Source organism: Falco peregrinus, chromosome 4, assembly GCF_023634155.1.
Source record: "Falco peregrinus isolate bFalPer1 chromosome 4, bFalPer1.pri, whole genome shotgun sequence".
Taxonomy (NCBI): domain Eukaryota; kingdom Metazoa; phylum Chordata; class Aves; order Falconiformes; family Falconidae; genus Falco; species Falco peregrinus.
Genome location: NC_073724.1, coordinates 32,291,919 through 32,436,097, shown reverse-complemented (window position 1 = coordinate 32,436,097; position 144,179 = coordinate 32,291,919). Strand labels below are relative to the sequence as shown.

The following is a 144,179-nucleotide window of genomic DNA, read 5'->3' as shown; positions in this document are numbered from 1 at the left end:
CTGCTACAGCTGCTTCCCTTTGACAGTTTTACAGTAATAAAAAATAAAATAAGAAAACCCTCACTTTTGCTTTTAAACACAAATCTTTTGTGACAGATTAGACATGGAGGGATAACCTCCCTGGCCGGAGGAGTCAGGTATTTATCTGCAGGAGTGAACAGCAATATTCAGCAGAGACATGATACCAGCAGCTTGATCCTGGTCATGTGAATAACCTTAAAACCTTTAAAACCCAGGGAAATGCTAAAGAGATGCTCAAAGGGAATTTGAACAGAAGTGACAAGGCTTACCCATCAGTAAAGTTTCTGCACCAAAATCCTCACCTCCGCTACATAGCCCTTGCAGTCCCCACCACTTCCAAGCACCCACACTCAGCTGAGGCAGCACAACACAGTACCAGCAGCCAGCCCATGGCTGCCCCATGCCCTGCAGGTGACTCAGATCACTAAAATACAACTCTTGGGGGCTTCCAAGCCCAAGAATATAATGAACCCAAAAGCTACTGTATGGTGAGGAAGAGCCAGATGCAAAGAGGTAAGTTACCACTCTCATGAAAAGCCATGTACATAAAGATCTGCAGTGTTCCTAGATATTTCTATCAGGTTTGAATGGGCTTGAAGAGATGCTAACCTTGATGGACATCAATGCAGTGCATGGCTTCCCACCAGACCCTGCTCTAAGTATTGATCTGTAAAGCATTTTTAGAGCAAGTGTAAAACATACGGACATTTTTGTGTTTATAGTAAAGCAGCACACTGCTGCTTGCATTTAAAGTAGGAGGAGACAGGGGAGCACATTTTAGATGTTCCATTGGATCATGAACTTTCCAGGGAAAGCCAGACTGCTTCTTCAGGAGAGTGCAGATCCCATGGGATGGCTATGGGACAGGCATTCCCCAGTGCATCAGGTACATTGAACCCCATGCCGCAGGGAAATCCCAAATAATTAGGTCTGAAGGCACACACAAAAGGTAGCCTGATGGCAACATGGTAATTCAGTCACCATGCAAGTGCCAGGAGAACAGGGATGTTTTTCCCTGCTCTGCTTTCTACCAGAAAGCAGGTCTTCAACACTGGACGTGTGGCAAGGCCACCACACTGCCCCATGCAGAAGACCTCACAGGCAGGATTTAAAACTCAGCTGGCTCTGCCATTTCCCCAGTGACCATCTCCCAGCAGCTGGGCACCGAGGCGGCTGTGGCTGCAGGCATCACCCTGCCAAGGCTGTTCACTTGATTCTCCTGAAGGCTCTCAGACTCCCCTCACCCTGTCTGTGAAACTCCCGGCCATCTCCATCCACAGCTTCTTTGTGAAGCTGCTGTGACTAACTCACATTCTCTTTCCTGATTAATTATTTTGGAATGAGTAACGAATCATTAAAAACCAGGCCTTTTATTGATAATTTGCAAATGGGAGCAATGGTTCAATTCTTGGAATTGATCATTTGTTACAGCCACTTCCTCACGACTACACAAAACACGGCATTTGTTGCTTGAATCATGTAGGTTAAAGCTGCATCTGGGAAGAAAATATGCCTCCCTGTGGCATGCTGCAAAGGCATCTTGTCTTTTCAAAACAGGTGCAGGAGGAAAGGAAAAGAAGCGATATGATGCCTAAAAATGATATGTTCGTGCTCCTGTGGAGCACAGAAAGGTCTTCCTTTATTAGCTGCAAGAGAAAAGGTTATGGTGCAAGATAGCATGGAGATTCAAACCTTACAGGCATGGACTGGAATTTGTTGAATCTCCCAAGTTAATACACAAACAGCCAGGCCAAAGTAAAAAGACCTACAGAGCTAAAATAATTTCTGACTTAATAAAAGCTGATTTACTAAAGCTGGGAACTGAAAATCCACCCTGCTCATCCTTCTGTCCTGCTGAAAGAACCACAGAGGCCCTGCCTGTGTCCACACATGTTTCCAGGACCCCTCCAGGTGTGAAAGCCTCTCCAGCCCTCCCCACTGCTTTTGCCAAGGTGCACCATGAGGCTGCCTGACTCGGAGAAGCCCAGAGCATGGAAGGGTTTAATATGACAAGCCAACAGACAATACAGTCAGGCTACCCTTTCCTGTGGCCCAGACCTCTGACAGAGTATCTGACCGAGCAATGGAGTAAGAAAGTGTGGAAGAAAAAGTTAGGGGAAACAAGCAGGGCAGCTGGTTGTGAAGAAGTCTGAGAGGCTCTGAAAGATTGCAGCGAATGTGACATTTCCAACACATATTACCTTTGTAATGTAAGGAGGTCGAAGTGTTTTCATAAATTCTCTGCCCTGCACAGTCCCTTACGCTGTGGTGATGGCAGCATCCTACTCGGGGCCATTGCACCTCCCTGCATCTTCCTTACCACTTACAGCCTGCTGCTGCCACGTCCCTGCACTGGAAGAGGCTGCACTGATGCTTGCCCTTAATTCCCTTCAGTTTACACTTTTATGTATTCCCAATTTCTGTCTTAATTCCTCTTTGGATGTTTTAACACTGCAAACCATCTACCCTTCACCCAGCATGTCCCCCTGTAACCCACTAGCAGAGGAAAATTTCCTCCACGATCCCAGTTCTAGTGGGGTGGCAAATGGTGCTAAACATGAATGAGACTAAGCAATGCCATGCAATTCAAAGCAATAGCTTTGAACATTACATTTTCTTTCTGTGCTTAGAAACAGAATTTCTCTTTTTTGGCAAAGAAAAGCCATCACCCTCCATGCTTTGCATAGCCAAAATTAATGCAGCAGGGACCATGTGCTAAAACACTCTAACCAGGCAAGCAATCTTAGAGAAGTAAAATTTGAACATTTTACCCTTCATAAGCAAAATGCCACCACAGTTCTTTCAGATGTTGGAATGATTTAGAAACTGATGTAGACTAATCCAAAAGTAACTCTAAATAGATGGCTCACTTAACAGCTATATCCTGTGTTGAAGGCCCTGCTAAATCTAAAATAGGGTTTACTTTATTACAGTAATGTCAACAAAACCAGCAACTTGAGCCTGCATTTGGTGTTTAAATGCACTAACGCTATAAAAATAATACACTGTAAGGTGGTCCTACACCATGCAGACTGTGCCTTAAAGAGACGAGAAAAAAGGAATAGTTAGGCAAGGAAAGAGCACTGTTATTGTACAGCTGAGGAACAGAAGCACATTGCTTGGCTGTCTTTCTCATAATACCATAGGAAGGATGAGCCTAACCACACCTAACAGGGTCTGGTTGTCCCAGACAATATTTTCTCACTACACTGCCATCTTTCTTCAGGGATGTAAATGGCTTATTGCAAAAGTAGATTTTCATTAGCACCAACTTCGTTATCAGAAACCCAGGTGCTCATGGCTGAGTCATACATTAAAGTGAATAACCCCTCTTCTTCTGCCACAGATGGCTGTTATGGACAGCTGTAGTTATAGGCACTCTAGCACCACAATATAAGAAAGAAATTTATTTTAGTAAATAAAAAATTAAAAAAACCCAAACCAACAACCAAAAAAACCCCACTAAGACTTCAGGACCTGAATAGAACATTAAGGAAAGATCATCATTAGCTCTATGTGTTCGGATATTGTCAGGTGACAGGTATGCGAATCTGTACAATAAAGCTGCAAAAAGCACAAAATTAAAATTATCAGTAATATCCCTGCTATACAAACAGAAATATAATAACCCAGGGCACACCTGGGTTCAAAATCCATCTGAGTCCAGGTGACTAGTCAGAAGTACACACTGTGTAAAGACGTTGTTGTATGTTTCATTTGTTCCTCGGTGTTTTCCGTTTGCTGAGGAGCTTCCTTTCATTGATATGGACAGAGCTCTCACTGCATGCTCAATTTAATCAAGAAAAATCCTTATGGTAACAAACTATAGCAGGACAAATCTTCCTTTGTGCCAGCTGCTTTGTTACATAGCCCTGTGCTAATGTTTCTAGCACTTACGTATTTTATTGGAATATTTAATTGGAAATGTAACACTGGATGCAGGGATTACAAATAAAGTAATGGCACATTAATTCTATTTATTATTTTTTTTGCCTAAGTTGCATCTGGACTTCTAAATGATAATCTAACTAAATTGAGAGGGTGACTAGAAAATGTGCATCACTGGAGTTTTACGAGCAGCTGTTAAGGAAAGGAGTGATGGCTGGGCACTAAGAATAAAACAGTGAAAGAGCAGACCTGGTGCTACAGTTCTGTGTTTCTATAAACCACCATAAAGGTGAAAGCAACCGCATCTCTGCAGCTCCCCATGAACTAACAGAGAAATACATACACTCAGACCCAACTTTGTGTGTGGACAGAGTTTTTCTGCCTGGAAAATGTATCTGCCTGAGATTTCCTACTCTCTGAGGCCCATCCATACAGACCCCACTGATAGCTGTTGTTCTTCTGAGGACTGAGGGCCAAACCATGGCTGACATCAAAGTCAGTGTCAAGACTGTTGTTTTTCTTTGGTGCCACATTTTCCTCCTGTTCTGCTTTTGCCCTCAATGTGCTTGTAAGCTGCAGCTGTATCTAGTGTTGATGTCTCACAGTCTACTGACAGTGGGTGGGCACAGTAATGGTCTCTTCCCATTTTTACCCAACCCTTACTTTCTCACACTAGCTAGCTACTTCATTTGTGAAATAAAATTAGTGGCCCAGGTGCAATCTATTCTAAGTCTTACCCAGACAGTTGGTTTTGGCAGCTTTTAACCTTGAGTGTCAGTGGTCCTGCTAACCAGGTTTCAGTTTTCAGTCCTCACCAGGAGAAGCCGAGCCACTGTTGCCTTGTTATACATATACATTGCTTCTACGTTCATTGGTGGCTAGAGACACCAGTCAGGCAAAAAGGCAGTTCTTCATCTCAGAGAGAATACAGCTATGGATTCAGCAAAAAAACACAAGTAATAGATGAAACAAATGTGGGGAGGACAAAGACAAAGCAAGACGACAGCAGAATTCATGATTTCTTCCATTTTCCAAGCAGCTCTGAGAGCTGGCTGTGACTTTGCAGCACTCATCACACTGCAAGCAGTGACTTCAGGGGCACCATTTGTGTTTAAAATACTATTCATATGAGAAGGGGTGTCATATTCTTGTCCTAACTTTCCCAGCCAAGCTACCTTTTGCAGCAGACATCTATGCTTTCATGAAATTGCTTTTCCTCTTTTACTGATGATATCTGTACATAAATATCACAAAAGTTTGCTACTCTAGTGAGACCACTTTCTGCAATTTAAAGAGCTGAGAAGCACATTACATCGTTAGTCAAAAGGGCAGGAGTAAAAAGGTTTGAGATTTCTAACTTAATTTGAGGTATTCTGTGCTTGTGTTGTGCAATAATGTGAAAAGTGTGGGCGGACACTGGTCTTATAGTGCACAAACCTCTTCAGGCCCTCTTCCCAACAACACAGCAATAATTCACTTACTGTACAAGCTACCATGCAGAGAATGACATTATATTCTAAAGCTGTGGAAGAAAAACAAAACATAGTTAATAACAAAACATGTTTTCTTCTGTGTGTGTCAAGGCTTGAAGGCCAATTGATTTTTCAGAGAAGTCAGAAGTAATATGTATCTCTTCAGCATTTTGATATCCAGGACCACTGATACTTCTTCTTTTTTAACTGTGGCAAACAGGCTGCTTTCAGGGTTTACAAGACATTTTTCTCCTGTTGCAAGTCAGGTTGCTTCATTATTTGTAATGGGAAAAAAATGATTTCTGGGGAAGTTGGACAACTGGAGAAAGATCAGATGGCAGAATTTCTCTTAAGTACAACATAAAAAACAATCTAAGCATGCACATTTACAGAAGGCTGGATTTTTAGATTAACACGCACATTTGGAGAGGAACGTAGTGATCTTGTAGTAGGAGGGTAGAGCAGCTCCTTGCAAGGTAATGCAGATGAAGTAGAGACAAAAACTTCATACCAAAGCTTCTCCACTTCAGATTTAATTTGGATTCCCTATGGTACCTGGGTCTTTCTTTTTACTATATACTCCAATGCTTGGGCCAAAGCCATGGTATCTGGGTCTTTGCTAGGATAAAGCTAATGCAGATTTTCAGGCTAGAATCCCCTGCATAAGCGATTTGCTGTCTGCCTTTGCAGGCTACTGCCATTTCAGATCAGACTGTCAGAAGGCAGTGTGTGTGAATTTTAATTGTAGCTAAATCAGAAAATCACCTACTTGCTCTTTCATTTGTCAAGTGCACTGGACGTGTGCACTCCAGATTTCAGTGCCTTCCAAAAGGGTGCAAATTCAAGGTTATACTTTGGATTAGCCATTTGTTCTTTAAAATCTTTCCTCTTTTCCAGCTAGGTGGCATGCCAGGTCCCATAAACCTCTTAATATTCTAGCTTTACCACACAGCTTTTACAAACAAGGTCATAGAGAACAGACAAAAAACATATAATTAATAATTATCAAGACCTACTGCTGTGTGGCCTGCAAGTCCCCGCTCAGAAATTAGAACCAAATTATTCCAGGCATTTAAAAAGGTAGTTAAAATATCCAGCATACTTAAATTAACTCCTCTGAGAGAGTACACCAGCTCCATTAGCTCCCTGCAAGTATTTTGCTCCATGCTAACACGTGCCACATGCCTCAAATCACAGAAGCTGGGTTCCTTCCCATCACACCTGCCTCACTCCCCACATGACCTGAAACATCTTTCTGGTTCCCCGTGACTTGTCTCCTTCTCTCCTTCACCATCCCCCTCACATCCCTGCCCCCCATGTTAATGCCAGCTGATCTGGAACAAATGCATAGATTATCAGGCAAAGCAAGTCAAAAAGGAAGAAGGTTTCAGGAAAATAGCTGTAGTAGTATGTAGTAATATGTAGTGCATTCCTAGTCCTTTTATGAGCCCTCCAGGTTTGTTTCAGTCACTGGTAGAATGAGAGGGAACTACCAAGCAATGTAAACCTTTATCTAGGGTATTTCTGAGCAACTTGAACAGTATACGGTGGCATTCCTTATCAGACTCTGAAAGTTAGCCAGTGAATTGTTAAGGATGCATAGATTTTAAGACTAGAAGGCACCAGTAGGTCTCAAAATCCTGGACACGGAATTTGCTCTGCGTTCCCTTAGGAAATCCAATAGTTTATTATTTTTTAAGGAATTATTTTCTAGGTAAAAGTGTTTATACAACGATTTAAGACTTGTTAATTTACCATTGATTTACAGAAAGATATTTACTTTTGGTTTAGAAACTTGAAAAATTGAGTATATATCCCCACAAGGCACATCTGCAAGGGGTGGACCAACATCCTCCTAAAGAAGCTCTCCCTGAGAAGAACTGTCCTCTTCATGAAAATGAGCTCCCATGCCTCAGATTTTGTATATTCTCTCATCAAACGTCACGCTTGTCCTTTGCCCAAAGACAAGGTCTGCAGTTAGTCAAATAGTACTTCAAAGGCATCTACTTCCTCCTAGTAAAATAATAAATTAGTGAATCTTAAATTGTGATATAAGCACCTTCACCTAGAGAATAATTACTTATGTTCTTCTGATAAATAATAAAAGGGAATTCAGAGTAAGAACATTTATTCCATAAATAAAAAGTAAGATTGTATCCAAACATCTGTCACCAAACTTAATGTTTCTGCAACCCAAATCCATTTCTTAATTGTCTCCTTTCTGCCTGGAATGCAACTGTTTAAGTAATTTCTGAAGCAGCATCTCTGTCATTGACAGACATCTGTGCAGGATCAGTGATGTGCAGAAAATATACTATTTATAGAGAGGCAATCATCCCTTTCTCTTCTTCTCTCCTCCCACCCACAGCTCTTTGCAGTGATATCAAGGGAGTCCCAATCCTGGTATTAATTCCTTTTCAGCTGAAATGCACCCATAAACTTTAGTCAAGAACAAGTGAATAAAGGAAAGTGAAGCTCATTTATTTTTTTTATGCTGAAAAATATTTTTAGATGCCAACCATGGAGTTTTTCTAATGTTAGAAAAGAGCAGGATTTGCTGAAATAGAAAGAACAGAAAAATAACATTTAACAAACCATATAGCATTTATTGTCTATCATAGCAGTCTGTAGGTAAAGGCCCAAGGTAAAATATGTAACTTTGAAGATGAAACAAAACCAGGTGGCAATTATTACAAAAAATTTGTATTTTCTTTGCGAAAATATTTTATTGAAATTTAGCCTCTACCTAAAACGACCTTGCTGAAAAAGTGCTTATAATTCTTTCCTCAGAAAGAATGCTCAGGCTTTTAAAAGAAAAAAAATATATCTTTAAGTTTCATAGATGAAAAGCATTTTGTGAAAAGACCAGTTCTACTTAATTATCTATGTCTTTCTATGGAGCTAGGATGCTCCTATTCCACCACAATCACACTGCATCATAATCTTATCACACAGCAGCTCTGGTGTTCCAGCCCCAGTATAGCTGGATTAGATTGAGTACTTCTCAGGAAAAGGAATAGGAAAACTCTTAAGAAACTTTGTAATGACACATATACCGACTATAGTATTATTTAAGAGTAAAACATTTCAAAGTGTACTTTATTTTTTTGAGGGACTTTTATTTTTGAGGGACTAGTCAAATATTAAAGATCATATATTGTTTACTTATGAAGAAAATGTGTTATTACTTTAAAATGGAACACACACAGCAGGGCAGAAAACTTTGTCACGACATACTTTATCACCCACTCTCACCTACAGAAGAATGAGTAGTGAATTTAGAAGCATTATAGCTAGTAATTGTTCTGTCTCCAAGAAATCTGTGCTCAACAACAGGTTTTACATCGGGAATGTTTAAGCGAAAAAAACTCCTATAAAATGTCTTTAACACCAAACAGATGACTGCACACATCCAATGTGAAGTGAATTGGGTTTATGATTATCGTTGTCTTCAGAACAGTATTTTTTGCTCAGCTCTCTGCATTGGCTGGAATTAGAAAATTCCATATTCTGGCTTTTACGTCTCTGGTCACAATAGCAAAGGCACTTAGGCTGACTTGGTGGAAACCAGGGTAACTTGCTACATAGCACAGGGGTTCTCATGGCTTTCCTGTGCCTTTGGAAAGGACGTTGCATAAAACTAGCTAATTGTTCCGTGGTTCAACAATTTAACTTATATCTGTGTTGTTATTGTGTGCAATTTTTCATATGTACAGTCTGCACTGCCACAACTTCCGTTAGAAATATTTCTAAATTATATGAGAAATTTGCAATGATCAAGAGGTATAATTGTTATTTATAAACACCTATTCCACAAAATACCTTAGTTAAGTTCATATCAAGGTTAGTGTTAGCAGTATGTGTAATACAGTCTGCTAACTGGAATGACTATTCTCTATAATTAGCTGAAGACCTTTCTGCAGCAAAGGTAAGGTGATCTCTTGGGTTTTCCTTGCCTAAGAATGATATTGCAAAATTTAAAAATACTTTCCATGGGACCAGCTTGCCATTCAAGCTACACTAAAAGACAGTACTTCAACCAACTATTCTGTAGACATCTTTCTTGTTTTTGCCAAATGTTTTTGCATCTCATGCACAGTCAGGCTTCATTCTACTAGTGCTTCTGATGAGCAAAACTTTTGAACTAGGCTTGCATTGCTAATTCCACCAAGACCTTACACAAACCACAAAAGAGAGTGATTCAGTTTTGCAATCCTGATAAGCCACCCAGCAGACTGATCTGCTTTCCCCCAAGCTAAAATATACAAGACCTCCATGTGACTTCCTGGATGTAAAAGAGGCTGACTACTAAACAGTTTCAGCACAGCTTTGCAAAGTCTAAAGAGAAACCCGAAGTGCACTGTTCACAACTACTACTGCCCATGGGAGAGACAGATGGAGAGCCTGACCAGACACCTACTAATTTAGAAGCCCACATGGCAGAGCACATCACAAAGACAGCCCTGATTCCAAAGTAGCACTGCCCCAGCAGAAAGAATGCCAGAAAAACATCTAGAAGAGAACAGCTTGAGGCTAAACTCTTTGTTAATTTGCTTCCCTACCTCAATCCTTCCCTTTTATTGAAGGCTTTTATAACCACTGTGTTTGTCAATGCCAGATGCAGATAAAATGCAAGGCAGTCAGGATGGAGATCAGTGGAAAACTGGCCAAGGGTTGCTCCCTGGATTCAGTCAAGTCCTTGCGTCTTGGAACATGACAGCTTAAATTTTTTAAAGCAGTTAAGTAATACTGAGACTGCATTTGCGTCTCCGGCAGCAGCCAGTAACTCTGCCTTCTGCCCTGGCCAGGAAGGCTCATCTTTCCGGCAGGGAACGGAGATAACATCATTAACATCATTTAAATGAGCTCTGTGAAGATTGCTCCACAGCAGCTCAGGGAAGTGCCACACCACTTCTGAAGACAACCCCACCTGCTCGTGATGAAGGACAAAAAGTCCAGTTTAATGCATAGTCAGTGTGTGTGGCTCTCTCAGGGCTTCATGCCTTTCCTCCTAAATGATGAGGCCACTGGTGTGTTTGAAAGCTAAGGGACAGATAAATGAATTTGCTGTCACCCTTTTTTTTTAAGTTTGTGTCAATTTTACTTTATTTTGTCAACAACCCCAAGGAGTTTACTAGCTGACCTTCCTTAGAAGTGTTGTTACATGTCTGGAAATAAATTCCTAGAGTTATCTGTTGTCTTTTTTTTTGTTAGATATCTATTGAGGGTTTTTTTGTTGTTTCTTTTTTATTATTATTATTCTTGTAACACTTTGAAATGTGGGAGCTGGAGGGAGATAAGTGATACAGGTTTGCTGGACTGGCACAAACGTAACAGGGTCACAATTTATGACTCAGCTCATTCATGGCAGATTGTATGCTCTTGAGATGCTCGATGATTTATAGCTGATGCAAATTGTGATACTTACTGTGCCATTAGCAAAGGCATTATCTCTGTTGTGAGAACTTAGGATCAATATATGTCAGCAGAGACAGAAACAGTATTGTGAGCTTGCTGATACAAATGGGTTTGTGGAGAAGCATTCTAGGATGCCATTTGACACAGCCCTTTGAGAATTTTGAGAATAACAATTTTATTAACAAAAATCCTGAAGTCGGGTAGCTATGTCTTTTGCAATTGTTAAGTATGTAATGATGGCCAGAGTGCATTAGCACCCTCCCTCAAAAAATAATTTTGCAAGTTGCAACAAATCTGTTTACTTAAAAAACTAGCCTGTGATCTGATGCTGGCAGCCATTTTCTAGATAATAACTAAGAATATGCTGAGATACTGTTTGTGATTGTGAAAATAAGTTCCCAGAATTAATTAATTTTACTCTGCAATTAAAGAAAATGCATTTTGTGGAGAAGTTCAGTACTAATTGGAGCCTTCCACCAAAGAAGAGGATCAGCACCATACATTCAGGTCACTGAGCACAGACTGGGTCCCACAGTGGATAGACAAATGTCCAATCTAAAGCTATGGTAAGCAAGCCACTGAGTACAGTCAGCTCACAATAAATAGCCACACAAACTATTTATTCCAGAGTCAGTTTAAAAATCATTGCTTTTTAGCTGACAACTCCAAAGATTAACTTCAGAAATAAACCATCTTTTACGGTTGCTCACCTTGCTATTCTTTCAGGAAGGACTATTTGTACAACAGCACAGCTGAAAACACCACCTGCCCTTTCTCGAATGTATTGGTTAGTCTAGAGCTGACCTTCTTTCAAAGCTCTGGAGCATTCGATATGGCATTTTGGTCCAGCTCACCCTGGAAACAGTTTATCAATCATAAAATGCTGATCTCGCTAATGAAGGGTGCTCACTTGTAACTTTACATGCACAGCATTCACAAGCATGTAACTATTTAGGATTCTCCATAAGGCTCTTAATAGCACCACAGTCATTGTGTTTGGCCCCTGCAACAGTTGCTTCCTAGGTTGGGGACTCCACACCTCCCTGAGAATTTGTGCCAATGTTTGGCCTCCCTAAAAGAGAAGAATTTTTTCGTACTATTTATTTACAATTTTCATTATAGCTATTTCTTTCTGTTACCTTCCAGCCCTGCAGCCCCTCTGAGAGTGTTATCTCTGTTATCTCTACACTCTCCCAGTTAGATAGTTGTAGACAGCAGTAAGTTTTCCCCTTCACCTTGTCTCCTCCAGTCTGAAAAAAACCTGGTTCCCACAGCCTTGCCTTTATGTCATGTGCTCTGTCCCCATGACCATATTGGCAACTGGAGCTGGACTTGCTCCAGAAAGTCTGTATATTCCTTGTAGTGGGGAGCCCAAAACCAGGTGCAGAACTCTCAGAACAGCTTCACAAGTGCCAGACAGAGGGGAATAGTCACTTCCCTGAACCTGCTGGCTATGTTTTTACTAAAGCAGTGCAAGATGTGATTGGCCGCCTTTGCCACAAGAACACACTACTCACCATTATTCAGCTTGCATCCATCCCCAAGATCCCTAGCTCCTTTTCTGCAAGGGAACTTGCTGATCACTCAGTCCCTGGCCCATACAGCTGCAGGAATTCTCCTTCCCCAGGCGCAAGCTTTTGCACTTCCCTTTGTTGAGCTTTATAAGGGTCCTATCAATGTCTTGCTCCAATCTAGCAAGATCTCCCTCAACCCAACTTGGTGTCAACTGTGAATTTTCTGAGACTGCACACCGTCCCATTATCCAGGTGATTAAAAAAGACATTAAAGAGTCCTGTCCCAAGTATCAGTCCCTGAAGACCATCTCTAGTGACCACCAATTAGATGCACATTGTACTATTCATCGCAATCCTTTAAGACCAGTAGTCAGACAATTTTCCATTCACCTTATTGCTTATTGTCCACCTAGGCAAACCTTATCCCACCAATTTGGCTATCAGGGTATTATGGGAAATCACACCAAAGGCTTTGCTAGAGTCAAAATATACAACATCCATTAGTCTCTCATTAAGAATTATCTATCTTATCACAGAAGGCCATCAGTTTTGTCAGGGACATGGAGCTGGTAACTCCATGCTGGCTGTTTCCAATCATCTTTTTGAAATTCAAGGACCTGGACAGGGCTTCCAAGAGGCCATGCTCCATAAACTTTGTCATGCCCTTCCAAAGCTGCTATAGAGCAGCCACATGGTGATGTTGGTCAACTCCCTTGGTGCTCCTAGAGATATCCTATCTGGTCCATCTGGCTTGTATATGTCCAACTTTCTTAAGTGCTCCCTTATTCTGTCCTCCTCTCTTCTGAGTATTGTTGCAGTCCCTCCGACTCTGCAACCAGGTTCAAGGGCATGAGAGTTCTGAATGCAGTCTTCAGTATCAAAAAATCCAAAAAGGCACTGACTACCTCAACCTTTTGCATGTCCTTTGTCCCTTGATTTTTATCTGTACTTAGCAGCAGGCTTACAGTTTCTTCAGTCTTCCTTTTGCAATACTGTTATAGAAGCCCTTCTTGTTGTCCTTCACATCCCTTGCTAATTTAAATTCCAGATGCCTTTCTGATATCTCTATGTTTTCTTATATTACAGTAAATCAGTTAAATTCATCCCACTGGTAGGAAGAAAACTCTAAGGAAGAACTCACTGGAGCCATTTACACAAGGGAACTAGCCAAATGCATCTAAATCTTTCAAGACTTGGAAGCAGTACCCAGATGGAAAGGGATGATTTCCAGATGTCAGCCCTCCATGGAAGATTTCAAATCCTCAAAGAAAATAGCTCGTAGAAAATTCATCTTATAAAAGACATCAGAGAAAGAGAAAAGTCGTTGTTCTCTTTTGTTGCTGTGCTTCTCAAATACTTTCCCAAACTGACTCTTGCTCTATATTTTTTAACTCACAATGCACATTAATAACCAGTTGTCTTTTAACATTCTGCCAGCATATTGTATCTACTTTCACTTGGAAAACTTCTGTTTTTTCCCCATGGGGCATTAAGATAAGCACTTTATTAATTAAGCTGCCCAGAATTGGATTCAGATGATTGGGAATGCTACCACTTCTGTCAAGTGTAAGACATAATTTTTTGGAAAGATGAAAGACAGCTCTGAAAAAAATAATAATTCAGAAATCCATGGTTGAGCACACACTCAGGGGCCAAGGCACTGTGTCCTTCAAATCCTTGCTCCCTAGGGCCTTCCTAGTAGAATCTTGATGCAAACAAAATTTTGGAAAATAATAAGGGTTATATTCCAATTTGTCCTCATAATGAAAGATGACAATGTTTCCAACATGTAAATATAAAAACCCTCGGAGAAGATAAAATGTGCTCTTGATCTTTCCTTTAAAGATTATAGTTTGCTGTCAGGCATTAGTCTTCATATTTTTGTGTGAACTATGCTGTAGCTTACAGAGGGTTCAACACATTTGCTGGTTTTGCTATCAAAAATTTGTGACATTGTTTCATTAAATACATCAGGTGTGAAAATGGCAGGAAGAGAAAACAGTGACTATCAAAGAAGGTGCTGCCAGAATTCTATTTTCAAATGACTTTCCAGCCTGAGGTTGTCACTGTAAAGCTAGAAGAACTGATATCAGCTATCTTGCCAAAATTATCTCCTCCTGCCTTTGATGCCAAATGTTTTATCTCTTTTTCTTTTTAACTTTTTGCAATGACGCACAATGGAAGAGTTCCAGTTTCACTTCATTTTTCACTAAAACAAAGCACACGGTCACACATTTACATCTGCTACTTGCTGTATTAACACCCAAAGCCTGCCTGGCTCCTCCTTTAGCCCCTGCCTTCAGGCACATTTCTCTTTCCATGGCAGGGACCTAAGGCAGCAGGTCTCCAGTTGTATTCCAACTTAAAATGGCAAAATAGTACATTCCTTTGAAGTTGTCCATTTATACATCATCTCTTGCACTGTTGTCCATTGCCCCTATGAAATACTCTTATGGGATGCTATAACTGTTACCATCCTGATTTCCTAAACCATACTTTTTTTTTTAGTTCTTGAAGCCTCTTCCCACATCAGCTTGAGAATCACTTTTCTGTTTCTCATTTTATGTAATATTTTGGCTGATGCTTTCCTGTTTAATGACTATCTAACCACTTCAGTCAAGGCCTGGGAGCTTTGCCTAGCAAATGAAAAGGCTTTCATCAGGGATTCATTTTAGATCTTCCTGTATTCTTGCTGCATATTTTGACTCAAAACCCACCCAGGACCTGCTTTCTAAACCCTCTCTACTTCTGTCCACCTTGCAAGAACAGCTTTTAAACTCTTTGCTTTTAAAAATCCATGAGCTCTATCATAGATTCACATCTCTGTTGTACCACATTTGTGTGTCATCTTGACATGGAGTGCAGGGCTCTTCCAGTTCCTGTGCTACGTAATCAGTTAGCTAATTCTTGCCAGAATTGTCTGAAAAGTGGTTTTAAAATCACCCAACTATTTTCAGGACTTAATGTTCCTTCTAAATAGTTGTATTGATATCCTCCCTCTGTACAAGCAGAACCAAGCACTTCTTCAGTGCTCTTTCAGGTGCCCTCTGACCTCTGGGAAAATTCAGCTTTGATGAGGAGACATTTCAGTGTTTCTGCTCTTTCATTTGGGGCCTATCCCACCGTACTCTTGATACCAAGGACATTTCACTCAGTCACCCCAAGAGCAGGACCTGGATAGAGACCTGTCGCTTTCAATTTTACACCTGATCTGTCTTCATATGCTGCTATAACATCAGTCCAACAACCTGTTCACCAAAATGACTGTTTCCAAGTCATTTTGGCAGAAATGTTAGTCTCTGTTGCGACGGTGTTCTCCCCCTGCCCCCAGCCTGACCTTCGTTTCCCATAACCCTGCTCAGTTATCAAGCAGCAGTCATCAAGGGTGTGTCTGGTCACGATGGTTGCCTCTGGCTCACAGTGGATTCAGGGGGGACGGAAAACACCACCGCAGCCCAGGGCTGATTTGGGCAATGCGCCCACCTAACCACAGTGCTGGTCAACGTCCGACTCAAGGCAAACGTGGAAGAAACTAACTTCTGCAGCTGGTACGCAAATATGACCGAGTCAATCATCTCACCCCATAAACAGCGAGCAGCCCAAGAGCCCTTTGTGCTCTCCTGGATGGCAGCAGGCTGCACAACAGGATGTCCCTTTGAGTAGAGATGGCCCTCAAGGTTACACCTGCCACAGAGATCCCTTACTCCTTGATACTGAGATACCTTGCCACAACAGATCCTCCATAAGTGACTAACAGATTACTAAATGTTGTAAGCCTTGCTAAGATTATATCTTATATTGATTGTGCACATATAATCCTTTAGAGATAAATCATTGACCAAGTCTAGGACTAAGTTTGGATCCAGCTGCACCTAAATGCCCTTCTAGGAAGGAGTTGAGAATGCAGGGAGGTCCTCTCTGAACCTCATGACTCAATGGGAGGGTCTATCTCACAGTTTTATCTGACCTTGTCTTCTATGCAGTGGATAATCAAGTGTACCTTGTCATCAAATCTTGTTAAATCACTGTTGCATTTACCATTGAACTTTGTTAAGTCACTAATTTATAGCAATAAAATATATTGTTGCTTCATTCTTGTGAGTGAAGTGCATCACACCACCTGCAACACCTTTAGAAAAAAGAAAATCTGATTTTTCAGAGGCATAGAATGTCATAAACAAAATGATTCCCCAAAGGATAAGAAAAGGAATTATTCTTCAGTTCATTGATTTTAAGGCCATAAGGGACCATTATGAATATCAAGTCTGAACACCTGATAAAGGCAGGCCATGGGATTTTCCACATTAATTCCTCCATTAAGGCCATACTTTGTAGTTGAACAAAGGAACAGGTTTTAGACTGGCAGCTAATTAGATCCATTAGAAAATGCCACTTCTCTCTCCAATTGCCCCTAGTAATTTTTTTTTTAATAGATACACATAGTAATTTGAAGTCTTTTAAAATGAATGTTTAACTTCCTATCAGAGCTGGACCATTTACATCTCCTAGAAGAGAACATTTGCTGTGAAGAGCACAAGTGCTCACTCAGACTTGGGAAGCAGGTAAGAGAGAGATGAGTCCTGCTGAGAAAAAATATCCTGATTCCAGCTGAACACAGAGTAACCCAGGAGAACAGGAAATAAATTAGGGAACCATTATTAATAGTAAAAAAGATGATGCTAAGCTTTGAACTACAGTTCTCCATTTGACACAGAGCAGAGCAAAAGCGGCAGTACAGCGACAGCTGTGTATCCCAGACAGAAGGCACCAACTTCTCTATGTTTGTGGTCAATACACATATCCCTATAAAAGCAGGCAGAGGGCAAGGCTGAACCTGGGCAGCCCAAGGCAGCACATGAATTCCCACATTTTTCAAGGTTTCTGTGATCTTTTGCTCACAGGGGTGTGCCCGAAGGCTGTTTACTCCACTGTTTACAGGAGGTCACCCTATATTTGCACAGTGCTGAAAGGTCCTGCAGGTGGGTGGTCTGCCGGGAGCAATGTGTGAGGCAGCAGTGCTGGTGGGGTGATGCAGGATGCAAGGCTGGAGGATAAGAGAGGAGCCTAGCCTCAGACTTCCGGGTGGGATATGCAGAAGGTGGCTGCTGAGGCAGGGAAAATGCTGCTGGTGCTTTACTTTTGGGCCCTGGCATACACACCATCAGGGAGAAGGTGTAGGTAGGAGCAGGATGTTGGAGAAATCCATTTAAAAGCTGTTAGGAGTGACAAGTGGCAAATTCCTACCCCCCTATCACTCTTTTCTTTTTTAAGGAAAGGCGTAAAGTCACACCCAGGTTTAACCAGCCATCAGTTGCTCCAGATGACACGGAGAGGTGGCTTTTCACAGCAGTGCAGCTCCGTGCTCCTTCCCTTCGCTGTGCCTGTACAGCCCAACCCAAAAGATGGCACTGGAGAGTTGCTTTGCAGCAGTGACCGTAAGTTCACAAGGAGCAAGACAAGAACATCAGACCCGAAATTTAGGGAAGGACTGCAGCAGAGCTGCTAATCTCACCTGAAAGGATGGGCTCATGTCCAATTACAAGTATTTTCCAATTCACTGGAAAAACCATTACACTGATGGCAATTGGATTGGTGCAGCCATGGCAATCTTGAAAAGCATTTTGTGTATCGTTGATTAAATGATATAGTGGTCAAAGACTGAAATTGCTTCTCTAGCAAAAACCCAGAGTGGATAGTTTTTTATTTAAAATGAGCTAATATGGCACTTTTATTTGTAAAATCACATGAAAGGAGGAAAATAAAATTGAGAGATATAAGAGAGGGAAAGCACCCCTTTGTTTTCTCTTCTGTGTGATTATCACCACACTGTTTTAAAAATCCCTTTGCTTCCCTGTGTAATCAGGTTGATTAAAATCCTCCAAAGAAACAAAACAGCTGCACAGACCTCCAAAATCACACTCCTCTCTACTGTGTGTGCATTGTATTCTTTTCAACAGCTTTGTTTTCAAATTACTCTTTTCCCTTCATTGCCTCTGAAAGCCTATTACTGGATTTATTAAAACAAAGACGAATAAGCATGCTGAATACAGACACAGTGATTGCCTCAACACATGTTGTTCTTGCAAGGAGTACTGCGCTAGCAGGTCTAACTGCCGGCTGTTGCTGAACTGACGGCACAACAAAGGAAAACCCAGCTGAAATAATGGAAGTGTTCGCTAAAGGAAAGCTCCACGTTTTGCCCCTCTACCACGTGCTGAAAAGCTAAAATAATAATTATTAAGCTGAAGTCAGACCATGACATTTTACTTCAGCCCAGCTAGGAGGAGAAATATTCCTATATAGTCTTTAAAGTGACCCGACACCTTTCCACTGTCTCAGGCTGGGAGCAGGTAGTGCTGCTACATGCTGCTGCTGCAAGCTGTGCCTTCCAGCGGATTAGCCCAGCAGGGGTGGCTTGGGAAGGGGCCACCCTGCCTCCTTCCCAGGCTGCTTGGCTTTGTTTTGCCCAGCTGCAGGAGGGAGAAGGGATGAGGAGAAGCTGGTGGGCAGGCTGGAGGTAAAGCACACAGCACACGTCGCGCACTGCACGTACGCACGCTGTACGTGTGCACTGCACTTATGCATACTGCACATACATTGCATATAGGCATGCTGCACACCCCCTCCCTTGTAAGCAGGGCCTGGTGCCATCGAGGCAGCTGCCACGGCTGCAGGCGAGCTGCTGGTGACAAGAGGCCAGCAGAGCCTGACACCTGGCCGTGAGATGGAGGGGAGGGAAGAGAAATGCACGAACGGTGGTGGCTGGTGAGGTGGCACACCTGTGCTTGCACCAGTCCTTGCACCAGTGCCCGTGTGAACCAAGGGGTGCCCGACAGCTAAGACAGAGCTCTCGGGGCCAAGCCCCATCCTCCTCCCCAGCTGATTTTTCACACGCAGGTTTAACCAAACTGGGTTATACCTGCTCTGTGAGGAGGTGCGTTCCGCCTGCTCCTGGAGTGGGAACTGGTGCCAGAGCCACGGGTGACTCCTGCCTAGGCAGCATGGAGGGTGCCCTGTATCTTACCGAGCCATCCTGTGCTGCTGTCCCTGCGGTGGAGGGGGCTGTTCCTCGCACAGCCCATCCAGCATTTTGGGTCCTCTCAAAGTGAAGGGAGGGACAAGCTGCAGGCAGAGGAAACTCTGCAGGTGCCCATGGCTGTTAACACTGCCAGAGCATGCACAAACAAGACACAGGTGCTTTTATTGCTGGCCTCAGTCAGTATGATGGCTCAAGGTTTTCCCAACTTTTTGATTTTCACAAGAAATTTAGTTTCTTGAGTGGGACAACTGATGTCTTTGTTTTGCTAGACGGTAGCATTTAAACGTGTTGGATGTAGTGCAAGGTGCACAGGGCAAGCGCTCGCTGCCTTCTTGCCGAGCAGCTTTTCCTGCCTGTGGTGGATCATCCACCTCCTCCCTGGCCACCCCGCATCTGGGCAGCACTGTCCCTGCCATGGGCACTGCCAGGTGTCCCTGTCACTCTAGTAGTATGAAAATTTTCTTTCTCATCATGGAGACAAAAATGCCTCAGTGGTATAAATAAGCCTACACTTAGTTTGACAGGACATTTCATGTTTACTTTAATAGTTAATAGAGCCTTATCTGGGAAAGTCAAGTTGAAAAAACCACTTCTCAATTCTGAAATAAAGTAACTCTTAGTGTTTAAAAAGATGATAATGCAGTACCTGCTAGATAACGAGTAAACATTATCAGCCCTATGCAAATGACAGAGGACAGGGCAGCTTTTGAAAATCCCAAAGGCTAGACATTTTTTCTGGCTAGAAGAAAACATGTGCCCAAAATAGTTTTAAAACAGTAAAGTCTATGTGTAGTTATCCAGATGCAGTGAAATGCTGACCCCACAGATGTTAATCACCCAATGAAGTCAGTGAGGTCAGAGTTTTACCCTGAGACTCTATTTTTTAAAAATAATTCATATTTCTGACATTTTTATATACACTTACATAGCACAGACTTACAGACTTCCTGTGTTGTGGCCGTGTGCGTGTGTGTGTGTATATAGCAGTACTTGTACTAATGCTTTGTAAAATCTTTAATGATTTACAATACTCAAGATTTTCTAATTTCTCTTTATCGCCCTATTCAGAGGCCACTACATATGTTCATATGTTTGTGCTCCTCTCCCCAGTGCAAACCACTGAAGTCCCAGTCTAGCAGAATGCCATAAAAGCATATGCATTAAGAGTGTGATAAAGAGCAGCCCTATTCCACAAAACATGGGGGTGCTTTTAAGACGCAGTGGTGCTGCATTGTTTTGCAGCACGGACCTAGAAAGGCAACAGTTTTTTCCTTCAAAATGCCATGATATGGAGATTGGTAGATTCGTATAGCTGTTATGTGTACTTGGGGAAAAAGAAGAAAACAGATGCATAAAACTAGAAGTCAGTGGCAGAATTGCAGATGCATCCTTCTTGGGAGTTCTGGACACCCTAGAATAGGCAGATAGCCCTCCAGCCCCCTGGCCGATGGGGTGAGCTCCTAGCAGGCACAGTGCTGGGACCCCCACAGAGGGCTGAGCTATAACACCCACACACTTTCCAGAGAGTTACAGAGGCAGATGGGTCTCATGCACTCAGGTTTTTCTTCTAGCAGAAATGCTTTAGCAAGTTTGTAAACCATTCTCCTGGCCCAGTTTGGCAACTGCATCTTCTACAAGACCATTTTTAAAAATGTATATCATGGCATATATTCATATATTTGTGTTTTCCTAATTGTTGTATTTAAGAAGCTAATTTTTTTCCTGATTTTACCCAAATACTTTCATAGTGTTGAAGTAAGAATACGTAACATCATTTTATTTTTCAGATTCCTGTCCTGAAATCTCTGCTACTCACATTTCAGAAGGGGAGTATGTAATGTCCATATAAAACAGCCAACACTGCCATTGCTCACAGCAGCACTGGCATGTTAAACAAACTTTGTGGTAGAAAAAGTTTTAAAATCCCTTTTGAAGCCTTTCCCCAAGCTTTGTTAAACAAGTCACTTTTTCACCAGTTTGATATGGATGCTGTAAAATTTCCAGAGACATTTTTAAAAATCTGTATCTAAGTTGACACCTGCAGTTAATGTATGCAGCTGTGTACGTGTCTAACCTCGTACATTAAGCTGTTTCAGCTGTGGTGCTTATGGATGATTAAAATTATATCATTATATCTCTTTCTTTGATCACAAATTAGTGTAACACATTATCTTGATTCTCAGTAACGTCCAACTTTGATGTTATATTTAATAAAACATAATGCTGTGTTGGAGAATCCCTTGGGAATCTTTAATTTCTTTTCTTTTTTTAATATATATTACATTTTAAATGGGATTAAATCTCCTGATTAGCGAAGCAGGCTCTTGCTGTAGCAGATAAACCCTGAATTCCTCAGGGCGATCTATAGCCATTGTTAAAGTAGCTTTCCAATATGTGGGCAAGCTCAGCAAACCCCATGAGAGTTAAGCAAAGTATTTCCCTTGTGCTGAGGCTGGTTTCATGCTCCAGCCCCAACCTTTGCTTTGTTCATTCATCTTCCTCCACACAAACATTTGCTTTTACCCATAGAACTGTTGGTAAGGCTGTACTGTAAAGTAGGTGACAGAACTGGTGCAGGCTTTCAGAGACAAGCTCTCCCTGCCACCCCAAACCCAAAAGCCGTGTGGAGAGTTGCCTGCACAAAGCTATGGGCTTGGAGAGGCTGTGTCACTGCAGAGCATCATTCAAAAGGTGCAGCGAGGCCAGCTTCAGCCATCATCCCCACCAGGTACAGTTGCTTCTTGCTGCTCATGGGCTTTGTGCTGCCCTGAGCTGGGCCAGCACCACTGCTTATGGACACCCAAGCAGTGCCGGGAAACTGGTCAGAGCCCAAGAAATAGGGCACTTTGCCCAGAATTGCCAAGCTGCTAATGTATAAGGCTTTGGCATGGTCCCTGTGCTTGAGCAGCCCTTGAGCAAATGCTTGGTCAGGCTTGTGCAGTACGTGGTGAGGAACAGCAGCAAGCTAAGCTACCTGCAGTCACAGCACAGCTGGGAAGGCAGCAAAACTGCTCCTTGGTGCTGGCTGGGAAAAGATGTCACTGAGTTGCAGTTCAAACCTGGGCGTGGGGCTAGGGTTATCCTGTTAAAAATACTTCTGAAAAATGCTTGGAAGGAATTGAAAAGCAGAGACAGGAACGGACTGGGGCAAGAGGAGAAGAGCAAGGCTGATGGGCAGGTGGATCTTATCTCACCCCTGATGTGCTCCAGCAGCTTCTGGCTGGGACAGATCTGCTGCCTGCCCTCCTGCAATTTCTCCAGCATACAGTCTCATCCACAGCAGCTCATCCTATCTTCATTTTAATTGCCTCCAGCAGGTTAGTGGGGGCAAGTGAAGCTTAATAAACTCTGGCTGAGAGAGGAGGTCCTTCTTAGCCTGCCTAGCAATGAAAGTAGCCTTGAGAACGTGGGGCCATGTCATTATGCTCTTTATTACATTGGATAAAAACTATATATTACAGAAGTAACATAGTACAGTTGGGCAGTGACAGGCCAAGCAGCTTTTGCCATATTGCAAGCATAGGAAAATTCTTTATCACTTTGGCTTTTATTGGCTAACACAATTGTCTTTAAAAGTGTCATTCACATATGATGCAGGAAGAAAAATTAAAAAGTACAATAAACTGACTTGCAAAATAAAAATCCAGATTAAAAAGACATAAACATAAAAGACCTTTTAACTCACTATAGTTCTGCCTCTTGAGTTGTCAGGCTTTTAATGTTTCTTTGGAGACAGATAGATAGATAAATATAAAAAATAAAACATTGCTGTGAGATATACTTCTAAGCCTGTAATTAGCTGAATAATACTCAATGAAAAGTTATACATAAACCCCCCTGATTTTTTTATAAATAATCCAAACATTTAGTGTCATGGTAACATTCCTACCTAAAGAGCGCTGAAGTCTCCCTGCACAGGCACAAGCAGAGCTTTATAATACAGCTGGGGTTTTTAGTCCTTCAGCATCCAGACCCAGCTTGGGTATCGTTTATGTACCTAAGCAGTTTACAGAAGTGAATAGCACAGCTGCCTTTTCAGAGAGCTACTCGTGTGTAAAGCTAACTCTTTCACAATGCAATCAGCAGAAATACTCACAGTGTATAAGGTGGTGTTTTAGTGTTTGCAGGGTTAGTCCAGAAAAAGAAGGAATAGAACAGAACAGAATGGAATAGAAATAGGAACAGGAACAGAAATAGGAATAGGAACAGGAATAGGAGTAGGAACAGGAATAGGAATAGGAAAAGGAACAGGAACAAGAATAGGAACAGTCACAGGAATAGGAACAGGAATAGGAATAGGAATAAGAATAGGAATAGGAATAGGAATAGGAATAGGAATAGGAATAGGAATAGGAATAGGAATAGGAATAGGAATAGGAATAGGAATAGGAATAGGAATAGGAATAGGATAGAAAGTTTGCATATTTTCAGAACCCAAAGAAGGGGACATGGGACAGGAGTAGAGGTTGTTTCTTTATGTCTACACAGTAGAAAAATATCTCTTCAAATTTACACAGCTAAAAATGTTTCCTTCATACGTGATCCTTCCACTCTAGATCACTGGAAGAGAAGATTACTGAGCCAACAAGAAGAAACGTTTCACAATATTACTGGCAATTAAAAAAAAAAACAACAAAATGAAAAAAATCTGAAAGCTCTGAGAGAAGAATATATATGATGAAGAATCTGTTTGCATAGATGTAATAAGTGAGCTTGATAGCAACACAGCAAGGCATTGCTAGCACAGTCCCAGATAGCACAATGTGAAAACAAAGCAAGGCCAGGGAGTCTGGCAAAACACAGGCAATGGGGAAAGCCCTCACAAACCATCATTAGCTTATGGCTATCTTTGGTGACCAAGATTTAATAATGAATTTAATTACCTTCTGCTTTGGTTTCCAACTGGTACCTAAATAGCTGGCTCCAAAGTGAACTGTAAATTGCATTACCAACTGTTTGGTTTGACGTAAAAAATGAGCAAGTGAGGCAGGCTGGGATCCTCACATGGGCATATGCAAGCCCTAAGCCCTACACTGAAAACCTGAGTCAGCAGCAAGGATTCCCCAAACTGTGATACTATCGATGAATGTGCCAGTCAGCAGCAAGGGCTTCTGGCTTTCCTGGCAGTGTATAGGTCCCCTCTCAACTGCTAAAATCAAGGTACACAATCTGGTCATACAGTCTCTTCCTCCCTCCTGGTGCACTGCCCCCAAGCCCTCCAGCTTCCTACTATCCTCCCAGACCAGGACCTGGCCCCCTGACTGCTGCAGGATATGTCCTAGCACAGACGAAACAGATTTGCAGCAGTTCCTCTGCTGTTTGGAATATGCACACCACAGTTCAAAAATCCCTGGTATTAAACTTGAAAGACCTGAGCCTAGCAAGGAGCAGTAAGAGTGACATTTAAGGCAGCAAGCACCAGGCATTTTAGAAGAAATTGCTATCCAGTACAAAGAAACAACCCCATAAACCACAGAATGACAGAATCTGTCCCACTGGAAAACAGCCATGAGAGACGAGCCCTTGCAAATGCATCTCTGATCTCAGAGAAAAAATTAGAAAACTTAAAGCTGACTCTTGAGAAACCAGCTTTGCATTGTCCAGTAATTTATAAAGTTTAGTTTAGATAAGTGTTTGAGTTGATGACCTGACTTTTCTGAGGACAACGACCATACTGGTACTACCTTTAACAGGCCCTGAACTTTGTGCTGTTGATCCAAAGCAGCCAACATCATCATGTCAGTGGTCGTATGAGCACAGGAATTAATTCAGCTCAGTACTCAATGTACTAGAGAACTCCGCTTAGTAGGCAAACGGTATCACTTTGCTCAAGACCCACACCTATTTGTTTGAGGAAAGTGTCTATGAAAATACTGCCATCACAGTTTATGTGAAAAGTATCTCCATGAAAAAAATGTAGTAGTTGCAATTCAAATGACAAACTGTAATCCACAGAACTCAGGAATAGAGCTGGCTTGAAGGAAGCAAAAATGCTTTTCCTCTTAAGAAAACTTTTACTTTTTCAGGGAAAATTTGACGAAAGAAAGTCCTGGTCCCAAAAAATAGTATTTTCTTTCTAAGAAGTGGAACAGTGCCTTGAATTCAGGAGGGTCTGCTTCCTTCCCTCTGGAAGGTAGCTTGAGGGCCTGTCTCCTTCCATAAATTATGTTTCCATGATGTTCCCCTTCTTTACAAAGAAACATAAGATACTAACCCCATTTGCAAAAACTTGGCTTCAGTTGAACCTTCCTCCACCTTGACTGTTGGACAATATTTCACCAATCCTTGTAAAAAAAGTTTATCTTACTTACATTTCTATACTGGTAAAATAAAATTTAAGCAAATAGAAGAATTTATATATTTGTGTGTGTGTGTATATATATATGAAAGTATTATACACACAGAGACATATATAGATTTGCAGTAATTAAATCAGTGTAAAGAAACTCTCCACTTGAAACAAATGAATGCACAAGGTATAAATAAATACCAGTTAAATACATATCTTTCTGTTTGGGAAGAAAGGGTTGTTTTGTTCCCCCTGCCCCCAGTAATAGTTATGTGTTAAAGTTTTTCTGCTGCAATAAAATGTGGGGGTTTATGAATATTTTCAGAAATAAAATTAAAAAACTCAACTGTCCTGCATGTATACTGTATTTAAACATACTCTACTCCTGCATTACTCTTTTTATCCAGACAAGTCAAATGGTACCAGAACTCTGTTTTTCAGTCCCACATTCTTCTTTCCTTAAAATCACAAATCACTCTGCCCTGTCCAGAACATGAGGGCCAACATGCACACTACTTACATTCCTCTGTTAATCCCAGACACTAAGAAATCTCTAAATTAAAAATGGTATAGTATTTGAGGCTTTAAAATAAATGTAGATGAAGCAAAAGGCAAAGATCAACTCTTAGGAAAATAAACTGCCCACACTGTGAACAGGAATAAGTACTGTAATATTTCTGAGTTTCATGGTGCTGGGAATTCCCTCTGCAAGCCTCTGCTTTCACCATACATTGATTTTTATCATAAGCTGTTCTAAAATTAGAAGAGGCCACGATCTGACAAGTATCCTTTCTGTTCAGTCGTAGCAGATGGAAACCATGAGGTGCTTTCTCAGCTTGAAACTGTTCCAAAATTTAAGGCACTAATCTGACATATTAAACCGAATTTTTATAAAGTCTTGTGTCTTTACATCATGCAACATCATTTATAGCATGCTGGGCAGTGATAGTTTAAGTTATGAAATGCTGTATCACAAAGCAGATCAGGCCTGGTTTTGTAGCAGGTCTCATGAATTTCTTCATCCAGAAAGGATAAATTTTGTGTGGGAGAATTCTGCGTAGCACCCCTGCAGAGCAATAGATTAAAACCAGATTTTAGCTTTTACCTCTTACTCAACTATAAATCAGGAACTAGGATTGATAATGGCAGCTGTCCATCAACAGCAATGCAACTGCAGATGAGCATTAGTAGTTTTATGACTAAAAGGAGTTCCTTTTTTCAATTATTATTATTATTATTATTATTATTAAAGAATACCTATCCTCTTCTATTTTAAGTGTTTCTAGGCTCTGAATAGAGAGTGATTAGATCCATGTAGGTCATCAGCATGGATAAGGAAGATGCATTTGAAGTAACAGCTCTCTAGATTGCAGAACTTTATTCTGAAACTCTATCCCGTGGGCTTGAGCTCAGGCGCAGCATTTCACCTTGCAGATCCCTCTTGACAGAAGACCTGGAAGGGATGTCTACCACAGTCGGCAGGATTCTGCCCCTCGGTTCATCGTTGTATTTGCTGGGCAATTGAAAGCTTTACGGAACTCTTCAAAGTTGCTCATGGCACCGATAACTCTGCAAAGAGAAAAGTGACTGACATGCACATTGTCTTCTGTTAAACACTACAGACCCATAAGTGTTTCAGTGTGTTCACCTCAGGTTGAATTTTCAGGCTTTCCATGTCATTTTTCCACAAATAAAACCAAAAAGCTCAGGAGAAGCACTTCCAGTTAAAGTTAATGTGAAGACAATCTTGTTTCATTTGGTGCTTTAAGAAGCATTTAACTTTGCTAGAAACTCAACAGAAAACGATTGCATTTTGTGGATACCATGTGATTTAGAATGATTCTCTAATCTGACCCTTGGCAGCAAAGGTGGAAGATCAGCCGTAGCCTTGCACAGTGGAATCCTCCCAGCACCTGCCAAACAGCTGCAGGCCAGCAGGCAGGCAGAGGTAAGCACACACTGTGGTTGTGCTGGAAATGGTTTGATTTGGCTCATGCCAGCCAAATACTTGCAACAGCACCCTCTGCCCACCCCCCACCCTCACCCCCACCCCATCCCACCCCCCACAAATGCTGGCTCCCTGGGACTTTCCAGCCTGAAGCCCTGGGGGACAAGCACAGACTCTCTTCTTGGCCAGCTCAGCCTTACACCTGTGAGCATCTCAACTCCTCTGATATTTTGGAAATACATTTTCTGAGGCTTCTGCCCTGACCAGTTCCCAAGCTCTCTCTTGCTTCCATCACAGGTGGTGTGATACTGACAGAATAGCACATCCCTGCCTCACACGAGCTAGGCAATGTGTCTGCATCGCCGACTGGCACTTTCAGGCATAGTGGAAGAGCTTACTCTTTGTTTGCAGCCATCCTTGGCTCTTGCTTCCATGTCTGTATTATTTCATGCTGTTAGAAATTATTATTTTACCATTGCTAGATTGGGGTTGTGGTGTTTGCAGATTTTTTCTATGCTTTTAAGCATCTTGGAATTTACTAACCTGAAATTTGCAATGGTATTAAAGTAAACAGCATCCTGAGTTAAAAGCAGAAAAGTATCTACTGAGATATTAATTGTATGCCTTTTCACCCTCTTTGTTATGCAGTGGGAAGTCATTTTTCTCCACTGCAGACAATCAGCTTCTCAGCATAGCTCAGCATGGTAGAAAAGATTCTTATTACATTGATTAGACTTTCTGTGAGTAAGAAAATTTGCAGTCAGCTGCTGCAAAAATGTATAAAGGTCAGTTTTGTAGGGAGAATTACAAAATTAGGTTAGCTTTCAAATAAGATATACAGCTTTACTGTAAAAACGTTGCAAATACGTATTCAGGGACTGGAACAGTAACAGCTGGTCATGCAGAACTGCTGCTGAAGGTGGTGGGAGTTCTGCCTGCCATGTGAGGGATTTCACTCGGAAACCAGCATTCAAAAATAGCACTGACAATTAAGATCTGGAAATCTGTCAATTAAAAATAAATAAAACTGGAATCTAGCCAGTGAAATATCTTTATGTGTCTATGCATGTGACTTTTCTACCCATGGTTTGATATCACCACACCTTAACTGTGGAATCAGAGTGGGCTGTCTGGATTTCAACCCATTGAACTACAGTAGAGATGTCTTCCCCTGAACGGGTCACCCTGGGCTCCACTGGCAGTCAATAGAAAGATGCAGTTGCAGAGTCTAAGTAATGTAAATGTATTACTTGCAGAAGGATGGGGTTTATATATATATATATAGACACAAACACTTTAAAAATGCCTATTCTTTTTTTGACTGTGAAAAGAAACTGGGGTGACTAGCTTAGATGCACACACCTATGCTCAGGATATGTGTTGCTCATTTCTACCATCTTTTATAGTTACTTTTTGTAATTACTTTTAAAAGGGCTGTTTGGGCTTTTTGGATAGCAAGAGTTGTCAATGTTGAAACTAGCTGTACTGCTGTTATAATGGTCTTGGGACATAAATGAAGCAAAGCTGGGGGAAATAGATAATATAATTTGTTAGCCCAGTCAATAGAATTTGCAGGAAAAGATAAGCACCACAGTTTCTCTTCAGATCTGAAACAGAAGCGTGTTTTGGGTATCTCACATAAAAACTATGAAAAAGTGTTGTCTGTATTTTTCAGGCCCCAAATTCATCTAATCTTCTCTGGAATTTTCTTTCTTAGCCCTATTCCTTCATGACTTATCCTCTATCCCCAGGCTTTCCTGTATATTTTGCAATTTGCATCACCTCATGGGAATGTAGCTACTTAATGATTCTGAACATATAAATATACATATAGGTAAATAAATCTGAGGACTTTAAAAGACAAGAGATGGTTATTTTACCAAAATCTTAACAAGGTTAAGGAATTATAAAAGAATATCACACTGTAGGGCGAAGATCAGTCTGATACTCCTGTCCTCATTGTCATGATCTATTTTCAATGGTTAAAAGGCATGCAGATTTGCATACTGCACTACTTTTACCATGGCTAGCTGGCATAACAGGTATTGCAAAGGTCTGGGAGTACAGGTTTCAATGCAGAGTACAGAGGTCTACCAAGACCAAGCATACACACCTGCAATGCTAGCTTATACTAAATTTATGTCATCCCATTTCCAGTTCCATTATTTCTTAACCTGTTCTGATTATAAGTAGGCCAGGGTGTGTTATGCATGCCATGTTTGTATCTTCAGCTTTGGCATGACTGAATATGTCAGAGTACCTGGAAACAACCTCAGAGATCCCCTGTGAAGACAGTGTTGCTATTTTTACTTTACCAAGAGACAAGTGAGGCAAAGTGGGCTCATATCACCTAAACTTAGCCGCAGATAAGATGGGATCCCAGCTCCCTCTTTAGTCAACAGAAATTGGTAGGAATCTCCAGAAGGCAACTAATCCAGTGAATCAGCTTGTGGAGTCAACATCCTTCTGCAAATACTGAGGTAATGTAGCACTTGACTGAGGACAAACACAATTCTTAACATGAATCTCAACAGAAACAACCGCTCTTGGTCACAAAACCTCTGTGGAGAAGCAGAGAAAAAATCTCTGGCTTCCTTGTTCAAATGTAGTCCTTAAACCTTCCCCCTCTTCCAGCCTCTCCTTCTTGGGGCTCATGGGTGCCTGTGGACAGGGGAGCCTGGGGGAGGCCTTTTGAGCAAAGACACAGACACCCTGTTATGGCTGGACTCCCCCAGCTGCTTCAAGCAAAGTGTCTCTTGAAGTTCAGCTGAAGAGTTTAATCTTGAACTGAACTTACAGGGCATGTTTTGCTTTGCATTATCAATATAATTCAAGATATTCATGTTAAAGACTTTAATGAACTCAGGCAAATTAAATCAAGGACTCTCCTAATATTCACTGTTTTCTAAACTAGAATTGCATAGGGGAAAAAAAAAAAAAGTGATAGATGAGACATTTTAGATACCCAGGCCATGATTACAGGACATCACAGGTATCAGAATATGTTCTGGGTCAACTGCTTTTGGAGATAAATGCAAGCCTTTCATTTTTACAGAAGAGTATTTGTAATAGCAAAAGATCAGCTGAAAAAAACCCCCACCACATTTCAATTTCAGTCTAAAGCAAGAGCACAGTCCAATTTTGTGTTCATTCTTAAACGCCTCTTAACATGCTAAATTTCTGCACTTGTATGCTGCAGTGATTGATTCCATATGTGTGCTGAGTAAATACACTATTTGCACTACCTGAATTGAGGAGGGCTGTGAGCTCCAACATATATTTGTTCTCTCGCAGATTCTGGTCTAAAGGAGTTGCATCTTACCTGATAAAAGACAAAAAGCAGAAACAGGCATGTTATCTGGGATCTCTTTGTAAGTAAAGCAGAATGTAATGTCACTGTTAAGATGCCTATTACTTACTATATGCACAAAATGGCAAGACACAAACTCCTGTTCTGTTTCACCTTTGCTAACTTGCAGTTTTCTGTTGGTATATTCCCTTGGTTTTCAAATCCCTTTTTGAAAAGGTATATTCCCTTGGTATATTCCCTTGGTTTTCAAATTAGTGGATACAGCCTCCACCCATCGTTACTCTCCACCCACTCATTCCCATCATCTAATCATAACCACTTTACTAGTTTTTTTTTTTGAAGTTCTCTATAATGTTAACTTGCTTTTCAGCTTGTGCTGCAGCACCTCATGCCTTAATAGTTACCAAGCATATTTCTTGGTCTCAAAGCTATGTAATGTGTGTAAAAAGTACCCGTAATGATGCTTATTATCTCTAGAATTGCAGCTGTATTACCTGATGTATTTGTTCCATGATGGAATGTCAGTTTATTCTAAAATTATACATTTTTCAAGTTTCCATCAGTGGTCCCCAATTCATTATTCCTGATATGATAACCTGACCCAATTGTAACTGACCACAAAACAGGGTAGAGAGAATATTTGCATAGCTAAATAGTCCCTCTTTTGTTGTACTCATTGCATGAAAAATCCCCTTTAAGCAGCCCCTACCTTACTTACACAGCCCTGTGCTGAATGTTTCCTATCAACAAAATCCTTTAAGTCAGACTGCCTATAGGATATGTGGACTTCAGTGCAATTTTGTCTGGCTGAAGACAGCCCCGGCAGTTTGGATGGGTCTGTTGAGTGTCTTGAGCTCTGTGAAAGCAGGCTGAGCTCAAGGGTACCTGGGATACACTGCTCTCACTGTGAATGTGCCTCCCCTCAGAGGAGGAGACACTGGACATAAGATTTCTGCAGTGGTCCTGTAAGATCCTCAGATATTCCCTATGGCTTCAAAGTTTTCTTGGAGAAAAACTGACATGGTGTGAAACTCAACTCAGCATAAACAACGAAAGCTGAGTCTTGTCATTGGTCAATATTGTCAAACTGAAATGGTCACAGGCCCATATACTGCTACACTGACTCTCAGCAGAGAAATTATTTTCAGCCAGTGTTGGTTGCATTGATTGCACTGGATATGCTGTTTCTTCAGTTTTAGATGATTCATTCCTTCAACTGCTGGGCAAACTTTTATAGCCCAGTTTTTATCTTTCATATACAGTGACTTTGTCCCAACTCTCTTAACCAAATAATTTCTGATTCTCTCCCTTATTCTACATGTTTTTCTAAAAAACTCACATCCCCTATCAAAGTTTTGCTACAGCATATTTAATGTACAGCAAAGAAAGATGGCAAAAAATAAACTAAGTTTTACTTCACTGCTGCTTAGTTTCCTCGAACAACATGCTCAGTAATGAATGCTGGTACATTTGCAATAGGAGTCTGTGGTGGAAACAGTCAGAAATTGCTGTGTATTGCAAGCGCCAGAAATCTGGGAAGCTAAAATGGAAGAGGCTAAGGAGTCATTATGTGCAAGAAGACTCCTGTAGTGGAGGGAAGCAGGAAGAGGAAAGAAAGCTGCTGACAACACTGTGCAAAACCAGGAATAACTTCAGCAGTTCTGGCACCATGAATAGATGAGGACAAAGAGAAAAAGAGAAAAGAAATAATGGTCCTGGGAGAAGTCTGCTTATACCCTGAAAAGTCTGGGTTTGGCTGGTGTGGACTGTTGAAACAAAGCAGTCTCATCTCTGCACTGTACGTTGTACTGGTTAATAGATGGGGACTTGAAACACATTTGTACTACTCACATGGGCATAACTCAGAAAGAAAAGCTGGTTGTGTGTGAACTTGAGCCCTGGCAGTAAAGGCTCCTCTTCTCCTCCTCTCTTTTCTGTAATCCATCTCCTGTATGCCTGATAAGAAAGAGATACAAAGTGCCTTGCAGCAACATGAAGCCTAACCACAGCCTTTTCTTTTTTCTTTTTTTTTTTTTTTTTTAATAATACTATGTTTCAGATATTTTTCATTTACTTACCCTGAAAGCCTCTCGCAAACCTCCATTATCTGCAATGTTTTCTGCCAAAGTCCGCTTGCCTTTCACCTGGCAGAATGAAAGAACATCAGTCATTTGACCTGTTCCTGAACTGCCTTCTTGATCAACTTCAAGAAACAGGGGAAAAAAATAAAACAAGATGAGAACAACCTCAGCCAATTTCAACCATCATACCTCTGGTTAAGAAAACTGGGTTTCAATGTGAAAACTGTCAGTAAACAATTTTCCATGATGAGTTATCCTGGTTCTGGTCCTAGATCTCTGTAGCACAAAACGTAGTAGATAAAATGCACCCAAGAATCCAGTTCCTGATCTTTGATCTGAGCATCAATAATTTTCCCCTGAAGACTTTTTTATCTGGTTACATGTGAGATCCAGTAGCACCTTCTTAGACTTTCATCTAAGAGGTTATATTTGTTTCTCTGCTTAATATACTACTGGGATGCTGCAATAACCTTTAAGTCATAATATAAACCAGTGCAATTAAAAATAACTGTCAGAGACAGAATTGAAATTGATAGTATATTCAGTGCTCTAAAAATATCTGCAAAGGAGATTCACACTGCTTTTCCCCTGTATTGATTACAAGAGCAAGAGCAACGAGAATATATTGTGAGAAGCAGTGCTATCTAAACTTTGCAAAAAAGCCAGTCTCCTGGTATTACCAAGTGCAGTATCATTGTGAAGAAATCCTCATTTCTGCAAGGGGAGCATTATCTCTGATCACTCAGCCTACTAAGGTCTTAGTGTTACCAAACTGTATTTGTATTAAGCAGTTTTACTCTCTACTATGCCTCGAATAAGCCAGGTAATGGAGCACAGTTTTGGTCAGAGCTCTGAAGGTCAATGTTGGCCTGCAGATCTTCTGACAATGGGCTCTCCCATGCCACAGGGATGAGTACAGGGGCGCTGGCGTCAGGACTCACCTTAGTTTCAGGATGGTAAAAGAAGGCAAAATGGGGGAAAAGAGGTAAAAGGACCTAGGGGATACTCAGGTATGTGTGCACAGCCCCACCACTCAGTGCAGATGAGTACCCAGACTGGACTCCAGGCATCTTCCTTGATGCCTGGAGTCCAATGTTACACTCAAGGGTGTAATAAAGGGGAAATAGGAGCAGCAGAGGAAAGAGCATCCCTTTCCTCAGAGGGCTGGAGAGGGAGATGGGAGACAGGCTTTTAGCAGAAAAGGTGCTGGGACACCAGGGAACATGCATACAAACCAGCTGCCTTTTTTCTGGCCTGCCTACTCATACATTTTACTTGCAGTGGGCTTGTGAAGAGGTCTGATTTAGAGCATAAATGAGAGTAACCTAGCAGTGGCACTTGGATCATAGGTCATTTTAATAAGTGGCAGAAGTCTTTCCGCTGATCTTGGGCAGCTCTGGGTCAGGTAGCTGAGACTGCTCTACGCAGACAGTTTGTGACAGGTCTCAGGGGACTGTGATAAGCCCTTTATTTGATCAGATGACTTATGTGATTGCTGCACTCTGAAGCCATTTCTATATCCACTTTTTCTTTCATTACACTTCTTTTCTGGAGACATTTTTATTGTAAACTGGATGAGAAAGAAGAGCAAATAGGTTTCTCGATCCATGAAAAATATTCATACAGACATAAAAAATCTGCAGAATATTGATGTAAATGACAGGCAAAAAAAAAAAAAAAGGTCTTTGCATGCATAGCTCTTCACACATAAGCTATAAAATATGGCAGAAAATGCGAATATTCTCCTTCTATCATCTAAAAACTGCTTTAGGCTATCCCACAGAAATAGGAGGGAAAAGCCATGTGGATAAGGCTGTGGGTAACAGGATCTGTCTAGTAAATCCATTCACGGACTTCAAAGGCAGTAGCTACACTGGAGGGGAAATTCAGATCTACCCATGTCAAGAGACACCATAGAAGGTAAAGCAGGTGGCCAAGCCAATGGCAGGAACATGGGAAGGGCTCAGTCACATCCTTGGGGAAGGTTTTAATGACCTTCTTTATGTGGCATTTTTGTATTGACATTTTATGTCCTAGAGATATTCAGGAATGAGCCTGAGCATTTTTATTTGTAAATTACCTTATATGAAGTACTTCATGCGTTGTTGGACTTCAGACTGGACTACAATATGGCTTTGTTATCTCTGAGACTAACACAAACAGCCTGGGGAAAGTGTTAAAATTATTCCTAAGCATTCAGTGTGACCTCTTTATTCTTAAAAAGCAAGAATGTAATTGTATTTTTTATTCTAAAATTTAAGTAGAGGTGGTAGAATTGAGTAGGAGGTAAGGTATGTGTTTTATCCTGAAAATTAAGATTAAATTCACGTCCCAGCCAGCATTACTGGAATTTTAGCTACTGATTTCTGAAGATATGGTATTTGCCCTATATTTCCTTCATTTTGGACACTTATATAATGTGCACATTTTCAGGGAAGCCCATAACTGATAGACAATGAAAGAGAAATCACTCACTTGCACTTTTTTCTCAATCCTTTTCTATGAGCTACTGCTATCATACTCCCTTCATTTGAGATAAAATTGGGTCTGCATGCACACATGGAAGAAATAGCAAGAGTTGAATCTGAAATGAAGTAGGGTTTATGCATCCATTTTATAGTTGTAATAAATGGCAGGCGGAATTGCTAAAGGAATCTATAAAACATGCTATTATAGTCTTCTTTTTAAAACGAGTGACTGCTCAGTTTTCATTACGGACCTCATCTTCAGAAGACATTTAACACGCTGCTCGCAGTAATTAGACCAGCCCTGCTGAGTGGCTTCATCCTCTTCCTCTGATTCCAAAACAATGTGATGGGGAGAAGTGGTTTAACCCTGTCACCAGGGTGTGGGTATTTGGCATTTGACTGGACTGATCAAACCTGACAGACAACTTTAATCACAATTATTCACTTCAGAAAATGTTTTTTTTTTTTGTAAGAAATGAAGCTGGTAGCCTAATATCCCAACATGATGGGATTTATGAAAAGAAAACTTAAAAAAACCCCTGGAACTCCTAATGCACCACTGTTTTCAGTCACTGGTGTTTCACATACATGTAAGCCAGCTCTTTTCCAGTAGTAATTGCTGTATTGATTAATCATGCATTTTGTTTTCTCTTTAAATTTTTCTTCAGAGTCAGTAGTCCACCAAGGGTCTAAATTTCCATTTTTGTCATATTTCCGACCTTAAAAAAGAAAGAAAACAAACATTTTTTTAGGAGAAAACCCCATATTTTCCCAGTTTTGTTATCACCTGCACAGAAATGAGAAGTGAATTTACTCATGCAAATGTTGTACAAAATGGATAAGATCAGTGAGCAAAATCTTGACCCCATTCATGTCAGTGGTGAAAAGCTGGCATTCCGTTTATTGTCATAATTTCCATTTTCAGAAAAAAATAGTCATGTCTTATGAGTTCTAAAATACATTTTACTATTCCATAGTGTAAGAGACATATGTGCTTTCTTCTAAGTACAATTGCAAGTATTTTTCATCCTCAGAACATATGTCTTTGATTCTGCAAATCTGATGGTAACTAATTTATTATTAATTAATGATACACTTGACCAGGAAAAAAAATCCATTTCCTGGAAACTTCTGAAGTTTCCATTTTTTACTTTGGAGTAAAACCAGAACATTGAATGTTATTCATGGAAACAAGGAGAATACATACATCCCATACCTCAAGCTGACAGCGACAGCAATGGCTCATAGAAGATTCTGCCTCAGGTCCTTGCTCCATCTCATTTGTAGGAGAGTACCTAATCTCCATCATGCCTCCAGCCAGTCAGACACAAGACATGTTAGGACACTTTTTGGGAGCAGGTTTATCTGCCTATGTGGATGCAGCCTTGCTCTGTGATTTGATTCTTCATTATGACTGCAGGAAAGACAAGTAAGAAGCAACCAGCGGACATGATACCAAGTACCAAAAATGTTTTCTTTCATCTTTTTATTTCTTTATTTTTTTCCTGTGTGTCATCCTCTTCAAGATGAAAAATTACCTAGAGACTTATTTATTTCTATATTTGGAAGGTAAGAGCCTGGGCAAGAGGTAGTGGTCTCCCAAGGGAATCAAATCTTATGTTCCTGTCTGACTGGCTGGAGACATGATAGAGATATGACATTCTCCTACAAATGAGTTGGGAGATAGTGAAGAACCATTCCATTCTGGAGTGTTTGCTGACACAAAATGTTGCAGAGCACTGCCAACAGGATTTTCCTTTATTTTTTAAAAGGAACTCAAAGTAATGCAACATTAAGCAACCTAACCTTTGTTAGGCAGTGAGCTAGAAGTTTGCTTTTCCTTAAACTCCCTGTATTTTCAGTGGAAAGAGGTTTCTCTAGACAGTGAGTCAGAGCAGGATGTCAGTCAGACACTCAGAATTGCTCCCTGGAGAAGGAGGTTTGTGTTTCTCTCTCTCTTCACCCCCCTCCCTCTCTTAGAAGCCCAATTTTAAAAAAACATTTTCCTGAGATACTGAAGTTAGATGGTGGTAATGCTCCACTCCACCCAGTTTTTTAGGACAGTTGGTTTGACATTTCCACACCATTTCTTCTGTTTTTTCTCTCTCTCTCTTTCTTTTTCTTTTTTAAATATTTTGCAATACATTTTCTGTTCCACTTTTGTTCCAGTGCTGTATTTTAACATCTAGAAGTAATTGTCTTTTGAAAAAAGTCAAAACCGAAATGAAAAGTTTTCTTGGAAATCATTTTTATCAATGAGAACTTATCCCTCTGCCCTTCTCACTCCCCCAGCCAGGGCTTTCTGAAGCTATTGCTGATTTAGTTTCCATTCAAAATAAACAGAAAATGTCAAACTTGCGGCATTCCTTACCAAAGAAACTCTTGTTCAGACAAGCAACATTATATGTAGATAAATTCATAAAAACAAATGTATAATTTGTTATTTATTTATTTAGCAATTCTGCATTGCTAAAACCCCCCAAATTAAAAATGCTACAGCATATACAAGTCAGCTTTCTAATCTGTCTGCTCTGTAAAAAAGGCCCTCACCTTATCAACATACAGACACTCACCATTGCTATCAAATCCATGAGTAAACTCGTGGCCAACAATTACCCCTATGGCACCATAGCTTAATGACCTGTAACACAACAAAGCAGTTTCCTCAGAAAGTGTCCACATGCATGAATGTGAAAGAATAGAAGACTTCAGGAAAGATCATTATTTACTTAAGCTGGGGGAGAATGGATGTAAAAATCATACCTGCACAATTTTGACTTAAAGTTTTTGAAAGCCTGAATGTTCACCTCTTACTTGTTTAAAGCAACCTTTCATAAAAGAACTTTAAAAAGCATTGTGATGATTCACTCTTCTAACCAAATCCCTTACTAGCATCATATGAGGTCCAAAACATCTCCTTCAGCTGCCTGCACTGTGTATAGTCTAACTGAGAATGAGACAAAGTTATAGGTGAAATGATTCTCTTAGCATCGTCATGAAAAAAGGATAGATGAAAGGCTGCAATGGGCTTCTGTAATGCCATCTCCAGTCATTCTTTGCTGGCATGCAAGAAACAGACTTGCAAATGACTGACTTGCATTAAAGAGATTTCCCTTCAGTTTTAAAAAGAGAGGTTATACAATTTCCATGCACCTGCCCAGGAACAGGACACGATCTGCAGTCAGATCTAATGCACTGGAGAAACAGAATAGAAAGAAATATTTTGTATTCCTACTGACAATTATGTTTTCCTGGTTCTATCCAAATAAACATGCATCTGGGAGAAATAGGGATGAAAGAAGGAAAGGTTCAGGGCTTTTTTATATCAAATGCAGTGGATATTGCAGGGGAAGTGATCTACTGAATGCATCTTTCATTTGTTAAGTTGTACTTTGTGATTTTAATTATTTCAGTTATTGAGATGCTATACTTCAAAGTGGCTTATATTATTTCCAACACATTCTATTGATACAGGAGAAAGGCAGAGAGTTTTGCAGTTAACATGTTATTACTGGACATAATGATCCATAGCACACTAATTGCTCATCTCAGTCATGCCCCAAAAGTATTTATATCGTTTAATTCCCCCTGCTCCCATGACAATTCTTCACTTTGTTTTTTTTTCTTTCCTGAAAGGTAATTTGCATGTGATAAAATCTTCCCTACTGTTTTTTTTCCCACAAGTTCTATTACAAACCTTCACTAAAAATGCTAGTTAAAATTATACATTTCAGAAATGGAAATATCACCCTTTTGTGTGACAAATTTGTAATCTTGTGTAGCACACTGATAATTACCCATACTAAATGTACTATATTAGACTTGTTTTCCATATCTGAAGTAAAGAAGTTACACAGGATTTTTTTTTGCAGCTGGAGAAGTATAAAAATAATGACACAAAACATGTAAGGAGGTCAAGAAGAACCAATAAGCCCTATTACTAAATACATCTTTTTTTTCCTCTAAGCTTCTCAGTTACCACAAGTGTCAGGGACAAAGAACAGGCTGGTGCCTGGGCACTCCTAGGGCATTTCCCAGCTCCAAAAGATGGGATGAAGTTTGGCATGAATGTTGGCCTTTGTTTCTGTGAACCCCCTTAAGCATTTTGCCCAGCTCAACAACATTTTTGCCAGAAATGCTCCCAGCTCTGTTCATGCTCTTCACTTCTGGGGCACAGCTGGACAGAGATGCAGGGGATTAGATACAGCCCAAGAGGTACTAACTATATTAAAGGGGAACTTTCTGGGACTGGAGACACTCAAAGCACTGTAGGGAAGCTACCAACTCAAGAAGTTTGAAGTCTCCATTTCAATATATCTGGCAACTGAAGACTCATAACTATGAATAATGGCATTTGAATGGTATTTTATTTCATGTACTGAGATGTAATGTGGTAACTTAGCTTCCCTTTATGCAAATACATGCAACTGTTTTATAGTGGTTATGCTGGAACTGGACACTAAAATGCCTCTAAATGTTAAAAATTTGCTAAATCGGTTTTCTAGCAAATGCTGATGACTTTTTGATGATTCTCCTGTTCAGCTGCCATGTACTGCTTCTTTTAAGCAGACAGAAAACAGATCCAGAATATTTCAAGGACAAAAGCAATCTATTGTCTGACATAAACCAGCTACATTTGTTTACTAAATTTCATTTTGATATGTACTGAAGCAAAACCAATTTAAGCTAAGGTAACCTTTAAAGAAGAGAAACGAGCAAAGTATAATTCTTTGAAAGAACCACAATTCTATTGCTACGGCAGAAGGTCAGGGTACAAAGAAATCTCTTCAGAAAGGAAAGCTGGAAGCAGGTCTGCAATAACCACAGCAGAAAGTTCCTTCACCTTAACAAGAAAGGACTTTCTTCTATCTCCAATTACCACTTAGAAAGTCACCTGGCTCATAAGAATTCTCTCTGAATGCAGATTCATTTGTTCCTAAATTGAATGTGTCTCTCTACATATATTGCCAAATTTTCTGTTTACAAGGACATGTCTAGATTGGAAGATGGCAAACCTAAAATGTTTGAAAACTTTGCTTCTTTTTAATAAAGATTTATTACAGATATGTTTCACCAGTAACTAGATTTACATAACTACAAAAGAACTTTCAGAAACTTCCATCAGAAACTTTTCACGATCTTATCCTGCCCTAAAATAGAAAGTTATTGAACTGCACAAAAGCAGCGATTTTTCAAAATTAAATATATGTGACCTATAATTACTCTTCCCCAACTACAGAAGCACATAGGCCTGCTCAGGCAATCACTTACGCACATGGAGATATTCTCACGCACCTCAACAGGCACAGATGAAGGCCCACTGTTAATCTTAAATATTAGCAGAGAGTGAACAATAAACTGATAATAAATGGCTTCTCAGGGTATTCACTTCTGTTCAGGAGGTGTTAGCTACCTGATTTACAATTCCTTTTAATACCTGCCATGTGCACACTGCTGCATCTGCATGCTGTAGCATTGAAACACTTCCACTCAGGTGCACTTAATTAGCAAATCCTGTGAGAAATCAGTCACCAGTTTAAGACAACAGCAACACATACAGCTCCCAAGGGTAAGAAAAGTAGTTGCACAAAGCAGCAGTTTTCAAAGTGTTTTTTTCAGCAGTGAAAGCAGGACACAGTGGGGAAGAACATACAACCCAAGAGACAAGCTTTCCCTACAGAAGGACAACACAGTATTCCTGTGCACTACCTGTTGGTCATCTTCAGCAGCGTAGCCACCTTCTCCATGTCCTATTCTTCATTTATATGTATTTCCAGTACCTTTCCCTGCTATTCCTCATTTCCAGGTGTATGAGATTCTGTACTGCAGTACTTACCTAGGATACTCTGTTCCCCAAAAGAAAGGCTTCTGCAGTTCTCCTGCTGGGAATCCTGCAACAGCAAAACCAGTAATAGTGAGGTCCCTAGTTCACTACAGCTGTATAACAGTCACAAGGCCCAAGGTTTTGGATTTTATGACCTTTTTTGTTTTGTTACAGAAGGTTTTGCTAGAGGAGCTTTCCCTCAGATGGCAGTTTCAGAATGTAGTAGAGAGGATCTTTGAGAAGAGGCAGAGATCCTCCCTCCTTCCGGACCACAATGGCAACAAGATGCTGCACTGCAAGAACTTTATTTTCTTCCATGGCTATGCACGTGTCTGTGTGTGTAAGTGCACACGTTCCTGTGAAAAAAACACCTAGTGTTTCCTGTGAAGAAAACTATTGGATTGCCCTCAGATGTGTTGGCAGACCAACAGACAATATATAGGTAAAATGAAACAAGAATTCAGAAAGTGTTAGCTTCATGATGCTTCAGTGCAGCAAGAGACATATGAAAGTGATAAAATGTAAACCTAATTCTATATAGTCTATGAAAATCAAAGGCAAATGAACATACTTAGGCACTTTGGTAATGAAGAGCTATAGACCATTAAGGGTGTAGAGTCAGTCGCTACAGGAATTACCTGGCTGCTTCTGGTAGTTGCCAAAAACCTGTCCATGGAGACACTCTAAGTGAGTGATGATCTACTGATGTTGCATACAGGAATCAAAATTGTTGCATAAACTGAATGTCACAGGTCTGTTTCTAATGCCTGGGAGACGTTTCAGTGCCACCATTCTGAAGACAGTGTAGCTGAACATGGTAGCAGTTTAACAGCCAAAAAAACTGCTAAACAAAACAGACATCTGCAGTCAACGTTTTTGTATTCTGGTGAAAAGTGTCATCCTTACAGACCCAAATGTGGAATTTTCAGTCTTGTGTCAGGAACTCCCATCCATAAAGCATAGGCATACACCCACTTCGAAGGTCACCCCACATGGACATCACCTCGTCAAAGAAGAACCAGTTTCCTCAGGTGATTTGCTTGCTTTCCCAGGAACCTCTGCTTCAGCTTACGGGTCTCTTTTCAAGAAATCACCTGGCCACTCAGGTCAAAACTAAAATCACATTTGCTTGATTCGAACCCTATTCAGTTTTTGTTGATAAACAGGACATGGATTTCTTCCTATCTGAGGTAAACTGTCAGACAAGATTTTTGTCCTTTCCTTACAAAGTATATAAAGACAGTATGCTGTGTGTCATTCATGTCAAATGATGTGACAAGTGGCATGTCTTCCTGGCCTACCCATGTGGTTTTTTTCTTCTGCTCCTCCCTGGCCGCCTGGAATACCTATTTGCAATTACCTTACAAAAAATGTGGTTTTCAAATTTATTTTCAAAGTGTTTTTTTCTTACTCCTCCAGATGCTGTTTTGTTTCGAGCATATTATCATTTGCTTTTCCAATGCTACAAAACACAATTGTAGCAATGTCAAGGACAAAGTCTTCCTGATCTAACTCTCTTTGCCTCCCAGCCCACACAGAAGAGAATTTACCATGTATGCTTTTAAACATCTCACAGCAATGGTACACTCACACAACCTGACGAAAATTGCTTGTTAGTGCACTAAGTTAAGAGCTGGTGTTAAGAGCTGGAAATCTAATCTGAACTACATAGCCTGGTTCCTTCCAAATACTGAACCTCAGTAAAGATCTTTGGACATGCCAAAGAAACCATTTATTGAAGGAATCATTAGGGTCTGCTAACCCCAAATGATCCTCTCCCTCCAACAGCAGATGAGTGGAACTATGGCCAAAATGAATAAATGAGCCCAAACTGAAGATGGTATGGACAAGGTAGCACAGTCATCCCAAAAATCATGTTTAGGGTCACACAATCCTGTGTGCCTTTCACCTGTCACTGCTATCAAGCTGCAATTATTTTGTCCAGTGTAGACTTGCGTAGTGAATTTGCACTTGTCTGTGTGCCAGGTGGAGGTAATATACATTATTTACAGTAAACTAGGTGCAAAACTTTACTCAGGCTCATCCATCTAAGAAACACAATCTAAAGATGTCTTCATAGGACATTGCTGAAACACAGTTGTGAGTTAAGCCACGAGATAAAGTTTTCACATAACAAGTCAAGTGAATGAACAGGGAGAAGGCCCAATCCTGAGTCCATACAACAGGTTAATAATCATTTTACTCAAAGTCAGGATCCATTTTAGGTAAGACATGCCTAAGCATAGAGCTTGTTTGTAGGAGTTGTTTCTGCTTCTGGGCAGCTGTGTGAAAAATCTTTGTAGTCTGATTGCACTAAAGGAAGCTTAAGAAGCATTTTCAGGCCAAAGCAGAGTCAGAAGCCACTAGAATGTAGTACACATTTAAGAAAAACTCAGGGTACTTTGGGTAATGTATTACCCCAAATAGGATTTTTTTTTTCTTTTTTTAAGAAAAAAAGTTATATAGTTTTGAAAGTGGTTCTTGGGCAGCTAGTAAAGCAAAGGTGTTTTGTTCTCCAGAGACTGGTAGCACTAAATGAGGGAGGGTGCTTGTTCACTATTGCAGTGCTACAAGGAACAGATTCAGAGTTGGCAACACAGGGCATCCTCTCCCGTATGCAATGTCTCCCTCAGGCAAGCATCAACCAGATCATTCTTGGAGGGAACAAGGATAAGAGTGTCCTAGACCTCCTTGGAGTTATAACAGAAGATAGAAACCTGACAGTTTCTTATTTTGTGCTGTTTTGAATCCCTCAATTTAGGCAAAACCCTTGTGAAGTCTGTTTCTTTCTTGCTTGGCATATTGCACCTAGAAGAATTAATGACAAAACTCAGAGAGCTTATAGGCTGTAGAAGCAATAAATACTAATGGGATTATTTATATGCCACTGGAGTTCAAGCAAGCAAAGGACTGATCTGGAGAAGTAAGTCAGCCAGACTTCAGAGAATTTCACATCTTAAGGAATGGATACAGGCACTGGGAAGGTACTTTAAGCTAACACCTCACCATAAATTTAGGCTTTAGCGCATCTTTTCATGCTTTCTCCCTCTACACAGACCCAGAAGAGGGATACAGGCTGAAAGCCTCTCTTCATACACTTCGTTGCTAGTGCAGGCTTGGAGCCTACGCTCAAGGCCATTACAAACAGCACACAGAAAGAAAACCGTGTTGTCTTATTACAGACCCCACACAAACCTATCTGCCAATATGTAGGACCTGGACTTTCAGACTCTTCCTGGACTACCTTCTCACAACCTACGTACTTTTGCAGCAGTGTCATAGGACTGAAGCATTATTCTGGGATAGGGACTGGTGTCACATGCCACAAGAGCACTGGAAGTCTGTAGACAGCTGAGTTCAAGTTGTCTCATAACAGCACTGATACTCTACATCCATGCATTTTACAGGTGGCAAGGTGGGACAGCCAGACTAGATCATCCTCCAGATGGACTTTGTACCACTGATTACAACACTTTAAAGCCCAGAATTTCTCATCACAGCCCTTTAAGCCCAGTAGTTCAATCAGTTTTCAGTCCACCCAACTATCCACTTGCCTAGCCCATTCTTCAGCAGTTTGCATTTAAGAATATTAGGGGAGAAAGTGCTGAAAGTCTTACTAAAGTCAAGATGAATTGCGTTCATGGCTCTCCCCTCATCCACCAAGTTAGTCATCTCATCCTAGAAGGCTGGTCAAGGAAACTGTTTGCAGGACCTACTCCATCATGTACACACAGACTGACTTGAGGCTGGCCAGTTTGTAGTTCCCTGGATCTTCCTTCTTGAAGACAGGAGTGACATTTGCTTTCTTCCAGTTCTCAGGAACCTCCAATGATCACCACAACCTTTTAAAGATAATCAAGAGTGGCCTCACAAGGACATCAATCAGCTCCTTCAGCACTTGTAGGTGCACCCTCTCAGAGTCTGTCTGTTTAAATATTCCTTAAATTTCTCCTCCACTGAGGGTAAGTCTCCTTGCTTCAGACTTCCCCTCTGGTCTCAAGGGCCTGCAATTCCTGAAAGCCAGTCTTACCATTAAAGACTACGGCAATGAAGGCATTGAGTACGGCCTTTTCCATGTCATTTGTCACCAGGTCCCCTTCCCCCATTCAGCAGTAAGACCATAATTTTCCTAGACTTTCTGCTGCTGCTGCTACACTTGCAGAAATGTTTCTTGTTGCCCTCCACATCCCTCACCAGATTCACCTCCAGGTAGGTTGGTGTTCCTAAGTCCGGTGTCTGGACCCTTGGGCAGTGACTGCTGAACTTTCCTCTTACTCACCTTACTGCTCTGGAATGCAGGGGAATTGCAAGCACTGGAGTACATCTGTCTTACTTCAAATATTTCACTCTGAATTTACATGGATCTTGAAGATCTCACAGTATTTTACCTGCACATGAGTACTTTTTTTGCTTAATTGAAGGTTTCTAGCTTTATTTTATCCATTATATCATTTTATCCATTATATCATTTTATCTATTATATCATTTTATCTATTATATCATTTTCAGCCTCTCTCTGCAGCAAGGTGCTCTAAAGCTTGTTAGAATGTATTTCAAATTTGAAACTTTTTTTTTCTAATTTTACAGGAGCTTTACTGCCATTAATGAATCCATTTACCAGCTAATACCTTAATGGTATTATTAATACACATTTTGCAGATGAACGCCCTGAGACTCAGTGTGATATTGTCACTTGACTGAGGAGACACAAGCAACCACATTTCACCTGATAGTTCACTGAAACAATGCAGACTAATAATGGATGAAGTAAACTAAAAACACATGAGACGGCTCACCAGATCATGAGGAAATTTGGAGTTCAAATCTAAATATGAATTCAAATTCTATAGTTCAATTAGACTAATCAGTCATATTACATGGTATTTTTAACTGAGTAGACAAGATCTTCCAAAGCCTTATTTCAAGTTAGTGCATTTACAGTTTCACATAATTAGTTGGTTTCTTTAAAGCAACTTCTGACAGGCTAGTGAATCCAGTATGTAAATAATAGGTATTGGAGACAGCTGTGTTAAATTGTTTGATATACAGGGTACCCTGCTGACTGTTGTACTGGCAATTCTCAGATGCGTTTAAAAGCTGTAACTTGTTTTTAAGTGTCATTACATGAATTCAGATGGAGGGTTTTAAAGGGATAGGATACAAGCAGAAGACTAACTGCTGGTCAGTAAACAAAGGATACTGAATTCACATAAGGCATTAAACATGAAGATGACTAGGGTGTTGGTTAGTTATCTAAAAACAGCATGAAGTGCAGGAAGCATTTGTTTAGAATGGTTCCACAGACTTCTGTTTAGACAACTGAATCTCTTCCCAGTAACTTTTAAGATGACTTTGTATGTCCTGCTTGAGCTCTAGCTGCCAGTCTTGATGGGCAAGGGTCTCCTGCAAGTTCTCTCTCAGATATGCCATATATGAGGAAATATATCAGATGCTGCAGAGCATCCCAGACAGATTTCAGCACCTATATGTAAGTGATCAAGATCAAAATCTCTGTCATAACATGGACCTGAATCCTACACTTAATTTCAGGTTTTATCCTGTGGAAAGGATAGAAAACATAAATTGTGTAAGGATAGAAAATATAAATTCTCTAAAGCACAGTGACTGTTCCACACCATGCATGAATACAAACCTTAACTTTCTGAGTAGTAGTGAATAAATTCATTAACAGATAAAGATAAGTGATATTCTTAAAGCAGAGGACTCCACAGCCTCTGGTTTAATTCTTAGCTCAGTTTTTGCTTCACCTCACAAAAGGATTTTTGCTGCTCATGAAAAAGAGAGAACCCAGCATTTCCCAACCTCAGCCGGGCAATGTGAGAAGAAACATGAGATGGTTTGTGAAGGGCCAAGGAATACTGTGTACTAAGGGACTAGAAAACCTGTGAAAATGTTTTTACAAGAAATTTTAATCTTTATTTTCTAAAGGAAAAAGATCACTAGATTACCCACAAAAAAATCAAAAAAGAAGGAAAAAAAATAAAGAGAAGAACAAAGAAAAAGCTCTCCTATTTTATACATTTATAGATAAGAATTGTAGGAAGAAATAAAAAAATTATGTAAGGATCATGCATCATCTCACCTGTGACCATAATTAAATAAAAGAGAATACTGGTCATTAGTAAATAGGGAGAACTGAAAATGAAGGCTCACTTAAGAACGCTTCAAGCTCACTTAAGAACACTTCAAGCTCACTTAATAACAAGGCTCAGAAAGTGTTCAGTCCAAATCTGTTACCTTCATTAACCTCCTGGAAACTAATGGTGCATTTGAAACTACTTCATCAATAACTTCCCAATTAGTCAAGTTCTTAAGGTAAGAGAAAGTGCCCCTGTGCACAGTCCCCTTGTCCTTCCCTGACCACAGCACTGTGTGCTGTTTGCCAGCACTTCCCTGCCTCCAAGCAAGATAAGACTTCTTCCTTGCAACTCACAACATTAGCAAGCTTCCAGCATCAATATCTGCATGCCGCTTTCTATGAAGATGGCACTTATTGGCTAATACGAGCTCTCATCTGTGGGGTTCTCTATGGATGCTAATTCAAACATAATTTTGAAATTCTGTTTTAGATTATATCTTCTTCCTGTAACATGTAATGAAGCTGCTCTCTAAAGAGGCCTCTTGACTTTCACTAGAGAACTGCAGCACAAGCACAAATGACTTAGAAGCAGCATGGGTATAAACTTACAGAGATAGTAACAGTAGTTAATTATCCAATACATCTATTCAAGCTTACACCTCATGAGTGTGTTGCTTATATTTGCCTCAGTTCACTGTAAATCTCCCTTTCATTACTTTTCATAACCCATAAATGTTACTTTTTTTATGTATTCTAGAGGCATACATATTTACACTGGAAAGAAAATTAAATACACCAAATGTCTAATGAGAAGTTCCCTTCTATCTTTAACATATTCAAGGACCAATATTTTAGTGCTGTAATGAAATAAAACCTTTTCTGTGACAGAAGTATGCTAGCACACTTTGATCATCACTTCTATCTACTTTCAGCACATATTTACTGAATGCTCTAGAGCTTATTGAAATAAACAGTGCCTTTTGGAAAGTGTTTTCGTGTTCCAATTATGATAATTAAAAAAATAGTATTCATGCTGCTTAGATTATATGAAGTGCACTTAGATAGCTTTTTGGAATCTAAAGGAAATGCCATGTACCTGTTGTCCTTGTTAAGTACCTATAATTGAGGGGAAATTGATGAGGAAAAGCAAAGAAAATTGAAAAATGATCCAAACTAGGATTGAAAAATTATTAACAAACATTATAAACATGTGTGGTTGTTAATGTAAGACACTCTGAATTATGCAAGAAGCAGAAATAAATCAATGGGACTCGTGTAAAAAGAACAACAGGAGTAAACATGTTTAACATTAAGATCAATTATATGTACCACATTTTTTAACTCTGCTCTTTGCAGCGCATCTTACCTTGATATATCTACTTATTTCTCCTTTGAAGACATTAACAGAATTGTTGGCCATTCAAGTTCTCAATAGTTTAGTAATGAAAATGAAATGAAGCAATAGCAAACAGAAGGTTGTTTGCACTGAAGTGCAGCAAAATTTGTTACAATCTACTGTATATGCAAGATTTGCTGTATGCCCCCAAATCTATTAATTTTCTAAATATTCTAGTTTCTGCTCTCTATTAATTTTCACTTTTAGTGAAGAAAGACCTTTTCTTTCAAGTAGCTGAGCAGTCAAGTAGTCAAGTTAAAAACGCTTGACAGCTTGCCTGTGTATGAAGATCGCATGGATTTGTATGGAGATGGAAGTGATTTCTTGTTTAATGCTTATGTCAGCAATACAGACTACAGAGACAGAAGAATTTGTAATCCTTCCATCAGGAATGTGTCAAAAACCACTCTGTGACCTGAGTGCAGAAAGCAAAAATACCTTACTGAAGTTCACAAGTGATCAGGACCTCCATGTTCTCCTCCATTTCTGCAGGTAACTTATGATAGCTCCTGTCCAGAATCCATGGTTCAAGGCACTGATGTTGCTTTTTCTCCAAACACTCTCAAGAAGACTTCAGTGACTAATCAAGTCTGGAGTTGCTGTGGTTATGCTGATAATATCACCCCATACATTTCCATTTCCAAACTGAATGGTCTTAATTTTTAGAATCAACTTTGGAACCAAGTATTTTCCAGTTAATGTAGAAGCTGCTTTCCAGAAACAATTTCTGTAATGCATTTTAAAATTCTCATTTCTCAAATTCTCCTTCTTAGTAAACTCATTTACCAGGAGCAGAAAAACATGGGCCTTGAACACACTAAAAAGCAGTTTGCTCACGGAAGAGCAGGTGCACTTAAGCAGATAAAGACCCTAGCTGGTTCATTCTTTTATTTTTAGCAGTGACCAGTAATAGATGTGTAGGCAAAGAGCATCAGGCACCTATCTGTGAGGTAATCTTCTACTAGTATACCTTTCTATCTTCCAGCAATCAGCAGCAGAGGGACCTGTCCTCCTGGACTGAGCTTATGTGTCTGTCCTTTTGTTCAGAACAGAATGCCCCCTTTTCCAGATCATCTGCTAACACAGATCCTCATAACATGCCCCTCCAATTATTTTGAAAACAAGTAATTTGTTCCTGTCTCCTTTTCTTATCTCTAATCAGTCATTACTTTTTGAAAGGACTTTCTTTCTTTTTCCATACAATTTCCAGTTAATAGCATTGGAAAAGAACCTCATTAAAAGTGTTCTATGGTAATTAATACAGTATATCAAGCATATTTACTGGCTTTCTGAATTTCAAAAAGCACTAATAGACTAAAAAAGCATGATTTATTTTCTAAAAGAAAAAGCAAAAACCAAGTCACATTGACTCTACCCCATTACAGTTATCATATGCTTATTCATTCTCTCTTATTCATTGTATTGTGGTCACAACGAGTTTCCTTCACATAGGGGCCAGAATGGCTTTTAATGTGGATCTCTGGATTCTCTTTTGAAAAAAAGGATTTAACACATGCCACACCTATTCTTCCTGTGCTAAGGCCAATACAAGTGATAAGCAATACATCAAAGCTGGTGGTTCTTTGGCAATTTTTTGTCTAAGTTCCTTTGAAATAACTGAGATAATATTATCTGGTCCTTATATTTGCACAGTTCACTTTATGAATTTCTTCTAAAGTACCTTCTATTGGCATTAAACTTGAAATACTTTCGGGGGCTTACCTCTCACAAGAAAAATTTCCAGGATAAGAACTTCCTAAATGCTTTCAACGCAAAAAAATATTTTATTTTTATATCTTAGAGAGTCTCCTCTTTCAGTGTAGTTGAAAAAAGGTTTTATTAGTAGTACTTATGCTCTTAAAAATTGGTACTCAAAATCCTTGTGAGCTTGCACTATCACAACTTTACATTTAAGTTGTTAGAGTTCATTCTTAATTCTTATTCTCAAATGACTCTCATTTGTAGAATTTTTTTTCTGTTGTTTAACTAGGTCTTTAAAAAGGCCACAGTTTTTGTAGCATATCACCAGTCTCTGCAGAACTTTGGGTTGGTTACTACTGAAAATATAGCTGCAAAGCAGTAAGGTAATAACCACTGGGTGCAAGATTTGCCCGGTGGATACTTCACACAATATGAGTATGCATAGGCTCACAAACTTCAGTCTCCTGCAGCGCAGTTCTTTCTTAGTAGCATTAATGGGAACTCAGTAGTGATGTGTCAAATATTTATCAGCATCTTCAGATCTCAGCATGTTCCTCCTACATCTCATAGGGCCTCTTCCCCTGTAAAAGGCACCAGCCAGCAGTGGAAGACTGTTTGCGTTGTGCCCTTCTTTGAGTATTCCCTTGTATTGCACATCATTTTCAGGGTATGATTACATTTGTACTTCTCTCTCAGGCAGAAGAGGGTTTTGTTCAGAAAGAGCCACCTAAATCCTTCTCCTCTTAGGAACAGTCCTAAAAGGACAGTGAGCAGCACTATCAAAACTTCAAGGTCAGATGCCAGCAGTATAAGAAGGTCAGCAGTTATGATATAAAACACAATTGCCTCTACACCCATGACTGATTGGTTACGTTTGACAGCTCTCTGCTTTGTGACACCATTAGATACAGCAAGTGTGAAATTTAGCTTCAGCGACTCCAGCCTCTCATTAAAGCTTTCTCTAATGTGCCATGGCAGAGAGGCTGAGAGAGCTGAACACTATTGAAACTAAAAGGACCCAATATTAAAGAAGACATAACAGCAATGGTTCTCACTGGGCACTGACCAGGCTTCCTCTCCATTCACACAATACGTTTGAAGCAGCAGTGGTGGCCAGTGCTCAGTTCATCAGGATCAGCTCAGGGAAGTCTGCCTCTAGTGCTCCCTCAGACCATCAACATAAACGGGCTACTTAATGACGGCAGCCCTCTAATTAAGGTAGAGCGGTCTAGGTCTAGAACTAATTTTAATCAAAAGAACTGCCTAATTATCACACACACTTTACAAATAAGCTCACTTAAACACCAAAGAATTTGAGTGGTTTGAAGGGAAAAATTGTTTACAGAAATTGGTAGGAGCAGATGCCAGCAGACTCGGATTGCCAGCCCTCTGCTACAACCTCTTCAGTGTGATACATTAATTTTGTACCTTTCAAAAACTACTTTCTGTGACCAAACAAGATGCAGGAGAAAAAGGAGTCACTCAACGATTTTTGACATGCCTGTCCTTGGGGACTGAGACCACAGAAGTTATGGCAGCTGCCTTCCAGACCCTGACAGCACACAACAAGAAGGCTGACTTAACTTCCAAAGCTAATAGGAGCAAAGAGGCATCAGGGTAAAGATAACAGTGCTTTACACAAAAACACTGGTATAGATTTTTAAAGCCAATAAGATTTTCTACACATTAAAATAAATGGGAATGAATATCCAAATCCATACACATCTTTGAAAAACTCTGCTCTTGTACCTCATATGCTTCCAAATCAGGACTTATGCACTCTAAAAACCACCAAGAACTAGAATTTGCATCAGACAGTTTGTACTGTACATACAAGATATCATCAAACCATACAGGTAAGAATTTTAAATTAACTATAGATACCATTCCTTGTCCTTGAAGGTATTGAACAAATCCACTGGACACCACTTCTTAGGTTTTCTGGTCTATATCACAGTCTCCTCTAGTCACGATTATTGCTACGTATTTGTTAACAGTAGGGGACTGAGTTGCTATCACTGTATATGGAGGCATGTGTACACGTGTTTTTGCTACAGAAAACAGAAGACAGAAACATCAAGCTTCAATAAAAGTGATTTAAGCTAACACTTGCAATGGACAGCATACACACACAAGCAGTCACTGCAATTCAGCTGACACAGGGTAACTCATTAAGGAACGGTAATTCAAATTTGTGGGCTCCCTGGTTTTCCAGAACTATCCTTTCACTTAAGATGTCTCTCAGCTGAATTACCAGGTTTGAGCTTTTGATTTTCACTCACAAACACAGAAACTGTACAGATATTATCTGAAGCTTGATACATAAATTTCCCAAACAGACACTTTATAAGGAGGCTCAGAAGTCAGATACTCACTGATCTGGTTGGTAGATGCACTATAAAAAGCATTTACAGTAGTTGGGCTTGTAAACCACCTGCAGTAAGAGCAAAAGAAATTGGCTGTCAGTACACTTACACATCTTTTTGAATAGAATGAGCAAAGATAAAAAGTGAACTCAGTGGAAGGAAGCAAAAATGTCTAAGACCTAGGATACATTAAAGTTTTTCTCCATTTCAACACATGCTACCTACACTTTATTGAACACTGAAATCTATTGTTTAATGGCTTCATTTGAAGTGCATACAGTCAATGAATGTTCGAGAGGAGCGATTGTTAAGCTTCCTATTACCTAATCTGTTTTATTTCTAAGTGACCATTGTGCTTGGGAGGTCTGCCATGCTATGAACTGAAGTTCACCCAACTTCACAGCTGCAATGCTGACAGCAGCTGTGAAAACTCTCTTAGGTGTCTTTCAACCATGTATGGAGAAACTCCCTCTTGAATTTAGAGGAGAGCATTTTGAAATGAGTGAAGTGGCTTCAGGCGCTTTGCTGAACAGCTACTTGAACAATTAGGATGATACCAGCAACATGCACAGGTGCTTTCCAGGAACCTAAATTCAAAACAGCTTCACATTCTGTACCCTACACAATGAACATGTCCATCAGTGTGCTTATAAACAAATGTAGGCAAAACAAATTTGAAAAGGAATATTAGCATTTCTTCTCATAGTTAAATTTCTCATACATACTGGAGGGAAACCTAGATTTGAATAGCAAATAGGATTTACAAATCTGCTTAGCCTAAGCTCAACTATATTGACAGTGGTTTCACCCATATGAGTGAAAAATCTCAACTGGCTTCAGCAAGATGCAAATCCTCTCAGATGGAACTCTGAGTTCAATGAGTCCAAGATTTCACTTTATGATTTTATAAGGAAGAACTGAGATATAAGAAAAGTAATGAAGATTATGAGAATTAGTGGTTAATTCACAATAAATTAGAAGCAACTCCAGCAAATGTCCAAGCAGGAACATCCTGACATCTTTAGCAATACATGGTTTGGAAGTTTTGTAAAGCCAAATGAATGCAATGCAATTGCTTTGGATTTTTTTTTTTTTTCAAAGAGAAGAGATGGGAGCTGCAAAACACAGAGTAAGACAAAGGAAGATCTTCCAGAACATGGAAAATGTGCAATGTCAGTGACATTCACATACACAATCTGTGCTTTAAAAAGCACCACCAAATGAATCAGTTATCCTGACTGTTTTTCTGGCAACTGATGTCCTCACATAAACCATATAACAAAGGGGAGAGCTTTAGAGTGGCAGCATTTTGTCTGTTATCAATAAATTCATCTGCTTCTCTCTTCTTCGAAGTTGAGCAGCTTATATTACAATGCAGCAACTAGAGAAACTAACCAATGAAAGCAAAGGGTGATAACATGTAAATATCTTAACCATCCATCACACTATAGGCTCCAACTGCCACAGATAACTCTCCTTGTTTTGTTTACTAGGAGATTCTGAAGGGGAGGAGCAGGAGGAGGTTGTTTTCCAGCGTGTTTTCCATTTCCTCTATAATAAAGAGATTAAATGTTAGAGGTAATGTAGTGAGATAATGGAAAACTGAAGAAAGAATGCTTATGGTGGGCGTATAAAGGAAAATTAAGGGGGTTAATTAATAACATTACAACTTCATGTTTGTTCACAGCACCAATCAGCTGAAATGTTTTGAAGGATGAAAGCCAGTCACTTGTGCCATGGGACCTGCTCTCCAGGCTTAGAAGTAGCGCTGGAGGACTCTGTCCCTTTTTTGACATGGAGACAACCTATCTGAAAGGGACCATCTGAAACACTCAGGACTTTAATTTAGATTTTACTGTAAGTTTGAACAAAGACACAAAGCATTGTGGCTTCTACCTCACCCTATTGACTTGTTCTACTTACAGTGGCCTTTCTGTTCTCCCAAACAGCAACTTTTAAGCATGAAAAAGGCTTCTGGAACAACAAACCCTCCCTTTCTGCAAATCTTAGAGCAAGTGTCTTACAGGGCCTCTCATTTCCAGTCACAGGATCAAGGGCCCGAGACAGATAACAGGTACTTCAACACAGACTAATGTGCTTTGCTCTTCTCCCCATCCTCTTTGCTGCTTCAGCCCCAGGGGCTCACTGCCAGCTAGTTCAAGATAGGAACCACCACAAGCAGTGGTTAAAGATCTCTTCACTGACGAGAGACATCTGTCTAATAGCATAAGATTACACCTGGTTTTATCGGGTGAGGAGCTAACCAGCCATGCATGTACTTGTCACCACAGGAGCACCTCACTCTGCTGGAGAGCAACTGCAAGTGCTGTTGCCATTTTGCCCACAGCTACCAAGTACCAAGGGACAGCTTGCTTTCATGCCTATGAACTCACAGACTCTCAGCTTGTAGACTAGCTGCTAAGGCTCATCACAACATCTCCATCCTGAGACCGCTTCTTTCTTCATGATCTACCACTGCAACAACAGAGCCCATCCTGTTTCCTGAACTTAGTAGGAGCCCAAGAAGGACAGCAGCCTTGATTTTCTCACTGTAAAACTGAATTAAGTTCTTTCCAAGTCACTCTTTCATAAAAAGGTCTCAAGAATGACCCTATATGAAGTTTTTTGTGTTTTTAAACAGCTAGGAAGAGGAGACTTAGCAGCTGTACCGAGGAATCAGGAAGAACAAGAGCTCTCTAGTGACAAGCAGAGTATACTCCTGAATTTCATTCATATTTGACGTTTAGACACTCAGGAAGGAGCATTTTTACACTCCAGCATTTTTTTTTTTGTACCATTCTGAGCCACTCTCAAAAAGATTTAGGAAGCATTTTTCCACAACAGAGCAGAAATAACTGAGACTGCTTCCACTCAGACTAGCAGAACAACTTCACCTCTTATCTGTCATCCTCTTCCAGCGAGCTCCTTGAAATGACTGAACTTTCAGTGACAGACCTTAACTAATAATACACCAAATTACTATATGAAGGTCCGTAATAAATAGTTATTGCTGTTAAATTTTAAGGTAAAGCAAATTTAGAAAGAGCACTGTCATTCCTGTTTGAAGTCAGGTTGCCTGGGCAGCCTGGGCATTTGCTTTAAGTCCAGTTACAATTTCAGTGCATTTGATGTATTAACAGAAGGATATAAAAAAAGGACAGGCAAAACAAACTCTAAGCTTTTCTTAATTAGAAAGTAAATTTTTAAAAAAATAAGAATTGTTTACACTGTTCCCATTTGTTATTAGCATGTGAACAAGGGACAGCTTTGAACCATGACCTATAGCACTACCTATCAACTACTGCAGCAGTCAAAACCTAATGCAGCAGACCTGACACTTGTAAAGTTTGAGATTTCTCTTGTAGACATAAAATCTGAAATCTGCACTGAGGTAGCAAGTGGGACAGATACTCTCTTACATTTGTGTTTCTTTAAGCTACAATTTTTTCCATGATACCTTCCTTTCTGAGTTAAAAGTATAGTGTGCTACATTGCCAGTCATGAAGAGGGGTAACTGGGAACACTTACAATACAGGGAAAAGCTTGTAATTTATTTAATTCTCTGTAACACACAAACTGGATTTGCAGCTTGTACTCTCATCTTTTTGAGTTACAAGAAATCACTCAGTTGAGCAGAATTTGGTGGCCAATATCCCAAGTAGAAATTTTTTTAAAAAAAATCACATAAGTAAAGAAAATGAAATTATGAATGTGTAACATACTTAAGCTGGTTAGAAGCAAAAGGCTGTACAAAGTTGCTAATGAAGTTGCAATACAGCAAATCTCTTCTCAAGGAAGGACTATAAAGAAAAACTTCTAAAGGGAAGGCAACCTTCAAGATGACTTTCAAAAAAGTATTTCCTCTTCTCATTGTTAGTCTGTTTTATACATTTTCCCCCACTTAGAAACAGAAGATTAGCCTCCCAGGCCAGGCTGCCATCTGTCTCCCCTGGGGCTTGGCAAGAAACTGGGATGATAAGGCAGGGCCCAGCCACCAGTGCCACATCACTGCTTCGGATAAGGTTCAAAGACCAGGAAAAGGCTCCAGGATGCTCCTTTCCAGCCTCTCCTTTCCAGTGCAGGTCCACCCACAGGATTTCTGAACTCTCCAGCAGCATCTCTTCAACAGACAACAGCCTGCCTGGTGTCTTTCATGGCTGCTTTCCCCTTTTTGCAGGAGGAGCTTTTATGCTGTCCTTAATGGCATCCAGCCCAGCACCTCTCAGAGCTGCCCTCCCCTGCTGCAAACCAAGATCCAGGGCTTATAAACAATAGTGTGTGGTCAAGAAACTGGAATAGGTCCTGGAGGACACCCAAGAATCTTCTCATAGTACACTTCCTCTGTGTCCTCTTATAGGGATACTAGATGCTTCCATCTCCAGCACTGGAAGTTGAGTGAAAAGGAAGAAAGATTTGGCCAGGTCTAAAAATCTTAGAGATGTCCTGACTTCAAAAGAGAAAGATCAATAATAATGAAGCAGTATGCCCAAGAAGTCCTCTGATGCCTTGCTCTTTAGAAGTACGATATCAGTATTAAGAAGGATAGATCCAATTGCTGTTAAAAAGGTACGGATGTGAGTTTATATATGCATACAGATGTGCATGTATATTTCTATGTATGAATGTATATGGCACCACAGATGAATAAACAAACACCACTAAAACCCTGATTCTCCTTTATCTCTCCCTTCCACACGGCCATCACCTCCCCACGCACTGCCTTTCACCTCCCTCTGCTCTAGTTGTGTCTCACCTGGCTTATTATAATTGCCTCCACACCTCGTCCCCTTCCTCCCACACTTCCCCCTTCCAGTCTTGCCTCCTCCACCCAGCCCTCTTGATCCAACCTGTGCTGTTTCATGCAACATTTTCCTCAGCTCCCATCACAAACTGCTTTTGTATGTCTCTTTCCTGATACCCAAGCACTTTTTCTCTTGCTTGATAGAGTCAGCTGTGAAGATGACAGCCATGTCCCCAGCCAGCTGTTAGATTGCAGCTGGCACCCAAAGCAGGTGTTGAGGACAGCAAGCTGCACCTCCTGCTGCTGTGGTGCCCGTGGCAGGGTCCTAGCCCTCAGGATTGGCAGAGCAGATGGCTCTGGTACCCCATTGCCTTGTCACAGCTTCTTGGTACCAGGTGGGCCAGGTGTGTGTCCCCATCGATGCCCTGAGCAGTACCCTGCCTGACTTCCTCCATGCTCCTTTTTCCTGTAAGGCAGGTAACTGCTAGAGAGTGAGGGAGCAGAACAGAGGACAAAGAATTTTTATAATTACTTCTGCTTTAGGGGACATTTCCCCCCTCTTTTTTGATTACAAAACTTAAATTTACAGAATAACTGATTTTCACTTTGATATCCACATTCCCCCTTGCTTTACCAAACTCTTTTGTGTTTTATCTCCCAACTCCTCTGTGGTGTTTCCCTGGTGCTTTGAGTGAACCATCATTTTGATTTTCCATTTAGTTGACTATGCTGATGAGTCCAGTTTAGAATGATAGCGCTGAGAAATCTGAACTGTCTGCTAAATGAATATAACGTTTTACCCTTTGGGGGTAATATTACTTTACTTTCTGGTAACTCATTTCCTTAAACACTTGTTTTCTTATTTATCCTTTTTAGTCCATATCTTGGAAGACCTTATAATATGAATTTCTAAATATAAATGCTATGCTAAAAGCTACTGAACTAGGCAAAAGAAGAAATGAAGCAGACCAAAATAAAACCCCAAGGGTAATTTTGTATTAGCACCAAGCTTCAGTGTAAATGAAAGATCTGTGGAGTTCTATGAAATATAAAAGCTTAAAAAAAAACCAACAGAAAAACAAAGGAAGACTAAAGAGAAGTGAAAGCATCAGAAAGCAGTAGAGTGTGATAGTTAAAATGTGGCAAGTGCTGATATTTTTAAGGCCAGATTCAACACACCTCAGACTGGTGGGTGGAAGTTATTGGTTTATTATAATAAATTAAAAAAACCCTGAAGGTGGCAATGACTTTCTGTGCCTTGGTATCCCTCAGCCAACACAGCAAAAGCAGACAGTGACACCACTTTCAGAGCCTTTTTCTATCACCAAGCAGGTGCAAAGGCAGAACAATCTCCCAGCAAGAATAATTACAACCGAGGGCTCGGGCAGGGGTTACCTCCAGCCCTGCTGAAGGCAGAGCGTAGAGCTGTGCTGACAAAGGAAAGAGACCAAAAATCAAATCGGGATCCCCCAGGTCAGAACGTGCACCATGAAATAACAAGAAAAGCAAGACAAAGGTGATGAGGGGGCTGCTGTTAAGTAGTCATTGAAATAAGAGGGTAAAGAAGCATGAGTAAGTGTTCAATCTTGTAGTGGGCAATCAGCTAAAACCTTCATTTCTTAAGCATACTCATGTGATCGTTCTCAGATTGCAGCCCGATGCGTACAGTCAGGGATTACGCACCACCCTGTTTCCTTACAGGGGCGATTCCCCATCGTGCCAAGGATCCAGGGGCTCTGCTGCCTCAATGCTGTTCCTGAGGAGCAGGCTGCTGATCACTGTTGCTAGAGAGGCAAGTGTTATTTCACTGCTTTCATGGAAACTGTTGGTCTGAAGAGAACATATTGATTGTGATCTAGCCCTGGCATCCAGGGCTGCAGGAAAGCTCACAAAATCATCTCCTGGGATTAACCATTGCAATATCAGAGTAAGGTTTGACAAGAAGGTAAAATCTACAATTAAAATGAAGCTATAAACAACCCCTTGAAAATATGGGGCCAAATCACAACATTCTAACCAGGAATAGCCTGTGCCTGTCCTGCTAGCAACCTCTACCTGCCTCACACGCAACACTGAGCTACCCCTGAAACAGGGCATGATTCAGTTTGAGTAGGAATTTCTGAAGCCCTAAGAAAATACCACCACAGGAACTAAGCAGCAGCATCGATTGCAAAGGCTGTGTGTAGAAGGAGTAATTTTTAAGTAGCATGATTAGACTAATTAAGTTCTGTTTAGGTTTTAATTTGCATTTTAAGGATTTGATTACCCACCAGTAAGAAAAAAGACTGATTCTCTCATGGATTTTATGACAGTATATGACATAATCTGCACTCTCATGTTTACAAATAAATAAAAACAACATATGTAAATTAAATTATGTTTTATTCTATATCTTTGCTATCAACAGCAGATAACTAACAATGCTGATTGCTATTACTAATAACATTATCTCTTACTAATGGCTCCATTCGTAGAAAATTTATTTCATAAATCCCTGCTGTTCCATTCCGGATTCTAACTGTGACCAAGACACATAATCCATTTTTAATTGAGATTCAATTACCCCTTTTCTCATTAAATTAAGTTTAAGCTGCAAGCATATGATTACTGTGCATCAGAAGAGAGATACCTAGAACTTAGCAAAAAAGTATCGACAGGAGTTTCTGAATAACTGGGGGTCTGCCCATAGGCTTTTTGTATCATATGTGGCTGTGTATATAATTATATTAAAACATTAATTATATAAATTAAATAATATAATTTGAAATATTCTTAGACGATTATGTAAATTTGCCTTTTCTCTACTCACTCTGTTTTTGGAACTTCTTTTCTAAGCCAGTAGAAATCAGACTGGGCTGCGTATTTGCGAGTTTGCAACACATTGCCAAAATAGTCACTTTCTGTAAACTTCAGCTGTATAGATAAAGCACAGGCATTTTTAAAGTATGTCCAAGGAAACAAAAGCTGACATAAAACAATCACAACTTTTATTTTAAACATGATAGCCACCTAATTTTTTAGCCATTACTAAAGTAAGTAAAATTGTCACACTTGATAGGAAGGATAAGTATTTTGTGAACTTAGTTAAAAAACAGTGGCTGAATGGATCTACGGAAGGGACTGGAACATCATAGAAGCTTTTCCCTGTGCTGAGAGGAGCTGAGGAAAATCAGAAGTAGCCAACTATGAATTGCAGACTGCACATTTCTATGGCTATTATTAAGACAGCCTCTTTTCCAGAAGGAAAGAAGTTTACTTTTATTTTTAATAGTACATCTTAAAACCACTTTCAAAAATACAACAAAGTCCCCTTTTTCAGTTTTTAATAAAATCTACATTTTATTACAGATACTTCATAGTCTGTGCCCTCCAAGGGTTCTGCCACTGCTTTCTTACTGTTTCACACATTAAATATTTACAGGCATAGGGCTCCATCCTTCCATAAGCCTCCAAATCTAATAGCACACACATGCACACACACAACTAATCATGCAAGAAAAAGGGATGTTAATCGTTTATAAATCCAGACTATATCCTAGTCATCAGTTTCAAGCACGCTTGGGACTTGTGAAGAAGTTGCACTTCAAATGTAAACTACAGCTTTGCAGCCACGATTAACAAGTGTTTTTCACTAGACATTACCACTTATCTGGGCAAATAATTCCATCCACTGAGCGATAAAGTTGGTCACATCCCCAATTTCATTACACTGCCTTCACAGCACCATCCCACCGTACTGTTTCCAAGAACAAGGACTGGGCAGGTAGAGTTGGTTCTTCAAAGTTTCCTCAATAAATTTTGCCTCTGATTAGTGTTTATTCATGTTCTCTGGCAAAGATGACCATCACGCTTGTATTTTACCAGTTCAGGATTGAATTTGTGATTCTACTTTGCCTGTGACTCTCAGTAACACAATTCATCACATGCATGCCACAATTACCCCTTTGAAAAATGGTAAAATAAATTATTCTTCATCATCTGCCTTCCCGTCTGGGGCTGAACTGGGTCAGGAAGGACTCCCCCACAGTATCCGTGTCCTGTAGCCAGAACAGTAGGCCTATACATTGGTTGCGACCTCTAGGCATAATTATAAGCAACAATCATAAATAAAATTCATAGGCTGGAGAGATGAGGAGAGCCTATATAGGGCATCATAAATTGTGATATTCTGAGGAAAAATGCATTAGTATTTTTGAAGACCATTACTTTGAGGAGAAATGTGGGGGGGTTGTTTCTTTTTTATAAATAAATGCAAAATTTATGGCAGTGTATGTTTAACCTTTAAGATGCTTAAGAGTAGGAAGGCATATTTTATTCCCAGCAGGCCTCATGGCCATCTCACTTAGACACACTGGCATTGACTGTTCAAACATGACAGCTAGCACACTTAATTCAACATTTAAAAATTATCAGGCAAGAATTCCAGATGCATGCCAAACAAAAGAAGAGCTTTGATTTTAGACAGCAGTGAAACAGAGCAAAGAAAATTTGCAATACATAAAAGAAGAAAGCTGCAAGTCTAACACTTACTGTTTTGATGTCTTCATTAAGATATGTGTCATTCATTATAAATTGAGGGTAACCAACTTTTGCCATAACTGCCTTTGCCTTTGAAAAAGAAAAAAAGAAAAAAAGTGTTGGTAGATATAACCATTTCTCAGAATATGGCACATTTTTTTCTCCCATTCTATTTCCACTTTGTATTATTATGCCTCCCTGAAGGCATCTTAATTTTTACTTCAAACCAACTTGCCTACAAGATAAACTTGGTGCCATAAATAAGCTTCACATCACAACGTGGAGGGTCCAGGTTCTGTTGTCAGATTATCACAGTAGGTCTGTTGCTGCCTGCAGAGCTTTTGCAGACTTACAGCAACGTGTTTGAGTGCAAAATCTTAACAGCTGATTTTCCTTACTGTTTTTTGTGTTAATCAGACGGTCAAATGCCCATCTCCACAATGTTTTCCAAAAGACAACAGGCAATAGACTGTTCTGCTATGGCGCAGTAGCAGGTACACATCCCTGTTAAAATGGATTTGATACACAGATATGGATGAATGTGGGTCCCAGCAAGTGCAGATTAGCCTATTTCCACTGAAGGTCACTTTCATTTACACCTGAGGATGGGTGCACACTTTTCTGAAGGACAGTGTACTTTCCTAAAACCACAGGGCTAATCTTGGTTTTGTTCTCCACTTTCATCCCTCTGCTTTGCAGTCTTTTCACTTTCCCTAATGTCAGTAAAGGTGTTAAAATAAGACACTTCAATTTCATTAACCACTTTTTTTCTACTTTCAGTCATGACTTGGTCCCAGTGTTTACACACAATCTGTGTAAACACTCTGGTGTGAAGTGATAGTAGCTGTAGATGAGTTTTCCCACTTTGTAAATCATGGCATAAGCATATAAACAGCCTTAGTAATGTCCTCACAAAAACACAAGCAGGCCACCCAGCCATCCACAATCTCTGGGGAAACAACACATTTCCAGAACTGAAGAGCAGAAGGACACAAAAGGGTAAGGAGACATACCAAGAAGTCAAATATGACAAGTCCATAGAATAAATTAAAGCCATGGTGGACTAGGGTAGCACAAAGCTTCCACTTTCCACAATGTTTTCAGGATGCTAAATGTAAACTCTCCTTGGAATTCCCGCTACCCCTCAAAAAACGCTCTTCTAGAAACTTCTTCTTCAAACTCAGATGTCTAAACTCACACGAATATTGCAGATATGAAGTGCAATAAATGGAATGGCCTTTAAACCAACTGCAGCCATACCAACCCTTCATTCACCTCTCTGTGAGCAGAGCCTGGACTTCTCTGGGGTCCGCCAGCTTCTATTTCCTTCTTGCTGTAGGAGGTGAGTGTTCAAGGGAAGATTCCCCTTCCTCCATAATGAAATCCTTGCCCCCTTCTCCCCTTTCACAGCATCTCAATACAACTGGGCCTCCAATGACAGCAAGAATTAGAAATGTCTGTTTCACAATTGTAAGAAGGAAGCTGATGGAGGACTTCCTCCATTTAACCAAAACTGTTTTGTCTCCTCTTCTATTTTTCAAGAAGAAAGGTGTCTTTGTTTATTCAAACTCCTTAAGTGTCTCAATCTTATTTCCAACCCAAAGTCATAATCCTCCATTTGTGACATCACAATCAATCATGTTTGAGATAATTAAGATGTCACAAACAGAAGATTACAACTTCAGGTAGGAAATTAGCAGCAGGAGCAGATGATCTCTTAAGCAAGAAAGATCCCATTGTCATGCAAATATCCCCAGAGATAAAAAGGTAGTGGAAGACAAACGCTGAACAGAAAATACGAAATGTGCCAAATTAACTCTCAACAGAATGTTTTCTGTTTTCCAGAAGGTAGAGCAGCCTTTCTTTCTTAAATTTTTCTTTCTTAAAATTTGAATTTCTTTCTTAAAATTTGAAGCCTACCTAGAGCAGATATTTTAAATGCCTGGGGGCAGGGTAAAAAGCAAGATGGGGAGGGGAGAGCAATTCATATGCAAGTTTGTATATAATCAAGAGTGTCTAATTTTTTTCCTGGTGTTGGTGTCAGGTCCAGCTGACTGAACTTTGCAAAGAACTGGAAAATTTCCTTTCCCATTTCCAGTGTTTTAATCCTAGTTGAAACTCATCTTGAGAAAGCAAAGAACAAAACTCATCAGTTTTAGTTTCCATTAAGCCAGCTGCTTGAACAAGTTTGGTGAATCTCGAATGTTCTGCATGTACTCCAGGGTACCCACCTGAATCACTTAAAGCAGTCTCTGAGTTGAATCTATATAGTGGAGCCCCTTAGCATTTTGATTAAACAGATATAATTTAAAAACTAATTTATACGATGAAGACTAAACCATTTAAAAACAATTTATACTGCAACTGGCAAAAAAAATCAACAGTGGTTTTTAACAAAAAAGTAAGGAATAATTGTGTCAGTACAATGTCATTTCACTAATGACTTAGCCAGTACAGTGTTGATCAAAAGCTGTTGATCTTGTTTTGGCACATAGAAGAACATTTTTAGTTTTGAGCTATATTATATCCTTTTAAAATGCTCTTTATTTCTAGACTGTCTTCTAAATAAAAGCAAATAAATTCATGCCTTACTGGCTGTAAACACAGAGGACTATGGAACCAGCCTAGATCTGGCAGCGCATCTTTACTGAAAGAAGCAGTGATGGGCCCTGCCCTCCAACCCATGGTGCTAGTACTTAGTTGTGACATAATATCTCCACTCCACCACAGGGACATTTTGGGGTTTTTGTGGAATATCTGCCACATCCATCTCAGTCTTGTCTTCCACAGCAGCCCACTAAACAGCAGCTTGGAACTGCCAGCTTTTGTCCCTTTTAGACCTCATTCCTTAACCAAACATCTCTAAGGGTAAGGATGAATCCTCCAGGTTCCTTAATGGCAGGTCTGACATAGGTTGACCTCAATATATATAATCACATAATATCATAAATACTCATATAATAAATATTTCACTTTTAAAATTATTATTTTAGTGACACTTAAATTCTTTACTCCTCTCAAGGTCCTGCTGCATTAGGAAAGGAAGAGACGGGAAAATGTTCTTCCAAACAGACTACCTCAGGTGAGCTTGACCTCAGGTCATACATACTTTTGCTTTGCAGCTTTCACAATTGATGTTGTGAGATTAAAATTTTCAAGCAGGAGGAAAAAATAGCTGGACTCTACTGAGGTTATTTTTTTTTTTTATATAAAGGCTATATAAAACCCGAGTAAATAACAGAGTTTGTCTCAAAGAGACTTTTGAAAGTAAACTCAAAAGATAATGCTGTTCCTCGTACTTTGATGTTTTATCAATGGCTAAAGCTGCCTGTATCTTGTGATATGTGTGTGTGTGTGTATGAGGAAAATGTTATTTTATTGAATTTGTTACTTATAAGTTCTTACCACGATATATGTGGTTTAGAAGTCTGAGCAAACAAGACAGATGATAGACTCTGTAATGACTAAACTCTAAGGCACTTTACTAGCACTGTAATTCTGATGCCTTCTTAAATGTTCCACCAGACATGCAGGATAGCAAAAATTTAGAAAACTACGTATGTTGTTACTACATTACCAAGTTAATTTTCTATTAGAAAACATAAGTACATGTTTAAACACCATTACAAAGCTTCTAGACCAACTAAATTCACAAATAACATCGTTCAGGAGCCTTTTTGAGAAGATCTAGAGCAAGAGCTGATGGAGGGCACACTGGTACAAGGTTGTCACATGCAATCCATGTCTCGCTCCACAGGTTCTCCCAGAAAAGGAGTGTGTCTCAGATTGGTCCTAATGGTATCTACAATGCAGCCAAAAATGTAGAGGTATGCCATGCTCTCCTGAGATCCTACTGAGGTAGTGACCCAGGGTCACCTTATCTCCACAGTGTAGAACATACCGGTGTGGGAGTAACAGAGGAATAAGCTTGCTTGATCTGAAGGACCAAGAGCATCTCTTTTTGAAGAGCTGCTCCCAGCACCCTGACTCCAGCCTGGGATGAGGTCCAGGCCCATACAGCCGCCCAGGCAAGCACTTAGGGCAGGAAGTGTGGGTGGCAGGCCAGAAGGCTGTGGCACACCATAGTGTTCCCTGATGCCAACAGTGCAGGACATGGGGCTCCTGGTGGATGGGACTGTTTCCTACAGCCAAAGCAAAACCCGTGAGAGGACACAAGAAGCCCTCTGAAGTCCTTGGGAATCCCTCCATCTGGGATTCCTCCCAAGGGCTTTGCATAAGATCCAAGCCCATTCAGCTGAGCCCAGCACACAGCCTGATTTATTGGCACAATAGAAAAGTTAGAAAGAGCAGGTTTCTAAACTTGTGCGTTGGAAGTTTCTTGCTTCCTTGGCTATGTTTTCTGTTCACTTGAGTAACATTTAACATCCATTCAAAGACTCCTTATTCATACAGCACAAGAAAGTGGAAAACACTTCTATGACTGGCTTGCTTTTTGATAATGAAGTCAGTATTTTCCCCTTGACAAGATTAAAAGTATGTTTAAAAGACCAGCCTTCCAGGAGGCATGCACACACATGGTGGGAAGCAAATGAAATGTGACAAATGTACAGGAACCCAGCCATGTGGTAATTGCACACGAATCTGCCGCAAACGCACCGTGCACAACTTGCTATGGTCTAAAGGCTCACTTAATTCCTTTCTCTAATTTGCATATTAAATAACTACATGTACGGGAAGAAAAGAGGGGATGGGGTATTTCCCCCAGCTATTGTTAAATACTGAGCCTACCTTAGACTGTTGAGTAAATTAAGAAACCTTGTCACCTCAGGCTTCCTTTCCTGCCACTGAAAGCAAGAGGGGGTGATGCAGAGAAGCAGCATGCTTTCAGGTAAGTCACGATAACTGTTTTCTATCCCAGCAGCCAGAGAGAGCAGGCTCCAAGGCAGAAGACCCAGAGTGGGACTACTCCCTCTGCCATTGATTATGCATGGAAGTTTCCCCACTGACTTCAACACAGTTGGGATTTTACCATCAGTATTTCTTTCTGGCACAACGAGAGCACTCTAATCAGTTTACTACAGAGACAAAATAATAAACGATCTTTCACTCTTGACTTAACAACTTGCCAACGTGAGAACACGCACATGTGTTTCAATGCTACAAAGCATCCCAGTTTCCAGTCTAGTCAAATTCTCACTTGACAACCAAACTCGGGATGTGAGCCTTCTGAGAGTCTTCTTTGCCCATCAGAGTATGATTTGGATATTTTGTAGGCCTGCCAGCAACACCAAGTACTGACATGTTGTACCTACTGTAAAAAATCAAACCCAAAACATAGCTCACCCCTGACAAAGTTTTATGAGTCTGAGATGGATCTTCAGTAGATCAACTTGACTCACAATAACTTTGTGAAGATAATTTTCAAGCTTCTAAAAATATAAAAAATTAATACAATTACAATTCACTGAAAAATTAGCATGAAATACATTCTGAAAGCTAAAATCATTCACAGCAGAGTAATGTTCCATTTAATTACAAGGATTAACTCAGCCTTTATGTACATGTCTGGTCTTTTCATTTTTCATTGAAAACAGACAATTCAAGAGCCATCTGGTAAAACTGCTGCATAGATATCACTGCGTCTATCTAGGTTTTACATATAGAAAAAGAAGGAAAATAGAGTGATGGATCTTGGTAAAACACTAAAAAGTTCCATCACGGGGCTAAAGCCCAGTCCTACAGATGTCAGTAGGAAGTGACCCACTGACTTGAGTAGGAGATGGACTGGGCCCACCTTAATAACATATATTATTTCCTACGCAAGGGCCACATGAAATATCAGGGATTTTCACACCATCAGCTGCAGTCAACAGTGAAGTGGTAACTCAAAAATGAACACTTGGCCTGAAATGATAATCTCCAAGAGTACTTGATCTGCAGTGAACTGGCTGTAATTCATACTCCAGAATATAGCTATATTATCAAACTATTTATTTTTAAACTTTGGCTTTAACTTTTATATTTGCACATCCCAACAATACAAAATATGTAGACTTTTCAAGATTTTCAGAGCTAGTGTTTCATTTAATAACAATTCACAAACCACGACCTCACACAGCACCATAACTCTCCCCTCTCTATTTCAATAATTGTTTTGATTGCTTAAAATTAATTGATTGTGGAGATGGAAAATACAGCTATCACTCCATTCTTGTAATAGCTTAATGCCAGGGGTAAAGAAAAAAATAAATTAAAAAACCCCAAGTGACTTCTTATGTGAATAGTCATATCCATCACATACACATAAAATTGCTTTCAGTTAAATACACACTGTGGTTTCAAAAGTAGCTGAGTCCATTTAAGAACTTTGTGCTGACAAAGGAAAAAAATGTCCTAGTCCTCACTCTTCTCCCCTGCTCCTCCCATCTCTGTCCGTACTTCTGCTCATGCTGCCTGTGCTCAGTCTCCAAAGGCTGCCTCAGCTTCTTGCCACCATATTTCTGGGAGACCACTTAGCTCACTAACATAGCAGAAATCTATCCAAGTTTTTCCCCAGCTAATTTTCCACCAGATCAGCGAGCTGAATCACTCACTACATGGAGAGACCCAGAAAGTGCTGGAACTAGCACAAGACAAATGCTGGGAACACATCATGTGGGAAGGTGGAGAAGGAACAGTAAACAGGTTATTTGCTGTTACCTCTTTCTCTGAATCATCTGTTGAAACCAAAGCCTCACTTGAAGAAAACTTCCTGACAAGAAAATATTAGCTAGTACACTTAAAAACATCATACCCTACATTATCATCATAGGAAACAGAATGGAAAAGGGACACAAAATTTTCTAAGTAAACTGTTGGTTGGGATTGTATGTTCAGTCTTAATATCCACCATCTAGCAAGACAATATTATTATTACTAACCGTAATGTTAAAGCACATAAAGGTTTAGTAGGACTGTTAGGCACGGAAGAGTCAGAAAAAGCGACAATGTGCATCAGTGTCACTCTTTCCTGTCCTAAATCCCTTTTGCTTCTTGGGTCTCTGGAAGACAAAGACTCAATCATTGGTTCAAGCATTGTGACAATAATTTCACAGGAATTAAATTTTCAGTTGAAACTAATCTCGCTTTTAAAATAATTTTTTAGCAATATAACTGAATTAAATCACAGAAAATGTGAAACAGTTTTACATACATAAATATACAAATCCACTGTGATACTTTCACAAGTGTAACTCTTTAGTTCAATGCAGCAGTATAATTAATAGACTTACTCATATTTTCTCCTGCCAGCTTCGTTCCAAACTCGTTCTGCTGCCAGCTTTGCTTTAATTTTGCTAAGAAAAAGAGTTCCTTTGTCCATTTTATTTTAATTTCTTTTTTCCATTTGTAACCTCTGTATGACAATTACTATGATTCCATTATTTTATATATAGAATATTATGAATGACAGACATAAATGCTGTCTTTCATGAACGGAACCACAGCTCTGTAAATTAAATGTATTTCTTCATGACACACAGTAATTGCCTTCCTCTGTCATTATACAATACATAAATGCACTTATACAACAGACCAGCGCAAATGGCAAAAGGTATATTTAACACCTAACCATTACTGTCTAAAGTTCCTTGGTCAGTTTTAAGGGTCTCTAGGTTCCCAATGGAGCTGGGATCATGCTTGTGGACCAGAAGGAAGGATGGTGCATGGATATGCAAACTGTCTCGGTCTGCACTACGTCCAGCTGTGGCATCGCAGCTCCACACCAGCAGTAATAGGTCCACTCTAGCATGGGGATTTCTGCACTAGATTTACCTCTACACATCTGTAGATCACTTAGAGAATGACTACACCCCACGGGGTGTGCGCAGACAGCTAGGAGCTCCTCACACTGCTCTTCAAACAAGCTAGAAGCAAGTGTTGTTCTGAAGACACAGACCATCATTAGTGTCATGCTGGTATATATATGTCACATGGTATATGCTGCTAAGCTGCCTTTGACAGAGCTGTAATAGTTCATGCACCTGAATTAAGCCTGGACACATCTTTAGCACTACAGAAAACTATCTCCTCATGCTTTTATATTCAGGCAATGTTTTATGTTCTCTGATACAATTGTCTCTTAAAATAAAAAACAAAACAAAAAACCCCACCCAACCAAGTATGCACCCAACTCAAAATTCTCTTTATCTGCCTTTTGAAATTACATCAGATATCTTTACCAAAGAAATTTTGCACCAGAATCCTAAGGATTTGGAATGTCACAAAGAAAAAGTCACCTTTGAATGGGCTTTGGAATGTTAGTGAGCTGCAGAAATCATGATGTTGCATTTTTTGTAGGAACTCCTTCCTCAGCTCCTTCCTCACTGCTCCCCCCTAGAGCTCCTCATCAGTTGACCTGTAGTCCCACTTTCAAGCCACCTCTTGCTAGAAGCACACCCACCTTGCTGTGAAATTTTTCCTGTTGTTTTTATTTTAGCTCTGGGAAAACATCAGGTTTAACAAGAAACACTGTGCTGATAAAAAGAAGAAGTCCCATGGCCCCAAAAAGCCCAGTGTGCTGAAGAGATCTCTGGTGCCGAACACTGAGAGACGGGCAGCCCCACAGCCTAGGAAAGGGCAAGGAAACTCTCCCTGTCACAGCAGTATGAGTTACCACAGCATTTCTTTTGGCAGTTTTATGCAAAACACTGAATAACCCGTTCCAGAAAGGGACAACTTCTGACCTTAGCCTCTGCGTGCATCAGTTTATATCCATCTAACATTTTCAAGGTTATCTTTGCTTAAGCAAAGGTTGCAGAGCAACTTTTTTTTCTTTTTAATGAACAGAATGTGAAAAAATCTCTTTTCATTTCTAGCCACAAGTGAGCATCAGACCCAGTCTAGGTACAGCTGAGACCAGGCATGGCAGAGACTCGTTCTTACACCACTCTAGAACTGAAATAGGGACTGAGGACCTGAACACAAGCATTACTCGTCTCAGGACTTCAGGTTTTCTCTCCAGGGAGAAATTACTTTTGCTTGAACAGGGAGCCCAACCAGCACTGTATCAGCAAGCAGGTCACCATCTTATATGCCTATGCTCTATAGTATATGGGGGAAAGAGATGCAGACATAGGCAGAAATGTAGGCTGCAGAATACAGAAAAAACATAAGCAGAAAACACTCTACTTTCTACTCAAGACCAAATCCCTCTCTATTCCAAATCTTTACATATTTCTATTTTTAAAGAAATTATAGATGTGTATTTATTTTCACAGTGATGGAACTCACCACCCACCCAGAAAACTGAGCACAAGACGCCTCACAGCTACCTCATGAAGCTGAGCCTCATAAAGGCAGCTGAGGAAGCCTTGGTTCTTAGGCACAGTGTCCTGGCTTCTGAAAGGTCACTAAAGGAACAAATTCCTGAGTCTGATGAGCTCCTTGTGGCAAAGCTCCTCTAAAAGTAAACTCCAGCCATACCAGTACCAGAAGCCATTTCACATTTCACCACTTTGATTCAGACCTCCATGACTAGTACAATCCCTGAGCAAGTGAAAGTGTTGCTAAGGCTCCTGCTCCTGGAGAGCTTGGTGCCTGAGGGCCCATGCCCATGCCAGAGCCCCAGCCCATGGCCCTGACTTGCTGAGCTTCCTGCCTGCTCGCAGCAAGCAGGCAGCTTTCCTCTTGGTGGCTCAGGCAGACAGATATAAGACATGGAGATCACCACAGCCAGAAAATGCACATTCATTGAAAATAGAGAGGGAATGCCAAGTGGATACCTGAGCATGCCCTCGTAGACTCCTCCATACAGAGAATGGGTCTCCCACACCTCAATATCTGTTACTGTTGAGCTGGGGGACTACAATGTCTTTATAACTGTTCCTCTACAGAAGGCAGTTTTACTTGGTAAAACAACATAGATAAAGAAAGTTAAAGCTGAAACTGAACGAAGCTTCCAAGGCTGGCAGAGGACTTCCTGCCCTTTGGAAGACCTAATCTGTTTTTTAGCATACCGATACTTTCATGTTGCAGTTCTGCCACAAAAGCTTCAGATTCACCCTGGTCCCTGAACATCTGCAGGTGTGTCCGTCCATCTGTCTCCCTCCTATTTCAAGCAGGAGATTTGTCACAAGTGTTTTGATGTCACGCTCCCATTCTGGCCTTACAGAGTTGTGCTGTAGTCTGAAAAATGACAGCTGTGAGATCAGGGTTAAATACAATTTCCTCTCCCTTCACCTGTTTTCCACTATCTGTTTGCACGGTGCTGAGGTTATTAATGGAACTGACATCCCTGCACAACTGAGTGAGCAGTAGCAGCAGCCAGATAACAAGGGAGAAGCTGACAGGAGCAATCTAACCCCAGAGATAAGAGATAAGCAAACATGCCATGGCTATTAGTTTCCACTCTGGCCAATGGTGAAGAACATCTCCTGTGGTTACTGAACAGGAAAGCCCCATCTTCCTGAGAAGGTTAAATTAAATTCAGGATATGAGAGATATGATTCTTTGAGTTCAAAATCTAAAGTTTGTGATGAGAAATAAACATTTGACTTTAAAAAAGATAAGTGTTGTTAATCTGATGGAAACTGAAGACCTATTTTTACTCAGAGGAAAGTGTGGAACGCTACTCTAGTAGGAAACTACCTTGCATTCTCTGTATCTTCCAGGTGAAAAATTTTACTCTAAACATTGGCATTTTCCAAACAGCTATCTCAGGGATGATGTGGGAGTGGTAGCCTCAATGTCCTGACTAAATTCCAAACTAGATAAGTAGAGCAAACTTTTCAATTCCCCTACATAATTTCTGAGCTGGGCAGCAGCTACTTCACTTCCTGCTTCCTATGGAGTTGTCCTCACATGTCCATGCACATGGTAGGATAAAGATGAGTTACACTATGAAGATAAGCTCCTGGTGATATATTTAATGTCCAAGGGAATTGTAGACCTGTAGGAAAAGAGTTAAAACGTGACTGCCTTTTCTGAACTCCAACCCATGTTTCAAATTTATTAGGAGACTTGTTCATTCTCCTTGCAATGCAACTGCTACAATACTGGAAGGACCTTCAGTTTTTTCATTCAGACAGAGACTACCCTAATTTCAGAAAGCTCACTTCCACAAAGGAAGAATGTGGCCAAGGTTCAATTGGCAGTAAGCAGAAGTACGCTCTCCCGTTTAGAAATGACAAGGTTGTTTCAAGATCTGAATCAAACTTTCTAGTAAAACCAGTAAATTTGGAAGTCAGAAGTCACCACTATTGATTTCTGAACAGGAATGAAGTGCAGAAATGCAATTAGAGCCTTTGGAAATTTCTCCTTTTCCTAGTTCTTCTGAAGTGAGTCTGGCAGCTTCTGTTAGTGTTCTGAAGCAGCCTTACACTTTGTGAAGTTCTCTGAGATCCTAGAACCAAAGATATAAAGTCATCTTAAAAGAACTTGTAAAAGGGGTATTGGGATCTTCACTTTTGAAACTCCATCCCGCTCTTTTACCAAACGTTATTCTGTCAGCCTTGTGCTGGCCTTCATTCCAGAAAAAGCCCACTTGAGATATGGGAGGCACTGAGACTCAGGTCTGGTTCCTCTGTCATATTTTTGCATTATTTTATATAGGATGGATCCACAGACCCCACAAGGCACAAAAGACATGTTTTCTTTTTGCAGAGCACCCAGTGACCGCTCTCAAGATTGTATGATTTGTCATCTTTGTGCAAAATTAGCATGGCATTAAGCAAGATCAATTTCAGCTCCTGAAGCTGTGGTGTCTGGCCTTTTTGTCTGGGTATGCCTCAGATCTTAATGAAAAGTTATTTTTCAGTACCATATCTAGTGCACGCTCCAGCCAGTCTGTATGAACAAATGCAGGATGCTCCATACTCCCTGGATATAGCTGTGCCAGGGTTATACAGAAGCAAGAGTGGGCACAAGAAAAGAACAGGAGATTATGATTCTCTGGTTTCCCCACTACAAGAACACAGCGGGAAAAGCTAACATTTTCCAGACGAGCAAAAGGAGATGCTTTTTCACACAGAGAGCAGTGAGGCAGTGGAGCTCATTGCCTTGGGGAGCTGCAGATGATAAAAATTGTCTTGGGTTCAAAAAGTCATTAGGCAAACTCACAGCAGAAAAATATGAATAAATACAAAGACACGACTTCTGATTCAGGAAGCAACTGAGCTGCAAATGTCAGAGTCCAGGAGAGGATAGTGGGAATGTACCCCTTTATGCTTGCCCTGTCCTTATGTTCATCTCTAAACATCTGCTGCTCTTTGGCCACTGTCCCAACCAGACATTGGACCTTTGGTGTGAGCAGTATGGCTGTCATGTTCATAGTGAAATCACCCAAATGTGAAGAGAGAGAGACCATGGAGAACTGGGAAAGATGGTGGGGGCTCAGTTAATTGACTGGAGGGCTGGATACGGCCCATAAGTTCCAGCTGAGAAGCAAATGGCTTCAGTGGGATAACCCATGAACACCTACCTCATTTAAAGTTTCTATACTTTGTTAAATTAGGGTTTGTACAGATGGCTCTTGATTTCCTAAGGGCTATTGGCCTAAATTACACTGTGTTATCTAGGGAGGTTTGCTGTAGCTCTCTGAAGCAGCCGAACAAACCCTGTAGGCTAAACAAAGGTACCTTACACTGTCTGAGACACCCATAGCTAGGCTATGCGCACATATATAGCTATGAGACACCCAGTGTCCTTGTATTTCCCTGTGGTCCTCTTGCCTCAGTCTTCAGACTCAGAGAGATGTGAAGAAAACAAATGTTGCCTATACAGCTTCCTTAGAGAGAAGTAAAGTAAAGCCAAGCAGCAGGCAAGTTCAGTAGGCAAAAAATGATTGCACAGTGACCTTGGGATTTGTGCTTCATGACCTAAAGAGGTTAATAATGTTAGAGAAAAATCTTATTAGAGGAAAAACAAGCTTTTTTTGGCTTATCATCCATGCTTTAAAAATAGTATTGCAAAGCAAAAAAACCCAACTTCCTACAATGCAGGCTATTTTATAGGAGCCTTGCAAACTTTCAGAAAACAGGCTTTTGTGTAAAGGGCTGTTTTTCAAGCCTCCAATTAAACCCAAGCAGAAAAGGCATTTCAGGAAGGAAAAACAGTCACTAATAAAATAATGGCTCCTGCCTAGAAAAGGGAATAATTTTACATCTCAGTGATAATCTTCCACTGAATTATCCTTTGAAAAGCAGAAGCAATATATTATCATTTTAAAGATGAGAGCCCTGATCACACACGACATGTCAATGGAGTTTCACTTGCAGGTTCTCCCTTTTTGCTGTTGCCCACCATTACAAGACAGAGCCGTCAATACCATTTGGCTGATATCCTGGGCTGAAATCTGCACCTTCATTGTAAGGGAAACAAAAGGCTCTCCTCTCTCCCCTCCCTCTTCATCTTCCACCCTTCTCAGAGGCTGCAAGGTGGCCCAGAGCTCACCAGGTGCCTGGGCCACCAACGAGGGATCTTTCTGCACGGCTTCTGTAACGCGCAGACCATGTACTTGAAGACTGTTGCCAGACACACCCTTGGAGCTGTACTCATTTGGATAATTTCTCTGTTCTTCAAATGAAGGCAAAATTTAATGACCCTTAGAGAGAGGCTAAAAGGGCAAGAGAAGGAACCTTTTTCTCTTTTTTTTTTTTTTTTTTTTATTAAATCAGAGTTCTCTATTGGAAATTCGGGAGGTTAACAGGCATAGGTTAAGCACGTTTCAGATGACAGTCAAATACAGAGCAATAAAGCAAGGCTTGCACACAGCAGAGGAGGGACAGGGCAGCAAACAGCGTTACAGCACAGAGCTGAACGCTTCTCTCCTACTCGGAGCTCCTTTGGAAGCAGCATGAGCTCCATCCAGAGAGCTAGGTGAGAACTGCACGTGAGGACAGACCGAGTCACCTTACTCTGATAAAAACTTTCTTTGTAAGATTGGCCTTCAGATGGTCTGATTTAAATCCGTGTTTCGATCACAGAAAGAGAGGAATGGAGGGAGGATAGAAGGAAATTATTAGATGTTATCTCGTTTATATTGCTTTGTTACACAGGGAAAGTCAAACCCTAACTCCAAAGTATACAAGGGCTAAACGCATGATTCTCAGAACTCAAGGCTGCAAGACAATTGTTCCCTGTCACAAGGACCAGTCGATTTGATCCTTTCAATATGGTTTGGGCTCATCAAATTAGTAGTGTTCACTCTGAGTAACTTAAAACAACAGAACAGACACAAAGAGAGTCACAGACGGATAAATATTTCAGTGATTAGATGGAGCTGACAGGCTGCCTAAAGCAAAATTCAAGCATTGATTCTACCAGAGGGCCTTTTGTAAGTCCTGCGAGGTCGATGGTCCCTTTGATTGCAAAGCATCAGGCTGACAGCAAGGTATACAAGTCTGGCCTCAGCCAAGTACAAAAGAAGGTGGGCATCAGTCAGAAAGCAGGCAGCAGAAAACATGCAAAATAGTGAGTATCCAAATCACAGAGAGGATTTACAACTAATTCTCTTTAAAGCCTGCCAGATCATTTGCATTACAGTGTTGTTATCTAAAGATACAGACACCATAAAGAACAGAAAAGTAGTCTAAGATGAGGTGTTTTCCTAGGAAGGCTCTCCATGCTTACAGTTCAGACATGCAGATCATGCATCAACTGTTTTTTCCTTTCAGAAAATGAGTAAAAATTTTGTTAATGACACAAATATGTCTGAAGTTAAAGGCTAATGGCAAACTAAATGGATCACATGGAGCAGGCCCAGCAAACAAAAACCCGGTTTCTACAGTTGCTTTCTTTCCAGAGCATTCAAAGAATTCAAGAATATGAGATTAAAAATACAGAGGAAAAGAAAGATGTGTGAATCACAGTTATTTCCATGCTGTATACGGTCTGCCATAGAACTTCAGGCAGGACCTTTATTCTGCTTTGCTATAAAGGACAATGTGAACAGCTACTGATGAAAACATAAAAGACCAAGACATTATTTACCTAACTTCCTTTCTTTACTTAATAGGCAATAATAATAGGATATAACAATATAGAATATTTCAGCTGTAAGGGACCTACAACAATCACCTAGTTCAACTTCATGACCGCTTCAGGGCTGACCAAAAGTTAAAGCACTGTCCAAAATGCCTCTTAATCACTGACAGGCACGGGGCATTGACCACTTCTCTAGGAAGCCTGTTCCAGAGTTTGACCACGCTATCTGAAAAGAAATGTTTCCTAGTGTCAAGTCTGAACCTCCACTCATGCAACTTTGAACCATTCCCACAAATCTTGTCACTGGATACCAGGCAGAAGAGGTCAGTGCTTCCCTCTCCATTTCTCCTCCTCAGGAAGCTGTAGAGAGCAATGAGGTCACCCCTCAGCCTCCTTTTCTCCAAACTAGCCAAGACCGAAGTCCTTAGCTGCTTTTCATAAAACATGTCTTCCAGCCCTCTGACCAGCTTTGTTGACCTCCTCTGGACGCATTCAAGGACCTCAGCATCCTTCTTAAATGGTCCCAGAAGTGCGCACAGTACTCAAGGTGAGGCCGCGCCAAGGCTGAATACAGCGGGACAGTCACCTGTGTTGACGGGCTGGTTGTGCTGCGTTTGATGCCCCTCAGGATGCGGTTTGCCCTCCTGTCTGCCAGGACACATTGCTCACTCCTGCCGAGCCTGCTGCCGACCAGCATCCCCAGATCCCTTCTGCAGGACTGCTCTCCAGCCGCTCCTCTCCCAGTTTATATCTGTGCCCAGCATTACTCTGTCCCAGGTGCAGAATCTGGCATTTTGACTTGTTAAATTTCATCCCATTAATCATTGCCCAGTGCTCCAAGCTATCTAGATCCCTCTGCAAGGCATCTTGTCCCCTAAGATTGTCAAAAGCACCTCCCAGTGTGGTATCATCAACCAACTTGCTAATAGTGCATTCAACTCCTGCATCCACATCTTTGGCAGAAATATTGAACAGAACTGGCCAAGGACTGAGCCCTGAGGAACACCACTGGTGACTAACTGCCAGCCAGATGTAGCCCCATTCACTACAACCCTTTAAGCCCTACTGTTCAGCCAGTTTTTCACCCAGCACACTCTGCACCTGCTCTTCTCACAGTTGGACAACTTGTCCAGAAGGATGCTGTGAGTGACAGTATCAAAAGCCTCAGTAAAATCCAGAAAAGCTACACCCACCATCTTCCCTCAGTCCGCTAAGCAGGTGACCTTATTGTAGAAGGATATCAGATTAATGATGAAGAAGGTGCCATATTTTGTTCTGGAAGTAGAAACAAGCAGAAGATGCTCACACAGGCCTCAAATTTAATTACAGAGTATCCTACCCTAACAAAAAAAGAAAATTCACTGAGATGTGAGTAATCACCGAGAACTAGAACAGTTGTTTTATGTTATTTGGCTCAGCCCAGAAATAACTGGTTAAAATACTACAGTTTACCTATGCAGAAGATCAAAGCAGAGAGTCCTTTCTGGCCTTTGCCTTGAAGAAGGTTACCTTGTGCATCCCACTGTGCTCTGTCATAACACTAGTCTCTATTTTGATAGTGGTCCAAAATGAAAAGTAAACCTGAGACAGACCCAGGACAATACAATTTGCTCTTCAAGAACAAACCAAGATCCTTCCTAAATTGTGAACTCCATGGCACTTGCACTGTCCTCACAGATGCAGGTGACATTTACTGACAAAGAAATGTCAATTTTACAGAGCTATAGAATAAAGTAATAAAGTAATACTGGTGTTTAAAAAACAAAACAAAACACAAACAATCCCCACTCCAAAATTCCTGTTGTCTGTGCTGCTTTATTAAAGTGTAAGTATTAAAAAAGTGACAGCATTATGTGCTGGGCTCAGGAGATCTAATTGAAACAGAGAAACAGATTTTGAAGGTTCTGTTGTATTATAAATCCTAGATTTCCCCAGTGAATTATCTGACCATACATGTAATGAATCTTTTTCTTGAATTAAAAACACGCCCATCCAAATATCCCAGGACAAATCCAATATCTATCATTAGCAACAAATAGTAGTTAATAAACACACACAATATCCATGTCTGGAAATCTACCAAAATACCCCTCTAGACTCTTTCCTTTTAAGCCAAGTAGCTGTTTCTGTGCATCTAAACTGAAACTTACAGTTATAAGTCCTACCTCATAATTGTTGCTGCAATTTCTAAGTCAGTACGTAACACTTGTGTCTTGCAAGCTTGACCTTGTTCCTATGTCAGTAAACTATAAAATTTTTGTTCAAGTCAGTGAGAATGGATTAAACCATCTGCTATTCATAGTACTATGGCTTGTAGTATTATTTTTATCGTACTGCTTGAATATCATGCACTGTTTGGCCCAGACTTACCCCACTAACTCCAGAAACCTAAACGAGATGCCTGAATTGGGAGCAAAGTGCCATAAGCTGCCTAAATGTGTCAACAATGGGAAACAGGCATCTCTGTCTACAAAGGACCTAACCTACCTTCTGAACAAAACTGTCCCTAAATTGTGAAAGGGAGAACTTTTTAGGGAGTTTATTAGTTTGTGGCAATAGTTCTATTGTTTCTCTGCTGAAAGGCAGGTAGGAATTTTGAACAGAATGGTTATGCAGATTGTTTGCTAGAAAAATCAGCATCAGACTTACGTATGCCTGTAAAGGTATATAAACATATCTCTATTAAGGAAATAATTAGAAAATCTTCCTGTGCTTATTTTGCACCAAATTTGTCAAATGTCTAAATTACAGAACATTCTATTTCTAAGAGCATTTCTAGTAAAAAACCAAGCGTAACAGCCAGTAAGAAGTAGTAACTGCAGTCCATTTACCTTCAGGTTAGCAGCAAATAAATGCCAACTTACTATTGTTATCTTGCTATAGCATTTATTGGTGTGCTTATGCAGCTATTTCATTTGCACATCTGTGAAGAGAATTGCTGTATAAAATGTAAATGGGCTGTATATGGCATTTAAAACTTTCCAATGATAAAATGTCTCAACAGCCTTTTCATCAGAATTATAAAAAAACTTTGAAGTCCATGTTTGTTTTTAAATCAAAATGCTGTTTTTATTCAAGCACAGTGAGCTGGAACAGTTCAGCTGTACTTGCATGTCATTTATTCAAAGAGGGTATTCACTAATTCACTGATACCCACTGCCTCAACAAATAAAGAGACAGTCCTACACATTTCATTTCATTTCATACGCTCTTCCTTGTTTATACTTCTTCCAACTGCTGCTCTAGGGGCAGAGCTCTGCCTTTGGAAAAGCTCCCTTTCCATTTATCGCATGCTGCAAACGTGAAAAAAGAGTGAAAAGGGAGCTTTGACTACCTCCTCCTGCCATCACCTTTACACCCTGCATTTTACTGCCACTCCATCGAAAAGTAATCAGGACCAGTAATGTCATCCTTGACCATAACACTTCATAACTGGCATTACTCTACTGGGAGATGGGTGTTCAGCTGGGATGGCCATTGCACTCCTGGAAGATGGCTTTCAAGGTAGGCATGACAGAAGGTACAAGACCTGGAGTACTCTCATAACCCCTTCTAGGGTGAATCCTCCATCTTCACACCAAACACCTTCAGCTGCCCCAGTTGTTTTAGATACCATTTTCTGTTTGTAGGCTGTTGTGCCCCTGACATCCCAATCAAGATGATGACCTTGTCAAGAAAAGCCACTGCACAGGAAAATCTGAAATAAACTCACAGTCTACATCAACCAGAGCCAGATGGGGAAAGCTGGAGACAAGGGAGGAAGAACAAGGTAGCAAAAATAACATTAGTGGAGAAGCAGGAGCTCAGACAGCTCAAACTTCTAGCAAAACAAATGTGGCACATGCCCCTTCACAAACAAAACAATAGGTAAATAACTGGAACTGCAAGTACAGTCCATGACATTCTATTCTCATTCAAGTCAAATCTTCAATGTAACAGGATTTTATCCATTCAACATTTATATCTGTTACCTTCTCATAAGCTTTTCTTTTTGTTTCAGAGTCCATCCAGTCATTTTCCTTTTCCAACATGTCAATAAAAGCCCAGCGAACTCCTTCAGTCAACTCTTCCATCTGCAAAACATTTAGCAAACCCTGCCCCAGTGAAATATGTCATGGGAGAATCATTATAAGAAAAGGTTTGGTGCACATAGAAGCAATGGATTTGGTTAGACCTTAAATGATTCCATCTCAGACAGTGTCTGCTATTCTTTCTGGAAGGCAAATTTCTTCCTTCTCCAGTCCTCAAACACTTCAGAAAATAAGTTTCTTTCCATTTTCTTTTCTTCAGGTGAACCACACAACCTGTTCATTGCCGATTCTTCCATGTCACAATTGTGGATACTTCGGTTCTAGATCACTACCCATGCAGAAGGAGCCAGCTCTGAGGCATTTGCACAGATAAAACCTTTTCTGCAGAGAGAGGAGCATCTGTAGCCTTGTTTGGTTTATGTCAAACTGAGACACGCCTTATTAACACTGCCAGAGGACTGAATTTGGGCTGGCAGGATCATGATCCAAATATAAAGCAGCATCCAAATATTTAGCCTGCATTAATCTGTATTTGTGAAGTACTCATACTCTATTTACTCCAAGGATAGAGGCCACAGCTCACAACACTGAGCAGCCTTAACTGCTCCTGTGGTCTTGACCCACGAGTGACAGCTTGCATCTGTGCAAAGCTAGGAAAACTCACAACCATTTTAGCTTGGCTGCTTCTTCAGACATCTATACAAAGCCACAAGCATACCACAAACAAGTAAAAAAAATGTGTGTGTATATATATATATATATATATATATATATATATAGGAGTGGTTAGTGAGTATGCACACTAAGAAAACCCTAAAATGACACAAATCAAGAAATCTAATGGCTTAGAAATGCATTATATTAGTCTAAAGAGTAGAAATGTCCTCATGCCTATGCATCTGTCTGGCAGCACAGCCCAGAAAAGTGTATGTTATCTGTTGCTTCTGTTTATTCCAGTAGATGAACCTCATGACTGATAGCCACTGAGAATATTGTGAGAGAATTCAGTAGAGGCAATTCAGGGGATCCAGCTGTTGCTTGAATCCTTTAGCACAGACCAAACCAGAGCTGAGATAGCAAAAGACATGACAGATAATCATTACATTAAGCTTTGTGTTATCAATTATGTTACATTTAAAAATAATAAAAATGTCAAGTTTCGGCGTTTTATATAATTTTATTCTATAGATCTAGTAGCTCTGAAATGTCATAAAAAACAGGGACGAAACCCTGGCAAGTAACATTACCTTCAGCTAAATTGTCATTTATGTATCAGATGTATATTTTAATCTGGAACTGTTCTTTATTTGTGGTAGAGCCAGGCAAAACATAGCAAAGCTCCTTTGATTATTCATTTTTTCCTACCCTTTTCAAAAAACACTTTTTTTTTACTTTTAGAGACAATATGGAATTACTAGAACAGGTCTAGCATTAAATATGACTCAACAGGCAAACATTCACAGTAAACTGCATCCCAGGGAATAGGGTAACTTAAAGATATTGATGACAGAGCACTGACTCAATTAACTTAGTGCACTAATGAGGTGAACTCCCTGTATTTGGAGGTTACAAGTTCAAACTCAAGCTCTGCAGCTGGGCCCTGGTGTATACTTAGGCTTTATGCACCAGCTGTAGCTGCAGGGGGCAGGGGGAGAAACCTATTCCTGCAACCAAAGTTATTACTGAAACTGCTCAGGCATAGCTGTAAGAAACACTGCAGGCGCTCTGGGTTAGAAACAGTGCTATATTTAGACACAAATAATGTCTTTCTTGATAAAAGGGGAGAAGTATCTAAGGTATGAAACATCAATCACCAAACAGAGGAAAAAGAATCCATATTATCCATAACTCAGGATTTGCTTATCTTAGACAGATATTTGTCATGAGCCAGGGGGGGAATCTGTACAATTAAGAATGCTTTTCTCAAGTGCTTTCTTACTGCTCAAGAAAGAGAAATAGAACTGAAAGCCAGTGAAATTAAAATAATAACACTGCAAATGGTTAACCTGAAAAGCACACTTCCAAATGGATTGCAACAAATTTCACCTGTATCTAATTTTATCTCTATGCGCAGTTCATTATAAGTCTGAATCTTGTGATCTACTCTATAAATTTTATATGCATTTCTTATTAGGGATACTACTGTGAATTCAGACTTGATAATTTTTCAAAGACTTGGCCTGAGAGGAATGTACATTCCAAAAAATATTTTAATTAGGTCACCTTTCAAGAGAAACCCATTTTCTACTCTATCAGCTCCTCATAATTTTCCCTTGCATATACAAACATGAAAAAGTGTCTGCCCCTTCATAAAGTGTACATTTCTTATAGTCTTTCTCTTCCCACTTATCTTGCACAGAGGTGACACTGTGAGTCCCTGAAATATTTTTGCCACTAAACTGCCAAATAGCACAGCACAAGCTCAGTCAATAAGCAGGTGACTGAAAAGCTGGATCTCAAAACGGAAACTCTAGCTGAAGGCAAGTAGCAAAAGAAATGCAGAAACTGAGAGGGAAACACACGTCATAAAGATCTGGATGAGCCAAATCAGAGTGTTGATCTGTCTAAAATGAAGTCCTTCCTTGAGAAAACAGTCGAACTAGATAAAGTCAAACAGACACACACTCAGGCTACTGAGCAAGGGCAGTGCAGGACTATCACAGAGCTGTCATTCTCAGCGCAGGATGCTATTTGATGTTTCCTAAATGGTTGTGCCTCTCCTGCACTAACAACTAAGTTCAATGACTAAATTATCTAATTTTAAGTTGATTATTGTTGGAAAATCAATCGCTGGGAAGTAGATACTGGAAAACCTTATGAGAAAAATATGAACTGAAAATAAGACATAATTTATTGTGACGGGTAATTAATCATTTGAATATGTTATTAAGAGAAGTGATAACATAGCTATGCTTTAAGTTTTAGAATGAGGATGAACATCCAGCTAAAAGCTGTTCTCTGGACTCAGCAGTGTGGAAGAACACTTCCCTTCACCATTGAGCAAAAAAGCTTTGAATCACAAAAATAAACTCTCAGTATGTGGCTCTAAGCTTCCCTTAATTCGGGCCAAACATCAGTTGCACTTTTCTTAGACTACAGGTGTAGCACAGACAGCTTCAAAAGGGTAACCCTGAAGCAGAGAGCTCTTGACCAGTCTTAACTAGTCAGTGAAAAGTTTACTATAATGAGTTACACTAGCTATACTAAACTGTTTCTCACCAATACCTCTCACTCTGTTCCTGCACAGCCTGGCTGTCATTATTTATGCAAATCAGTGGTGTTCAACCTGGTTTTGGTCTCACTACGTATTTGTCTGAAGGACTGAAGATGGAAAGAACATGCAGGGCTCGGATGGACAAAAAGGTGACATTTCTTCAAATTTGTTCCATTTTCTCCTTGTCTTTCCCCCCCCCCACCACCCCCACCCCCTCCCCCAGCCCCAATTATAGCATTTTCAATAATCTTGTCTCTTTTTAAACTTTGGTCTAACATCAGGGGTAATCTGTGAGGAGGGAGACACTAATTAAAAGTTTATAGACAGAGATCTCAGAGGACTCACCATCTCTTTCTTGTCTTCTTGAAAATGGGCATTCACAAACATCTTACCCACAACATAAGGGAGCGCGCTTTCAACAAGGTCCACACATTTATCCCACTGAGGCAGCAGAGTTGTGGTTCCATGGATCACCTGTTGGCAGGTGCATGTAGTAGGTCTTAACATCATACTGTTTAAGAAGAACAAGTCTGCATCCACATACAGTATACTCTAAAGCGTATTTGTCAAATAGCTACCAAAAGGAAACAATAATGATACTTTACAGTTATTTCCATTGTCATCAAGTGGTATGACAAATCTTTTGAATGGCACAAAACAGCTGTAAGATTTTAAACTTAGAAAGAGTACAATGCTAATGACTTAGAGAGGCTAGGCTTGGAGAGTTAGTTACAGGATGACATTCCCAAGCGCCAGCTTTGGGCTAACCTTGGTAGTCTTTCTGTGTTAAGTGGAGAGACACTTCCCTCTAGAAAATCCCTGCTCTGAGCTATCTTGTGAAAAAATTTCTCTCTCTCCACTGACTAGATGAGAAGCCTAGGGAGATCATCCTCATGAAAATGAGGTCTGTCCTTATGAAACACCACCTACAGAGCCTTCCACTGCCATGAACTTATCTGTGCTAAGGATGTCTACCATTGGTAAGTACACTTCCACACCTTTTTGCCATTTACCTGTCTAGCTACTCTTACCACAGCCTGTGTAAAATAAATAGTTCCCTTCAGTTCCTTTCTCAAACAGTATTTTCAGGAGGAAACAGGTTTGAATCAACAAGAACACTGAACACATGTTTGTACCCCAAAAATCTCACTCCATGTTGTGGTAGAAAGGTGCTGGCAGAACACTTTGTGTATTTTACTAAATTAATGGTGGTTAAATACACACTTCCAGGCTCTGATGATGTCCCTGCACAACCATACATGAGCTTAAAAAAAGACATAGTCAAGAATGGCCAACACACCAATGAACAAGGCAAAACAGAGCTCAATCACACTGCTACCTTGGTTTCTGTTTCTCATGGGAAACATGTTACTGTGGGTGCTTACCCAGCTAATGCTACATTTTCTTATCAATGTAGATGTTGATTTTTTTAAAGAAGTGCACACAACAAAATATGAGACAGGTCCATGTAAGCAATGGCAATGCTGATTTAAGAATTTTTTGCTGTTTACAAGGTTCAAAGAGTTCCCTTTCCACTTAAGGAACTTCTTAGGCTTTTCGACAGGGAATAAGAAAAATCCCAGTCCAGTAGCTAACACCTGTCAGATGTGTAAAGGCACAGCACCGCCGATACTGGACCAGATCAGGCAGCATAGGGATTTTGGCCTCTCACATACTATACAGACGTCTTAAGCACTGATCTAGCAGTTTCTAAGCCTCTTCTTTTCCCCGTTCTTCTCTTTTGAGCCCAAGATTCGTTTCTAGCAAAACTAAAGGGTCTGGATTTGTTACTTTCCAACAGGAAACAATCTCATTGGAAAATTCCAGAGTAGCTCAACCCTCAGCTATTGAAGGTCAGATATTTTGCTAGTTCTAAGATTGATTTTCTCCATCATATTGCCTGTAATTAAGCTTAATCAATGATTCATACTTAAATACCCCAGTGAATTGCATTTTCAAATGCTTTTTATTAAATACTATGTGCACTAATAGATTTTCAATGACAGAGAGAACACTGCTTCTGTAAAAAAACCACATTAACCAACCACTACATAATAAGGTAATAGTTTCCTAAACAAAGCCAAAATTGAAAATAAACGCCTTTTCCAAATTCTGCAACCTTCATATATAACACAGCACTCAAAAAAAAAAAAAGAAGAGAAATAAAGAGAGAAGAAAATTTCTCTCCAGGGTCCAAGCAAGACCACAACGGAGATTTTCCTGATGCAGGGGAAGAAGGGGAGTCATGGCATTAGTCATCAGAGCTTGAAATTCCTTCTGAAAGCTCTGACTATACATCAGCCACAGAAGGAGTCAGGAGACAGATCTGGCTTTTAGACTGTGGCATATTATTATTATAACATAATAATTACCATTATTTTGAGGGAGGCTTGACTGTAAGGAGGACAGAAAGGCAGCACAGGCTGTGAGACCCATACAAACAGAACTGAGAGGAACAGATTATCTCTCGCAGCTGGTTTATTGATATTTATATTACAACAGCCAACCAGAACTCTCTCAAAATGTTCCTTCTAATGTTAATGTAGCACTCTAAAACACAGTACTCCAGGTAGTAACAGGGACTATAAATAGCAGGTTTCAAGCCCTCCCAGTCAATTCAGAGCTCCACAACACAGTGAACTGATCCGTCCCACAGGTGCCACTGCACATTTGCTAGGACTCAAAGCACCACTGCAGAGAAGCTGCTGATTGTTGCTGATGTGGTAATCAAAGCACTTTCTCTAGAGTCAGCAGGTTTGCCCAATTTCTCAACCTGAAGTTTTCTGAAGTTTCATCATGTCTTTTCCCCCTCTTTTTGCAAAGTGTTTAAGTATCTTGATGCTAAGATTTCTATGTGTAAGATGTAAAAGCCACCAATAGAAAATGAGAACCTGATAGGAAAAAAAAAAATACTACGCTTATGATGGGTGAGGCTGACTAAATTGAAGAATGAATAAAAGATATGGTCATGCCTTTTTAGTAGTTGTGGGAAAATCACTTTGAGGGGGGAAATTACAGAATACTGGGACATAACAGGATTTGTAGTATTATAACAACAAGGGTAAAATACAGTTGCCACTTTCAGGACAGTTGGCATGCATGGAATCTACTCCACCATGGTTCCCTGGGCAACGCAACATGCTACCCTAGAGGAGCAGTGGAGGGTGATGTGGAGACCCCACAGCCAGGCTCTGCTGTACTCCCTGCAGGGCTGGGAACTTGATGGTAACATGCTGCTGATAAGCTGCATAGCGGCTGTCAGATGAGAAATATGAGAAGATGCCTGTTGCTGAGCCAACAACTGTGGCGAAATTATTTTCCTTAGATGAAACTTGCTCATTATAATCTTGTTATAATACTAATGCACACCTCCATCCCAAAGTTACCCACCTCCAAGGCACGATCACCTCCCACTGAGCATCACTATAGATTTCTTATCAACTATGTTTTTAAATGAAAGCGAAGGAATTTTACACCAATCAATAACGAATGTATGACTAGAGTCACTCAAGCTCCACCTGAGAGTAAAGAAAAGTATTAAAAGTTAATGAATGAGGGGAGAAGTTAGGGGAGACTCCATTATAACTTCTGGGATCAGTTGACGGGCTGAACCTGTCTTCTCCCCCATAGGGACATCTACTGGGTAAGAACTTTGTCTTATGCATGCTAAACAACTAACTCATGCTACCTGTTATTAGTGATTAAGGTTTTGGTTGTATACAGCTTGGTTGTATATAATTTCAAGTTGTTTTTGCAGACAGTCCCTATCACCGGCAATCACGATTAACTTGTTATGATTTTATAATAAAGTGTGTTATTCCGCAAACTGCTAGTGTGAGTCCTTTGCAGACACGAGCAGTTGCCGGCAGTGGGTAGCACATTCAAATAAAGTGGGAAGACCTGCTGACGGGTCCCCCTAATTTTGTTGGCATGTTTCCCTGAACAAGTCAGTCAAGTGGCCCTCTGGTCCAGTGGCACTGTTCAGTGAAGGGTCCCTGTAAAGGACGCTGACAGACTGATCGGGCAAAAGGATCTCAACTTTCCTGGGGTGCTGATAGAAAAATCAAACACCCAGGGTTGAGAAAATCTCCCCTGCCTCTTTTCACATGACAGTAGTCATTCAATGTTTTCTTCACCTACCTAGCAAGAGGTTGCTGGGTCCTCTCTATGAACCCAAAGGACCTGTGTGCCCTTGGTCCTCCAGCCTCTGACTGCACAAATCTGTTCACCAAAGCTTTTACCTCAAACTTCATTTCTCATGTCCTTTCTGCTGACTTGTGAAGTCTGTTCCCCTGAGCTATTTACAGCACTTAACTTTAGCTATTAACTATTAGCTAGTGCTGTTTGCTGCGCCTAACTAAGTCCATTTCCAGGTCCCAGGGGCAGATAATGGGAATGAGCTGCTGACTCACTGCCCTTACTGTGCTGTTCTTAAGTTTTCATAACCAATTACACGAAACCCTTGATGACATTGTTAATATGCATTGAATCAACTTGAATTAGATTTCTCCCTAAGCTTCTTCAGAAAGTACCCAGAGAACTGACAGCAGCTAGTCACCATATCAACATGCACAGTATACAAAACCTGAAGTTTCCTTCCAGGAATTTTTCTGGTCACAATATAACTCAATATAACTCAGCATTATGCTGCAGACTGACTGATGGCTAGCAATAGTCTATTTTGTTTGCCTAGGAAGGAATGTCCCAGGAGGGGACACACTTACAAACTTGTCACTGTGGTTCTGACGGCCAGTTTCTCATTTTTGCACAAAGAAAATGCTGTCTTTAACAAGACTGATTTGAATATGATTTCAGAAGTTTAAGAGACTGTGTTTCCCGTGTAGCTTCCATCAGGCTGTTGGGATGTTATTTTTAGGTATGTGATTAACTCAGAACTATTCCAGTGCTACTCAAGGAAAGACATTATGGATGCTTCAATTAGCTACCTTCATGCCTCACCAGGGAGGACAGAGCACCCACACCTCCTGTACCACATCACTGGTAGCATCATGCGAGCCTCTTGTTGTCATGACGCCACCAAACAGCTAACTTTCATAATGACAAACAAAAAGTTCACCATCTAAAGTGGTTTGGAAAAAAGAATATAAAGCACCTTTCAGTTTCAGTTTCATCCTTGGTTTGCTTGAAGAGCCCACAGGATTATCAGGGTGACATTCTATTCAGGGTTCACTTAATCAAATGTGTTTCACATAAATGACTATATTACTTAATAGATAATTAGGTCTGCTCTCGTAGCTTGGGGCAGTGACTAACCTCTTCTGGGGCTTCCACAGCCCCAAGCTGGAAGGCACCTGATCTGCTTCTCTGTGGAAATTGCGGGTATATAGATGTGCTAGAGCTCAGGCTGGCACTAGAGCATGAAAGAGGTTTGAGCAAGCTTAGAAAAGCTGAAATCTTAGGCTTTTGTTTTACCAGAGCTATACTCACACATGTGTAAACATTAGGTTTTTTCAAAAGCTTAGATATTGGCCAAACAGGTGTGGCCTCCAGGAATAGCACAGGCCTCAGCCTCGGCATGTAACTCAAAAACTTTCCAGCTTTCAAGTTTCTGCATAAGAAGACTAAGATTTTTAAAGGGGAGTGGGGTGTCTCAAAACCTCCTTAACATAATCTAAAAGACATTTTGCCTTAGTGTCATATACAAGAATATATATGTCTTAATTTTTTTAGAGGAAGACTCCAACACAAAAAGTTTATTCCAGAAATTTATCCAGCACAGAAAACATTTCTTATTTCAAAGGTGTAAGCAACTATAAGGAAAACCAATAGTGTCAATATTAGTACTATTGTAAGTCTTATAATAACGCTAACTTACCCGAGAAAATTCCAGCCATCGATACTGAAAACGTCTACTGAGGTTAAACAACCTTGAATAAACCATCCTCCACACCAGATAGTTGGCAAGAGTCCTGTTAAATCAGACATATTTTTTTTTTATCAGACATCTAAATGCATATGATGTACCGCAAAGCACTCAAAGAATTATCTCTACAAACATTTCAACCGAATGGTGAATTTTCACCTTGAAAATTTATGGGTGATGAGCAAATTGATAAATCCCTATTACACAGAAGATTCTGTATGATTGAAGCCAGTTAATATGTAATTGCACCATGATAACCATCTGCTAAGGAATATTTATAACGAGTTCGTCTCCTAGTATGTCATTTTTAGGTAATGCTTTTTTTTAAAAGGCAGTTTTCATTTTCCATAGAAGTGGCAAGAACTGTGTCATAATAATAGTTGCATGAAAGTTCTATCCAGAGATAAGAAAAAACCTAATTTTTCTTTTGTAAATCAAAGTGAATATTCTCTTTCCTCATTAGTAGGGCACATAAACTGTAACTATGAAACAGAATAGGTAACAGTCTATCCCTTATAAACTATCATTATCTCATATTTGTATCTTTCATTAGAAGTTATCAATATGCTTTTAAAAGCTCTTTCTACCCACAGAGTTATTAAAGTAGTACCACTCTTGTTTTGTCAGATGGATAATTGAAATGCCAAAAAAGAGAAGTCTCAGTAACAAGAACCTCGTAAGAACTGAGGCTGAGAGATCCAGGAATAACTTGTTTAAAGTTCTTGGGAGACCTGACATCCATGCCCCTTTTCTAAAACTTCAAGCACTTGACTGGAGGATTTATTTAGTCTAGATTGAGCTACCCCCATGCTCAGCAGTAGCTGTATGAGGTAAAGGTGCATTGTGAAATATGTGATTCAACTTCAAACAGCCTCAAAACAAGTCCAAAAAATGGCCTACATGTATTATTCTCATCTTGTCCTGAACATGACATCTTTTTCAGGTACAGTCATTGCTCTGAAGCTATGGATATCCACATGTTTGCTCTCCACTGGGATATACATAACATTTTTTGGCAGGCCATAGACTTCTCCATAGGGAGGAAAACTGCTACTTTGCAACCAAACTTACTGTTATGGACTGTCTGAACAACTCCCCCATCTCTAAAAATCCCATTTCAGCAATCTGTCATTGCCACAGATGCGGAGCTGCGGAGCTGCTCTACAGTGTCACTCTATTAACTTAAATCACAGACACATTCCATACTGTTCCCTCCTCTGAATCATAACAGGTTATAAACACACTTTGTGAGTGTGTTGTCTTCACAGCAGCATTTGCCTGAGCCATAACTTGAGTTTTGCCTCTAACCAAGGGTCAGTCCATCCAGACAAGATCTCCAGCTTAAGATACCTTGTTGCTGGAAGCTTACACTCTGGGCCACTCAGATGGGAAGGTGATAAAGAGGTGAGAATGGAGGGGTTTAAGGCAAGCTATAACTACATATTGGCTATTCATGACTGAGCACGTGATAACCCCATAACTCCAGCAGCACGTGCACATCCTGGTGGGACACTACACCAAAAGCAGATGGGTGGCTGTTCACTCTCCGAGGGCTGGCTGAGATGTGCACTGGGAACCACCAGCTGGTGGCCCGGGAAGGCAGGCACTGCGCAGGGCCGCTGGATCTGGCTGTCCCTGCAGGCTGCTCCAGCCGCACTGGAGCTAGCACAAGTGTGCACACCCACATGAACCTGCATGGCAGTTGTGACACACTGGGCAAAGCCTGCTTTACTCAGTTAAATCTGCATATCTGTATAGGTCAGAAATATGGTCAACTCAGTTCACACAGGAAAACCTGAGGGTGCAATCTCAAGCTAACTGTCACCTCAAAGGCCTGACACTCACTAGTCTGCTGCCAGTGGTGGCTTGTAAGGGAAGCAGAGAATTGCTGTGATTTATAAGTCCTGCCTTTTATCCTCATAATCTCTCACACCGGGCATAATTCCTCTTTTTGTACACAGATATATCATATAGTACACGCAATACCCACAGTACTCATAAAACATATCGAAAAAGCTTTTTAGCATGAATAATGTACATTTATAACATAGTAACATGTTGCAAAAGCCAAAACAGCTAGCTCTGCTTAGATGATCAAACCATTCTGACAGAATGCTTAAGGTCATTAAAAATTCATTCCAACCTATGATATACCAGCAAGTACAGATTTTCCCCTTAACACATTTCTGACAATGTGGAATTTCCTCATTCAATGACAACTGAAGCACCCTAAAAATGCTCAGCTCTCATTGGTTTTGTAAATGACTTGAACTCCACAAGCCTCACAGCCATCCACCTCACGTATTTCAGCAGAGCTGAATACCATACATGTTCCTACAGTAACTACTCTGTGGATCTAAAACAGTATGCAAGTCCTACAGATTAAAAGGTTGAAAGATTTAATTTCAATCAAAAGTCTTTGGTAAAAAACCTCAGCTAAATAGACTGCTATCATAAACCAATTATATGTTACAATTCAGTACTTAATTGACACAAAAAAATTCTCCCTTCTGTGTTCTTATTCTTATCTAGTAGTATTTGCCCTTATGTTTGAGTTGGGGAACCTTGTCAAATTGGTTAGTGAATGAAAGATCAAAAATTTCTAAAGAATGAGCCTCAAAAAGGTGATTTATTCAAAGACATTAGTATCAATGGGAATTCAAAAACTTTTGTATCGGGTGTAAGTAATGAAGGCAGCTGTCACTTTCAGGGAATATCCCACAATTAATGGGGTATGTTTTAAGTTGGGAAGGAAAAGAAGCTGACACATCCTAAAACCAAATTGTCTCATGAGATTGTAATAATTTGTGACTGTAATCAGACTAGAATCCACTGATGAATACGATGCTGTAAAACAACAGGAAGGTTTCACTTCAAAGCCCAGAGGTGTGTTTATTTGCTGAGGGGGGCAACAGGGGAAAAGGTTGAGAGGTTTTGTTGTTTGTTTGAAGGGCAATGTTCTTTATTTTGTTTTTCAAAACAAAACAAAACCATATTCGCTGTTTACCTATTTGGGGGATGATCATTTTACCTTTTTGGCTAACTACACAAACTTAAAGCCAATTGGTCATCCTCATTTGGTTTAAAAACTGAGACTTTTTGGTTATTAAATGCCTCTGCTGCATATCTTGAGGTGATTTGCATTCCAATTTCACAAATAATTTCACTGAGGCTCAGAGGAGTTAACCTCTTCACATGGAGCAAAATCCAACACACAAACCATACAAATCCTCTCCGCTCTTTTGAAGAGACCAGAGCATTTGTTGTTGTAACCTTTCAGAAGAGTACAGTACATAGTTCCCTATTTAAACTTCAGAATGACTGTTACAGAAAGAAGTGTAGGCTCATTCTTAACCAATATGACCATTACTGTGATACACACTCCCAGAGGAAGTGGTAGAGTTTGTTTGCTGGAACAGTTAAAATTATAACAGTGCTTATGAATATCTACCAAGGAACTCTCTACCCTGTCTGGGAATAAAGTTGCTGCTCAAGTAAAATTCTGTGAGTTTGTGATAGTCCAATCAGCAGACATAGTGGCAATTAAAGAGGATAGATTTAATATGAGATAGATTAACAAATTAGTTGACATTTTAGGAAAAAGATCCCTTTCACAGATTTTGAGATCTGCTTGAAATCTTTGTATTCAGAACTGAGAAATGAATCAAATCATGAGTAGTGAAAACCTGCCTGTATTGCTAGAGGCACTAGTTCAAGTCAAATTATTGTAACTTCTCTAATTTTTCTGAGGCAGGCTAAAATCAGGAAGAAGAGTGTCCCCATCCCTCTCTATAAAGAAAATTCCTCTTAGGCTTCAGTAATTACAGAGTACTTCTGTATTAATTGTCCCATACTGCAAAGATCTGGTAAGGTAAGGCAAAGCAAACTAGTTATTCATTCTGACATCCATGAGAACGATAAAGCTGCTTCCTTCAACATCTCCAACAAGGACACAATTTGCTGTATCCTATTTATGGCTCACACATAAAGCCCAGCACACAGGTAACAGAGAAGGGATACAAGGGGCTCCTAACTGGTGCCAGCACCATCCTGTCTCCCCTCTCACAGGCCACAGATGTATTGGAGCTCTCATTTATACCACATTTAAATCTCATTTACACCACAGCTACATTTATGTTTTCAACATACACCTCTTCTTCCTGTAATAGATACAAACTCCATTAAAAATTAGTCAGTACACTAAAAACCTGAAGGAATCCCTGAAGACCTCTTATGAAGGTGTGACTTACTTCAGTACCGAACATCTGATGTGACAGGCTAGCTAGCCCACGGCTGATGGAAACTCCTGCGGGCTAGTTACTCAGCTGCTTGGGCAGCTTACTGTGGAGAACCATGCTCATGGGCTGGACTCACAGCAGTGCCCTGGCTTGGGAATTCCAGATAGACCTCCAGATCACACCACTGCACATATTTCAAGCTCCACAAAGTAACCTGATTATATGGAGCAGGGTTGTCAGGTAAGTAACAGCCTTATTCTACTAAATTCACTCTACAACCTGCCAACGTGCTATTTTCTGGTAACATTGCTATGTGAATGATTTCACAATTCAAGATTGTTCAGCAGGTTCTCCAAGGGAGCAATTTTTAATAACATGACTGTGAGTCCATATGACTTGCCACCTCCATCACAGGGAACTGCTCTGTAGCTAGACTTAATTTTTGCTCCATTCTTCCCTCTGCCTGACACAAACTTCATGGAGTACTTGCCAAATCACTGGGGCATGAACCATCTTTTTGTGCCATTTTGAACAGTACCTATGCCAGCAGGGAGCTCACCTGGGAAGGGGACACACAAGGCATTGGAATAAAAGTATAATTTAGGGATAAGAAGGTTTGTAACTGGAAAGTATATGAACCCAGTGAAAGTAACTGCTTCTCCAAATGACGAGAAGTTAATTCACATTCTAATCACTGTAGCAAATCCAAAATATGTGAATGCTTTACTAGGAATTTGATTGGTCTAGATATTTACCCAAATTCATCATATTTGATTTAATTTAACCTTTAAAATATCATATGGAGAATGTCAAATGAGATTACCTGAAAGAAAATAGCCTTGTTAAACTTTCAGAGTTCACCCTACAGGGAAATGCTAAGACCTCATTGTTAGGAGTTCGTATTAAGATATTTCCTAATTTTCTTAGGCCAGATAACAAAGTTACTTCTGGAGCAGACTATGACATTTTAAGTAATGAACATTATCATTTAAGAGATAAACATGAGCTTTGTTATCATGCAGTTTGGATGGATTTTATGTACAAGAATTTGAAGCCTGCCTAGGTGGAGTTTAGCACTATTTGCCATTTCTAACAGTTTATGATGCAAATTTCTTAGGGTAAGACTAAACAGAAAACGCTTAAGCCATCATGAACTCTAAGATATGCAGTGTGAATATACTGGAAATCAGACACTGCTTTTGCCCACCTACCCCAGCCTGTGGGGTCAGGAAGCTGGTCTCAAGCTTTGCTGAAGACCAGCATTGCCGTTCTTTCTGGTCATTACTCCAGCATCACTCTGCCATGACACCAGGCTGGCTTAACTCTTCTTCAATACTCAGATTTTCCCTGAATAAGACTCTAATGGAAAAATACTTCAGGCATTTACTATGTCATTACACAATACATCTGTGTATAAGTGTATTTGTACACAGGGAATAACTAATTCTCTGTTGTCTTGCTACATGTGGATCCTCTAAATCACTGCTTTATCCCCACTGATGTAACTAACTTTGAGATACAAAGCATCGACAGTTCAAACTGTCTAGAAGAATTTCTTCAGGAAATTAAGATTGGCGGCACACTAATGACAATTGTCTGAATTTTATAAAGAAAGGAAGTTTGATGATCTGTAGGCAGATCAATCATTTTTATTTTTCTTATTGTCTTATCTATGTGTTATCTTTACAGGTATTATGAATTAATGTAAGCATTCTGTCACTGGCAAGATAGAGCAACAATATAAGACTAACGCTTCTGAATCAATCTTTTTTTCTGAAATATAAATTCAGTTGTGGCTCTATTGTACAATCAGTAAAGAATGATTTTTGGAGACAACAGCCTAACAATATTTTTTAAAAAGTTCAGCAACACACCTCAGCAGAGAGCAAATTACCAGAGAAATCACTTAGATGTCAACAATGATGTTTCAAAATGGGATGTCATCTTCACATACACTTTTTCATCACACTGCCCAAAGCTATCTGGCTTCCCTATGTGCAAAGCACATCTACTATGTTTAACCTAAGCTACCTGCATTTTACCACTATGGTTTACAGATGTAAATGATTTCACAAGATACAAGACCCCATACAAGTAAGAGATAATGAATGTATCTGGAAAGAGCAGCTTTACTGCAACCTGTGTTTTCCATAAAAAAAGAAGTGTTGAAACTGCAAATTCTCCTAGTACACACAAGCTAATATGATATCCTCATTCAGACAAAACCAAACAGACCTTTTGCCTAGAGACTAGAGAGACCTGATTCCAAGAATATCTGAAACACCTGGAAAACCCAGGAAAAGCCCAGCATTTGATGTCCCCTCGTAAGTGTGGATGAAACCGTCATAGGATCCTTACTTTTTCCTTTCATTTTCTAGTATCCTGAATAAATCTTTGAAGTACTGGGGAACACGGACAATCACATTTTCTGAAGGACCTATATCTTTGAGCTCAGGATAGAGTCTGGTGTCAATCACCTTCTTGATGTATCCCAGCCAGTCAAACTGCAATGACAAAAAGAAGGGTGGTTAAAGCATATTATGAAGCAAGATGGTTTATTAACTAAGTTGCACCTTTGAGACTAATGGTTTCAAAGCTTTATTTAAAAGCTTATTAAAAATTTAAAAACTATTGCACTTTGTCATTACACATAATTTCAAACCTCAGTAAAATATATATATATATAAATATAAGTAACTATATTTAAAAGAAAATATATTGTAATTGAGTACACACATTCCTAATGATATTTCTTTAACATGCTGCTCTGTGCACTGAAGGCAATTTTAATTATATAGGTCAGAAGTTAAAAGAATAATTTTGCAATTACCCCCAACCAACCTGTGGAATCATGGCACTAAGCTCCGATATGTTCATTTTATTGTACATCACCTCACTTGTTCTATTTTCATATGGAATCATGATCTGGGGGGAAAACAAACAAACAAAAAAATCAAAACAAGGATTATCTTGCAGGGACCTCCTCTTATATCATTGCTGTCCATCATAATCCCAGTGAAGAAATATCTTACCATCTATTTTCCAAGCATTCATAGCATTAACTTCCTTTTTTGAAGATGGCATTTAACTAGTAGAAATGGAACACAGTTCATCATCATCTTAACTCATTACTGGGGAATTTAACGAGCTGCACGTCTTCTTTGAAGATATTAGACCAATTTTAGCTCTGATTATACTAAGGAAATGCATGTTGATTCATAAGAGATACAAGCACACCTAGACCATTAATACTTACTCATCCTGTCATGTCAGGTAGAAGCCAGTTCCAAACTGTATGGTTTAAAAGGTCAAATCTGAGATAAGTATGCTGAAGTGCATCTTGTCTCTTGGATTTAAACATGTTCTTGCTATGGCCTGACTAAATTTGAGGGAAGAGCCAGATACACACAAGTTTCTCCTCATTTTATCCCACCATCCTGATTTCCATAGCAGGAAACCTGGGTATATAAACCAGACATGAACTGGTTCTCTAATCAGGCCTCTCATCTGGATGACCAAAGGAGCCAGACATCAGGATCCTCTGTAGTGTCAAAGTCCAAGGACACAGAAAAAGAAATCCTAAATATAAAGCAAGTTCTTTTATAACTGATAGGGGACATTCAGATTCTAAGGTGGCAGTACGGTTCATAATAGAAAAACAAACCAAGTACAAGATATAGCTCAAAATTTTCTCAGTGTTCAAGAGGAACAAGAATTGCCGATGGCAATTCCAGCTCTGCTCTAAGGTAATTCCTACATAACAGGCTGTATGCTGTGCAGTTTAAAGAGGACAGAGATTGACGCCAGACTAACCAGACAGCTGGCAGTTGTCCAACCAAAATTCTCCAGTAAGTGTCTGCGGTTTTACTATTGCTCAAACCACACAGGAAAAAAAAAAACAACTTTCTTCTCCCTTTCTGCAAATTTTATTTTATCTGACAAATCTTTAAACTCTTCTTGAACCCGTTTGCTCCCTTGGTCTCAAAATTTTCCCTCTTCCTCCAGTAATTCAAATTTAACTGAAATCTTCCTTGTACACAACAAGCTCTCTTGCAGCATGCTGCTCCCTCCAATATCCAAAGTATCCTCCCTTTATTCTTGCTGTCTCTGCCTGAGCACACAAGTTCTCCATTACATACTTTCTCTTACAACAAAAACAGAGGAACACAGGATACAGTAAAAACCTAAGTAGCAAACAGGACTATCTCCTTTGAAATCACAGTAAAATGTTTATATAAATCATTGTGCTCATTAGGGATTATGCAACAATCCATGTCCCTGCACTCATGTCTAATATCTGAATAAATTTTAGGAGGATTATTCATACTAAGAGGAAATTAGGGAACCATAAGCAAGTATGGCTTGTTGCATAACAGTACACATTACTGACCCTGAAGGCTCTTACATGATCCAAGTCATCTTATATGCCCACTTCACCTATATACTTTATAGATTTAAACTCTGTAAGGCATTCTTTAAGTAAAGTATTAGAGCTACCAGAAGTAGCGATGCATCTTCTTACCACATAACTAATAACCAGAAGAAACGTTTTCTGTTTTTCAAGTCTGCTGGGTCACAATGAAGTATCTGCTCATTAGTTCATCCACATTGGGTAACTGAAGCTGAATATTGGGCTTTATTTAGAGGTTTGACAAAATTTCATCTTTCAGCAGGGAGATGGAAACACCAAGTTACTACTGTCGTGAATGGCTTTCAGTTTTGCACACACACACCATTGGGAAGCATCACTGCCTTTCCTCCTGTAGACTGCAGCAGCAGAACTCAGAGAAAACTCCTCTGCTGCATCACTTGTCCTGTACACAGGCTTCTGTGTTAGCAGGAGACCCAGCATTTCACAAGGGACAACATCTTTCTGCAGTGATATGCAAAAATCCTCATGTCAGCTGGCAGTTCTGCAAATCAGTGTCAAGGTTATAGCTCTAACTTTTGCTGGTTTCCCAAGACTGAAGCTAACTTTTCTCTCTGGCTTTAGAAGAAATGGAAACAATAGTGGACTTGCAGCTCCCAGGAGTGGGATTCCTGCAGCAGCCCCACTGAAACAGGGATACAGGGAAACAGAAACATTCCTTCAGCCCGCAACAGTCCTAAAGCATAAATTAAACTCCACAAGGGGGAAAAAAAGTCATCAAGTAAATCAGTCAGAACTGAGCACCAAATTTAAATCTGTTTAGCTTTACTAAATTCAATTGGACCTCTAAATTAAAACTCATGGAGTTTCTCATCCCCTCTCCCAAGGTGCCCCATGAAAGCAGCTCAGGAGCTAACTGTGGTGCTGTTGTAACAACTGCCCTCTCACTACCAAGCATCAATATCCCATCTGGGTCTTGCACTGCTTTTAGACTGTTCCTCAGAGAACCAGCCGATCTGCTTCTTGAATACATGGTAATGTATTCTCAACATAGCTGCCCAGCAGGGACTCAGATTGTGCCCAATCTCAAAATTACAGTATAATAATTTAAGTTTGAAAATACCTTTAAGATCATTCAGCCCAACCATTAACCTAACACTGACAAGTCCACCACTAAACCATGTCCCTAAGTGCCACATCTGCATGTCTTCTAAATATCTCCAGGGATGGGGACTCAACCACTACCCTGGGCAGCCTGTTCCAATGCTCAACAACCCTTTCTATGGATTAATTTCTCCTAATATTCAATTTAAAAATCCCCTGGTGCAACTTGAGGCCATTTCCTCTTGTTCTATTGTTTGTTTCTTAGGAGAAAAGACTGAAAACACCCACCTGCCTACAGCCTCCTTTTCACGTAGTTGTAGAAAGCTAGAAGGTCTCCCCTCAGCCTCCTTTTCTCCAGGCTAAACAGCCCCAGTTCCCTCAGCTGCTCCTCAGAAGACTTGTGCTCCAGACACTTCACCGCCTCATTGCCCTTCCCTGGACACACTCCAGCACCTCAATGTCTTCCTTGCAGTGAAGGGCCCAAAACTCAACATAGTGTTCAAGATGCGGCCTCACCAGTGCCACGTACAGGGGGACGATCACTGCCCTGGTCCTGCTGGCCACACTATCTTTGATACAAGCCAGGATGCTGCTGGCCACCTTGGCCACCTGCCGGTTCATGTTCAGCTGGCCGTCGACCAACACCCCCAGGTCCTTTCCACCAGGCAGCTTTCCAGCTGCTGTTCCCCAAGCCTGTACCATTGTGTGGGGCTGTTGTGACCCAAATGCAGGACCCAGCACTGAGTCTTGTTGAAACTCATACCACTGGCCTCAGCCCATCTGTCCAGCCTGCCCAGATCCCTCTGCAGAGCCTTCAAGCCCTCCAGCAGATCAACACTCCTGCCCAGCTTGGTGTTATTTGCAAACTTACTGAGGGTTCACTCAATCTCCTCATCCAGATCATTGATAAAGGTATCAAACAGAACTGGCCCCACTACTGAGCCCTGGGGAACACCACGTGTGACCAGCCACCAACTGGATGTAACTCTGTTCACCACCACTCTTTGGGCCTTGTCATTCAGCCAGTTTTTTATCCAGCAAAGAGTACAGCTATCCAAGCCACGAGCAGGCAGTTTCTCCAGAAGAATGCTGTGGGAAGTGGTGTCAAAGGCTTTACTAAAGGCCAGGCAGACAACATCCACAGCCTTTCCCTCACCCACTAAGCAGGTCACCTTGTCACAGAAGGAGATCAGGACGGTCAGGAAGGACCTGCCTTTCACAAACCCCTGGTGGCTGGGCCTGATCACCTGGTTTCCCTGTACATGACATGTGATGGCACTCAAGGTGATCTGCTCTATAACCTTCCCTGGTATTGAGGTCAGGCTGACGGCTCTGTAGTTCCCTGGATCCCTCTTCTGGCCCTGCTTGTAGATGGGCGTTATATTTGCCAACTTCCAGTCACCTGGGACCTCCCTGGTTAGCCAGGACTGCTGATAAATGATGGGAAGTGGCTTGACAAGCTCTGGCACCATAAACTTGTGTACATCTAAGTGGGCAGCAGATCACTGACCATTGCCCCTTGGATTGTGGGGGCTTCATTCCACTCCTCGTCCCTGTCTTCCAGCCCAGAGGGATGGGTACCTGGAGAATAACTGGTCCTACTGTTAAAGACTGAGGCAAAGAAGGCATGAAGTACCTCAGCCTTTTCCTCATCCTTTCTCACTGTGTTTCCCCCCACATTCAGTAAAAGATGGAGATTCTCCTTAGCCCTCCTTTTGTTGTTAATATATTTCTAGAAACACTTTTTATTGACTCTTGGGCTTTGGCCCTTCTAAGTTTCTCCATGTATAACCTCATTATATCCTTGTAGTCCTCCTGAGTGGCCTCCTCCTTCTTCCAAAGGTCATAAACTCCTCTCTTCTGAATTCCAGCCAAAGCTCTCTGTTCAGCCAGGGCAGTCTTCTTCACTGCTAGCTCATTTTTCAGCACATCAGGACAGCCTACTGCTGTGCCTTTAAGATTTCCTTCTTGAAGAATGTTCAGCCTTCATGGACTCCTTTGCTCTTCAGGACTGTGTCCCAGGGGACTCTGTCAACTGGCCAAAGTCTACCATCCAGAAGTCCAAGGTAGCAGTTCTGCTGACTCCCCTCCTTACTTCTCCAAGAATCAAACCCCCTATTATTTTGTGATGACTATGCCCAAAAAGGCCTCCAATCACCCCAAAGTCCTTCTCTGTTTGTGAACAAGAGGTCCAGCAGGGTACCTTCCCTAGTTGGGTCACTCACCAGCTGTATCCGGAAGTTCTCTTACACACACTCCAGGAACTTTTTAGAGTTTCATCTCTGCTGTGTTGTTTTTCCAGCAGGCATCTGATAAGTTGAAGTCCCCCACAAGAAGGGCTAGTGATTTTAAGACTTCTCCCAGCTACTTATAGAGTATTTAATTTGCTTCTTCATCCTGGTTGGGCAGTCTAACAACAGACTCTTACCATGATATCTGCCTTCTTGGCCTTCTGCCTGATTCTTACCCATAAATACTCAGCCCTATCATCACTGTCATCAAGCTCTAGACAGTCAAAACACTCCCTAACATGCAGGGCTACTCTACTGCCTCACCTTCCTTCCCTATCCCTTCTGAAGAGTTTATAGCCATCCGTTGCAGCACTCCAGTTGCATGAGTCGTCCCACCATGCTTCCGTGACTGCAACTGTACCATAGTTTTCCAGCTGTATTATGGCTTCTGGTGTATTGGTGCAGATAAACTTCAGTTGGGCTATCGATACTGTCACCTTTTTGGCAGGACAAGCCCTAATTACTACATGACCATTCTCAGGCACTTCTGTGGTTATTAACATATCGATAACCCCTGCATCTTTGCAGCCACACAAATCTCCATCCTCTGCCTCCACTGAGATTGCAGACCGAAGGGCCTAACTAGCACACCATCCCTCAAACATTCATATGCCACCCCCAGGCTTATCTCTAGCGAGCCTCTTTGACATCCTAACAATTTAAAGGACCAAGAATATTTGGTTAAGGGTTTTTCCCCCTGAGAATAAAATAATCAGTTTAACAATTAATTAAGGGAGAAATACTGTTCATCCTTTCTTCATCAGAATCTGTTCCTTCTGCTTCTAAAAAACACTATTGCTAAGGCTGTTAGTACAATGGTTTTCCATTTTGAAAAAGGATTGCACTTTTTAAAATAAAAGCTAGCTTGAATGCCATGTTAGATTACTAACCTCAGCTATTTTAACTTCCAGTCTTAGAACTGACTTCATATCAGATTCAGCTCGTGAGGCGTTTGCACCCAGAAGCACTGCTGTATCAACCATGAACTGCAAAAAGGCATCTCGGTACTGTAAAGAAACAAAAAGAGTGAAATTACCACTGGATTTGCTCTTGAGCACAGCTGCAGCAGTAGATCAGAAATGGCCAGCTATAGCAAGGAATATAATACTTTTTACTTTCATGCCCTAGCAATCAAAGTTGTGCTTTCCTTACCTTGAATGACTGCTGTCACCAAAGAAAAAGGAGAAATAACACCATAAACATACTGTGCATGACAGAGATACCTGCTGTGGTTCACAGAGTATAAATCTCGGGAAACGCAAATGACACTTCTGGATTAGACTGGCAACACTTCTAGCTCTTACAATGGGATTTAGACAACACGTATGAGTGTACACCAGCACCAGCTCATACAGTAATCAGTGTAGGACTGAAGAAGTACTTGTATACAAGTGCAAGCTTAGTGGCTGAGAAGATAGGGAGATAAAGGGACGCTCCGCTTAGCTCTCTTCTCCGTTCCTGACATGGCACTGTAACACATGTACCTGCTACAGTGCTCTGCTCTGCTCTCCACGGGCTATCCTAATAAAGCACATCTTAGTCTCAGTGTGTATACGCCAATTTTAGAAAAATACACTGTATGTAATGATACTGTAGTGATTTATGTGCTACCTCCCCCCTAGCATAATCTTTCAGAGATTTTGGAGGGATCAGATTACTCCTCATCAACTCCTACCAGCTCACAGTCCAACAAAAGCAAAAATATATCCCAACACATTTCCACCTTTAATCTTTTAGTAGATAACAATTACTTGTATCCTGGCATCATCTAGTCTGATAGATGCAGCTAAAAAAAACTTACTAACCTCTCAGGGAACTCAAAAGGGAAGCAAAACTGTAAAAACTTTGTCAGTAACAATGACCTGTCCCCCATGACAACCGAAGGGGTTGTTTCCTTTGAGCCTTGGACTGTATGTGCTGGATACTGCCCGCAGGCCTTCATCGAGGGAGGGGGGAAAAGGTGCTGCCATTGCCAAATATTGATACATCAAAGTCTTTGATAAACATTAATGGCTTCACAACTGCTGCCCTTAGAAAAGCAGCAAGAAACTGTGCTGTAGCAGAGAAACCATAAAGCAGGGAGAGGGTACGTGGGGACAGGATGACACGATAGGAAATGAATACTTAATACTTGAAATCTGTTGAGGAACTCTTGTTCTGATCATTAAATGAATTCAAGTTAATTTGATGATAATGACCTGTGGTGGCTCTTGAAATGTACTGGGCTTTCTGGTCTAATTGAGCCCAAGAGGCAGGCCTGGATGGCAGCTCACCAAGGCAGCCCGAGGACATGGCAGCTTCTGGGCTCTACTTTGTTGAGATGTTCTTGAGCTTCTGGGCACTTTGTCCATGATCTGGGAACTCCTGGATCCCCGCAAGAGACATGAGGGCTCCCATTGCCACCAGGTCAGGTAAAAGCTAAGGGGAGGGTAGCTCTAGCAGCTGCTAACTCTGCCAACTGTGCTAGACCAAAGGGTGCCCACAGCCTTTCTTCCACCTGACTCCTGATCTGGGGGGGTCCAGCACCCTTTAAGCCCATGCCAGAGAGCCAGGCCCAGAGCACAGCTCCCACAGGCTGTCAAGAGATGCAGCAGTTCACAAAGAAAAGGACGGCAAACTTCGCCTGGCATACCCATCCTTAGATGTGGTAGTCACATGCCACAGGCCATGATCCCCAGACACCAGTAATGTACCTTTCTCTTTGTTATGAGACTGTTGGGCCCAGATGGTCCTTCATAAGGAAGGACGCAGCTCTGCAAGTCTCAGGCTGCAGGGAGTGCCTGAGGCCCCCCACCGAGGCTGGGGCACATGGTCTCCTAGTGTGCAGGAGGTGTGCAGTTACTGTGGAGGTGTGCTGCCAAGTGAAAGAGCTGTGAGAGATCAGCAGATCACACAGCCTCAGAGGAGATGAGAAAGATCAGCCAGACATCCCTGGAGACCCTGGAGCTTCAAAAGCCTGGACCTTCAGCTGCAGCACAAGAAGCAGGAGGAGCCTGTGCTTATGAGGCTGGAAAGTGTCAACTCCCATCACAACAAAGGCCCTCAGCCCACTGCTCTTGTAGCTGACAACAACTCAGGAGCACTATCAACTGGGGTGTTGTGGCTGAGCCTGAGCCACTCAGGACCAGCAGAAGGAAGACGCAAGCAACAGCAGTAACAGACTCACTGCTGCAGGGGATGGATGGCCCCACCTGCCAACCTGATTTGTCACCTAGGGAGGTTTCCCGTTTACTGGGGGTCTCGCATTCAGGATGTTGTGAAGAGCCTAGCAAGCTTATCCAGCCCTCTGACTACAATTCCCTGATGTTCTTCCCGCTAGGCACCAATGTTATTGCCAGGGGTGACCTGGGAAGTATCAGGCATGACTACAAAGCTATGGGGACAGAGGTTAAGGGCCTGAGGCCAAGATGGTGTTCTCCTTGATCCTGCTGGTGAGGGGTAAGGGCCTGAGCAGGACATGACAGATCTTGCGGGTTAACAACTGGTTGCACAGCTGGCATCAGAAGCAGAAATTTGGTTTCTATGTTCATGGGACCCTCTCTGAGAATTCACAGCTGCTTGGAAGGGATGGGATCCGTTTGACTAAACGAGGCAAGAGTATCTTCACTAACAGGCTGGCCAATGTGGTAAGAAGGACTCTAAACTAGAAACAATGGGCAAGGGAGTGATTCTTGAAGAAAGAACTAAGGAAGGTACAGATAGGGTAGGCAAGCCAAGGGCCCAGGGTAATGGGAAAAGAGGAGACATAATCAACAAAACAGAGCTGTAATGGAGCCCCTTTGAGGGTAGGTATGCAAAGAAGGAAGTGCCTACGAAGGAAGTGCCTACAGGACAGCCTTACAAGGAAGACTCTCAAGGGCACACTGAAGAATCAGCATGACTGGGTGTCCGTGGGAAACCCCTTTGCACTAATGCAAACAGCATGTGGAATGAACAGGAGGAGTTAGAAGTTTGTGTGGAGTTACAGGGCTATGACCTCACTGGGATCACAGAAACATAGTGGGATAACTTGCACAGCTGGAGTTATACGTGGATGGATAAGGATTTTTAGGAAGGGCAGGCTGAGAAGGTGAGGAGATGGGAGTTGCCCTTTATGTGAGAGAGCAGTGCAAATGCATGAAACTCTACCTGAGCTCCTCCAAGCTCAAGAAAAGCCCATTCTGACAAGTAGGAAATCTAGTAACAGTGGTAGGAGGCCTGGACAGGTGCAGAAGTTGCTCCTAGCTAAACTCAAGCATAAGAAGGAAGGGTGTAAGAGGTAGAAGCACAGAGAGATGACCTAGGAGTATAGAGTTGCTGACAAATATTGCAGGGATATGGTTAGAAAAGCCAAGGCCAACTTGAAGTTGAATCTGGTAAGGCATATGAATACCAATGAGAAAACACCCTACAAGTATATAACAGCAGAAGAAAGACTAGGGAGAACACAGATCTGCTGCTAAATGGAGGAGGGTAGTAAATGACACTGAAAAGGCCAAGATGCTCAATGCCAACCTTGCTCCAGCCTTTACTGGTAAGACTGACCTTCAGGAATCCCAAGCCGCTGAGACCAGAGGGGAATTCTGAAGCAAGGAGGGCCTATCCTCAGTCAAAGAGGACCAAATTAGGCAGAAAAGTGGACACAAGTAAATCCAGAGGGTCTGATAAATTGCACTTATGAGTGCTGAGGGAGCTGGCTGAATCATTGCAAGTCTACTCTGGATAATACTTGGAAGGTCACAGATATTGGGAGAGGTCCCTAAAGGCTGGAAGAGACAAAGTATCACCCCTCTCTTAATTCAAGAAGGAAGATCCAAGGAATTACAGGCTGCTCAGCTTCCTATCAATCCCTAGGAAGGTGATGGAGAAAATCCGCCCTGAAACTATTTCAAAACACATGAAGGACAAGGTGATCAGGAGCAAGGAGCATGGATTTATGAAGGGGAAATCATACTTAACCAGCCTGAAAACCTTCTATTAATACTTTAATATCGTGACAGATGAGGGGCAAGCAGTTGTGATTGTTCACCAAGTTGAAAAAGTAAATGTTAGAGAAGTGCACAGTGAAGTGGAGTGAAAACAAGCTGAGTGGCCAGGTCCAGAGGGCTGTGATCAACAGCAAAGAGTCCCGTTGGAGGCCAGTGACTAGCAGTACGTTCCAGAGGTCAACCCTGCTTGAACAGAGGGGTTGGACAAGATGAACTCCAGATGCCCTTCCAAGGGGGAGAAAAAGCAGGGGGGACCTCAAAATCTTACAAAAATCTTCATTTGAAAATCTTTGCAAGAGTGTGGTAGTGGTGCTTGTAGTGGTGATATTTTCTGATATAAGATGTCTTGAAAAATCCAAATCCAAACAAACCACAACCCCTTCTCAGTCTGGGGCTCAACAAAACAAAAGTAACAATGGAAAAAAATGAGGGGGAATATGGCCACATTGATTTCCAGCTAATAATACTTACAGATTTGGCTTCTGTGGTGTTTTCCAGGTAATCCTCTCGAGATGCAAGAGAGAGGCTTGCTTGGTCAAGCTGTTAAAAATAACAAGAAGCAGCATTTAATAGGTAAATTCGTCAGAATTCAAAGGTAGCCCTATAAGCAACCTTGGAAGACTTCACATTTTTCTGGCAATTATGTTAGATGTGTGTAATTATCTAACACATAATATGCTACACCAGCCTGCGTTCCACAGGATTTCAAAACAACAGAAAAAAGCTATACTGTGATCTGGGGAGCCTCAGATGCCCCCTCCAATATCTGAGCCACCTACTACAGCAAAGAATCACCTACATGATTTGTGTGTTTATGGCTCCATTAGCAAGTAGGTAATGCAATAGGAATGGGTCTACAGGATCAAGCAGTTGGTGCTGACAACCACTCATCCTACACATATTTCAGGGGCACCAGAATCAGCTTGAGACAAACACTAGTCTAGTGTATGGACCAAATGCCCATTAGACGCTGGAGCATGTTAGCTGCTGTCTATCTGGAAAGCATCGTTAGCCTTCTTTGACTGAAATTGAAGTTACACTTTTGAGCTTCACCCTAGACTGGCAGTGAGTGCTGTATTTGGCTTTTTGAACAGATGTACTGGAACAGCTGGATACCAGCCACAAAAATGATTGCATGCATGCACAGGAAATTATTATGCCTCCAGTACATTAGCTAAAGATGTCTGGTAGGCATCCAGGTGGATCTTTGACTTTCACTTATCCTTTTGATGTAAACATGGATCAAATGTGTTGGTCTACAGTCACCCTAATACTGGAATAAAGTCCTCCAGGTAATTTCTAAACCAGTCCTGAAAGTTCATTGAGATCTGCACTTAGACTTTGAGTGAAATGACTACATGGGAGTATTTGCATACTTTTTCAAGTTCCTAACCAGAAAAACTCACAGCACAGCATATATCTTAAAAATACTAGAAACTGAGATTTCCCCAAATACTTCAATACGATCAGGTTACATTAAGGTATGGAAGCCAAAGCTGAAAACATAATTCAATCAGCTTCTAAACTCTGAATAAGATACTGACTGGAGAAGAAACAGCAGGTTTTATGTTTTAAAATACTATTTTGATGCTGTATTTGTTTTTAAAAGTTATGTCTAATGAAGAGAGATTTGTATTTATTCATACAATTTCACATCTTTTTAATCTAAATCCTACACAATTTATGTTTCACTTTTTCTACATTTATAACAATGACCTAAATACACATGGCCTAGAATCTAAAATGAATGAACTAATTTCATTCATTTCTTCTACTGGTTGCTGTTCTCAACCTTTAAAATAATCCATAAACAAATAAAACAAATCATCCAGCAAAAGGACAGTAGCTGTGATGCTCAGTGCAACTCTGATTCTTTGAAAAACTCTATCACCTTCTTTTTTCAGCATATTGAAGCAAAAAGAATATACCCTTATGCCTTGTGTATGTGTGTCCCAGTAATAGTTAACTTTAGATGATTTGGTCTGTTTCAATTATGTGACTGTTGCATGAAATGCTCATCCAGATTTTCCTGGCTTAAGAGATTTGAGAACCCACCAAAACCAAGCAAACAGAAATATGAGAAATAAACAAAAAAGTTAACCAATTTCTTCAGCCCCCAAGAAAAAAAAGATCATGTTCCGTGCTGAATAAAGTTTTATTTGGAGTTTCTACTTTTTTTCTGATCCATTCATGATTTTGCAATGCTGAACAAAGAATTTTGCAACAGAGCCATTTTCATAAGCAGATTGAAATATTCCATGGTACATCTGCACCCCTGGGAATTCATTAAAACATGGAGAAAGTAGAATACTGTCTGATGTATTCTGCAGATCAAGTTCTTAAGCAAATTAACAACAACAGAATACTCTACAGAATAATATGTATTCATAGCGTATAGTGGTACAGTTGTTTAGGTGCCATTAACCATACTGAGTGAAAATACTGCTAGGTATAATTCATTTCCAAGAGACCAGCAATAAGGATTTAAATAACCAGCCCTTCACTGACAGGTGACTTGGACTAAAATATTATGCCAGGAGATACCTAAGTATCTCTCCTGATTCTGCTGTTTCAGTTCTTTTAAAGAAATCTCCAGCTGAGGCAATCCTGACAGGATCTGAAGAGCATATTAGCAGAGTGACATCTTTAATACAGCGAGCGGTTGGTCTGCTGTTGACTTGACTGTTCAGGAAAATGTCCTAGAGATGAGGAAAACTTACCTTTCAATTTTATACCTGTAAAATGCCTCAGTCAAAGACATTTTAAAGAATTGACTCAGAATCGACATCCACTCCAGTACCTCCACAGTTAACTGTTATTTGATCCCCAAATAAAATGTACTCATGTCTACATTCCCAACAGCTAGCCAAGATGCTAGCAACTTAAGAATCATAGACCCTATTTTGCTACAATGAATGGCATCATAAATTTCTTCTTTGACCCTTCTCTTCTGCCTTCATAAACTATTTTCCTGTAGCAGTGGAGGGCTGGTCTACTCTAGTTACTCATCTCTACTTCCTAAAAAGCAATGCATTTGGCCCAGGCACTCAGTCTTGTCCTGGTGACATCTCACAGTAATACAATTCTCTGGAGTTTTGTCAGACTACAAGCAACATTTCTGGGGTCTTTTTCTAACTAATCTAAACTGTTGTATAATGTCATGCACTGTTAATAGTCATGCTTTGGTCCAAAAGCAATAACATTTCAATAAAAAGGTAAATTCTGTATTTCAGATTTAGAAGTGTTTGGGATACATCTGTGTTGTGAGCTGCTGTATAACCAAAGATAATGCATTTCCATCTCAAGAAAAATAGCCTAAGTTCAAAATATCTGCTACTCATGCACCATTCTTCACCTTCACAGACAAAAACTATTCTTCATGCAACTGATGAGTCATACGCAGCACAGAGAACACCCCCAGGACTAGATATCCACCTCTCCCATTTTCATGCACATAGACCCTTGACACTGGGCCACTGGGAACATATTTTACCTTTGGGGGTTTGGGGTTTTTTTTCCTATTTGAAAGGAGAAAATATCCTGCACAGAAATGTTTTTCAGTAACGTGTGGTTGCTGGTGGCTTCTACATTCCCATGAATTTTCACCTATGCACCTGTAAGTCAGTAGGTAATAGCGACAATAATCAAGTGTAAACATTTGGCATGTAAGCATGTTTTTTAAAAAATGAGACCACAAAATACTATGCGAAGTAACCTATTAGATATGCCACGTTTTACCTTCAGGATATACTGATCGGAGATTTTGTCATCAGCAGCCACATATAAGCGTATGAAGACAGAGTTACTGTACTGACCACGAAGAGTTGCCAAGGCCTGCACTAAGCTAAACCTCCTCTCTGACCACAGCCCTTCAGGTCCAATGTTGGATTCCAGCACAGGCCAGCGGAAAGGTGAGTGCCTCAGTATACTTAACAGGGGTTTCATGTCAGCTTTTTCAATTTTATCTGAAATGTAAAAGTGTGACAACGATTACATTCCAGAAAATTAAAATCCAGCAACAGTCACATAAGACAAAAAGATTTATCACCCTTGATCAATTTCTAGGCAAGACAAAACACAACAGCTAAACCCCAAAGCCTCTGCTCTGCCTGTGAGCACAGAAGCACAGGAGTCCAACCCAGTTTATCTGCATCAAGAGGCAAATCAGTGCCTTTCAAAAAAGGCAAGGGCTGGAATTAAGTCACTTAAAAAACCATTCCTGACTTCGGAACTAGCATAGAAACCACTGTTTCTGAGAGAGGGTTATTGTACATAATCAAAGCTAGAAGGGTCAGCATCTTGGCACTGAGGCTGCAGGGCAGGCTTTCTCAATTGCCGACAGTCAGTCTCAGGCTGTGCTGGAAGAAAGCTGCATGGGAAATACAGTCTGAAAGAGTCAGAAGGACAAAGGGCACTCCCAACTCTTCCTTCACCCATGCAGCTACATAAAGGTAGGGATCTGTCCCAACCTAGTGTATAGCACCTCACAGTGACATTTACAAGCTCAGGAAAAGCACTTGGCAAGTGTGGTCATAGGGCTTCCTACCCAAAACTTACTTGACATGCAGATAACTCTAAGCTAAAGAATCCAGGGTTGTCTATACTCAGCCCTGTGGAAACGTTTTGATTAAATGGATTTAGAGAGAGGTGGAAGATGCTGAGCAACAACAGTCTTTTGAAAGTGTCAGTATGAGAGTTTCATCCCAGGGCTCCTCTGATGTACCAGGCACTGCTCCCACCCCCAGGGCACAGTTTTGGCATCCTTTTGCACAGATTCCCTGACAAGCAGAGATCTCGTTAAAACTGACTTCTTGTGCCTTGGTGTACCTCAGTTGAATCCCACCTTTGAAATCTTTGTGTTGCCACAAATTTTCACAGAACTCAGCAGACAGAAAAAAAACCCCTGCCTTTATAAACACAGGTAACTTATATGTGTGTCTCTCAAATGAGGCCACTTACTCTCATTCATGCAGGATGCATAAAGGATCTTAGCCTTCTGTACAGCTTCACTGTCTCGTCTTTTGCTGATGGGTTTCTCAAGCAATGCTGAAAAAACAAATGAAAGGGTTTTTTCAACACATCACAAAATGTCAGAATTGTCTGTTTGCCTGTCTCAGCATTTGCTTTAATCATAGCATTTGTTTAATTAAGGATGAGGTTCCACGTGTATTTTCTTACGCAGTAACACAGACATTATTGTACTTTTTTCAATCCCCAACAGAGAAAGATTGATTGATTTATTTATTATTAAGAGTACTGATTTAAAGCCAGTTGACAGATACTGCTTATTTCTTCTCATCCTTACAAAGAGCTACCCTCAGCAAACTGAGGGGACGGGGAATAGTGGGGCAGGGGTGGGAACCAGTGCATAGGGCACGGAGTCGGGAATTCTTTCAAGTGGCTCAGCCTCTGGTGCTGGTATGTTATGAAATCAGGGTCTAATGGAGTAGGTGATGATCCCAGGAGCAAGACTGCTGGAGTTCGCATTTTCCAGCTCTGCTGCTGCTGAAGGAAAAGGGCAGAGAACTGCCCCGTTGTCTGTCAAACACATACAACCTCTCTCTTGTAAATGGCACAGAAGGGCAAGTGTCCCACTGTTTGAAAAGCTGCATGATATAGCTCCCTCACACTATCGTCAACCTCCTTGGTGCCTTAAACCCAAACCAGCTTTTCTAAACCATCTTCTCTACATTCCTTGCATTCCTCACATTATGTTATGGAAATGAAATAGTATGAAAAGTGCATCTGAATCTCAGCAGTCCACTCTCGGCTGCCTCGAGCTATTTTATTCAAGTTGTAAATCAGTCATGATGCAGCTGCAACTACACATAATATGGCTAAATGCTGTGTCCTAGTTTCAGCTGGAATACAGTTAATTTTCTTCTTAGTAGCTGGTGCAGTGCCGTGTTTTGAATTTGGTGTGAGAATAATGTTGATAATATACTGACATTTTTAGCTGTTGCTAAGTAATTTACACACTAAGTGAAAGACTTTTCAGTTTCTCAGGCCCTGCCAGCGGGAGGGCTGGAGAAGCACAAGAAATTGGGAGAGGACACAGCTGGGACAGCTGACCTGAACTAGCCAAAGGGATATTCCATACCATGTGATGACATGCTGGCTATATAAACTGGGGGAAGATGAAGGAAGGGTGGGACATTCAGCATTATGGCGTTTGTCTTTCCAAGTAACCATTACGCGTGATGGAGCCCGGCTTTCCTGGGGATGGCTGAACACCTGCCCGCCCATGGGAAGTGGTGAATGGATTCCTTGTTTTGCTTTGCTTGCATGCACAGCTTTTGCTTTACCTATTAAACTCTCTTTGCCACAACCCTTGAGTTTTATCACTTACTCTTACGATTCTCTCGCCCATCGCAATGCAGCAGAAATGAGGAGGGGCTGTGTGAGAACTGGTTGCTGGCTGGGGTTAAACCATGACACAGAGGCAGCTTAGCTACAGCAAAGTCTATCAGCTCAGGTGCAGCACAGCATGAGCCCTTCCATGGCCAAGAGAAGCAGGGTAATGCTTAAGCACAGCATGGAAACAGGGCTAGCAAACCCTGTTGGACCTCTTCTGGCTTTGAAAGAACCAGACAGGTCCTGCAGAGCATTACCTTATTGTTACTGGGACGACTGAAGAGAGCAGCTCTGCTGAAACCATTGCAAGTCCCTCCTGTTCTATGCTCAGCCAGAGCTAAAAAGCCTCAAAAAATTCACGAGTGCCTTCTCTATACCATAATCACCAGTGCTCTGGGTTTCAAATGTGCAAAGGTACAGTGCAGACTGTCCCTGTGTGGTGCTGTGCCTGAGTTAAGAAGCACGGCTCACACAAAAGGCAGAACAAAGTGCAATGCAGGAGTCCCAGTGGCCTGCCAAAGCAGAGGGCCACTGGGACTTCATACCACCACCCATGGCAAAACAAAACAGCTTCCACATGGAGCTTAATCAGGTGTCAATTCAATGTTATTCACAGAATCATAGAATTGTTTGGGTTGGAAGGGGCCTTAAAGATCATCTAGCTCCAACCCCCACGGGCAGGGACACCTTCCACTAGACCAGGTTGCTCCAAGCCTCATCCAAGCTGGCCTTGAACACTTCCAGGGCTGGGGCATCCACAGCTTCACAGGGCAACCGTTCCAGTGCCTCACCACCCTCACAGAAAAGAATTCCTTCCTAATATGATCTAATATAAATCTACCCTCTTTCAGTTGAAAGCCATTACCCCTTGTCCTGGCATGTCCTGGCAAAAAGTCCCTCTCCAGCTTTTGTGCAGGCCCCCTTTAGGCACTGGAAGGCTGCTAGAAGGTCTCTCTGGAGCCTTCTCTTCTCCAGCCTGAACAACCCTATCTATCAGCCTGTCTTCATAGCAGAGGTGCTCCAGCCCTCTGATCATCTTTGTGGCCTCCTCTGGACTCACTCCAACATGTCCATGTCCTTCTTATGTTGGGGGCCCCAGAGCTGAACGCAGCACTCCAGGTGGGGTCTCATGAGAGTGGAGCAAAGGGGTAGAATCACCTCCATCAACCTGCTGGCCACGCTTCTTTTGATGCAGCCCAGGATAGAGTTGGCTTTCTGGGCTACCAGCACACATTGCCAGGTCATGTTGAGCTCCACATCCACCAGCACTTCCAAGTCCTTCCCCTCAGGACTGCTCTCAATCCATTCTCTGCCCGGACTGTATTTGTGCTTGGGATTGCCCTGATCCAGGTGCAGGACCTTGCAGCTGGCCTTGTTGGACATCACGAGATTTGCAGGGGCCCACCTCTCAAGCCTATCCAGGTCCCTCTGGATGGCATCCCTTCCCTCCAGTGTGTGGACTGCACCACACAGCTCGGTGTTGCCAGAAAACTCTGCCAATACTGGCTGGGGTGACTCACAGTACTGAAGAGGTGGTGGTGCTGCCATCAAAAAGCAGCACCCTCCTGCGAGCAGGTGGCAGCTGCTTACTGTCCAGCCCCTGCCCTTCCCAGCACCTCACCAGAGTCCTCTCTCCAATGTTGCCTCTCACAGGAGGCAGAAGGCCAGCTGGGTGGTGCCAGTAGATGCTGTAGCTGAGAACGGTCTGGGTTTGCACTGCTCCGCTCAGTATTAGGAGCTCACTGCTGGAGGCAGCATTTGAAGATGCTTATTTCCCAGGATTTCCCTAGCACTTTGAAGAACCTGCCATGCTGCACCTCTCAGATATTCCCCACCTGTGCTCATGTGAGCACTCGGGACCTTACTGCTGACCTTTATTAGTCAAAGAATACCTTAGCAATGAGCAAATGCCACCTGTTCTTTCCCTCCAATCCCTTTTCTACTTAAAAAAAAAACCCAAACAAAACAAGAACTCATTTGCTTGGATCCATGAGAGATGTAATGACATCACATCCTTTTAATTATGGATGAGATTTTCCCTACAAATACTGCTGGACAAGTTTCCCAACAGCTTTGGTTTCAAATCCTGAAATCGTTAATATTTCTTACCTTGTTAAATATAATATAACGTCAGTCACTGCCACATATCTTCAGTGTGCACAGTCCTTAGCAGAATAATCAGACCTGCTCATGGTTTAAGAATGGCATTTTAAAAGAAACTATAAATGAAACCTCCATAAAACTAGGATGAAAAAATACACTCCTATTAAAGCTATTGCAATAACTTCTGTTCCTGGCCAGTGAGCTGCACAGCCGTGAAATTTTGAAGCTAATAAAATTCAATGGCGAAAGCCCAGCTAGAGCTCAGGAGAGATACAGAGGATGAGATCCAATAAAATCAAATCAACTCTCTAAGAATACACCTGCATAAAATCCTGTTAAAGTCAGACCTGGTGTTTTCCCATCAAACCATCTAATTATGCGCCAGAACAAAGCTGTAACACTCCCTGCACTACTGTAAAGAATGAAGTGGGGTAGATGCTGCCAATTTGCTCAGAATTAATTTATGAAGAAAATTCTTGGTTCCGATAATGTAAAATCCAGTGACCAAACATGAAAGTCTTAACAAGACAGTTAAATCCTGTTGACATTGAAATAGGGGATGTGACCCATGAGTGCTCTTTAGGCTACAGAGGTTCCTCAGCCTTAGCCTCAAGCTTTCAGAAAGATTTAGAAGCTCAAACCTAGAGCACTGGTCATATCCAGTCAAATTCTGTATTAGCTAGTATAAAATCCAAATACAAGGTTTAGAAATTTGTGTCTTATTTAACTCACAAATACATATGGCTTTTACACATCCTTGAATATTTAAATTCTTCTTAAAGAAGAAGAGCAAGGAAAGCAGGTGATGCATACTAATAAAAAATATGGGTGATCAATTAGTCTACCTACAGGCTGCTGTATCCATGGAAAGAAAGTCACTACTGTGATTGAAATCAATGTAGACATATCAAGCCACATTTAAATTAGCAGCGTCAGGTACTGTGAGTAGCCTGGCCATAGCAGCAAGCTGCGACAGCCCCCCTCCTGCACCAAGCGTATCTAATTGTGTGGGCTGGTACATGCTGAGCTCTGCAGTGCAGCGTTTTGAAGGAAGGGCTGCAGCTCAGAGTCTCTGCTCTCTGAGGACCTCTGCAAGTTGAACAGACCTACCTCAGGGCTACCCTTCTCTCTCACCAGTATGCAAATGCATTCTCTGAATAGTGCTCCATCTCTTGAGATGCAAGATGGCATTTCAGGCTCTCATCTACACTAAGGGAAATGCCAGCCGGTGACCTACAGAGAAGAAATCCAGCCCCTCTGAAAAAATCCAACTCTTAAATACAACTGGCTGGGAGGACTGTCTTTCCACTTTGAAAGGTTTTAATGGTTTCAGATATTTTCTGTATGGACAGCAGAACAAAAGCAAAACCTGTAAGGTCTTCAGGGAATAGGGAGAGGAAGACCACCACAAGTCAGTTAATGTTCAGCCTCATGAGATAGTTTAGTATGCTTTTCTTAAGTCCAGTAGCTGGTATTAAAAATTGTGGCCAAGTTAACGAGGTCAGGGTTATCAGCATTTTGACTAAAGCATCTCACTCAGCACTAAGAAGGACATTAAGTTTGTTCTTGCAGCTTTCTTCTTTGTTGGGTTTTTTGTTTGTTTGTTTTTTTAAACTCAGTTTCCTTGCTTCAAAATGAAAAGCTCCAATTTCCTTCCATTTCAGGACTCCAAACATTAACTGAATTCAACTTGAATCTATAGACAGTTTCAATAGACCAAAAAATTAATCCTTCACCAGATTCACTGACTGTGAAAGAAATTTTATCCAGTTTTGATTGGCATCTTTTAGCTTCATCTTTAGATAAGAATTTTTAGGGGAAAATGGCCTTGACCAGACTAGGAAACACACAGCACTCCAACGATACTTAAAAAAAAGCCACCTTATAATAATAGTTCATTTGTTAGCTCCCAGTTAAATGTTACAGTTCTGGACATTGAATCACAATCTGGCTGCCGAGATTAAAACAAACCCACAATCTAAGCTGATTTACACCAGAGCACAGATTTGTTATTAACATCAACCACAATTTAACAACTTGTTGCTGCTACAGACTTATAACACTAGCCTGCTGCCAATGCAAAGCAGAATATCATAACCAGGACAAGCAAAGCAAACTAGCATAGTTTAAGCCACATTGAATATAAAGCCTGCAATAATGTTTCCCTAACCAAATATGAAGTACACGTTTAAACGGCCGTTCTAGCAAAGCAGCTTTTCTTCAGTTATGTGTTTTACTTTCAAATTAATTCCGAAGTCATTCTCTTTGGGATAAAATGGATCTTAGGCTGTGCTAGTGATCTCAGCACCTCATTGTCCATGTTTCCATATGCACAGGATGCCCAGATGCAAGATTTATGTTTCCCATCACATAAAACTTAGTTATGGTAAGCGTCAAACACTCTTGGTAATTCTGCTCCACAGTGCTGAAATAACATATCTCATTAAGCAACTACCACTTGCACAGTCAGAAACTGGCTAAAGGTGTTCATGATATCCTAAACTTTCTGAGGCTGCAAACTGCTTCATCATTCATTTTCTTCTACCAAGGGGCTGAGGGTGAGGAGGTTCTCACTGCAAATCAAAGTTCTTGTTCCTCTAGCAGCCCAGGTCAGGCACGTTTGCATCATTGCTCTCCCTGGCTCTTGTACAAAACAAGACGACTCAGCATTGCCAACAAAATACACTCCATAGCTAGGAAAGATCCTCAGCTCTCTGAAGTGTAGATACTCCCAAAGATAGTCAAGGAAGAAAAGACACAGCTGGGGGTGTAGGAAGCTGGGTTTGGGAAGGGAAGGAAGTTAAGTTTATATTGAGTTGTCTTCAGACAGTTCTTTTCCAGGGTAAGAGGGCTAAAAAAGGCCAGCTTCCTGTGGTTCCCTACCCTACAGTAAATAGCAATCATCTGCTGTTAAAAGTGAGAGCAAGGCACTTTACAAAGTAAACTTTGCTAGTGTGTGTGTGTGTTTAACTGCATGCTATTCTGAAGCTGCTAAAGATAGTGTTGTGGCTAAGTGTTACCTTTAATCTTACTTTCCATTTCTAGCCCTTGTTGATTTTCCAGCCTACTGCCCTATGCAGCTTCACTTTGGTTTTCAACCACTGCGTTTTATTCAGGGCACTGAGAATTCCTGTACCTTTCCCTTTTCTGACTAGGGAGTGCATGAAAAAGGGAGTGTACAGCCAGATTTACAGGGAAAATATCATGCATACCATTTATTTAGATTATAAATATTGATTCAATTTATCAGTGTCCTGATCTGCAGATTGTATATATTCTGTATGCTATCAGTTTTCTGCATATACAGTTTAGTTGGATTCCTGAGAGACACTATGTGATTTGCTAAGCTTATTATTCTAGAGAGAAAAAAATATGTTTTCTCTGCACTTTCCAACCCTAGATATGGAGAATAATAGACTTTGCTAGTAAAATAGTAGCATTTGTTTTCCATTCATTTTTGTCCTTATCCTTTTCCAAACATTTGCTGTATGTGGAAAATGCAAACTGAAGTGTTTGCACAGTGATATCTGGTGATGATCTCAAATATATTATAAAGTTTTGTATCTTGAAGAAAAAACAACTGCATGCGCAAATATCCCAGTGGGAACATGTTTGGACTTTAAACCAAAAAAAAGCTATACAAGAACCCCAAGGAGACATCCTGTTTCCTGGAAAGTTGTAACCCTGCAGGAGTGAAAAGCTAGAAGCAGACAAGTAATTCAGCATGAACTCCCAGGGCAAACAGTGGCTTTGGACTGCAAAAACAGAGAACTGTCGAAGTAAGGAGATGATCCTATTGTTGTACACAGGCTGGTGAGCCAGACTGGAACACTACCTGCCCTTTGGCTGTCCATATTGTAAAAACAATGTTGGACAGCTTGGCAGGGTGCAAAAAACCAACACAAGCATTTGGGTTATCCTTTGGGTAGAATGGCTTGAGATGCGTGAGGGTTGGGGGGAGCCATGCAGTAAGAAAGCATGATTTGTCTCACAAAAGATGGTGGAAGGGTAACAGGATTACAGTATGGAAGTACTTCACCATTAGAAAATGCTTGGTGCCAAACGGGTCTTTAGTCTATTGAAAAAAGGCACAAAGAAAGCCAACAATTGGAAGATGACAAATTCAGCAGTGACAGTGATTAACCACTGGAGCCAAGCAACCAGACAAGATAGTGGCTTCTCTGCCCCTTAACATCTTCGAGACTTGATGCCTTTCCGGAAGATAAGCTTTAGCCCAATGTGAATTATGTTTTATCCCTGTCCGAGCTATTGAGCTGCATTACATGGGTAATGTAATTGTCTATGATACAAGAAAGGTCATAGGAAATAATCTAATGGTTACTCCTGGCATTGCACTCTAGGCATTTAAGATAAGGATCTCAAAGCACTCTCAGACATGTGAGACCAAGGAGATACAGCCATTATCCGTTGTTGTAGATAAAGAAAGTGAGCCACAGAGGATTAATTCCTCCTTATCTAATTCATGTCACAGTCCTACTGATTGGAACAGTGCTCCTTTACGAGCATAAAGCTTGCTGACCTTGATCCAAACACTCAGAGAGCTTGACCCTTTGGAGATGGTGACTGTCCCTCAGTCCCTTTAATGTCAGTGACAGTGGGAGTTGCTCAGGATTGCCCAGATGATGCTGAGTACTACAGCTGAAAGCAATTTGTAATGCACTGTTTTCAGAAGCAGATCTAGAAAGCAGCCCAAGGGCTTCCCAGAAGCCCATGCCTATTCATTCACTGGGCCAAAGATGGAAGATGTTCTCTCATCAACTATGTCCACAGTAAGGCCCTATGAAAGCCTCACACGACAGCATGCTCTCCGTTTGGTTTGGGTAGCAGTAGCTAGCAACCAATATTTGCTCCATATTGCATGTTCATGAACTTCAGTTTCTTAGACCAAAATGCAGGATCTGTACTTGTGGAAAGGGAATTTCTTTGCAAATACTTGATGACAGGGAAGGTGGATTTCTCTTTCAGTTCTTGAGCAATAAAGTCTCTGTTCTTCACCCTCCCCTCTATGCTGCTCTACAGCTATAGGGGTCAGGTTTCTAAACTGATGAGAAGAATAATTTAAAAAGCTCTTCACCCATCTTCAGCTATCAGTCACAAGCTTTGTTTTTTTCCCAGGTTAGCACTACTACGTGCTACCTCTGTGAAGAAGCAAAACCCAAGTTATCTTTTGGAAACTTACAGGTGATCCTCTGATGCCAGCAGCAGGACATTTTAAAGATGTCCTATAAGGAATTTCAGCTTAAAAGTAAAGAAAAACCTACCAAACCTTGGTTTGGGTTTGGCAGTCAAACCAAACACACAATACTTGTGTGCAGAATGTCATTCCCTGAGGTCCCTGAGCCATGAGAGAATTATGATTAATCTCGTCCTCATTAAGAACGTCTAACCCTTAAATCCCATATTTTCTTCACGCTAAAGAGCTATAGCAAAAGCATTTCTGAAAAGCAGCCACAACTCCTAAAATACAAGTAGCCAACTGCACTTGTGCCATTAATGGTATCTAAGGACTCCAACTGTGCCATGAAGGCACTGCTCTTTCTTCAAACACCCAGTGCTCTGGATTTAAGAAGTCAATTTCTGTACAGTTCATGGAGCAATGATTTGGCCAGGATGCCAAAGCACCCAAAAAGCCCCTTCTGAACCACACTGTTGTTACGGAAATCACAGCTAGACAAATGTACAGTCTTAATTACAGTAATGCAAGCTTAGATGTTCCAAGAGGGACTATTTCAGAATGGTTTGGGGTCAGCTGACACTTATTTAGAGTATCTGGTTTCTAATTCCTTTTCTCAAGCCCAAAGTTAAGTGAAGGAGACCTGGCAGTGGTACATTTTATGGATGAAGGCCTATAAGGGGCACAATGTTCTACCTCAAAATAAAAACTGGCTGCAGTATTTGAAATTATACACAAGACTGTTATGATCACTTCACCAGTGGTAACTTCCCTGTCTTGCTACATGGAAATATGAGTTTAATAGACTGCAACGTAAAAGGTCCAGATTACAAGACCATCAAAAGAGAAAATCTGATACGTGTATTTTTATTCTCATCAGTTTGGAAACTTGACTCCTATGGCTGGAAAAGGGTACAGAGGGGAGACAGAGGGGAGAGTGAAGAATATATATATATATATATATATGTATGTATGTGTGTGTGTTCTACAAGGAAGTGATAGACTTAACTGACATATTTCAAAGTTCTACATATTTATTGGGAACAAGACTAGTCAAGCCAAAATTATTCTTTGAGTTAAATCTGTTCTCTCACGGTAGTCTCCTGAAAAAGACAAGGACATCTCCTGCTGTAGGATGTGTTTAACGTTTCAGTACCACTTTATCCCTCTTAGCAGGTTCGTTAGCACAGGTCAAACTCCCACACTAATGCACCTGCTCAACTTCCATTTCAGAGCTGCTTTGCATCTGGAAGCCTTGGGAGAAGAGCAGAGCAAGTTCTCACCTGCTTGGAAAACACCACAGAGACAAACCTCAGTGGAGGGGGAGGGGGCAGAAATCTACTTACAGCTCTTTTACGACACCAGTGTAACCCAACTTCAAATACATCATTTCAACACCTGATTAAATTCCTTTATGCCTTTAAAACACACGTTTTTCTGAGAATTTCTCCTGCTATGTAACTTTAGAGTACAGTACAACCCATTTCCTCTATTAAAAATTGTTAATAATATTTGGTTTTTGAAGCCTTCCTAGAACATGAACAAACATAAATTTAGTTATTTTTGTAAACTACCAGTCCTGCTAATTGTTCTGCAGTGCCTCTTGCTAGTTTGGGTGTCTGGTGCACAGTCTGACATGTGCAGTCTGGAGTCCTCATTCCCACCAGACTCTTTACAAGAAGCAAGCTGCAAATGACTTTTTTTTTAAAATAAAAGTTTGTTTCCAGGATGCCAAAATCAGAAAATACAGTGTTTAAAGATGTAATTTTCACTCCTTCACAACTAAAAAGACAAACAATGAAAATTTTTCTCACCATTGTAGTTATGTAATTTTTAAAAATACCAGCACAATACTGACATTAAGACTCTTCTTCCTTTTTTTTCTTGGTGGCTATACACATTGCTCAGTACCAGAAAACTGAAAGCAAGCAGTCAGAGCCTAATGCACTACAAAAATTATTTAAATGCACATTATAAATACCTACTTAGAATTCCTAATGCATTATGGCCCAGATATCTCTACTGTTTGCTAAAAATATATATAGATATAGATATATATATATATATGGAAAAACAAACTAGCTTGCAAAAATCTTTCTCCATACGCTTCAAACTATATTTGCCTAAATAGTTTTTCCCTTTTGAGTCTAAAATAATATAAAATAGCAAGTCAATACACTTTTCAGTGCTTATAACATAGCTTTTACATTTTACCAAAGCATATATTATTTCCACTGTCACATATTTTGCGTTCCCTCCTTAATCAGCCTTCTCCTACTGTCTTATGTTTTTTCTCTCAGTTCTCCATTATAAATAATCAGGTCACCAGAATCATCTTACTGGAGTGCATAAGGTCTCAAAATAATCACTTCAATTTCATAAAGGCAAACTCCTTGTTCACACAGGAATATGAAATATTGCAGAGTACTAGACACAACTCAGATTGTCCTACCACCTGCCTGGAGAGGAGAAGGCTCAGGGAGGACCTTATTGCTCTCTACAGCTACCTGAAAGGAGGTTGTAGGTAGGTGGGGGTAGGTCTCTTCTCCCAAGTAAAAAGCAATAGGACAAGAGAAAATGGCCTCGAGTTGCACCAAGGGGACGTTTAGATTGGATACTAAGAAAAATTTCTTCACCAAAAGGGTGGTCAAGCATTGGAACGAGCTGCCCAGGGAATTGGTGGAATCACCATCCCTGGAGGTGTTTAAAAAATACGTAGATGCAGTGCCTGGGGACATGGTTTAGTAGTAGACTTGACAGTCCTGGGTTAATGATTGGTCTTTTCCGACCTAAATGATTCTATGGTTCTATACGGTATATTCCCACCTCTATGGAAGGCAGAAGCATCCAAGATGCCAATGCATGGGGCTACTGGTCCCTTGTGGAAGGCCTTGTGTTAGCTTACATAGTCTCAGGTATGCCTTAAATAGGAGTTTCTTATTTGTAACTTCTATAAGTTGTTCTTATCTTAAATAATTTTCAAAACATTAACTTTTGCTTTTTTAAAACAAAAACTACCAGTGTATTCTGCAGCTCCAGGAGCTCATTCCTCAGAACTGCCTTTGTGGAGCTGATGCCTTAATCTAGGCCTGCCTTGTTTTGATAAACTGCATCTCCCCCTCCCCTTGTTTTATCTTGTGGGTCAGGGGAGAGGGTCGTTTGTTTTGTCATTTTTAAAAAAAACACATTTATTGATGATTAACACACCATTAATCAATCTAGGCAAACATGTTTTGTATTTGATACAATTAATGTCAATCAGCCTATTTCTTGGTGGCAGGGTCCATCTCACCATGGATAGACCAGTAACTCCTGAAAATAACCAGCCTATCATTATTAATTCCTCCAACATTCTGACAGAACATTTCGCTATTATGAATTAATGAGGATGTAATTAATATGCACATCCATAGGAATTCATGAAGATTTAGTAATCAGTTTACAGTGGTTCTACTTTCCAAGGAACACAAATCAAGTAAATCAAACAAATGTTTCCAAACACTAATTTCATGAAAGGATGCTGCATTTACACAAATAAACCCAGCTAATATACTGATATTGTAGGGTTCCCCCTCACCCCTTGAGAAGAAATTCCCCAATCTTTTTCTTGAATATCCATTTTGGCAATATGGACATACTCATGGAAATGGCATTCAAACAGCTGTGCTTACACAAATTCTTCCTCTAGCTATTCAGTGTCCTAATATACAGCACATTTCCTAAATGACAATGCTGTTTGTTTCCAGTTTCAGCATTTTGTAAATTCTCTGAGTTTGTATATGAAAGGATAAGCACATCATATGAGTTCCTCCAAAAGCCAACTGACATAACTGTACACAAACTGCAACAGAATCAAAAATGATCTTATAGGGATGTGAAAGCCTCTGTTCATAAATCTAATTTCAATAATAAATCTTAATCTTTTTAGCAATATTCCCCCCTCCCCTACCGTGGCCCTCTAGCCTCCCAGTATTATGCTGTAGGGGATAACACATGTCATTATAATATTAGGCATAAGAGTTTAAGCTGCATTTAAACCAGAAGATTGCAAGATCCCCAACTGTTACAATATAGATGGAGCTCCATACTAAATGGCAGCATTAAGTTTACTTCATTATATTAATAATTTCAACATGTACTTGCATAATTTTTTTTGTTAGTCAGAAAATGGGAAATCAGATGTTATGGATTGTTATGCCTTCCAAGGCATTAATCCCTTTTCTGCAAAATTAACAGTCCAAAGTACAGACATATAGTAATTTTGAAATTCCGTATCTGTGGATATGATCATATCATCTTTCTGCAGGCAACAGCCAAAACAGAGGTTCACCGTAAATCCAGGGGGAATATCATGCCACACATGCAACAGCAGCATGCCATAAGCCCCACTCCCATTCCAGCGCAGAATGCCACTCTGGTATCCTGACCAGGGAGATGCTGTGGGAATCCTGTGGCTCAGCTACTGTGCTGCTTTCAAACCTCATTTAGGAACCAAAATTACCTCCTTACTGTACTCATGGTTTCCAAAAATCACCCATTAAAAATACAAGCTTCATTACGAGCCGCCACAAAGCCTGGAAAAAGTCTTTGCTTCTCAACCTTTAACTCAGGTACTTCATTTTACCAAAAAGCTATTAACTTGTTGCCCAGAGAGACTGACCTGACTTGTGCCACCTACATTGCTTCTTACCTTTAGATGAATAACACATTATAGGAAAGATCTAGACCACTGAAAAAAAATGTCTGTACCACTGAAAACAGATCTGTTTGAAGTAGAAAAGACAAGCAAAATAGCATTAAGCACTGTTGCTGTTTGCTGCTATCTTGTTATCCAGGAGCAGCTATCCAACAAGAAGATACTGGAGGCAGTAACAAATACCCTCTGACGTTGGGGGGGTTTTTAATTACTGATGGTATTCTCCCTCTTACTCGGGACAGCTCTCAACAAGCTACTTCCGAAGGAAAAAAAAAAATCAAAAAATACAGGTCAGCTAATACAGAAACCTAGGGAAGTCAGCAGCTACATGATGGATTTCACTGGCCACGTCCAAGCCATTCCAATGGTCCCAACTGAGCACCTGTTGAAAGGTGGGAGAAGAGAAACCAGCCCTGAAAAGCCCTGTGGCACAGGGTCTTCTGTGCAGGGCAGCAGCCACTCAACAGCAACTTCTGGCAATTGTCTGAAAAGACTACCCTATGGTCAAATAGTATAAATTCCCATACTGAGATATTTTTCCCTTACTGATTTTACTTAGAGAAGAATTTATTTCCTAAAGAAAATCATTGCAGATTATCTTGGGGAAAAGTGCCTACACTGCTAAGTTATTTTGTTTGCTGTCTGCCTCATGTTCTTTAAAAACCCACACACCATATCCTCCAAAAAAGCCTCCATTTCTTTCTCTTTGCCACATTGGAAATTCCTCACTTTAAATTGACTGGCATTCAGAAACAGCCATGCTAGAAAGCTCAGCACAGCAAATTAGTCTGAAGTGGGTGTCTCACTGGGCTAGGATCAGTACGGAGACTTAATCTGTAAACTGGTTTCCACAGACATAAATTAAATTTAAAAGGCCTGGAAGACATGTTCACAAATGATTCACATAATTTAACTCAGCTCCTTTGCAGTGTTGAGATTTAGGAATGTTTGCATACTTTTAGTTGTGGTTGGTGTTTTTTTTTTAATTTATTGTTTCCTGCTTGGTCACTAACAAAAAACAACAAACATCAAACCCAGCTGTACATCATTGTTCTGCAGACTTCACAGAAAGGAAAAGAAACTGCTTGGTTCACAATCAACATTCACGACAGGTAACAGGCACTGATTTACTCGCCTCAGTCTTCCAGTTCTGAATTATTCACAAAAAGCCACTTGCATTTCAATGGTAAGACAATAGGGTTCCTAAACTCTTAATTAAGGTCACCAATCAAAATGGAAAAATTCAGCAGGAGCACAAAGAGCTTTGCAGAAAATTTTATGGTAAGTGAAAAACATTTATTAACTCACAGAAACATTGCAATCTTGACGTGACATAAGGCTGAAAAACAGTTGCAGTTTGAGATTGCTTTTGTTCATACAACAGGTGTCACAGGCAAACCATTTTTTCTTTCCATTTTGAAGGAGTCCAAGAGCTTCCACAGAGGCCCATCAGCACTAAAAGTGCTTGTTCTTAACCAAGAGGCACTTTTTAACACACCTGCAGTCTATCTGCAAATGAAAGCTGCCTTCAAGTCAGGGACAGTCTGGTCCAGCCAGGAATGGTTAAGCGGAAGTAGTGGTATTTTGGTTCTCCCCAGAACAGTTCTATAAGGAGCCAAGAAATTTTAACCTAAATATTAGATGTTCATTACCTGGATCTGGGTCATAACCAAAACCACAAGTCTCTGTTTTTGACACATCTTTGGCTATCTACAGTTGTCTTCTATACATTCCTCCGCAATGCACGAAATCCTGTTGTCGCTGATATTCCAAGGAAAGACCTACCACTGCTTTCACCAGGACAGGATTTTATACACTTCGAATAGCCAGGAGATCAAAGTGAGTTACACATGTGGTTTGTGTATTCCTCTGAGAGCAAAGAAAGAAATCCAAGTGACCCTCAAACAAAGGATGGAAAGGAAATTAAAGGGGAAACAATGATACCATTTTAGTTTGAATCAATCCTAAAGACAGCTAGAGAAATCCATGGGAGCATTATATATATTTTTTTTCCTTACCCCATTATAAACCCAAATCCTACAAAAAAATGGGATTTTTAACTATCACTTTATGTTTTGCAAATCCAGAAGAACCCTGAAATAAACATTTCTTGTCCTGTTCCTTCAACCAACCAGAGATAGGCAGGCAAAAGATCTACCACCCAGTAATTCTCAGCTATTTTCCATTGACACATTGTCATTCCTTTCCTTGGAATTCCCTATTAAAGCACCAAAAACCTTCGCTGATACAGAAAAAGTTCTACCCTTTCTTGGAGCTGACACCTGCAAAGTCATATGCTCTTGTTTGTCTGCAACCTCAAAAAAAAAAAAAAAGAAAAAGGAAGAAAAAAAACCCCAACTCTCAAACCTGGTAGTACTTTATACTATACAGCTACACCTACCACTTTTTGGTAAGGCAAAACTAATTCTCTACACTTGCTACCCATTATCAACTGGAAGATCTTCTTCCGTATCAATTGCCCCTGAACAAAAATTCTGTATCAATTGCCCCTGAAGCCTCCAGAAGACTTAAGATACCCTTGTGTAAGCAAGGCCATACACAGGTCTTTGCACAAATACCTAAAACTCCCTCTCTGCCTAAGGCTCAGGAACATTCAGGGACCAGAAAACAGATTAGATGATCAAATAAATTATTTTAAGCAACAGCGTTTTTTAATATATTGCTGAATAAATACTTCCATCTATATCACACCATCAAAGAATATCAAATATGAAAAATGCGGCTTCCTGGCCAAGCCATGTTATCACTTTCAGATTAATAGTTTTCTTTAATATGATAAATATTTCAGAACATAGAACTTGCATAATAATCAGCTCTTTAAAGACTGGGGCTTTTTTAATCTGAGTGTCAAACGGGGACATTTACAATGAAGTACAAAGTTCCACTAAGAGTTGTTTAGGAAGGAGAGAGCTTCCAAGGTCTGGTCAGTCATATATATATTTCTCTGGGCAAGACTTCTCAGTCTGTCTAAAACTGGATAGCAAAGTTGTGGATATTCACAAATGAATAACTCACTGTCAAGACAATTTATTGAAGTAACTCAAATTAAAACACAAACGTAAAGGTTGAAGTTACGCCTTGTTATTTCAGCCATTAACGCTGACATCCAACAATTTTTTTTTCCTTTTCCTCTTTTAATTACCAAGAATATATTACAGAAAATTTATTAAGTAAAACATTAAGGAGGAGATGATGAAAGTTATATTAACTCCTCTACACCACTGACGGTTTCACATCTTTGTCCCTGTACCATGCCAAGGAGCAGTTTAGGTCTCCTATTAAAATAGTTATCAGGCACTTCATTACACCCTTTTTCTGATATGGAGTTTCCATTAAGCAAATACAAGACAAAGAAAGAAACATCTAAGTAAGAAGTATTTTCCTAGCTATGGATTAGCAACTTCTAAAGGGACTGCAGTAAGAAAACCATATAAAAATGTGGCTTAGCATGATGTCCTTGATTAGACTCTGTAAAAAGAGGAAATTAAGGATAAGAGTCACAGCTTGCTACTCTATATTCAATTAGGACTGGTTTCTTTGTGGCTGCGGTTCATGCAGGATGTGCAGTTATCTAATACAGCCCAATTCTGGCAGTAGAACAATTAGAATGCAAACATAACTTAAAACAGGCTCTGGTAATATTTTTGCCTTTGGTGTGACATCTTCAGCTGACTTAAAACAGCAGTCATCGATCATATCCTATGCTGAAATTCCAAAATCATATTCTGAAATTGAATGCAGCTTTTAAAATACGTAACGATGTGAAAATTGGATATGACATGACTGAAGAAAGCAAGCAGAGAAGGGCTTTGACGTCTACACACACACATGTACAAAATGTATATGAGAAATGTATATAAGAGAAACGTATACAAAAGAAATGTATACAAGAGAAAAATAAATGCTATGTTTAAGCACAACATCCTAAAACTGACCTCTGCTCTGTGGTGGCTGAAAGCAGGCTCTTATGTCAACCAAGAGGTCAATGACACACTCAAGGTACGCCATGGTCAAGCACACCAACAACAATAACAAATCTTGCACACCTCCGATCTTTCACATGATTTGTTTTAGTGAAGATCGTAAGAATCTTCCAGGGTTTTCCTACCCAACAATAATCATCACCGTTTCTCCCCAATTGGTCTGCACAGCTTCCTGATGAGGTGGCCTTGCTGCTGAGTATAGCACAAAGTCAAGTCACACAAATTAAAATACCTCTCTTCCTACACATTTCCACCCTGGGGCTATTTTTCCCTCCAGACACACATTCTTCAGCAGCCTCCTGTTTCACTGATGATAGCTCAGGCACTTCTATGGCAGCTTGAATGGCAACGCGGAGGAAACACAACACCCCAACAACCCCCATCTCCGGAAGCCTGAAAATTGCCTCCTGACAAAAGCTAGGTAGGTATACTGGAAAATATCACTCTGGTTTTGCCTTATTATATACTTTTCCCACTATTGGCCACTGTTAGCGGCAGAGTGCTGTCCTAGACTGATGTTTGTCTGGATCTGGTACATTCTTAAACGTGTATGCTGTGCTCCTGCACCCTGGTCTACCTGTCTACTGCGAGAGGGAAAGAGTTCAAATCTCCTCACCTTTTCCTTTCATATAAGGAATATCCTTTCATCCCTCCATTCCTAACTGGTAGAATTTTCAGCAGCTGTACTCTTCCTCCCAAATTCTGTTATAATTCACTTACAGTGTTATTTCAATAAAAAACCAACAAAAATAAACTTAAAAGAGAATTTCAGGTTGGGCTGTTGAATATTATCCAAGGATCAGAAAGAAAAGCAGAGTCTTTATTCATTTCAAAACGCAACCAACAAGCTACGGTGACGAGCCAACCAAACACTTTCAGAAATTACATACTTACCCTTTAGTTTGAGGTCCACATTGTGTCGCAGCCAAGGATAAACACCATAGTTTGACATGTCTTCAGGAATAGGGTGATTATATACCCAGCCGTCACATGCAAATCGATAAAAATTCTCACATGGGTCTACAGATTGATTTATCTTGCTTAGGATGCCAGCAGCTGTAAAAAAGATACCACATAAATTCTGTGGAACACTTTTTTGTAAATAGAGAATTAGACAAGGCCACAGTCCAGAAATGATGAGTAACATTTACCAGTATCTGCAGCGTGATGCTGACCTCACTTGCAAGTTAAGCCTTGATGTTCTAGGACAGATGTGCGCCCTGACCTCTGCCATTTTTTAAAGACCAGCAAGAATACCACCTAGTTTCTCTAGCATCTAACAGTACCTACACGAGAAGCAAAAAAGACAAAATTTCTCCAATGAATGTTCTTGAGTGCCACACAGCAAAGACCATTGAACCTAGCACTACAGGAATGTAAACCGCTGGAGCCAGACACCTGAAGACAGGCACTCCCACTGTTGCCATGATAGAATTAATTGCCTGAGGAATTTCGTAGCAATACATATCGAGCTGATTGTAATTTATATTCCAGAAATTATGCGCTGTTTACCTTTAGTTGAATAGCTGCACAAGAAAACAAATCAAGTTCTGACCTACCATTCAGTGGAAAAGTGTATTTTCATCTTCATTTTGTGACTGCATTCCTGCCAGTTGCTATTGCAGATGAGACTGGTAAGAGTGTGATCAATCTGACAAGCCAGAGACTTAAGAGCTTTTGAGTATCTAATCATAGAATCAGAGTTGGGTTTGGGTTGAAAAGGATCTTTGTAGGCCATCTAGCCCAATCCCAATGAGCAGGGACATCTTCAACTAGACCAGGTTGCTCAGAGACCCATGCAGCCTGGCCTTGAATGTTTCCAGGGACCGGGCATCTACCACCTCTCTGGGCAGCCTGCTCCGGTGTTTCACCAGCATCATGGTAAAAAATTTCTGCCTTTTATCTAGTCTAAATCTACTCTCTTAGTTTAAAATCATTACCCCTTTCATGCATTATAGTGATTGTGGCATAAATCTACGTAGGTCGAGTAAAGCAGAATATGTGGATACTGGACATATTTTGGCTAAATGACCATGTGTTTGAGGCTTATCCAAATAACTAATTAAAAATCCTAGCAGGAAATCTGGTAACCTTTACAGACTTCATGGTACTATTTCTAGCATCTAGTAACTCTTATTCATCCACTTAGAGTAATTCTTCCTACGATATTTCTATGCCTCAGCTGTAATTCTCTCTCTCACATTGGAAACTCTCAAACTGACCACATTGAAGACATTTTGGTCCTTGGCAATTTTCTTTCTCTCCTGAAAAGCTGTTCAGCAAGTCAGGGCTCAGGTCTTGAGACACTACGTAGTCACTACAGAGAGCACTCTGAGCTAAAACAGGCAGGTCGTGTGGGTGTCCAAGTCTGCCCTGGTGCAAAATCCCAACTTCTGCTGAGCTTACAAAAAAATCCATGTTACTTTTGTGTGCACGTGAGAAGAAGAAAGCCAATTCAGGTTCAAACACCTTAAATGACTCTTTTTTGTTGTTCTGAAGCTAAAGATGAAGGCCCCACACTTTTTATTTGGGGGTGGTGGGTGGGGTGAGGTTTAAGGGTGGTGGTATTCTGATTAGTCATCCCACTTTACTTAGATATTTGCACTCATTCAGCAATCAGCTCCGGAGGGTGGTGCCCAAGGCGGCCAAGAGCACTGTCAGCACAGCACAGGGTGGAAGCGGAATGGCAAGAAACGGCCTTGTAATGCTGAAATCTGCAAATTTTTCATTTTATGGTGCCCCACAGAATTTGTCAGGATTTCAAACACAAGCCAAACACCTCCCAGCATCAGCTTAATATGGTTCAGAATGGAAACAAACACTCTCATCAAGTTCACACAATGTCCACTTTGTTTCCAATAAAACAAATTTAAAAAATAAGCTCTAGGGGTAGCTTTCCAGAGGTGGTAACTATCGTTTGATCTTTGTTCTCTTTACACTTCATGATAAAACTCTCATTGATTTAGCGTAAGCAAAACTCTGTCAAAAATGATGAGTGTGAAATGGGTGTGTCTCAGGTCCTACCAAGCCTGGTCCCTTCAGCTGGCATTTAATACTAACAGATGTCCCAGCTCTGTAAGGGTTACCACATGTATCTCTGTGTGGGGAAAAGAGCCTGCCAGTATGGATGTAATTGCATATTTTGAGTCGTAGTCACCACACTACAATTGTGCAAATCTGTGCAAGATCTGGCCCTAAAGAACCTCTGTGATTAACAATTCACTTGCTGGTTTTCTGACTACTGGGCAGGAAACAACAAAATACACATGAACGTCAAGTCACTCAATGTTTTGTTTCCTATTTAAAAAATAAATAAGCCCTATGGGAAACTGAGATAACGTGAGCAGGACAGAGTTAAAGCAAATTAAACCATTAATGTTAATTATAGAAAATAAACAGATCTGCAGCAGCTCAGACAGTGACTTTTTAAAAAGTTTAGGTCCCCTTCCCCCTCATTATTTATGAAACTGTCTGAATAAAATACATCATAGAAAAAATTTAAACAGTATAAATATCGCATTAACATACTATAATCATGATATAATAGAGAGAATAAAATTGTTGCTTACCAGCTTCAATGCATTCTGAGGTCAAACAGTACTGTTGCTTTGGATGAAACTTTATAAGACCTTGGCTAACTGCAAAATGGAAAAACATAATGAAATAATTCACAATGAATTTTGACCAATGCAGCCAAATGTTGTGTACTTGATCGTTCAAATGTCTGTGCAAGCTCTGGCCCTAATGCATCTCTGAGTACATGGATTTAAAACAGTTAGAACATATATTAAGTAAATACTGCAGCTCACAACAAATAGTTTCCCCCTCCTGTGCCTACTTTCTCCTTCCTCTGTCTTTGCTCATTGGCAGCACGGAGCTGCCTCTCAGTGTACGTTTGCACAGCACCTGGAGCAATGACACTTCAGGCTTACTCACTGTCAGCGAGTGCCACCACGATACTAACAATTACTCCTTGTTGTTATCATCTCCCAGAGGTGCACCTTTCACAGCTGGCAATGCAACACGGAGCTATCTAGCCACCTTCTGCAGGGTTTCCATGGCTGCTCCACAGCTGCAGGCCTCACACTGCCCTGCTGCACCTCCTCCTGCTGCCCAGCACCACCTGGCTTTCAGGGTCCCCTTATTCCAGCCTGGAATAAACCAGATAGCCATGGGCACAGGCATAGCTGTGGTTTGTAAGGCACAGTCTGTCTGAACTGTCTCCCAAAAGCACAGTAATTGTATTTCTTCCAAAAAACCTTGCTGACAAGAACTATGAAATTGTCAGTTAATTTTGTTCATCCTTTAAAAATGTGTATTACAGCTGCCACTGAAACTTAAGCATAGGAATTGCTAATTTCAGACACTGCTGCCAGGCAGCAAATACGCAGATAATTGATACTTGGGATGAGGATGGGAGAGTCCCAAGGGCTAGATGAAATAAGACTCAGTAGGTGTGCTCAGTAGACATGAAGCAATGTAGAAATGTCTCATTATATTCACTATTTTACTAACTCAGTCTATGGCAAAAATAAAATAAAAAACAGAACAACAACAAACAAACAAAACAAAAACCCAAACCCCAACAGTGGAATATATTAAGGTATCATAGCTTTACCAATGCTAACAGTTACAAAGCAGTTGCTCCTGTAGTTATATATTATTCAAAAGGGATAGGAAAATGTGAAATCGTATTTCAGCACAACAAAATTTTACTATAAAAAACACTAAAGCTAGAATTGAATATAAAGCTGTTTCACCTCTTCCAACCTCATATCTTTAATGGCAATTAGTGACAGATATAGATTTCAATGAAATTTTCTTAGAAACTGAGAATGTAAACCTATTTCTGGAGAACTTTACTGAGGCTTGCATTGAGTCAGTGAAACACACCACCTCCACAACCTTTGGAAATTAGCTAATAAATACACGAGATTTTGAGGCATACAAAGATTGTCATTGCAATATTGATGAACAGTAGAAAATAGAGAAGTAGAGGTCTCCAGAATAAATTCTGAACCACATGAAATACAAGTAAGTGCCTATTAGTTAAGTGTTGTACTCCTCCTGAATCAACTTTTCCCCGCTTTAAACTTAGCCTTTTAGAACCTGTCCCGGTTTTGAAAGGTTGCTAGACTTTTTTTCTTAACAAAGCAGAGAAAGGAGAGGAAATCCCAGATGCTATTGAATTCTTTTGCACTTGATGGAAAATGAGGGAGAACAAAAAAGAATCTGAAATAGCCCTTTCAGTAAAGAATCTGAAGTAGCCCTTGCAGTTTTCATACTCATAAATAAAAGCAAAATAGAATTTCAGCTGGCTTTGTTCCATTTACAACTTCATCATTAGAGCAAATGAAAAAATTCTTTGGCAGTAATGTTTGCTTTTTAATTAACAGCTACATTTGATTGAAAAACTTTGGTTGGTTTTGTTCCCTTGCCTTTTTCTTTTCTTTTTTTTTTTTTTTTTTCTGTTGTTAAGAGAACTATTCAGTACATTATCGCCTACAGTTGTGGTTATGACGTCCAGTGTCCTGGCTTCTTCCCTTATAAGCCTGCTTCCAGATTCTTAGGCAAATATACACTGTAATTAAGTTCCTTCAAAAAATCTGAAAGGGGAAAAGGCATAAAACATGAAGGTGCAAATAATGTGGATGTTCCTATAACCTGAGAGGTCCAAAGGGCTATCAAGTCAGGAGGAGAGGCTACCAAACTGGGGTTCAAAGGAAGCCCAAGGGAACTGGAGAGGAATCTGCTTCCTTTTGCTCTGGCCCCAGCTCCCAAGAAGGAGGTGACCCCTGTCCTGCCAGAGTCCACAGCACTCTCTGGAGTTCCGAAGGCCGCGGATGTTTGCCATGTGATGCCAAGGGACTCCCCTAGCAGCTCTCTGCTGGAGTCATGGTATCGCTACAGCTGGTACGAGCAAGTAACAGTAAATAAAAATATGTGATTCTCCCAGATTCCTCTTAGAGTTGCAGGAAGTCTGAGAAGAAAGAAGAGAAGCAGGAGGGGGCTATGTTTCACTCCTCAGGCTGGAAAATTGAAGGGAAATTGTTTCACGTCTACCAGAAACAGCAATTTTTGCAGATTGAAGAAAAGTCACCTTGAGGTGCCTGAAATATTTCACATGACCAGAAATACTGGTCGTCTTTTCTGCAATTTAACAAAACTAAGGAAGAGTTAAACTCAAATGTACAAACAACACAGAGTGTCACAACGGAATATGGAAACATTGCATTGAGAGAATGTTAAACCAAAACAATTTAACTTTTTTCCTTTATTCTTTTATTTGGAGACCTCAGACGATTTCCAAACAAATCATAAAAACATTTTGGTTGACCCAAGACCAGCATTTTTATTTTCTTAGCAGTTATGCCAATGAAAATTTTGACACTGAACCCCTGGCTATGGAATAGGCCTCAGCACACTTAGGAAACTATCTCTAAGAATTAATATATTTGCTTGAATTTTCATGTCTGGTCTATGCATACTTTTACCTCTGACAAGCTATGTGGTAAATATCTTTTGCTTTTTACAAGGAATAAACGAAATAGTGCTAAAAAGAAGAAATAAAGTCTCTTCATTACTCCTTGGTGTTTGCTATTGTATTCTTCAACTGAAAACATTATTTTTCATCTAGAAAAAATATTTTGGACTAACAAGTCGAAGACTGAATCCTACTCACATTTATAAAGAGTTTCGTTGAATTGAGAGGGATTACTCACATACACAAATGTTACTTGCCTGCACATGTTTGCAGAATTTGCTCTAGAGCAGAGAACCACTGAGTGCAAGCCTGGTGCTTTAAATATTCTACGGAAAACCTGGCATAATTGTCTCTGTTGTGATATAAATGAAGCAGACTTTTCAAACAAGATCAAAAGATCATAAAGGATCAGAGGGAAGCAAAAGGTACACTTAGAGGCTAAGTTCCCTCCAGTCCAGGGAAATCTGTCTCGGTCTAAAGAAATGAAAAGTTGGGCTGAATTATTCCAAAAGAGGGTCTGTCTCTGCAAGTTCCTAGAGGACACAACACTGCTTTCTCTTCTCTGCTTGGTGGTCCTGGGTACAGGACACATCATTTCGTAGGTGTAGGCATATGCTTCCACGTGATAGTCCCACAAAACTGGTCTACAGATGATTCCAAATCCCAGAGAGGAAAAATTAATTCCTTCCCTGTTGTGTCCAGTTACAGCTTATAAATCTGATCAAAACCTTTTAATTTTATCCCAGATGCACCCTTCATGATTTTTGCAAAGACAACTTTGCAATTCATCGCAGAAGAAGAGAAAGATCTAAAAAATGTGCAAACATATGCATTATTCAAGCCTTCTGCAGGAATTTTAGTCAAGCCCTAAATGAAAACCAAATGAAGGAAACCCCAAAAGTTTCCATAAAACGTGTGCGCTACAGATTCATTTTCAGGAAACAGAGACTGTTAGTCCACGTCGGTCACATTATGTGAGTTTGTAATCAGCATTACTGATACATGGTATCTCACCCATCACTCTCCGTTCTGCCAAAGCACCCAATCCTGGCTAGAACACATTCCACTGAGTATGCAAATTTAAATTCAGCATTCAAAAATTTACGTGAGCTCACACTGCATCTTCCAGCTCTAGTGTTCCCACAACAAATCCCTTTCCTGATGCATTTGCATTTCAAGATAAAGATAAAACGGGCGGGGGGGGGGGGTGGGGTGGAGAAAAGATCGAGATTTTCACCAATACAAGCTGTGGAGCACAAACATTGGCACCAAGCAGACAGGCTGGGGAGGGTAGCGTTCAGGTTAGCCTCGACCTTTTCACTTACCCAGGAAAAGCATGGTGCCAAGCACAACGGTGCCACTCACAAAGATACCGAGGGCGATCCATGTGGCTTTGCTGGCTTTTCTCTTGGCCTCGGGTCCCGTCTCTCCTTCCATCAGGACAGCTGGGGATGTGCTCGCTCCCGCAGAAGCCCAGTTTTCCTCTGCTGCTGTGGTATCAGTATTTCAGCTGTTCACAGACTGCATCCATAGGCTCTCCTCCTCCTCTCTCCTACTTATAACTCCAGGTTTCTGTTGTGAACCATTTCCTAGGCACTTCCTGCTCTCTCCCTTGCAAAGGAAAATCACATGTAAGTAATAGCTGTCTCCTACGTTTTCCTCTGACCAGGAGGAGGAAAGGCAAGCAGTGACCACTGCATGTACAGCCCTTGCTGCCTCTAGAGCCTCTATGAGCCAATTGCTCAGCAGTCCCCCTTATCAGGGGTTCCGAACACAAGGATTTCACAACGTTGCTGAACAGATGTTTTAGCTATTCAAACGTATAGCTGTAAACCCTTTACAATCAAAGCAGGATTACTGACAACTTTTACAAACATGAGACTGATGGAAGGTTTTCTTTTTTTCTCCTTGCACTTATTTAAAAAGACTAATTATCTGCTGACTAGTTTCCTCGTCTTAAACCATTCCTGCTGCATCACTTGGCTTCACCAGAAGAGATACCGACTCAGTGGACAAATCCCTTTTTAAAGCTTCCTAAAAGCTCTTAGAATATCATGTAGCATTTTATTTTGGGAATTTGGTATGTGACACTGCGTGCCAAAAATCACAGTCATGCAGCACAAAGCAATAATCAACACAACCTACAGAATAGTGCTGCTTTAAAAGCTAGATTATTTTTTTTCCAGGCAAGATATTTTAGTCCTTGCTGAGACACAAGGAATCCTAGGAGATGATCCTATGCTTCCAAGTCAAGTACTACTGTGAGCTTAGTGGAAAGTATCTATTCGGCACTTCACGTTGGTGGGGAATAAAAATAAAATAAAATAAAAAGCCTTATTCACATGGATTTCTCAGTTTCTGGCTTAGGCTTGATAATCCGCTCTCCAAGTAGCAAGGTTTCCCCATTCATCAAGTAACAAAATTAATCATTTCAAGGTGAATTTTCTGAGCTAACTATGGCATTCAGCCCTCCGAGGAGCTCTCGCTTCTCCAGAGCTGGACTCTCATGCAAAACACAAGGATGCAGGGAGAGACAGCACCATGCTCATGCTCCCAACAACAGGTTATGTGTCTGAGTCACTTCTATGTGGATTTATGATTTCTTATCTCAAGCCCCCACCCATCCTGATAAAAAAATGCAAGTAGAGACAAGAAAGGCATATGTCACAAGGTGTGTATGACAGCAAAGGTATTAGTTTGGAGACTGAATGTTTTTTCACTGTGAACACGTGCACACAAGTTGTGCTGCATGCCAGATGGGCATAAAGGGAAAACCCACTCCATGCAGAAGAAGACAGAGTATGAAAGTCCTGAAACCCTCACTCCTCGACCCTCTCTACAGCCTGGCTGGGGTCCTGCAAACAAAATGCTCTCATTTCTTACTCCTGTCCCTCTTTGCCAGCAAACTCCAGGAGGGCATTCTCATGGCTCCTTGGCACAGAACAGGAAAAGAAAGCATTTGTTTCTTTTTACCTGCCTACTTGTCCCACATTTAACCCATTATTTTTGACATCTGTCAGCTGAGGAAGAAGAGGTACATGACGCCACAGAACCAGGATCACACACCTCCCAGTACCAGAGTTCCCATTCATGCATGAATGACTCCATGGGTGTGAGCAGATCCCTGGTTATAAACAATCTCCAACACAAGTCTGTTACCAGCATTTAAGAAGGTATTTAAGTGACATCGGTGCTATTGAGTCTTCATATTAGAAATTACTAGAAGCCTCAAAGGGCCTGCCGAAAGGGCAGAGTGTTGACACAGAAAATGCATGGACGTGCTGTGATCTCAACACTTACATGATCAGAACACTGAGTAAATCTCAAAAGGACCTTTTGACAAGCATTTGCTATTGCTTGCCTAATGGTTTTCCTTCTGTGTCAGTATTGAACCACTGACAGTAAAAATGCTGAACAGTTATTTCTGAATATTACGAATTAGGAGCGATCCAAGGAGGAGTAAAAAAAAAACAACCCATCATCATCATCATAACCATAATAAAAGGAGAGCCGGCATGTTAGTGAGCCTTTTTAATAATACACCTATGCATACTGTCCATCAGCTTTATATCCCCCCAACCAACATGAAATGGTCACATCCCTACTCAAACTCCCACATACTTCATAACTTTAAATTTTTACTCCCTAGAGAAATACTAGCATGTACTGAATATCATGCTCTATCAGTGTTTCACTAACAGCATTTTGCTTTCAAGGTATGATCTCTTTCTAGGACAACATGAGTCCAGAAACCAAGAACAGCTTTCAACAGTGCAAAGCACCAAGCAGTTATTTCCCTCAGGAAAACTGTGGGGGCAAGAGGGAAAAGGGAGATAGGGAAGCAGATAAGAGGGAGAAGCTGGACAATTCAGTCTCCTCCCAAACAGCCAGAGAAGATGAGGGCTATGGGAATGTGGAGATATCCCAACAAGAGCCAGCAAGCTCCAGCTACAGGACACCTCTGCAGAGCCAGCCCCAAGCAGCACATGATCCTTCTGGCAAGAAAATCACGAATTAGCTGCCAGCAACAGAATGACCTCTTAAGTTTAAGTGTGCGGGCTTATTTACAGTGTGACATAGTGTAAGTGCCCTTCCCTCTTCCTATAGAGGCTGGCTGTAGCCAGTAACTCAGCTTGGTTTCTCTAGTATGTACAGAAGTATGAAATCAGGGCTAACACAAACAGCTGCAGAGGTCCATTTCTGACAGTGTTTGAAACGGTGCAAGGAGTAGATGTGAATCAGCTTCCGACACCGCTGATCAGTAACAGAAGTTTGTAGACTCTGATACGTGTTTCTGATGAGTATGCTAGGATCTCGTTGCCTTGTTCATCATAACTCCAGCAGCTGTTTGGCAGGTACACAATATACACGGCCATGCTTACTGCTGGAACTGCTAACAGCACTCCTGGCTATTATAGCTCAATAAGGCACTTAACGAGGCTGTGAAAAGACCCTGTTAAACATTCATAAAGCACTGAATAGACATCGGGGGGAAAAAAGTAATAATTAAATGCACCATGCTCTAAATCACTCTTCATTTGCTCAGAATTGCCTCTGACCAAGATCCCACTCAATGGGATCACTCTGGCATTTACAGCAATGCTGGGACAACACACAACTGTTTCTTGCAAACCCTCTTGGAACACGCTCTAGGCTGAACCCCAGCAAGAGTGTCCCAGCTTCTAACAAGTCCGTCACAGCAAGAGTGTCCCAGCTTCTTGAAAAAGTCTGTCTAGCTACGTAATTGTGTGTGCATGCACGTGAGTGTACACTCGCAAATACAAGCACGTGTGTGTTACCTTGCTCCCTCACAAGCAGACACAATTCTCACTTCCATCCATTATGCCAGAGTCAGAGCTAAAATCAATAGCACTGTGTCAACTTCTCCCAACATAGCGTGGTTCAAGGAAGTTCCTGTTTCTTGAGGTTTGATTATTCAATAGACACACAACCACCCACATTTTGCCTAGTTTTCACTGGCAACAGTCAAAGCCAGGGTTACACAGGTGTTGCTGAATGTCTGGAACAACAAAACAGCCTGAGGTCAGCACACATTCAGCCCAAGCTTGTTGAAAGACCTGCTTGCAATGAGTCTGAGCACTGTAGAATGTTACTTGTCTTTCTTGCATTTAGGTAACCTCAAAATGTATTAAAACAATTACTGTCACTTTCAATACGTACCGAAAAAAAGAGTTTAAAGTGTAAAAATGAAAATAACACATGTAAAACATATAAGGTTACACCAATACATTAGTTACAGAAGACATTTCCACAGAAGACACTGTCCTCATCGTGCACGTTAAAGACTTGCCCTATCTGGGAGGCAACTGACAGGTTACCTTAGAGGAACTAGGTAAAAGCTTGACAGAAGCAGTTCACAATCAAAGATTCACAGCTTTGATGATGTCCTATCAAGCATTTTTAGTTCGTGGTAAAAGTAAGAATATAGCTGCTACCATACTGTTGGAGGCAGAGCCACCAGGTACAGTTTGAGTGGCTTCAGCAGGAAAGCAGAGCTATATGCTGGCTTCATTGAAAGATTAATTAGCACATGCCAGAGTAAAGGCTGTATTCCATTTCATTTCAAGTGTTCCACTATGGGGCCTTGAACTGTTTTTTCAAACTATGCAGCCGTTGTAGCCAGAACTGGCCACCTGGGCTTTCTGTACACACAATGTGTTTGAGACAAACCCAACACGCTGCATTTGAAGACAGCTTGGCCATTTGTTCTCAGATCTCCAAGTCTTACAAATGACACTGTCTTGGCTAACAAACCCCACCCCCGCCCTAACCCAAAAGTTCCATACTACAGCCAACAGCGACCGTACTCTGGCACAAATTCACGTCCTTTATTCATGTGACAGATACAGCTGGAAATAAGTAACTCCATTGTTTTCCCCTGGTACAGCCACATCACAGAAGGTCTCAGTGCAGCTGTGAGAATGTGGGTCATTAATTAAGAGCCAATACAGAGCCAACAGGCCTTGCAGAGCTCTGAACATTGCTGGTGGCAAGTTTTTCCAGTAAATGCAACCGCAGCTTTGGAGAGACCACCCTGCAAACCAGAAAACATTGTCCTCCAACACTTAATTCCCCAAATCAATAATTTTTAATTCCAAGTAGGCTAAGCTATTCTCATTACTCCAAGAAAAACTTGTCCTTGCTGCAGGAAACATTGCATTCTCTGACCAAAAGGTGCTTGTATCTAACCCAAACAGCAACTCACTATGAAAGCCAACATCTGGGATGATTAAAGTTAAACCGCTCAAGTTTGCAAGCTTTTGTAGAGCTGCTTTTGAAAAAGTACTTTAGTGAAACAATGCATATGTTCCTGAGCAGAAAGAACTGTTTTAGGTCTTCTAGCAATTTTTCTTCAAGAAGCAGATTAAATTATAGCCAAACAAAACACCATTTCTCCTAAAGACACATTCACACTATAACAAGAGTGTGTTTACATGTAGCCATTACATGTGCATATGCCTCGTCTGTCACCCCACTGTATAAATTTAAATCTGGAGTCTGTGTCCAGTGTACATGCTAACATAGACTGCAGAAAGACATGTTAGCTGTGGATTAAGAAATATACAACATACTCTGGAGTATCTGAGAGCAAATTTTTTTGGCTTTTTTCATATGGTCTGACTATGAACATAAGCTGAAAAGGCACTGAAAAAGACACTGCTGGACAATGTGGCATTTCCAATGGCCACAGCAGTAGCTGCAGGGGTGTAGACAGGATGCAGCAATCTGCTGTTTCTTTAAAATATTGCATCAGGGCTGTCAGAGTTTTACCCACTTACTTTGCTCTGTCCAGATGTTCGCTCACAGCTGCCAAAGACTATTTACTTGAACAGTGGAAGCAAGGAAGCTTGCTTTTCAGTAAGTTTGTGCCTCATGGATGAATTTTCAGGTGTGTAATGAGACCCATATTCACCATTTGAAATCAAAAGAGGAGGAGAACCACCAGACCCACACGTGGCTGCTGCCAGTATCTATCAAGCAGATCCCCCTGCTGTGCCCTCCTGCCCCTCAGAGAAGCACGTGCCTCCTTGTGCAAAAACGATGGCTCCTGCCTACTCTCACGCTTAGGTCTCCAGCAGCACAGGACTATCTTCAGAAGCCACAGAGCTCAGAGACAGCTGAAGCCAGGAGCAGAGCAATTGCTCCACAAAGGCACCACTGAACAGGTAACTGGGGGCACCCTGTCACTGTGAGAGGGTATCTACTCACTTGCTTGTGCTAACTTTTGCAGAAAACCTGAAAAAGCAGAGCAAAAACTCCACCAAGCGCTTCATTACCCAAGAGAGTAGAGCTCAGCAGTCCCATAATGTACCAGTACTGGTAAAAGCTCTTCTTGCATGAGGGCCATTGGGTCACATCCCTCTTGCACGACAAATTCTCCTGTGCCAACTAAAGGCTATACACACACTGAAGCTTTTGTAGGAGACACAACAGACCTTTCCACTCAGGCAAAAATTTGCCAGGATTTAATGTATTTGAGCCCAAATCCCCTCTGTCAAATTTGGTTGAAGCTGTCTGACAAGGTCCAGCGTTACTGAGCAAGGCTGGGAAGGAGGGAAGGGGGGATAGAGGAAGTGAAAGCACAACTGCATAACCTCTGTTTTCAGAGGAAAACAGGCTGGCCAAAACAACAACAACAAAAAATATCAAAAAAGCCCAACCCTGCTCTTCCAAGTTATTGCTACAACCAACTCAGGATCTTCCTGAAGTTAAGGTTTATTTTAATGCATTTTACTAAGGTGGATTCTTTTTCTTCTCCCTCTTCTCAAAATGAGATTACAATTGACTGTGCACATGGCTAAAAGCCAGAAGAATCCCACATTAAATATGATGTCCTAAATAAAACACCCCATGACAACACGAGATTTTGTGTCTCTTGTTCAGTGGAGGTATCTCTAGCGATTCTCCGTTCTTGTCCCAGTCTTGGTGCTACTCCAGCCATTGTGCCCGTGTCTAATAATGACGTGCAGCAGCCCCTCAGGAGGGTTTACATGCGTGTGGTCATCACGTTCTCGAGAAAGGGGAGGCCAGAGGCAGCTCGGGTTGAAACCACAGTACAAGGCTCCATGGGACAGGATCATCAAGACCAAACACTTGCTTTCCTGAGGTCACAGAAATCCTCAAGAACCCAACAGTTAGGCACTAAATATAATTATATTTACAGGCCAAATTGTTATGTCTGACAGCCTTTCCCTGAAGTTTCCAACAT

At 40.8% G+C, this 144,179-nt stretch overlaps 1 protein-coding gene across 1 annotated transcript; it reads right to left on the bottom strand.

Annotated features, from left to right (window-relative positions):
• Positions 1-22,780: 22,780 nt before the first annotated feature.
• On the bottom strand, positions 22,781-138,071 carry PHEX (phosphate regulating endopeptidase X-linked). Its single transcript, XM_005231903.3, has 22 exons — positions 137,275-138,071; positions 133,035-133,103; positions 130,360-130,521; positions 112,074-112,160; positions 110,853-111,079; positions 107,586-107,654; positions 103,038-103,154; positions 97,225-97,308; positions 96,742-96,887; positions 90,098-90,191; positions 84,607-84,735; positions 80,988-81,089; positions 62,107-62,184; positions 60,386-60,489; positions 52,845-52,903; positions 41,285-41,339; positions 38,022-38,089; positions 36,037-36,167; positions 32,978-33,043; positions 32,751-32,855; positions 30,835-30,911; positions 22,781-27,210 (listed from the first exon to the last, which is right to left on the bottom strand). Exons 1-22 carry the CDS (start codon positions 137,384-137,386, stop codon positions 27,108-27,110), a joined length of 2,244 nt encoding a protein of 747 aa, XP_005231960.1. The 5' UTR covers positions 137,387-138,071; the 3' UTR covers positions 22,781-27,107.
• Between the last annotated feature and the right edge of the window lie 6,108 nt (positions 138,072-144,179).

What these genes read in the sequence shown, in the direction of transcription:
- PHEX (XM_005231903.3), bottom strand. Translation starts at nt 137,386, where the DNA reads ATGGAAGGAGAGACGGGACCCGAGGCCAAGAGAAAAGCCAGCAAAGCC. An exon ending in CTCAGAATGCATTGAAGCTG is followed by an intron (nt 130,522 to 133,034) that starts GTAAGCAACAAT and finishes TCTTTTTTACAG; the next exon opens with CTGCTGGCATCCTAAGCAAG. An exon ending in TTAGTGCCATGATTCCACAG is followed by an intron (nt 96,888 to 97,224) that starts GTTGGTTGGGGG and finishes TTGTCATTGCAG; the next exon opens with TTTGACTGGCTGGGATACAT.